The sequence below is a fragment of the Podarcis cretensis genome (assembly GCF_951804945.1).
Source record: "Podarcis cretensis genome assembly, chromosome: 8".
NCBI classification, from domain to species: Eukaryota; Metazoa; Chordata; class Lepidosauria; order Squamata; family Lacertidae; genus Podarcis; species Podarcis cretensis.
In genome coordinates this window covers 37048384-37188811 of record NC_137177.1, presented here as the reverse complement: position 1 = coordinate 37188811, position 140428 = coordinate 37048384, and the positions used below count along the sequence as shown (strand labels likewise).

At 50.2% G+C, this 140428-nt stretch overlaps 4 protein-coding genes and 2 long non-coding RNA genes across 11 annotated transcripts; 3 read left to right on the top strand and 3 right to left on the bottom strand.

The window, feature by feature from the left end:
* Positions 1 to 50871: 50871 nt before the first annotated feature.
* Positions 50872 to 61345, bottom strand: LOC307222917. Of its 2 annotated transcripts, none has more exons than XR_013841900.1 (2): positions 60323 to 61345; positions 50872 to 52421 (listed from the first exon to the last, which is right to left on the bottom strand). It is a non-coding gene; the product is annotated as an uncharacterized lncRNA (long non-coding RNA). The 2 variants fall into 2 exon arrangements; XR_013841901.1 differs by lacking the exon at positions 60323 to 61345 and adding an exon at positions 55228 to 55399.
* On the top strand, positions 57785 to 65842 carry POU3F1 (POU class 3 homeobox 1). 3 transcript variants are annotated; one of them, XR_013841892.1, is made up of 2 exons: positions 57785 to 59426; positions 64672 to 65842. XR_013841892.1 is itself a non-coding variant. In XM_079988454.1 (1 exon), the coding sequence occupies exon 1, from the start codon at positions 57852 to 57854 to the stop codon at positions 59076 to 59078; it is 1227 nt and encodes a 408-aa protein (XP_079844580.1). In that variant the 5' UTR covers positions 57785 to 57851; the 3' UTR covers positions 59079 to 59791. The 3 variants fall into 3 exon arrangements, 1 of the variants encoding a protein (XP_079844580.1); XR_013841893.1 differs by lacking the exon at positions 64672 to 65842 and adding an exon at positions 61423 to 62372; XM_079988454.1 differs by lacking the exon at positions 64672 to 65842 and having other exon boundaries at positions 57785 to 59791.
* A 5650-nt stretch (positions 65843 to 71492) lies between these two features.
* Positions 71493 to 81012, top strand: LOC307222697. Its single transcript, XR_013841851.1, has 2 exons — positions 71493 to 72007; positions 75068 to 81012. It is a non-coding gene; the product is annotated as an uncharacterized lncRNA (long non-coding RNA).
* Positions 80746 to 89146, bottom strand: UTP11 (UTP11 small subunit processome component). Its single transcript, XM_079988118.1, has 8 exons — positions 89031 to 89146; positions 88082 to 88143; positions 86819 to 86921; positions 84166 to 84279; positions 83485 to 83578; positions 82885 to 83015; positions 81372 to 81482; positions 80746 to 81011 (listed from the first exon to the last, which is right to left on the bottom strand). Exons 1-8 carry the CDS (start codon positions 89091 to 89093, stop codon positions 80928 to 80930), a joined length of 762 nt encoding a protein of 253 aa, XP_079844244.1. The 5' UTR covers positions 89094 to 89146; the 3' UTR covers positions 80746 to 80927.
* An 8744-nt stretch (positions 89147 to 97890) lies between these two features.
* On the bottom strand, positions 97891 to 120373 carry FHL3 (four and a half LIM domains 3). Of its 3 annotated transcripts, none has more exons than XM_079989058.1 (6): positions 120243 to 120373; positions 102082 to 102269; positions 100646 to 100820; positions 100298 to 100467; positions 99239 to 99425; positions 97891 to 99103 (listed from the first exon to the last, which is right to left on the bottom strand). In XM_079989058.1, exons 2-6 carry the CDS (start codon positions 102235 to 102237, stop codon positions 98952 to 98954), a joined length of 840 nt encoding a protein of 279 aa, XP_079845184.1. In that variant the 5' UTR covers positions 102238 to 102269; positions 120243 to 120373; the 3' UTR covers positions 97891 to 98951. The 3 variants fall into 3 exon arrangements, with proteins under 3 accessions (XP_079845184.1, XP_079845186.1, XP_079845185.1); XM_079989060.1 differs by lacking the exon at positions 120243 to 120373 and adding an exon at positions 120033 to 120140; XM_079989059.1 differs by lacking the exon at positions 120243 to 120373 and adding an exon at positions 109502 to 109606.
* An 8468-nt stretch (positions 120374 to 128841) lies between these two features.
* Positions 128842 to 136939, top strand: SF3A3 (splicing factor 3a subunit 3). Its single transcript, XM_079988041.1, has 17 exons — positions 128842 to 129023; positions 129132 to 129179; positions 129830 to 129882; positions 130138 to 130243; positions 131430 to 131502; positions 131749 to 131840; positions 132241 to 132323; positions 132661 to 132799; positions 132981 to 133049; positions 133447 to 133514; positions 134034 to 134141; positions 134377 to 134446; positions 134549 to 134713; positions 134829 to 134939; positions 135279 to 135369; positions 135742 to 135797; positions 136682 to 136939. The coding sequence occupies exons 1-17, from the start codon at positions 128928 to 128930 to the stop codon at positions 136757 to 136759; spliced, it is 1506 nt and encodes a 501-aa protein (XP_079844167.1). The 5' UTR covers positions 128842 to 128927; the 3' UTR covers positions 136760 to 136939.
* The last annotated feature ends 3489 nt before the right edge of the window (positions 136940 to 140428 follow it).

Genomic DNA, 140428 nt, shown 5'->3' with positions numbered 1-140428 from the left:
TTCAAGAACTACAAGAGCCCCTGGATTGTCTGTGGCTGGCCAAAAGCGGAGGCCTAGCTAGCCCAACTGGACCCACAGACTGGCAGTTCCTCCATGTTGGCCCCATTCCTCTGGGAAAGAAGCATCACTTCCACTGACCCCTCCCAGGTAGGCAGCAGATTAACATAAGGGAAAACACAGGCATCAAAACAGAAGCAGGAAAGGAAAATCCCAATACAACTCTTTGTCCCATCTTGAGGTTGCCCAGAAGGTCACTGTTTTGCCCCTCCTTGAGGAGACAGATCAGCTCATGAAATGGAAAATACCACCTGGTTCCTAGTTCTACAGGAGAGCACGTCTTGTGGTGATGTTACAAACAGTCATGCTTTGCTGTACAGTCAAAAAAGGCTCGATACCTGTGGAATAGAAAGCATCTTTTTAATAATGTGATTTAATTGGATCATAGATATTTTTGCAGAATCGTCAAATTCCACATATTGAGGGCTGCCCTGTTTGTGACAGATATATTGATTGGAAAGTATGCGGGGAACCTCTGGCAAAAAAAAAAAAAAAAAAAGAGCTCCATTTGCTCTCTGGTTGCTCTGAACTTCGCAGTGGGGGGAGGTTTTGCTGCCTTTTATTGGCAAAACGTGCACCTGAGGCAGGGGGCACTGATGAGAAACACCCCTCCACACAAGAAGCTGTTTGCTGGTGAGCAGCAAGCGGGAGAGGGAGGGGCTTTCCCTGCTTGTGGGCTGCTGATTGGTCACTTAGTGAACCAGGGTTAGAAAGGTCCTGGACCCTTGGATCCAGCCATCAGGGAGGCCCACAGACAGGTATGCCCTCCTAGGAAACAGCTAGAGCTGCACTGTGGAAGGGAGACCCAAGAGGCCAGCAGTCCTCCAAGAACAGGGAATGGGGGGGGGGGGAGATCAGTTTCTCTAATTTGCATGTACCATTCCTTTGACCCTAATTAGCAGCCTATGATTTCTTCCATTTGCATAACAGAAAAGAGAAAAAACCATTTACATATTTGTAAATGAGGAGTGTTTCCTCTCCATGGGGCTTTGAGCAGCTTGTCATAGAGCAGCAGGAGAAGGGAAGGAGCAGAGTGGGTGTCTGGCAGCGCCTGCCTGGCAAACTGGTGGAGGCAGCCAGCCTGCCAGCGGGGAATGCAGCAGGCTGCCCCACCACAGTCTGGGTGGCCGCCTGGCCCAGCCCCAGGCAGCAACGGAGGGGGTGTCACTCGGGGGTGTCACTCGGGACATGGCACCGTTCAGCAGGCCTAGAGCCATTTCCTCAGGTCTCTGTCTCATGCCAATGGCTCAGTTTCTGGAACAGCTCCCTTGGTGGACTGGTGAAAGGAACCTGGGTGGACACAGATCTGAAGCACAGCCTTTGATAGGCTCTGCCAGCCATTCACCAGAGAGGGAACGGGAGGGGATCCACTAGCAGTGCACAGTTAAACTCTGGAACTCTATCCCACAGGAGGCAGTGCTGATCATCAGACTGGATGACTTTAAAAGAGGACTGGACAAGTTCATGGAGGAGAAGAAACAGTCCCACTCTATTTTCCCCTTGGGCAGACCCCACCTGAAGTCCTTGTCCAGTTCTGGGCACCACAGTTTAAGAAGGATATCAACAAGCTGGAAAATGTGCAGAGGAAGGTGAGCATGGGACTGGAAACCAAGCCTTATGAGGAACAGTTGAGGGAGTTGGGTATGTTTAGCCCGGGTTGGACTAGATGTCCTCATGATCCTTTCCAACTGTACCATTGTATGATTGTCTGTGATGAACCACTGCAGCAAACCCCTTGAAGAATTTGCTTCACCCTGGAATTGAACCCACTACCCCTTCAGACAGCAGAACAAACCTTCCTTGAGAGACAAAGAGATTTCGACACGTTTGAAGTTAGAATTTAGACTCCTAAGGGATTTTGAATGTGAGCTGTTTGTTTGATTTTCAAAGGGGTCTTTCTGCCATTGTAAACTGGGGTGGGGGGCAGGTGTTTTTGTGAGAATGCTTATTTCCTGGCTGAGCTGGTCTCCCTTGCAGAGCGGTGCCATGTGCAATACTCACCCGCTCTGCTGCGAGATAACAGGGACACTAGTGAGAAGGGGGAGCTGTTTTTCCTGCCCCCACCCCCACCCCACATGGCTTTTGCATGTGCTACCTTACACAGCCTTCTGCCTCTCTCCTTGAGCTTTCTCTCTCTCTTTCTCTCTCTCTCAATACACATTTAAAGTCAATTTGCTAAAACAGATCTACATTAAATATAGCATCACACAGAACTAATACTTCACGTCAGGGGGAGGGTGAGAGGGAAGGGCGAGGAGAGAGTCTGGCTAGTACAGATTGCCTCAGTCATGAATATTCATTAGTGAAGCAAGAAGGGAAGCCAGAGTTAGCTTCATGACTCCCCCCCCCCCCCCCGCAACGCCCTGCTTGACACCTTTGCCAATATGGTCCAATGAGGAGTAGATGGATGCCCCCAGGTTTGGATGGCTGATGCCACAGCAAGCAGCTTTGGGCATCTGTGCCAGTCCAGGGACAAAACAAATATCCTTTCTCCCTCACATGCAAAGCTGCTTCCATAGCCATGGTGGAACCCAGTGAACCAGGAGTGCTCCTGTCTTTGCTCCTATGGAACCATAGAGCCATAGAATTGTAGAGGGGAAAGGGGCCTAAAAGGTCAAGCAGAATGATCAAGGGAATGGACTGACTCCCTTAAGAAGGAAGGTTCCAGCATCTGATACTTTCTCATTTAGAGAAAAAGTGAGTAATAGGCAGCATGATAGAAGTTTATAAAATTATACATGGCAGGGAGAAAGTGGACAGAAAAAAGTGCCCACCCATAACATTGGAACTTGTGACCATCCAATGAAATAAAACGTTGGAAGAGTCAACATTTCATGAAGAAGTGTAAACTGTGGGACTCACTCAGGGGTATAGCCTCTGTGCATGTACAGAGTTCATGATTCAGCAACTCTATTATACCATTTAAAGAGTTGCATCCCCTGATTAAATTACCAAAGGAAGAAAGCCATGATTGGATGCAGGCCTGGCCAGGACGGCTTTTCTGTTATAGCTTCTGGGGTTGGCGAGGCATGTGAGCTTCACCTGCCCTGAGCCTACTCCTGCTGAGGAATCAGGCAACTCCTCCCCAAGCTAGCAAGCCCCACCTGGACTGTGGGTCCTTGCCTTCCTTCCCTTTAGATTGACAGCTATTAGTTCTGGAATCCTGAGGTCAGGGCTGGTACGTCCCATTTTGCCACTTGAGGCAAAACAGGAAGTACCACCCTGCTCTACCACACAACAACACTACCAGTGGGACACTCACCACCACTTAGCCACCTGCCAGTGGCATTGCAGCAATGCTGGCACTGGTCCCTCAAAGAGCTTGCAAGATCTCTCCCAAATCTCAATAGGTATTTTGCTCTCCTAGACATCTAGCAAGACTTTGATGAGATCTTGCAAGATCTTGCAGGAAATCAGCAGGAAATCACCTATTTGTTTACCTGTAAGCATCCACCTTTGTTTATTTATTTTTTAAAAAAATACAAATTTCTCAATCTACCAGATTTGCACAAAACAGCAGATTTGTGTGTGTGTGTTGCTCCAAGTCAGGAAAGCTGAGATCCATGGGTAGTTGTTTACATGTGCACATACACCTTTTGTGATCTACCATGCTTGCACAAAAGAGCAGTCCAAAAATAAAAAGAGAGTGCAAGGACTCCCATTACTGCAGCAAGGCTTTCTCACCCTCGGCTCCCCTCCAAGCCTCCCCAAGATCTGCTCTGGAGGTTCAGAAGAATCCATAGGAAGAGAAGCAGGACAAATCATCCCATCTGGCAAGAATAAATGCTTGTGCTGAGACTGATCAGAAGAAAACAACATTGATTTCCTCCTGTTTCTGTTCACGTAACCCAAGATGACATTAGCCTTTTTTTCCTCCTCCTTTACAGCTGTATCACATTGTAGCGTTGGCTCATTTTCAGCTTGTGGTCCACAAAAGCACTCAGATTACCTTTTCACATGTGCTCCTGCTGCTGCTGCTGCTCCTTCCTCATCCTATACTTGTGCCTTTGATTCTTGGCACCTAAACGCAGGACTTTACAGGATTTATCTCTGCTGAATTTCATCTGGTTGGTTTTTGCTACAATATTCCAGCCTGTCAATATTGTTTTGAATCTTGATTCTGCCTTCCGTGGCCTGAGCTATCCCTCCCAGCTTCGTGTCATCTGCAGATTTGACAGGAAGGAAAAAGAATGCAGCCAAGTAAAAACAAAAAGGGTGATGAAGTTCATCTGGCGTGAGTTATTCTTCATAAACTAGGGATGCTCCGGGAATTCAATGTGTGCATGTTCTGAATCTCGCCGGTCTAATCTGTACCTCCTGGAGTGATGTGCATATTAGTATGTAGTTCCCTTTCAGATTTCACACTTCTCTGGAAATGTACAGTGTTAGGAGGTGGTCTGAGGGCTGCCTTCAACAAATAACCCTTCTTGTTTTTCAAGGGAGAGCTGCTCCAAGCAAGTGGAGAGTGGTAGTCTCCACAACCCCCTCCCTCCCCTATACGTGTCCAAAATGGGACTGCAAATGCCCCTGGGTATGTCTGTCCCAAGGACTTGGACCAGACAAAATGACGGCTGCCCCCACAGGGCAGGAGAAGGAGAAGGAGAACAAGGCTTTTGAATCGGTCCTCAGACCACCTCCTAGCACAGCAAGTAGATATTTTAATAAGAGTTTTTTTGTGTGTGTAATAGATTTGTAGAATTGTGGATGGTATCCCAAGGGTCATCTACTCCAACCCCCTGCAATGCAGGAATCACAGCTAAAGAATATCTGACAGATGGCCATCCATCTTCTGTTTGAAAACCTCCCATGAAAGAGAGTCCACCGAGGGACTTCAAGAGAGTCCGTTTCACTGTCAAACAGCTCTTACCATCAGAAAGTTCTTCCTAATGTTCAATTGGAATCACCTTTATTGTATTTGAATCCATTGATTCAGGTCCTACCCGCTGGAGCAGCAGAAAAAAGCTTGCTTCATCTTCCATGGGACAGCCCTTTAGATATTTAAAGATGGCTATCATACCCATTCTTAGTCTTCTACAGGCAAAATCCCCAACTCCCTCAACCATTCCTCATACAGCTTAGTTTCCAGACCCTTGATCATCTTGGTCACCCTCTCTGAATACGTTCCGGTCCACCATCTTGTCTTCACAGCAGCCAACTAGATGTCCCAAAGGAATTGGATCTCTACTTCCTATTTCCCTGTTTTGGGAGAACTGATACTCTGCTCATTTTATTCATTTTATGAGGGCCTCTCATTTTATTCCATGGCTGCTACACTTATTCAGGGGTCTTTGGTGAGGTACTCTATCAAAAGCCTTTTGAAGGTCCAAGTACACAATGTCAACTGGATCTCTACCCGTGTATATGTCTGTTGACACTCTCAAAGACATCTAGAAGATTCAGTGGCAATGCTTCCCACAGGCTTTCCTTGGACAGCCATTAAGCTAACTGGCCTATAAATGCACAGATCCCTCCTGTAACCATTTTATAAAATGTGTATTTCACTGACCATTTTCAAGTTCCTCAGTATGGAGGCTGATCTTAGAGACAAGTTACATATTTTCTGTTAGCAGACCAGCAATTTCACATTGAGTTCTCTGGGAATGATGTCATCAGGACCCAGTGATTTTTTCAGTTTTTAATTCATCAGTAAGGCTTAGAACGTCTTTTCTTGTCACCAGTATCTGCCTCAGTTCCTCAGACTCCCTTTCTGCAAAAGTCCGTTCAAAAACAGGGTTCTCCTTTACCTCTTCCACTGTGAAGACAGGGGCAAATAATTTGTGATGGGATGATGAGCTGCTTGTGCGTAAAAGCTTAGTCCCTCAGAGTTTGCTCAGCTTAGCAAGACTCTGTCTTTAGCGGAGCCCTTAAGCGTGGCTCCTTCAATCGCTGGCAGAATCCGACAGTGGGCGTTTACGGAATCTACTCCAGCATAAAAGCTCCTTGACGGAAACGCGTCGTCTGGATTCTCGGCGCGACAGTTTCCGGCGAGGAGTGGGTGTACCCATGGGAGGACCTGAGACTTCTCCGCTGTTATCGCTGGAAGACTCCCTGAGCCATTCCTTCGTTTCTCTCTCTCTCTGATCTCCCACTCTCCCCCTGCTGGTGCCCTCCTCCGCTGCTGAGTCTCTCCTGACTTCTGAGAGACCCTCCACCTCCTGCCTTTCCGATGGCAGTTCCCTGACATCCACCTCCCCTCCAGGGCCCCCTTCACCCCCTCCCGCCCCTTCCCCTGCTGGCGGTGAGGATGGAAAACCCTGGAAAGAACACTCCTCATCATCAGAGGACTCAAACACTTCTCTCCACTGCCTCCCGTCTCTTCTCCCTGTGTCCTCTTCCTCATCGGAGTCTATTCCCTCTTCCAGCCCTGATTCTGGGAACCCTTCAAACTCCTCTTCCTCATCGGTGGTGCCGAAGTGTTCCCTCCTGAACCGTCCCACGGGCTGAGGTTTCCTTGGAAACCGTTGATGAAACGTTTCTATTAAAACCTCGTCATTGACCTCCTCTGCCGGCACCCATGTGTTTTCCAACTCCGCTTCCCCTTCCCATTCTACCAAATACTCCACCTGATTCCCTTTCCACCTGGAATCAATGATTTCTGCCACATGCATGTTGCTTTCCCTTTCTTCTATGACCGGTGTTTGAGTAACCCCCCTCTCACGTTCCCCGCACTCTCGCCCCTCTCGGTATGGCGACAGTAGAGACCTGTGAAATACTGGGTGCAGTTTCATGTGGTTGGGCAATCTGAGTTTGAATGCTACCGGGTTGACCTGTTGTATGACCTCAAAGGGTCCCATCCGTTTGGGTCTCAATTTCTTACACCCTCCCTTGAACGGCAGTCCTTGGGTGGATAGCCACACCCTGTCCCCCACCCTTATGGTTTCACCTTCCCTTCTGCTTCTGTCTGCTTGCTTCTTGTATTCTTCCTTGGCCCTCTCTAAGTTAAGTTGGAGTTGCCGGTGGATCGCTTCCATCTCTTCAACAAAGTGTTCCGCAGCCGGGACACTCCATCTCTCCCCTCCTTCTCCTGGAAATGCCCTGGGATGACACCCATAATTGGCCAGGAAGGGACTTATCCCTGTGGACACATTCTCTGCGTTGTTGTAGGCAAATTCTGCCAGGGCCAACTTATCTACCCAATCATTTTCTCTGTCATTTACATAACACCTCAGGTATTGTTGTAAAATCCCGTTTGCCCTTTCCGCCTGCCCATTTGTTTCTGGGTGCCGGGCAGTTGAAAAATTGACTTCTACATGCAGTAAGCTCATGAGCTTCCTCCAGAACCTGGAAGTAAATTGTTTCCCTCTGTCGGAGACCACCCTCAAGGGGGCGCCATGAAACCTGAAAATATGCTTTACAAACAACTTGGCGGTTTCTTCCGCTGTGACCGCGTGTGAACAGGCTATAAAATGGCACATCTTAGTTAATAGGTCCACCACCACCATGACAGCTGTTTTCCCTTTGGATTTGGGCAGATCCGTCATAAAATCTATGGATACTGCCTCCCATGGCCTTTCCGGTGTGGGTAAGGGTTCCAATAGCCCCGCTGGTGCCAGCCTCTCCCCTTTCGCTCGCTGGCACCTGTCGCACCCCCTAACATATTCCCGTACGTCTTCCCTCACCTTGGGCCACCAAAACTCCCTGGTAACCAACCACATGGTTTTGTGCTGCCCGAAGTGCCCCGCTGTGGGGCTGTCGTTTAACTGCTTGAGCACTCTGCCCCTCAGTTCCCCATCGGGTATGTACAGTGCCCCTTTGTAATACAACGCCCCGTTCTTTTCCTCAAACCCCCTTGTGTTCTCCCCTGTCCCCCTGAGTTCTCTGAGTTTCTCTTGGGCGTATTCATCGTTCTCGGTACCCTCTACCAGTTCTCTTTGCCCCACCAATGCCGCCCCACACACCCAGTGGTCCTCGGGGATGATATGCCTTTCCTCAGGCACTCCCTCCCCCTCTAAATACTCAGGTTTTCGAGAGAGAGCGTCCGCCCTGACGTTCTCCGGTCCTGGTACGTAACGAATTTCAAAATGAAATTTGGAGAACTCCTGGGCCCATCTCACTTGTCTCTGGTTCAGTACTCGGGCAGTTCTCCAGTATTCCAGATTTTTGTGGTCGGTCCGCACTTGGACCTTGTGCTGCGCCCCAATCAGCAAGTGTCGCCATCTCCAAAACGCTTCATGAATGGCGAGCAGTTCTCGGTCGTATACGGTGTAGTTCCTCTCGGATTTGTTCAACTTCCGCGAGAAGAAGGCACACGGTCTCCATTCCGACGTATCTTTTCCCGGCTGTAGAAGCACGGCCCCCACCGCTCGGTCTGAGGCGTCAGTCTCCACTCTCATTGGTTGCTGTAGATCCACGTGCAAAAGTTGTTCTTCCGACGCAAACGCCTTCTTTAACCTTTCGAACGCTCGCTGCGCCTCTTCCGTCCAGACAAATTTCTTCTTGCTGCTGAGACAATCAGTGATGGGCGCCGTTAAGTGGGAAAAGTTCTTGATGAACTTCCGATAGAAGTTTCCGAAGCCCAGGAACCTTTGCACGTCCTTCTTAGTTTTCGGTGTCTTCCATTCCAGTACCGCTTGAACCTTGCTAGGATCCATGGCCAATCCCTTGTCTGACAACCGGTACCCCAGGAATTCCACCTCTCTGGTATGAAACTGACATTTCTCCAGCTTCACCCACAGCTGGTTTTCTTGCAGTCTGCTCAGTACCTCTCTTACGTCTCGCACATGCTGCTCCTAATTCTCTGAGTACACCAGGACGTCATCTAAGAACGCTACACAGTTCTTGTAGAGCAATGGTCCCAGGACATGATTCATGAACGATTGAAAACAGGCCGAGCCCACCTGTAGACCGAAGGGCATAACGAGGTACTCAAAGGCTCCCAAGGGGGTGAACATAGTGGTTTTCCACTCATCTCCCTTTCTCATACGTATCAGGTTATACGCCCCCCTTAGGTCCAGCTTGGTAAAAATTTTCCCTTTCCTCACCCGGGTCAAAATGTCATCGATTCTGGGCATGGGGAAAGTCACTGGTTCTGACACTGCATTTAGGGCCCGGAAGTCCACGACCAATCTGGGTTTATTAGTATTTTTTTTGTCCACAAAGAACACTGGGCTGCCCCCCACCGCTCGTGACTCTCTGATGAAACCTCACTTGAGATTCTTGTCAATGAACTCCCTTAACTCCTGCATCTCCCTGTCTGACATTGCATACAGCTTGCCCACTGGCAATTGTGCTCCTGGGAGTAAGTTAATTTGACAGTCAAAGGGTCTGTGCGGGGGCAGTTTATCTGCTTCTCTTTCGCTGAAGACGTTAATCAGGTCGGCGTATTGTCGTGGTACCTCCCCTTTATCTGTTATTTCCATCCCTGCTAGCGTAGCCTGGGTTTTTACTTGGGCTTCCCCTTCCTTGCAGTGTGCCAGGCAATGCGCTGACCCAAAGGAAACTACCCGCTGGTGCCATCCCACTAGCGGATCATGCAGTGCTAGCCAGCTCATTCCCAAAATAATGGGTGCTCCTCCCAAGGTGGCCACATTAAACGCTATCAGTTCTGTGTGTCTTGCCACCCTCATTATCATTGGGACAGTCTGCTGGTTAACTTCCCCTCCCAACAGCGCCCTCCCATCAATCGTGGTCACCTGCAAAGGGTTACTTAAAGGGATAGTCTGTATCTGGTGTTCGGCTGCAAACTCCTTACTCATAAAATTACAGGAGCTGCCTGAGTCCAATAGCGCCTTTATGTTTAGTGGGTGTCCATTTGGCAGCTCTAGCGACACCTCTATTACAAGCGCTGGTCTTGGTGGTTCCGGCGTGGGCACATTCACTGCTCTTTGGCCTGGCTGCTGTGCCCCGATGGTGGCAGCCAGGCGTTGGCTTTTACTTGCTCCTTAACTCCCTCCTCCTCCCCCCCAACAGCTCCCGCCATCCCTTGCCATTCCTTTCTTTGTGGGCAGACTCTGGCAAAGTGACCTGGCTGTTGGCAGAGAAAACATTTCTTGGCGCTCTTTCCCTCCTTCTTCCGCCCTTCACTAGGGTTTGAAACTGCGCGCGCGCTGTTCCAATTTCCATCGGCTCTACTGGCGGAGAATGCTGCTCGGGAATCTCTGGAATGCGGAAATCCCTCCAATGTTCCCCCTTCCCTTCCCGCTTCTCCAAAGCTCTCGCCTCCTGGCGTGCTCCTATGGCCAGCGCTGATTTAGTCAGCTGGTCCATAGACTCCGCCCTGGGCACCCGGGAAAGTTCGTCCTTCACCGCCGAAGATAGCCCTTCGAAGAGCATTTGTATGGGTTCCGCCGACAATTCCCATCCCAATTTACGGATCAACATGGTGAACTCAGTCCAGTACTCACGTACAGATCGGCTCCCCTGTTTACACCCCATTAACTGTCTGCGCACCACTCCCTGTTCAATCTCGCTGGAAAACATCAGATCCATGGCGCGAAAAAACTTCCTCAAGTCCTTTAGGGCGTCATTATTAGCTGCCATCAGGGGTCTCACCCAGTCCTTCGCCCCTCCTTCGAGATGGCCAATCACAAACGCTACCCTCGATTCCTCATCAGGAAAGTCATCAAATTGCAGATTGAGGGCATATTGCATCTCTGTTCTAAAGGCTTGATAGTTCCTGGGATCCCCCCCCCCAAACTTCTGCACCAATCCTGGCACCTTCCTCGTGAGTGGGGTGGCTTTCCCCTTTTCTGCATCCTGAGCCCTCCTCTCCTCGAGCCTAGCCGTTTGCAGCGCTAGCTGGACCTCCAACATCCTGTACCTTTCTTCCAGGCTTGGACCAGCTCCAGCTCCTCCTGCGTCTCCGGCTCCGGCTGGGTTGCTCATGATGCCTCTCCTTGCACAAGCGGCTTTCAGAGACTGTCGGATTGCTGTGATGGGATGATGAGCTGCTTGTGCGTAAAAGCTTAGTCCCTCAGAGTTTGCTCAGCTTAGCAAGACTCTGTCTTTAGCGGAGCCCTTAAGCGTGGCTCCTTCAATCGCTGGCAGAATCCGACAGTGGGCGTTTACGGAATCTACTCCAGCATAAAAGCTCCTTGACGGAAACGCGTCGTCTGGATTCTCGGCGCGACAGTTTCCGGCGAGGAGTGGGTGTACCCATGGGAGGACCTGAGACTTCTCCGCTGTTATCGCTGGAAGACTCCCTGAGCCATTCCTTCGTTTCTCTCTCTCTCTGATCTCCCACTCTCCCCCTGCTGGTGCCCTCCTCTGCTGCTGAGTCTCTCCTGACTTCTGAGAGACCCTCCACCTCCTGCCTTTCCGATGGCAGTTCCCTGACATAATTCATTCAGCTTCTCTTTAATCTCCATATCCTCCTTTAGCACACCTTTGACTCCTTTGTCATCCAAGGGCTCGACCACCTCCCTAGATGATCTCCTGCTCCTAATGCATTTAAAGAACTTTGGTGGTGGTCTTTATGTTTCTATCAATATGCTCCTCAAATTCCTTTTCAGCATCCCTTATTGTCTGCTCGCGTTTTCACGAATGGTAGCTGACAGTGTTGGTTGGGATCCTGGGACGAATGCAGGAATTTGACACGGAGCACGCTGAGTTATGTGCCAAGCTGAGTTATGCGCAGGGAGCATCTGACTGGAAGAAATACAGTTTAATACAAAGCTTTGCCTCTGATCTTGAGCAGATTCCTCCTGGCAGCTGCTGCCTCCCTCGGCCGCCTTGCCAGGGTAGCGGGAAGGAGTTGGAGATGCCGGCGCTGATTAAGCCAGGCAGCCAGGCTGCATCTCCCTTTCAGCCCGTGCCCCTAATTTATGTTCCATGAAGAGATGCAAGTAATAAGGACTTCTGTGGTGAGAAATGAGGCAGTGGTGGCTGCTGCTGCTGCTCAGGATTCCACAATGCCAAGAAGAGGTTGGGTCCATGGAAGAACCTCTGGGTGGCCCAGTTGGGTCTCTGTGTCTGCAGAAGAAGGTGGCAACACATACATGATGTGGCTGCATCAAAATCTAAGCATCCCTGGCTGCACTTGCTGCCCGCTTACCACTGAGCCAGGTTCAAAGTCCTTGTATTAATTTACAAAACCCTTAACAACTTAGGTCCAGGGAATCTCAGGAATCACCTTGTATCTCAGTTCAGTCACTGAGATCACCTGCAGGAGCATCGCTGGCCATTCCCCGAGTTGGTTGAGGCTGATTTGGCAACAAGCCAAGCCTTTAGTGCCATTGGCTCAGTCCTGTGCAACTCTCTGCCACTGGAGATTCAGTGGGCACCTTCTGTGCAAACACATGCTGAAAACTTTTCTATTCCACCAGGTCTAGGTGGGCAATAAAGAACATGGCCTTCTGCAACGGTTAATTTGTGGAAGGATCTGCAGCCAAATCACAGGTGCATGATTGCTAGAGTCGCAAACAGGAGACTCTATGATGTCATATCATCTAAACATTTGTGGCGGGATCTTCTTCCTGTCACTGCACACTCTTTTTCTTACCCACAATGGAGTAGATTGTCAGAGAGCACACACCATTTTGAACAGGACTCTGGACTTTTGTAACTTTTAAGGATTACAGTATTGCCTGCCTGATTTTCATCACTGTATCTGTTGAATCCTGGCAAATCTTTTGATGTGAGTAAACCTTATAAATATTTTGTTTGTTTGTTTACTTAAACAGTCTCAGAGACATTTATTTGGTAAGAGGGAAACATAGAAGTGAGATGGTCCAAGTCTGCCTAAGCATCCTAGGATATCATAATTGTTCTAGAAGGTTACATAACCTTGTCTCTAAAAGCTTCCAGAGATAAACTGCACATGGGTGGTGAATTTTCTCTGCTAAAATAGTTATCTGCATTCTTACACAAGCAAGAAGAGGAAGGATAATTAATAAATAAAATATCCTCTCCTACTCATCCAAATCTAGCCAACACAACTGATATCTTTTTAAAACTTCTTTAGGTATATTAAACTGTTTTCACATTTTAATGATTTTATTGTACAGTTTTATTGCTGTAAACCACTTTGATATTTGTTTTCTAATATAGGGGTATAGAAATTATTTTAATAAATAAATAAATATCTCACCTGGCCCTAATTAAATCTCCTGCTCCTCCATCTCACCGAACATATTAGGAAACTGAGAGACTGGCTGAGGCCATCAGTCCAAAACCTGACCAAGGCCCAGGTGGTTTCTCCTTGCACGAGCTATTTGTGTTGGATGGGGTACTGGCAGCAGGGGCCCTGCTCCTTCTGTCTGAAACAGCTTATCATTTTCTGGCCATTTCAAGGCAAGGCAGAGGAGCAGGCCATGGAGCCAGAGAGCTCTTTTCAATACGTTGTCATCTTGTCACCATGACACAACGCCATTCCCTGTGGGCCATGCTCTAAGGCTGGATATGAGGAACCTTTGTCTTCTGGATGTCGCTGAATAACAGCTCCCACTGTCTCTTGCTTGTTGTGGCTGATGGGAGTTGTAGTTCAGCTGGAGGGCCAAAAGTTCCATGCATACACACTTGCTCTAGGGCGTGGCAACACCTTCAGGCTCACAGCTCTGATGCTGCTTGTAGCTGAAAGTGCTGAGAGTTGTTAGGAGTCCCTGATTCCTTCCCAGAGTTCCCTGGAAAGAGGGGTTGCTTTGTAGCTCTGTGAGGGGAACAGGGGTCTCTTAGCCCCCATAGCAAACTACAGTTCCCAAGATCCTTTGGGCGAAACCATGTCTGCTTATTATGGTATAAGAAGACCTTGAATGTAGATTGCTGATGAAGCCTCCAGCTTCTGGTCAAAATGGACTTTAGCAGGCCATAAATCCTCTTCTCCTGATCGTGAGCCGATATTCTGTTCTGCAATACCTGCTGAGATATTTGCGTCTAGGGATGAGCTGCAGAAGACACAGATGCTTTGAAATGCAAGAAGCAACTGGATTTTATATCATCTCCTCTTGAGGAGGTAGAAGAAGAAGAAGAAGAAGAAGAAGAGGAGGAGGAGGAGGAGTTTGGATTTGATATTCCACTTTATCACTACCCGAAGGAGTCTCAAAGCAGCTAACATTCCCTTCCTCCCCCACAACAAACACTCTGTGAGGTGAGTGGGGCTGAGAGACTTCAAAGAAGTGTGACTGGCCGAAGGTCACCCAGCAGCTGCATGTGGAGGAGCGGAGACGCGAACCCAGTTCCCCAGATTACGAGTCTAGCGCTCTTAACCCCTACACCACACTGGCTCTCAGGTACCAGGGAGTGGCCACTGCACAGAGTCTTCCTCAAGGACTAGGCCACTGGCCTTGGGCCAGACAGCTGCCAGCTCCTGGCACCAGGGGCTGCTGAATGGAGAACCTCCTCCTTCTCTTCCTTCTGTGTGAGGAACAGCCTGGAGATTGGGTGCGAAGCATTTCACCTTCTACAAAACCCCACTGGCAGCTGGCTGGCATGATGGGGCAGGCTGGGCCTCCCTGCATGTCCTGCTCCCCTGGCTGACTTCTCAGCAGCTGCCCTCACCTGCTGCAGGCAAGGTGAGAATAACTTGAACCATGCTTAAACTCGCCTTGGCCCAGAGTTAGGGTGAGGGTGAGGCTACCGGAAGCCCTTTTCCAATTGGTCTTGCTCCTGATTAAGCTGGCATTGCCCTTGTTGTTGGTCGGACATTCCTTCTTTTAGTTCTGCTCAAAAACCTCACCCGCTGCTGCCCCCTAACACCTGCCTCAGGGCACTTCCAGACTGTCATTCTTCTTGGGTGGGATTCGATCACATCAGGTGGTGCAACTGAAGTTGATTAGAGCTCTTGCGCAATTATCCCCCCCACAATTTCCCCTTGCAATGAGGGAAGTGAGGGAGTCGGGTGGCAAGCAGAAGTGGGGAGAAGGAGATGTTCAGGCAGGCAGCCTCCATCTCCTTCTCCCCACCACATGTGCAATCAGGTTCCTCCCCCCACCCTTTTCTTGCTGGGTGAAGGCAGGATATTGTAACAGTGCCTTTTGTGCTATCAACATCCTTTGCTGCTCTTTGGTTTCTCTTCAGTTTGAGACAGTCAGATATTCTCTTCGTTTTCCAACAGGGCCTTCTCAGTAGCTGCTCCCTTCCTTCCAAAGTTAGACTGGTTCGCTCCTTGTTGTTCTTCGACTGGCAGGTGAAGACTGTCTTATTCCAACAGGCCATTGGGAACTGATTGTTTTGAAACAGTTTTTAAGTGTGTTGTGCTGTTTTGAACTATTGTGTTTTAATAGAGTTGGGAGTTTTTTAATGTTGTTTTAATTCTACTAGGGTTTAATTGCTTTTTAACTTACCATTTATATGTTTTTAGCTTTTTCTATTTTATCTGTGTAGTTTTAATTTGTGTAAGCTGCTTTGAGTCTTGAAAAAGGTGCATTTACAGGTTGTGCACACTGGGGAGGGGCTTCATTTGGTGTACATTTCATGCTTGGTTTTCCCTCGCTGTAACGCTGGTGCCAGACCCTCCAAGTGTCCCTATTTTCCAGGGACATCCCTGATTTAGAGAAGCCATCACAGTTTCTGATTTGATCCCAGAATGTCCCACTTTTCCTTAGGAAGTCCCTATTTTCACTGGAGAAATGTTGGAGCGTATGGAGTTATCTGACCCCCGAGCCATCTGAAGGCAATCCTGTATAGGGAATGTTCTTTTAATGTTTAATGTTTTATTATGTTTCTATTTATGCTGACAGCTGCCCAGAGTAGCTGGGGCAACCCAGTAAGATGTGTGAGGTATAAATAGTAAAATTATCATTATGGAATGGAATGTCCCTATTTTCATCGGAGAAATTTTGGAGGGTATGTGGTACTGCGTTACCCTTGAGTACCCCGGGGGGGGGGACACTGCGTGGGACTGGGCCAATGACACTAAAGGCTCAATTTCTTCTTGTTGTCAAACGAGCCTCGCCAACTTGGGGAACAACCAGCAATGCTCCTGCAGATGGTCTCAGTGATTGAGCTCATACCCTCCAACATTTCTCCAATCAAAATAGGGACATCTTAAGGAAAAGTGGGACATTCTGGGATCAGATCAGAAACCGGGATGGCTTCTCAAAATCAGTGACGTCCCTGGAAAATAGGGACACTTGGAGGGTCTGTGGGCTGGGGTCTGTGGGCTGTGTGCCCACAGCCTGAATCCTCACATAATGGGGATTGCAGGCTATCTCTGCTCCGTGCTGCAGGGATCAAGAGTGACCCCAGGATGCTTGGCCAAATCCTTGGCCCTAGCCTTTTCCCCTCAAATGGCCCAGCCATTGCTTCTTTATCCTTCATGTTCTCTGTCTGGAAGCAGGTTGTGGGAGGCACTGTTGTGAGCCCTCTGCTTGTGTGCTAGGCAGCCTTGAGGCCCCTTGACTGGGCTGCCAGTCTCCCTTGGGATGTGACTTCCTGGTGCCTCCCACCAATGCCTGCCACCTGACCAGACCTTTGCAAGTAGATACCCAGGTGCAAGCAGCCAATGTGCCATGTTGCCTGACATTTCTGGGAGGAATACTTTGCAGCTGAAATCTCTTTCCTCCTGGGGATAAAAGCAAAACAAATTTAAGGATTAAATCACACCAAGGTATAACCCCCCAGGGAAACTTGTGTTACTTATTATGATTATTTTACAATGTATGCCTCTGGAGCTGGATGAATACCATTTCAAAGGGGAATAATTTTCCGTCTTGCAGCCAATAGCGCATTATAATGCATTTGGGCCTGTGTTGAGTAATAGCTGCAGCCCTCACTCCCCTGTGCTTTTCCCCTGTGGATTCTGAGGTTTTTCCTACATTCCCTGTCCACAGAGCAAGGAAGAGCTGCAAAGGAAGCCCTGAGCCCTCAGCTCAACGGAACTCAGCTGCAGGGAATGAATGAACATTTGCAGTGGGTGCTTGGCTGCATGGCTCTTAAATGCCTACATTTGTCTTGGGTTAGGTCAGGGGGCAAGGAAAAGAACTGACTCAACTGACCTGGGGCCAGGAGAGTCAAAGGAGAGTCTCTTCCCGGGTGATTCTGCCCATTGATCAAGATCAGCTTGAGAAGAGAGCACCCACCTCACAGCATATCCTGTCTGTCACTGTCGGGACACAGGAGGTAGGAAGATGCATTGCAGGGGCTAAGACACAGGGCTCCTCCATGACCCAAGAATTCTTGACCATAGGCTTGTTTGGCCAAACTTTGGCCTTATACACACACACACACACACACACACACACACACACACACACCTCCTTCAGAGTCTGGTCCTATTGCTGCTGCTGTGTTTTAATTGTTCAGATGTTAGGACAGTTTTCAATACAGTCTTACCCTATATATGCACACTTGACTGCTTTGATTTGTGGAATTGGCATGGTTACAGCCAAGGCCAGCCCAAGAAATTTTGGCACCTGAGATCCCACCCTCCCAACCAGGGAAGAAGGCGTAAAGATCTACATCAGGAACAAAAGCGGAATAAAGATCTACATTGGGAACAAGGGTGGGAAGAGGCCAGCAGTGCCTCCTAACTGCCAACAGGCCTCTGTAGAAGCAGCATTGCTAGGTGGGGCAGGGGGCTGCCAAGGAATATGCCACAGCTGCCACCGCCATTGCAGCAGTGGCAGCGGCTGATGCGTTCCTTGGAGGCTGGATTTGCTGCCCCTGTGGATCCTGCTGCTCAAGGTGGTCTCCTCACCTTGCCTGATGGGTGGGCCAGCCCTGGTTACAGGTGCCACATAATACCGATTCTGCATCTGCAAGAAATCAATCTTTTAGTGTATCTGAAGTGTAGATGGGTTCCCACGAGGCAATATGTAGTGATAACAGCAAGAACCTGTATTGAACTACAGAACTGGACAACAGGGGCCACGCAACTGCTTATATACATTTCTGAAGGTCTGGGCCACTCCCACTCCCAACATGATTGGCTGTCTAAACTTCCAAGCTGCAAATCATGACTCAGAATTTAAGGGCCAATGGCAGAGGCCCAAATCCTGAAATGTTCTGTGATTGGATATCATGTATTGAATCAGAACACAGGGGCTCAGAATCCTTAGTCCAGTCTCAAGCTCAGGCAAACACAGACCACTGTATACATAACAGTGTCAGCCCCTACACTCCGGAACTCCCTGCCTATTGATATCAGACAGGCACCTTCACTGTACTCTTTTCCATGCCTGTTAAGAACATGTTTGTTTAGGCAAGTCTTGCCAGGCCGGGTTGTGTATCCACAGCAGTGACCAGAAGAAAATTGGCCAATGAGAGGAGCACAGAGAGAAGAAATGCTATGGTGCATCTGTAGCAGTAAAACCAGATGCCTTCACCTGCCCCAGCTGCAATAAAACATGTCTCTCCTATATTGGTCTCTACAGTTACAGCAGGCTCTGTAACTCTCCAATGGTTTGACTTTACCTCTGAGGGTGCATGCTTCCATTTTCTCTCAAGACAGATGGAAGCCAACAACCCGGATATGTAGAAAGCTGACAAAAGTTTTAATCTGGTTTTAGTTTAGTGTTGTGTTAACTTTTTGAAAGTGTTGGATTGGATTATTGTTGCTATTTTCTCTTATTGATAATTCTATTGTCTTATCTTTTGTGTAAACCATTTTGAGGTTGTTGTTTATGAAATAAAGTAAATAATATGTCTTGTTTTTCAACAGAGGTGAGCTGCCTTAAATACAGAGTGGAAAAGTGGGATAAAAAAAATCCTATGATAAGCAAAATGAATTGAGTACTATGTTGGAAGGAGTTAGATGAGTAGGAGAGGGTATTTTATTTATTACTTATCCGTCCTCTTCTTCCTTATGTAAGAATGCAAATACCTATTTCAGCAGAATAAATTCACCACCCATGCACAGTTTATATTTAGAAACTTTTGGAGTTCTAAATGGTCCACCCTTACTCTCAACATGGTGCCAAGGAATGAAATGGCCATCTCCCTCTCCTGTGAGGGGCTGTGCAGAGCCCAGCTGGGATCAAGACAAGGCAGGCCAACCCTTCCCAGGCGGCCGACTCTTTTCCCATTCCGGGGTCCCTCCTCCCTTCCTGGCTCTCCCTCTCGCCTCTGTCCTTTGCCTCACTGGCTCTTAAGAAAGTAGCTCACCATGGAAGAGGATAGTTAAACTGTGGAAAGTTCCAGAATGTGCTTGAATCCCACCTGCAAAACAGTGGCATGCAATGAAGCCGAACGTCGGATAGAGGAATGAACGGACCGTGGAATTAAATTGTGGAACTCCCTCCCACAGAAGGCAGTGATGGCCACAAACCTAAACAGCTTTAAAAGAGGATCAGACAAATTCATGGAGGAGGAGAGGGCTATTGATGGCTACTAGCCACAATGGCTGTGCTCTGCCTCCACAGTTGGAGGCAGCAATGCTTCTGAATACCAGTTGTTGGAAACTGCAAGAGAGGAGTCTTGTGCTTGGGTCCTACTGGCAAGTTTTCCATTGAGTTATCTCGTTAGCCACTGTGAGAGGACAATGCTGGACTAAAATGGGCCACTGGCCTGATCCAGCAAGGCTCTTCTTATGTTCTTATGGCTGCCGGGGCTCAGGCTCCTGCTCCTTCTTCCCCTCTTCTTCCCTTCCCTTCGTTCCTCCGCTTGCTGCTCTCCTGCCAGGTCTCCACTGAGTAATTTACTAGCAGAATCTCTCCCAGAATCCAGCTTGAAACCAAGCTGTAAAAACAGCTGAGAGTGTAAATAATTCATGCCGACAATATGACTTTTTTATGTAAATTCAGTGCATTAACCCTCTATTATAATGATGGACGACAGATATGGGCGACGTTGCCTTGGTAAGAGCTAATGGATGGCCGCCATAAATTCACTGCACATTTTATTGTGTTGCTGGAAATTGTGCCTCCAGGCCATGCTGTTTACTTTTATGTAAAACTCTGGGTTCCCTAAATATTACAAATATTTTACATCCGACTCCTCAGCATTTCGGCAGAAAGCACAAATCAAGCTTTCTTCATGCAAGTTGTAATTAAAGGTTTGTTGTTTTCTTTTCTGGGGACAATTATCCAGAACTAAAAAGAGATATATTTCCCCCTTTAGATGTTCAGTCATTGGCTTATCAAAAAATCCTTTTGAAGGGAAAAGGGAAAACCAGTAGATACAACTTGCTAGGCTGCTGACTTGAAGGCCAGGTGGGGGTCACAGCATCTGACCATTTAGAAGGAGGGCTTGACACCACTTTGCCTTCTGATGGGGTTTTTTTCCCCCCTACACAGAGAATATTCTTCTTTCTTCTTCTTCTTCTTTTCTTTCTTTAGTTATATCAGTTTATTTGCACCAAGTACAGATGAGCCCTTATGCAAAAATGTGTGTATATATTCTGCAAGCTAGGACAAGCGCTTAGAAGTAATTTTGGTATATATGCAGTATCAAACAAATAAATAAATCAGTATGATATGCCAACTTGCACCTCCCTTTAACTATATGGCAAAATTAGACATGCAACTGAGCTCACACCCCTACCGTCACTACACCTTTAAAGACCATTCTCACAGTTACAATTCCTAGCAGCCATTTGCAGACTACAGTGCTCAGAATTGTTTGAAATAAATGATGTGCTTTAAAGGTATGTTGTTTACATGGCCTACAGGCACTCTTCAACCACTTTAACTGTCATGGCTTCCTCCAAAGAGTCCCAGGAAGTATAGTTTGTTCACACACACACACACACACACAATATTCTTTTGATCATTCGTATCCAGCTTTCCACAGAGTAATTCTTTGAATCATGTCTTGGTGGAATAGACCCTTCTCAGTAAACATGGATGATTCATTTTGGTGAGGTTTAAACCAGGATCTGCAGGATAGTCAGTTTTGAACTGGAGTCATTTCTGGAGAAATTGGCCTAAAGAAATGGAGAAAGAGAGATGTCCTCCTCCGTTTCTTCTGCATCTAAGCCGTGCTGCGGTTGATGCTGTGATGTGGCTGCGGATTCTTCAAGTCAGTTCCACGGTTGGCTGTGGAGGACAAAAGATGCAGGATTGATGGCTTTCTTTCCTGCCTAGCCTGTCAGCATCTCAGGGGGCAGCCTGGAAACGAGGGGCCTCTGGGGGCCTCCCCTCCTTTTCTGCAGGGCTGGGCCTTTTGTTCTGCCACCAGCACCAGCAGCTGCATTCTCTGGGTCCTCCGTGTCTGTGCCCAAATGCATGACAGTCAGGAGAGGCCAGGGGCAGGTGGCGATGCAACACCCAGACCCTCCCTTTCCCCTTTTCTCACAACCCTGACGGTGGCAGCTTGTGAAAAGCCAACACTCAAAACTCTACTCTGCTTTTGAGGGGAACTCGCTGGCTAAATCACACCAGGAAGCCGCCACTTCCTCTTTTGTTTTGCTTGCTTATTTGCTTGTTGCATTTATATCCCACCTTTTTATCTAAGGAGTTCAAGGTGGCATACAGGGTTCTCCCCTGTTCCTCATTCAATCCCCACAACAAGCCTTTGAGGTAGGTTAGGCTGAGAGGCAGTGACTGCCCCAAGGTTTGATAAAGCCAGACATGCCCAGCCTTCTGTACACACACAGAAGCACACCCACCCATTTGGGATAGGCATTCATTGTTTTTCTAAGAGCTCCCTAGCTATGCTTTTGTGACATATTTTGTAGACCTGAAGGTTCCTAGTGGCATCAGGATGCTGCTACAGAAAGAGATCATGCAGTGCAGCCTGATAAAAATGATAGCAAGAAGGATGGGTTCCTCATGAGGACTGGGGCCTTTGAGGCAGGAAGTGTTGCTGGCCACACCGAAGCATCCAGCTAGGAGACAGCAACCCTGAAAGCTTGTGAAGAGTTTCCCCTAAAAAATGAAATTGTGGAGCAGTTGCTGAGTCAAGTCGCAAGAAGTTAAATGCAATGTGGGCCACGCCCAGACTTTGCACAAGACCAAGCAGTTAGGATACCTCCTCTGAAGGGGTGGGTGGCCCTTGGAGTGAGCCAGCTGTGCTAGGGGAACATCATTTGTAAGAACATAAGAAGACCCCCGCTATAAAAGGCCATTGGGAAGCCATCTAATCCAGCATCCTGCTCTCACAGTGGCCAACCAGATACCCCAAGGGGAGACCCACATGCAGGACCTGAGCATAAGAGCTCTCTCTCTTCCTGTGGTTTCCAGCAATGGATATTCCAAGGATTCCTGTCTCTAATCATGGAGGCAGAGCATAGCCATTGTGGCTAGTAGCCATCAATAGTCCTCTCTTCCTCCATGAAATTGTCCTGTCCTCTTTTAAAGCCATCCAGGTTGGTGGTCATCACTGTCTCCTGTGGGAATGAGTCCCATCATTTGTAACTATGCACCTGCAGGAGAAACAACTTTCTTTTATCTGCCCTGAATCTCCCAACATTCAGCATCATTGGAGGTCCATGAGTTCGAGTATTATGAAAGAGGGAGAAAACCTTTTCTCTATCCACTTTCTCCAGGCCATGCAGAATTTTATTAACTTCTGTTATGACACTTCCTAATTGCCTTTTCTCTAAACTAACAAGTCCCAGATGCTGCAGCCTTTCCTTGGCATTGGGGAAATCCCCCCCCCCGGCCCATCCTTGTGGAAGCCCCCCTTCCACCTCAGGAGGAGCAGGCATGATGGAGGGAAACCCACACCAGAATGAGGGAAGGAGCCTGATTCCTGCCTCTGCCTCTTGTGCAGCTGGCCTCCCAGTGTCACTGTGGCTGCTGGGGAGAGAAAGAACCTCCTGACTGGGGATGATGGGAGGGCGGGGAGGTGCCTGCGGAGGGGGCTGGAGGTTGCTCTCCTCCCCCCACCCCGTCCAGCCCCCCAGAGGCAGCCTTGCCAGAGCCTTGCAAGGAGTCTGATCAGGCTTTCCGATTTAATACAGCTAAGTAGTGCACTCTCTGCATATGAGGAACCACAGCCTGCTCTGAAAGGATTCGGAAGCATCTGTTTGAATGAAATGTGTTGACAACTGCGAAAGTAAAGTTTTTGCTAAGTCTCAGGAGTTTAGCCATGACAAGCGGTATTAATGAATTGAGTTAATTAAAAAGCATTTTGAGATGAAACAGGCTCTGCTCTATGTAAAACGCTCTTGTACATTAGACAGACATTATGGAAATATTGGCTTTGTACGCCGTAATGCAGCCATTTATAAAAGCTTCTCCAGATCCATGGATAGCGGCAGCAATTTGGACGGCTTTGGCGTGTCTTTGAAATTCATTGACTGCGGGATGTGCCTGTTTTGAGGCATGAAATTGGGATGGTTCCAGTCCCCCCCCCCAAAAAAAAAAAAAATCCCACCCCTCTCCTGAGCTTTTTGGGCCAAAAAGCTTTCAGAGCTGCTGAGGTGGGGGAGGGCCCAAAAAACAGAGTCAGCCCTGGGAAGCAGCTGCCCAAACTGGGCGAGGCATATTAAGGCTCCTCCAGCAATGGATCAAAGCCTGCAAGTGGAAACAGCACTGGGTCTAAGAATCCCACAGGTTACTAGTCCCTAAGCAAATGGTGTCTTGCCTTTCCTGAAAGTGTCTTTCACTATCAACATTTATACTGTTATGGGTTTGCAGGGAGCAAGGATCCCCTTACAATTCCTGGGTGCCAGACCTTAGATTTGAAATGCAGGCCAAACCAGGAAATCTCCTGGGGAGAAGGGCCATCAAGGTGTAATTACTGGACAATGGCTATCCTGTCATTGACCCTCTGCCTGAGCTCTGGGTAAATAGCAGAATTGGGAGGAGGCATGGTAATGGAGCAAGAGGAAAGAAAAGTGTCCTTTAAAAAAAGAGGCTGTGTGGGGCAAGCAGATAAATGGGGAGGAATTGCTTGGAGCAGGGGTTTTGGGGAAGAAGAAGGAAGTGGGGAGAACTCCATGTGGCGCTGACTGGAGGAGGCTTCCCTGAGAGATCAGGGGCCATGACTGCCACTCCTTTGGACCCAAACTTGCTGAAGCTATTAGGAGGGCAACCAGAGGTGGAGAAGTGTTCTTAAGGCTTCCAGGTGTAAATATGTGTAGAATACACTAGTCTTTGCTGAGCCTTGATTTCCCCAATGGAACCCCAACCTGGTTGAGTGCCAGAACTGTGGGAATGTTCAGGGGTGCAGGAGAGGATATATTGTGAGATTATATCCTAATCCAACTTGTGCTAACAAGTTCCCAAAATATCAGCAGAGTTTATAGACATTCCCCTTTAAGTTCGCAACGGTAACACTTGCACAGGTTTGCTAGAACCTCTATAGTAATTACTCTGGTAATTTCCCCTTTGTTCCCTCTTAAAATACAAGACACGACACAGTCTTTATAAAAGAGTTTACTCACATTCTGTTCACAATATGATCCCAGAAGGCAGACAGCTTAAAAGGGTTACATACACTTAGAATCTATCTTATAGCAAGATAGTCCTTATCTCCTCTCTTGGCTGGGAGCCAAGAGAGCATCCTTAGATGTTTCCTCATCGAAGGAAGATGGCAGAGAGAGAGGCAAGAGAGAGAATTTCTGCCTGCCCTGTGCTTTTATCATTACCTGCACAGGTGAGGCCACACCCACCTCTGGTCACATGCGGAGGAAGTCCGTCCCCAGGAAGTTTACCTGCTTGCTGGACAGACATCCCTCCCCATGTTCTAACATGTACACTCTAGGAATGTTGTCATTGACTGCTCCTATGTTTTACATCCCACATACCCCTTCTCAGGCAATACAACATACACAAAATATAAACAACTTTATTCAGCCACCAACGTGTCCCAGCTTGACACGTAGATTCTGGAAACTCTCTCTTGGTAGGGGTTTCGTCAGGATGTCAGCAGTCATCTCTTGGGTGCTGCAGTAGGATAGCTCCACAAGTCCATCCTGGATCATCTGGCGTATATAGTGGTATTTAACCCCAATGTGTTTTGTTCTGGCCAGGAACTTCTCACTCTGCGTCAGCTTCAGGCAACTTTGATTGTCCTCTAGCAAGCTGACAGGCCCTTTTCTCACCAACCCAAAGTCCTTTATGAGTTGATCAAGCCAGGCGATCTCTCTGCAGGCTTCTGTTGCTGCAACGTATTCTGATTCTGTGGAAGATAATGCTACACAGCTCTGTTTATAATTGCCCCAAGCAACAGGTCCATCCGCAAACATAAAAACATGACCACTTGTTGATTTATAATCAGCATTATCCCCAGCCCAATCCGCATCAGTGTACCCAACCAACTTAGGGTCTCTGACGGCTGGTAACCTTAATTTACAATTCATGGTACCCTTCAAATATCACACCACCCTCTTTACACCTGCCCAATCATGCTCAGTGGGAGAATTCACTTTTCTGCTAAGAATCCCTACAGCATTAGCTGTCAGGTCTACATGTGGTAACTACCGTATTTTTCGCACCATAGGACGCAGTTTTTCCGTCTTAAAAACTAAGGGGAAAAGTCTGTGTGTCCTATGGAGCGAATGCAGGGGGGGGGAGGCAAGCAGGAAAAGCCCCCAAGAGCCACACACAAGCTTCGCGCGGCTCTTGTGGGCTTTTCCCCAGGAAGGAGAAGGGACTGACGCGGCCAGTCAGTCCCTTCTCCCTCCTCTAGAAAAGCCTTGCGCAATCTCTCCAGTCGTGGGAGGCTGCGCAAGGCTAAAGAGGAAGCCCGGGCAGCGAGCGGGACGCCTCTCCAGCCGTGGGAGGCTGCACAAGGCTAAAGAAGCCAACTTTTTAAAAATCTCTCTATCTCTACCTCTTTTTCTTTTTTCGTCCTTTCTCCACCCCCTTATTTTCCTCTGGTTCAGTGTTTTTATCTAGATTAACGTTTTAGTTTGGAGGGGGGGGAATATTATAAAAAAGGAAACTTTGCAGCTTTTATTTTAGTATACAATAAAAACAGATTAAACAAAACACAAGAGAAGGAACTAGCATAGAAGAAGAAGAGAAAAGGGAAAGAGGGAGGATACAAAGCCATTTACCAGAGGTAGATCTTAACCCTTGCCTAACCTGGGAGCTTCTCTGGGCAGGAATTTCCTCGGCTTAAGTGGGGTAAGGGAAGAGTGGCAGGTAGGGGGGTACCTACCTAGACAGTGAAGCCACATGTCTCTCCAATGTGGCTGTGGATCTCCTGCCGCAGAAGTGTAGGACTGTATAGAGTTGGGAGGGCCACCCGAGGGTCATCAAGCCCAGCCTCCTCACAATGTAGGAATCACAGCTAAAGAACGCCAGGCAGATGGTCCCCCAACCGCTGCTTAAAAGCCTCCAGTGGTGGAGACCCCCAACAACTTCCGAGGTCACAGAATTGCAGGGTTGGAAGGGAACCCCAGGAGTCATCTAGTCCAGCCCCGGTGGACAGCGGGCACGATCCATCCCGTTGTGCAAGGCTAAAGATGCTGCTCAAGGCTAAAGAGGAAGCGCGCAGCCTGTCCATTGCTCTTTGGGGCTGGGGGGGAATAATATTTTTTCCCTTGATTTCCCCCTCTAAAAACTAGGTGCGTCCTGTGCATCCAATAGAGCAAAAAATATGGTAAATACAAAAGTTTACCGATCGCCGACCTGTAGTCGTTGTTGTCTGGCAACTGCTTCGAATACTGCTGATTCTTCAGGAAGTCAGTAGCCATTGGTGTAGCAACTGCATGTGCGTCTTGCATCTGCATGTGCTCAATTAGCTCGTGGATCTTCTGTCTTTGGCTGAGAAGAAATGAGCCGTCCTCTTCTCTTTCCACCTGGATCCCAAGGTAGTACTGGACATCTCCTAGCTCCTTGACCTCCACCTCTTTGCTAAGGTGTTTTACTATCTGTGTATAGTCTTTCTCACTTGCTGTGGCAATAATCAGGTCATCAACAAATGCTAGGATATGTGAGAATTGTCCATTATTTGACTTACTGTACAAGCACTTGTCAGCGTCACCTTGCTTGTACCCAAGTTGCGTCAGCATTTTATGCAACTTCTGGTTCCAGGCTCTAGCAGCCTGTTTAAGTCCATAAAGTCCTTTCTGGAGTTTGCACACTAAATGTGCCTCATGTGGTTTTACAAAACCTTTGGGCTGTTTCATATAAATTTCCTCAGAAATCTGCCCATGTAGAAAAGCGGTAGCAATGTCTATGTGTTTCACTCTCATTTTCTTGGAGGCTGCAATGCTTAAAAGCATTCTTACGCTGCTGTACCTCACGGTTGGTGCAAAAACTTCATCATAGTCTTCACCAAAACGCTGTGAAAATCCCTGTGCTACAAGTCTAGCTTTGTAGCGCTGCACTTCTCCTTCTGACCCCTTCTTAACATTGAAAACCCATTTACTGCCAATGGCCTTCTTACCGGTAGGCAGCTCAGTGAGTGTCCAGGTCTTGTTCTGATGCAGTGCATCCATCTCTTCCTGCGCGGCCTTCCTCCAGAGACTGGCTTCTGCAGCTGGCATCTCCTGTATCTCTTCCCAAATGGAAGGTTCCTGTGGAAACGCTGACCCTGCAAAGTAGGACAACCGTAATGGTGGGACACCTTTGTTGGTTCTGGACGAGCGCCTGACCTCTGGTTCTGTGACCGCATCAGCTTCCTCACCCTCCTCCAACGCAGGCATGTCCCCATCTGAGTCCTCCTCTTCGTCTCTGGTGCCGCCAGGGTACTGGTGCGTCTTCTGGTGCGTCACCTGTAGGGGGCGCTGCAACACTCGAAGGTAGATTATTACTTTGTGGGGTCTCAAAAGGGAAATATACAAACTCTTGAGTCCTTTCTGACTCATCGGAAGAATCCACAACAGTGTTCTTAGTGTCTACTTTTCCATATTCATCAAAATAAACTGCATGGTATGCATTTGTCTTACCAGTTTGTAAGTCCATAATTCTGTATCCTTTGCCTCCAGAGGCATATCCCACCAGGATACCTGCTTTTGCCCTGGAGTCAAGCTTGTGTCTGTGTTCCTTGGGCATGTGGAAGTAACACGGACTTCCAAACACACGTATGTGAGACAGATTGGGAGCTTTCCCATGCCAAAGTTCAAATGGTGTGCGCTCTGCTCCTTTAGTTGGCAGTCTATTCTGCAAATAGACCGACGTGTATACTCCTTCGGCCCACAGCTTCTGTGGCAAACATGCATCCTTTAGCATGCACCTTGTCATGTCCATAATGGACCTAAACTTTCTCTCAGCTATGGCATTCTGCTGTGGTGTGTAAGGAATTGTGGTTATGTGTGCAATTCCTTCCTTGGCCAGGAGAGCCTGCATTTCATTTGAGCAGTACTCACCTCCATTGTCGCTCATTAACACAGCTGGAGCACTTTGGAATTTATTCTTGACCATGGCAATGTATTCCTTGAGCTTGTCCACTGTCTCACTCTTCTCTTTGAGGAAATATACAACACAAAATCTTGAAAAGTCATCCAGAAATATTAAAATATATCTATTCTTTCCCAGTGAGGGAACATTCATGGGTCCACATATGTCAGTGTGCACTATGTCAAGCACTTTGTTGCTTCTTTGTTCTGCACAACGTGGAAATGAAGGTTTTACAGCCTTCTCAGTAATACAGCTTACACACTTTGCTGGAGCTTTGTTGCTCTGCTTTACCTGCAAACCTCTTACAAGATCTCTTTTCTGTAGATCCAGAATGACGTTGGTGTCTCTATGTCCAAGCCTTCTGTGCCACAGGTCCAGATCTGCCTCATGCTTCTGGCTGGAATGTGACACTTTTGCAGACTGGTTCTCTGAAAGATCAAGCTCATATACACCATTGATTAGCTTTGCTTGAGCAGACACTTTGCCATTTTTAGTCACCTTGCATTCTCAATTTCCAAATGTGATCTGGAAACCTTTCTTGTCCAAAGTGGACACGCTGATTAAATTGCAGCTCAGCTCTGGTACGTACAAAACTCTAGAGATTGTGTTCTCAATGCATTCATTGTTTATATTGCATTTCAGACTCATGGAACATGCACCTTTTGCTTTAACAATGTTGCCATCTGCAATCTCAATTTCAGATCCTTCTTCATCATTTATCTCATTAAAATAGTCCTTTTTATATGAAAAATGTGAACTGGCACCTGAATCTAAAATCCATTTATTACGTTTATTTTCACGATTCTGGACAGCTAAATTCCTTTCTTGCAGTAACCATGTGCATTCACATTTCCCCTTCTTTTCCCCTTTTGGCTGAAAGGGGTGGGGTTTCTTTGCTTTAGGAGCCCTGCAATTCTTTGCAATGTGTCCTTCTTTGTTACAATTGAAACAAATCACTTTCTTAGGCATCTCTTTGGACTTTGTAAATTGCCTAGATGCATAACTGCTGTCCTTGATTTCAGCATTTCTCACTGGAGATTCAGCTCTATCTATGCATTCTTCTTTTAAATAACCAATCAAGTCTTTAAAAGTCAGACCTTGTCTATGGTCCATCAAACTTACAAATGCGCTAAAGCGTGGTCCAAGTGATGATAACAAAAATGCTATCTTTGTATCTTCATCAAAAGCTTTGGGAGTCAGATCAATTCTTTGAATAATCTCAGTGAACTTGTTGATGTGCTCTGTGAATTCCTCTTTTGAATTCATCCTCAATCTGGTTAATTTACACACCAAGTTTCTGAAGCAGTTTATGCTAGATTCTACATAGACGCGCTCAATATCTCTTAAGATTTGAGATGCATCATCTGTACTATTTATTAATGATAGCTGCTCATCACGAAGTCCACTCAAAATTATGTGTCTAGCTTCGCTGTTCATGCGTCTCCAAGCACTTATCTTGGCTAAAGCTTCCTCAGACGATCCCGTAGGTTGAGGGTTTAAAGCTTCCAAAATGTGCTTATAATCTAAACATGCTATCAAGCGCTGCTTCCAGTGTATGAAATTGTGTTCATTCAGCACAGGCATTCCTAGCTTTGCATCACTATCAAAAGCTGCTCTAGCCATCTTAAAATCCAAAAATTTGAAAATTCTTCAAAATTTCAAAATTTCTCAAAATTTTAAAATTAAAATCTCAAAAATCTCAAAATACAAAACAATTCTTCACTGCCTTGGGTCACTGTGAACTCTGAGGGAGGGGGGGTTGCTTAATCCCCACAGCACAATGGAACAAAGGACCATGTGCTTACCAGGAAGTTCTCTCAGAAAAATACTACTCAACTCAAAATCACAATCCAACACAATCCTTCAAAAATACGCAGAAATATGCAATACTGGACCCATAACCCTTTGTGGGAATGTTCAGGGGTGCAGGAGAGGATATATTGTGAGATTATATCCTAATCCAACTTGTGCTAACAAGTTCTCAAAATATCAGCAGAGTTTATAGACATTCCCCTTTAAGTTCGCAACGGTAACACTTGCACAGGTTCGCTAGAACCTCTATAGTAATTACTCTGGTAATTTCCCCTTTGTTCCCTCTTAAAATACAAGACACAACACAGTCTTTATAAAAGTATAAAAGAGTTTACTCACGTTCTGTTCACAATATGATCCCAGAAGGCAGACAGCTTAAAAAGGTTACATACACTTAGAATCTATCTTATAGCAAGATAGTCCTTATCTCCTCTCTTGGCTGGGAGCCAAGAGAGCATCCTTAGATGTTTCCTCATCGAAGGAAGATGGCAGAGAGAGAGGCAAGAGAGAATGGCTGCCTGCCCTGTGCTTTTATCATTACCTGCACAGGTGAGGCCACACCCACCTCTGGTCACATGCGGAGGAAGTCCGTCCCCAGGAAGTTTACCTGCTTGCTGGACAGACATCCCTCCCCATGTTCTAACATGTACACTCTAGGAATGTTGTCATTGACTGCTCCTGTGTTTTACATCCCACAAGAACCTCCCTGGAATCTTGCTGCCGCTTAGCAAGCAATAGGGGTGTAGCAATGAACTAAATTGCAGGGTTGTCGTGAACCACTCAGAACGTGTCCTACATTATTCAAATGGGGCCTTAAGGAGGCAGCAGGTCACAGGCCACCCTTTACCCAGCAGCAGCCCCTTTCAAACTGACTTGGGGGGCAATTAAATGCCTTTGCTTTGGGATCTCCATTAGGAAGATGTTCTTTTTTTTAACACCTCACTCTAAATAAGAGCCAAGTTAGAAAGAGTAGGAACCTTGGCTCCTTTGGTGGGGGTGGGGTGGGGGGAGGAGGTTCAAACTTGTGCCGAATCCTGGCAATGTTAAAATGTTAAGCTGTCTCCTATGGGCAATGCTTATTTAAACTAAGCTTGAAAAGGTAAAGGTAAAGCACCCCTGACAATTAAGTCCAGTCGCAGATGACTCTGGGGTTGCGGTGCTCATCTCGCTTTACAGGCCGAGGGAGCCAGCATTTGTCCACAGACAGTGTTTCCAGGTCACGTGGCCAGCATGACTAAGCCATTTCTGGCACAATGGAACACTGAAACCAGAGCAGTGCATGGAAATGGTATTTACCTTCCCGCCGGAGTGGTACCTATTTATCTACTTGCACTTTTTGGCGTGCTTTTGAATTGCTTGGTTGGCAGGAGCAGGGACCGAGCAATGGGAGATCGCCCTGTCATGGGGATTCGAACCGCTGACCTTCTGATTGGCAGTCCCAAGAGGCTCAGTAGTTTAGACCACAGCGCCACCCATGTCACCAAACTAAGCTTAAGCAGCACTTAATTAAACTAGAGAACTCACTCCCGCAGGAGGCAAGGATGGCTTCCAACCTGGGTAGTTTTTAAAAAGGCATCTGGTTGGCCACTCTGAGAACAGGATGTTGGACTAGGTCAGGGGTAGGCAACCTAAGGCCCGTGGGCTGGATGCGACCCAATTGTCTTCTCAATCCGGCCCATGGACGGTCCAGGAATCAGTGTGTTTTTACATGAGTAGAATATGTCCTTTTATTTAAAATGCATCTCTGGGTTATTTGTGGGGCCTGCCTTGTGTTTTTACATGAGTAGAATGTGTGCTTTTATGCATCTCTGGGTTATTTGTGGGGCATAGGAATTCGTTCATCCCCCCCCCCAAAAAAAAATATAGTCTGGCCCAACCACATGGTCTGAGGAATAATGGACCGGCCCACGACTGAAAAGGTTGCTGACCCCTGGGCTAGGTGGCCTGAATCTTATCTTCTTATGCCTAGCCTGCCCTAGCCTAAGTCACACAGAGGCGAGCAAATGGTGGGGGGGAGAGATTCAAAGAGGACCCTCCTCCTCCTCCTCTTCCTCCTCCCCTCTGCTCTGCCACATCAATCAACCAATGAGATGGAATCCCCCCTCACCTCCCTCCCTCCCTCCCTCAGACAGCCTCTTTCTGAGCCAGAGTCAAGGGAGGCTACATCTCTTCCCTCCACCGCACATTTAACCACAGCCACATTGCAAGATTAATGCCAGGGTCCACCTCCCCACTCCCATGTAACAAAATAATGTAAATGATAAATAATTTAAAACACAAGTGCATCTTTATGTTGAAAAATGGGCTTCCCCCCTACCCCGCCTTTCCAATGATGCTGACCTGGGTGACAAGAAGTCCCTAAGAAGGAGGAGGAGGGGGATGCCTCCATCTGCCCCCCCCCCTGCCTCCTCTGCTGTGGTGGGCCACGGATGGGCTTTGGTTCATTAATAAAGGCAGCTCTTTATCTCCTCCATCAGACGTGACTCTTGAACCAAAACAACCGCCGGGGCATTAAATATGGATGGGCGGCAGTTGGATGCCACGGCAGCAACCCAGGTAAGTGGGCTTTGCCACCTCCAATTAGCATCCTCGTGGAGCGGGCCCGCCAGGGCAGTTCATTAAGCCTCCAAATGGAAAGGCTAATGCAAGCAGGATTGAACTTTAGGAGCTGTCGACCCCCCAAAAAAAAATGCCTCAGGGAGCGGGAGGGGAGTTCTTGAGCTGTTGCTGTGACCTGTCCTCTGTGGTTTCTGGCAGCAGCAGGAGAGCAGAAGAGCCTTAGACTGCAACAGGCAATGAATGGATGCCTTTTGGTTGGGGAGGGGCAGGATATACAGGTAGTGTTGATCCTCTCCAAAGGTTGGAAAAGAAGTGGGTGGTGGAGGAAGAGGGGACAATTGGGAGGGGAGGCTGCCTAATTGGACTCTCTGTTCCAAATTGGGTTTTATATATGGGAAACTAGCCTTCCTGGGGTGGGTAGTGGACAGATGGGGACGAACGTGTGTAGAGAGATTGGGGTCATTGACAAAGCAACGTTCTCTTCTGGGTGGCCTTCAAATTCTCTGTGGTCCTTCCTAGCTCTCGTAGGAGGGATGGAGGCCCCAGAGTCTGGATATATCTGACCCAGGGACTATGCCAGAAGGGTGGCCCACGTCCCACCTGGCAGCCTGGGGGGTGGGGGCTGCCCTGCAGACAGGAATATCCTTGCCCTGGGCAGAGGGTGGAATAAGACAGATGCCTGGGGACCTTCCAGCTCTAAAAAGGTCTGGTTCTTTATGGGTTTCCCCACCACCACTCCTCAATTGGCTCAAGGACCCACAACTGGGCCAGGTCACTGGGTCAGGGCAGAGAAGGGCGTGGGGTTGCTCTGGGGGAATGGCAAGGCATCAATCACTGCAGAGGTGTGTGGGGTGTGAAGTGGGGGCTGGGAACACGTGGAATTCAGCAGGGCAGAGCTTGTATCCTCATCCATTGCCAGGAGGGGAAAGGCGCTCTGGAAGCAGCACCCGCCCTCCAAGCGCATTCCGCATCCAGCCCGGGCCTGTCGAGATCATGCAGGGGTGGGCTGGAGCACCCTGGGCTGCATGGAACATCAACAAGGGAGCCTCTCCCAGCAGGCAGTGTCTGCCCCAAGAGACTCCAGGAGGTGAAGAACGGAAGGGCAGGAGGGCTGCCATGGCAGGTGGGGGCAGCTGGATGCCCCTGGATCGCCTTGCTGTGGCTCATCCATTCTGAAATATGTGCCACATTTCAGGGCAAAGCACTCCCAAGGCAGCTTACAAAAAAGATGAAAGCCACAAATTTTAAAAATGCAAATAAAGCAACCCAGCTCAAAAAAACTAAAACAAAAACCCACTGAAAACTGAAAACAGCAGCTGTCCTAAGCTATTTAACCCAACATACGATGCTTTTGGTAGAACACAGAATGAAACAGGCAGGATTCAAAGGTCCACTTTCAAATTCACAAGGGTGGAGGCAGCAATGCTTGTGCTTGTGCCCTGCATGTAGGTTTGCAGCATGGCTAAGTAGCTATCAATAGCCCTCTTCTCCATGAATTTGTCTATTATTCCTTTAGAGGCATCTTAGTTGGTGACCATCACTGCCTCCTATAGCAGTGCATTCTACCGATTAAGTGGTTTCTTTTATCTCTCCTGGGGGACGCGGTTGGTGCTGTGGGTAAAGCCTCAGCGCCTAGGACTTGCCGATCGCATGGTGGTTCAAATCCCCGCGGCGGGGTGCGCTCCCGTCGTTCGGTCCCAGCGCCTGCCAACCTAGCAGTTCAAAAGCACCTCCGGGTGCAAGTAGATAAATAGGGACCGCTTACCAGCGGGAAGGTAAACGGCGTTCCGTGTGCTGCGCTGGCTCGCCAGATGCAGCTTGTCACGCTGGCCATGTGACCCGGAAGTGTCTGCGGACAGCGCTGGCTCCCGGCCTATAGAGTGAGATGAGCGCACAACCCTAGAGTCTGGCAAGACTGACCCGAACGGGCACCTTTACCTTTTTTATCTCTCCTGAATCTTCCAATGTTCTACCTCACTGAATAGCCATGAGTTCTAGTGCTATGAACTTGGAATGGACTAATAAAACTAGGGACTCTCTGGGCCGCTTAGAGAGCACCTCCCCCTTGCAGATCATCTCCTGACCCCAATAACTGAGGCTCCCAGTTTCAGGATACCTTGTAGTGGCATCAAAGGAAGCAAACCATGCCAGCCTTTGCCTCGGTGAGCCTGTTGGAGGCCACATACCCCAGAGGAGTGGAGGCAAGAGCCTTTTGCTCCCTGGCATTGGATCTGCTCCTCTGACAACCCCATGCGCTTCACACAGAGCTGTATGAAGGAGCCAGAGCCAATTGTTCCAGCTGCCAACATGTCATGGCAGAGCTAGCAAGCCAAAGTAATATGGGAAAGGGGTGGCAGGAGATGGAGGCCACCTGGAATCTCCCCAGAGGGCACCTGAATGGGATCTGTGCACCTGCCTGCAGGAAGGACTGAGCTGGGTGTGACCCAACTCTCCCTCTCTTCTCTCCCTCTCTCTCACTCCTTCAAAGGCACCGCTGGCTGTTTGGAAGAGCACTGCCTGTGTGTTCTCCAAGTGGCTGCCAAGTGAATCTCCCAAAAGGGCATTTGGGGGACAGGGAAGGAGACCTTGGCCTGCAGCTAGAACAGAAGCAGCAGCAAGAGTTGTTCAGGGGATCTAACTGGATCAAAAGGTGGTCCTGTAAGTCATGGGTGGGGCTAGATTGATGTCATATAGGCCAACTGCTTCTCAGCTCAGCCACGAAGGGTGGCCTCCCTAAGCCAGAAGGCCTGAGAACTCCTGGTTGCCGAGGGCTATCAGTCATCCTCATGCACATCAGCATGCTACAGGGTGGCGAAATTAGGAGGCAGCTGAAGAAAGGCAGCAAAAACGCCATCTGCAGCTTGGAAATGAGTGCCCTCTCTCCTAACTGAACATCAAAGAATAATAGAGTTGTAGGTTTTGAAGGGATTCCCAAGGGTCATGTAGTCCAATCTCCTGCAATGCAGGTATCACAGCTAAAGAAGCCCTGACAGGTCATCATCCAACCTCTGCTTAAAAACCTCCCCTACCCTCTGAGGGAGTCTGTTCCACTGCTGAATGGTTCTTAACATCAGAAAGTTCTTCCTAAGGTTTAGTGTGTTGCTCCTTCTGAGGTTAGGGGAAAATTTTGGGCAAAACCAGCCCCTGGGAACCTCCTGTGCCTGGGGGAAAGGAGCAGAGCCTCCTGGGGCTTCTCTAGCTGCAGCCTCATCCCAGAGATAGTGATGCCACCATCCAGAATTCTCCTGCAAGGATCTGTGACTTGAATGTATTGGCTGATTGCAGATCATTCGTTTGATGATATTATTGTCCATTTGTTTCTGCAATATCAGCATGTAGTACTTTTTCTCATCTGTCCTATTTGCCTGAGACCGTGCCCCCCTGACACCCCTTTCAGTCCCTTAATCTATGCCTGGGTCTAGGTTCCAGTTCCACCTTGGCCATTGAGGCACCTTGGAGAAGCTGCTTTCGCACAACCAAGGTTCTACAAAATAGGAAAGGGGAAACTCGAGGGGAAGGGCACAGTTGTGTCTGAAGGACAAGAGTCTTGAAAAATAAGGAGCAGTCTCCTGAGTGTTATAAGCAATAATCAATAATTAAAAGCCTTGTTAAAGTATTGTTGGATTGTACTTCAGAAGCAAAGTAGTTAATGCTGCATTTCATGGTTAATTCAATGTCAATTAACTGATTGCTAACTTCCCTCCAGCTAAATCTTACTTGGTTCAGGGAGGAGGCATCAAAAGCATCCTGGCTCTAAAAAGCTGGATGTTCCCATCACTCATCTCTAGCTTCAGGCTTGGAATCAATGTTGACAGATGCACCATTGCAGTTTGATCAGCCATTTTGTCATGTCACCATTTCCTGGATTCCACCACCACCACCAACCCAATGAGACTAGAAAGATCTTCAAGACAACACCAAGGAGAGGTCATCTCCCCATGGATTGTCTTTTCTTTCCAGAGAAATTGGCCAGCTTCTGAGCCACCCAACCACTGTTGCCTTCCACATGCCAATGGAGAACATGTAGACCCCTGAGGTGAATAAGCCACCAGCAACCAGCAGCCCAAAGGATCAATTATGCTGGGTTGGATTTCAGCACCATGGCCAGATCCCATGGAGACAACTCGGAAGAGGCAACAATCCAGCCATTCCAGAGTAGCCTGGGCACTTCCAGGGGTGGGGCAAGGAACTGTGTTCATCCTCTTCTCCTGCTCGTGTCCCAAGATTCTGCTCCAGAACCTGAAAATGTTTGTAAGTTTTTTTATGCAGAAATTTTAAGGCAGCATCTTTTAAGGTGAAAGGGGCAAGGAATCATTGCCTTCCCCTTGGAAGGAACGTGGTCAGGCCCGCAAACAAACACTGGGTTTGCTCAAAGCCCAGATCACACCCTTGTTTCTCTACCCAATCTGTGGAGTTTACTGCAGATCCCAGAAAATCTATGTCTGGGGACTCAAATCTGTAACTCACCAGCCACTCTTTCGTTGAGCCACTTCATTTACCTCCAAACATTCAAGAAAGAAGACAGTGGAAAGGGACAAGCCACAGAACAAGTCATTGATTTATACAAAATAAATTAAAACAAAGGGTTGGATTTCAAAACCTAAAACTCAGTTTAAAGCTGAGAGGCCAGATTGCAAAGCATGTCATTGAAGAAGCTGGTTGAACAGAAATGTATTACCCTACTTTGGAAAAAATCATAAAGATGGCTGGGAGGTGGGGCAAACCTTACTGAGAAGGTTTTGCATCACTGCAAAAAGAAAAAAGGCCCATCTCCCTTCCTTTGGCTCTTGGAGCAAAGCCTCTGAAGAAAGTCTTAAGGTTCAGAGAGGTAAACATGGGGGAAAGTTGCTTTTCTAATAACTTGGTCCCAAGCTGCTAGGGCTTTAAATTAGGCTCAGAAGCCAGTGTGGGTGACAAGGAAGAGGCATAATCTGGTCAAACTGCTCGGTATCAGGATATAGTTCTGGAGAAACAGCCATTTCTGGGACATTTGTAAAAGGCAGCCTCATGCACAGTGCAAGACACTGCAATAGTTTCAACAGAAGGTGACCAAAGCCTGGGTCACTGTGACCAAGCCAAGAAAGGTCACTGCTGGCATCTCAGCCAAAGCTGGTAAAAGCCACTTCAGGCCACAGAGGTCATCTGAGTCTCTAATGATGGTGCTGGATCAATTAGTTCCCTTCGAACCAATTAGCTTGACTTTACCCAAAGACTTCTCATCAAGTGGAGGCTATAACAGCTTCAGTATTGTGCAGGGTAGCTGAAGGCCCCATCAGCACCACCATCACTGCAGCAATGCAAAGATTGCAGAACTCTGGAGAAAGCCTGTCTCAGAGAGGAAGGCCATTTTCCATCTTTACTTTGGAGTATGCAAGTCCTATCCATTCCGTATGGATCACTGATCCACCTTGGATCAGTGGAACACTATGAGCAGGCAAACTGGTAGAGGATATCCATAACAGTGGCATGTCAGAAATGCACAAAAGTCTTGTCTCGTAGTTTGGAGTGCAGAGTTTAATCCATCTGCAGTCCTGGGCTCAATAAAACACCATAAGAATTGGATTGGTGGGCAATAATAAGGACATAAATTGGAGACTAGAAAGAGCCTTTTCCAACTTGTTGGGAGCCATTGACTCCTCTTTGTCCCCCCCCCCCCAAGTAGAAGACTATCCTGATCCCCAGATTTGCAGGTGCCCCCTCTCTGGATGAACAATTGGTTTCTTTTTAATACGTATTAAGCCAAAATAATATTTGAAAGAAACTGCCAAGGGCATCTGAAGGCATTTTTCCTTTTGAAATGAGAACACTCATATGACAAGTAAGTAACACTGCTCTCACCAGTAAATATAGTTTTATCTTTATTTGTTTCCCATTGTCTCATGAACAAAATCTTTTCAGTTACAAACTGTGGTCTGTCTCCCCCTGGATTTCACATTTTAGGGCAGTTGTGGAGCTATAACTTCTATCCCCCCTGCCCCTGCTTGTTGAGCCAGGTGGGAGTTGTAATTCAGCCATCTCCGGATGGTCAAAGGTTCCCCAAACCTGCTTAAGGATTGGAAAACTCTCCCTGCCCCCAGTTTACCTGTGAGATCACCTTACCCTAAACATGCCGACAGCCCACTCGACCACTTTGATCGACAGAACTGGAACTATTACAGGTGCCACATAATACCCATTCCACATTTGTAAGAAATCAATCTTTTAATGCGAGGGCACCTGTCAGGGAACTGACATCAGAGCGAGCAGAGCGAGAGGCGGAGGCAGGGCTCCAGAGCGATGCTGGAGAGGGGACCAGCAGGGGGGAAGGAATTCAGCGTAACACCAATAGAGATGAGAGGGAGATGGAGGAATTGGTGACAGGGCTCCAAGACCCTTCACCCGAATCTAGTGGAGAGAGCGCTGGCACGCCCCTGCCTTCCCCTCACTTGTGCAGACGCGTCCCGCGCAGGGAACATAGGAGGAGACTTGGGGTCAAGCAGCTTTTATGCTGGAAGAGGTTCAAGAAACGCCCACTGACGGATTCTGCAAGTGACTAACAGGTCACGGAGGGCGAGCTCCAACCCTAAATATGGTTGAGCAAACAAACGGACTAAACTGAAGACAATTTACGCACAAGTAACCCCCTTACAACCATTACAGCAATCCGTCAGTGCCTGCTGTTACTTGTGCGCAAGCAGTGGAAACATGAGCGAGACTGGAGGTGCCGGGGCAGCGGAGCCAGCTGCGGGGGCGCAGGACCTAGTGAAGAGGAACCAGGAGCTGGAACGGCATGTGGCACTGCTGATGGCGCGGCTGGATGAGAGGCGCACCCAGGACGCGCAGGTTAGACCCACCCCTGTGGCAAAAAAGGTGCCCGGACTGGTACACAAATTTGGGGGGAAGCCCCAGGAATATAACGGATTCCGAACAGAAATAGAGTACGCCTTGCAGCTGCAGCAGGATGACTTTGCCGACGAGGCAGCGCAAGTGGCGTATATTGTGGGGCACCTGGAGGGCAGCACGAGGGAATGGGTTAGACCCCTAATGGCCGCGCAGAACCCCGCCATGAAGGACGTCAGGAAGTTTTTTCAGGCGATGGACGCTATGTATTCAAGCCAATTGGGGGAGAGTCTGACCCAGAGGGAGCTGATGAGATGCAGGCAGGGGGATCTTTCCGTTAGAGACTATTGGTCCCGCTTTGCGATGTTAATACACAGGCTCGAATGGGATCTAGATAGCCCCCCCATACGGATGCTGTTTGAGGAGGGGTTGTCCCCAACCGTTAAAGATGAGCTCTCCCGTGCGCCCCACCCAGAGACTATGGATCAGCTGACTAAGGCTGCAATGGCGATAGGCGCTCGCCAGGAAGCGCGCGCTTTGGAAAGGCGGGAAGGGAGAGGAGAGCGTTGCCCTGACTACCGCATTCCTGAGATGCCAAAGCAGCCTTCCGATGATGTGGTGCCAATGGAAATTGATGGGGCGCGTGCACGTGAGGTTCCGAGTGCCCACCAAGGAGGCAAAAGGGAAGGAAGGGCTGGGAAAAGCACCAAGAAATGTTTCCTCTGCCAACGGCCAGGACACTTTGCCAGGGTCTGTCCACAAAGAAAGGCTTGGCAAGGGATGGTGGGAGCCGCTGGAAATGAGGAGGAGGGAGCAGAGGAAAAGGTGCAGGGAAACGCCAGCGCTTGACTGCCGACAGGGGGGTGCAGCAGCCAAGCGAACAACTAACAGAAGTGCCCCAACCAGACCCACCCAAGGTTTCTATAGCGATAGAGGTGGTGCTAGAGCTCCCAAATGGACACCCAGTCAAGGTGAAGGCAATGCTGGACTCAGGCAGCTCCTGTAATTTTTTTAGTAAGGAGTTTGCAATGGAGCACCAGATCCACCTGCTGCCACTTGATTTCCCACTCCAAGTGACCACGATAGATGGCAGGGAGCTGCTGGGAGGGGAGGTAACGCATCAAACCCCGCCAATGAGAATGAGTGTGTCCAGGCACACAGAAACCATTGCCTTTCACATGGCCACACTGGCGGGACCCCCTATAATCCTGGGCATGAGCTGGCTAGTGCTACATGATCCAGTGGTGGCTTGGCATCAACGGACAGTCACCTTCGGGTCAGCGCACTGTTTGGAACACTGTCTAGGGGGAGTGAAGCCCAGAGTGAGGTTGGCCAGTGTGGCAGCAACTACACTGAAGCAGAGAGCGGAAGTGCCGCCACAGTACGCGGACTTACAAGAGGTCTTCAGCGAGAGGGAAGCGGACAGGCTGCCGCCACATAGGCCCTTCGACTGCCAAATCAGCCTACTCCCTGGGGCGCAGCTGCCGGTGGGTAAGCTGTATGCCATGTCGGACCAAGAGATGCAGGAGTTGCGAGACTTTATAGACAAGAACCTGAAAAGGGGGGTTATAAGAGAATCTAAGGCAGTGGGGGGCAGCCCTGTGTTTTTTGTGGATAAGAAAAACACGGATCAGCTGAGGCTAGTTGTGGACTATCGAAGATTAAACCTCGTATCAGAACCCGTGACCTTCCCAATGCCCAGAATTGATGATATTCTGACTAGGGTAAGGAAGGGTAAGATTTTTACCAAGCTGGACCTTCGGGGAGCATACAACTTGATTAGAATGAGAGAGGGGGACGAATGGAAAACCACCATGTTCCCCCCCTAGGGGCCTTTCAGTACTTAGTCATGCCATTTGGATTACAGTCGGGCTCAGCATGTTTTCAAAGCTTCATGCACCATGTGCTGGGTCCCCTGCTGTACAAGAACTGCGTAGCATTTCTGGACAACGTCCTGATCTATTCGGACAATGAAAAACAGCATGTCCAGGACGTCAGGGAAGTGCTGAAAAGGCTACAAGAGCACCAGCTGTGGGTCAAGCTGGAAAAGTGCCAGTTTCACGCCAAAGAAGTGGAATTTCTGGGATACAGGTTGTCAGACAGAGGCCTAGCCATGGACCCCGACAAGGTGCAGGCGGTGCTGGAATGGAAGGCCCCCAAAACCTGGAAGGATGTGCAGAGGTTCCTCGGGTTCAGCAACTTCTACAGGAAGTTCATCAAGAACTTCGCCCACTTGACCGCGCCCATCACGGATTGCCTCAGTAGCAAAAAGAAGTTCGTCTGGACGGAAAGTGCCCAACGATCCTTCGAAAAGCTAAAGAAGGTGTTCGCCTCGGAGGAACAGCTCCTGCACGTGGATCTGCAGAAGCCGATGAGGCTAGAGACCGACGCATCGGACAGAGCGATAGGAGCGGTGTTACTCCAGCCGGGACCGGGCCAACACACCTGGAGGCCGTGCGCCTTCTTCTCAAGGAAGCTGAATAAATCGGAACAGAACTACACAGTGTATGATCGCGAACTGTTAGCTATTTAGGCAGCATTTCGCCAGTGGAGACATCTCCTAATAGGGGCTCAGCACAAGATTCAGGTTTGCACTGATCACAAGAACTTGGAATACTGGAGAACAGCGCGAGTTCTCAACCAGAGACAGATTCGGTGGGCACAGGAGTTCTCCAAGTTCTTCTTTGAGATCAAGTACGTGCCAGGAGAAGAGAACGTGAGAGCAGACGCGCTTTCCCGGAAACCGGAGTACACGGAAGGAGAAGGACCACCGGAAGCTCGACACGTGTTCCCTGAGGAACGATGGGTTTGTGGGGGGACATTGGTTGGGAAGCAAGAACTAACCAAGCTAATTCGCCAGGACGAATTCGCCCAAACCAGAATCAGGGAACTCAGGGGAACTGGGGGAGACCAGGGTGGTTTTGAGGAAAGGGAAGGACTGCTGTATTACAAGGGAGCAATGTATGTGCCCAGGGAGGCCTTGCGGGAAAGGGTGCTCAAACAGCTTCACGACAACCCAACAGCGGGGCACTTTGGGCAACACAAGACTATGTTACTGGTCACCAGGGAGCAGGGAGTTTTGGTGGCCAAGGGTGAGGGAAGATGTACGAGAGTATGTACGGGGGTGTGACCGCTGCCAAAGGGCCAAGGGAGAGCGGGCAGCCCCGGCAGGGCTACTGGAACCCTTACCCACACCGGGAAGACCCTGGGAGGTGGTGTCTATCGATTTCATGACAGATTTACCCAAATCCAGAGGGAAAACAGCAGTCATGGTAGTAGTAGATCTGCTAACCAAAATGTGCCATTTCATAGCGTGCTCTCATGCAGTGACTGCAGAGGAAACCGCCCAGTTGTTCGTGAATCACATCTTCAGGTTGCATGGAGCTCCTTCGAGGGTTATCTCTGACCGAGGGAAACAATTTACCTCGAGGTTTTGGAGGAGGCTTATGAACTTATCGCAGGTGGAGGTGGGATTCTCGACGGCGAGGCACCCGGAAACTAACGGGCAAGCAGAGAGGGTGAACAGCATTTTACAGCAATATCTACGCTGTTACATCAACGAAAGACAGAACGATTGGGTAGAAAAGCTAGCACTGGCAGAGTTTGCATATAACAATGCGGAGCATGTGTCCATGGGGATGAGCCCGTTCTTGGCTAATTATGGGTGTCACCCCAGGGCCTTTCCCGGGAGGGGGGAGGAAGGGGGGAGCGTGCCCGCCGCAGAGCAGTTCGTGGAAGAAATGGAAGCCCTGCACCAGCAGCTTAAGATAAATCTGGAAAGGGCCAAGGAGGCGTACAAGAGACAAGCAGACAAACGCCGCCGTGAAGGGGAGACCATTCGGGTGGGGGACCGGGTGTGGTTATCCACACAAGGCTTACCCTTCAAGGGCGGGTGTAAGAAGCTGAGGCCAAAACGGCTGGGACCATTTGAGGTGACAAACCAAGTGAACCCGGTGGCATTCCAGCTCAAGTTGCCAGACAGCATGAAAATCCACCCGGTATTTCATAGGTCACTGCTCTCACCGTACAGGGGGGAGCGGAGGGTCCGGGGGGTAGGAGGGGAAGGGCTCACACCAGGTAATGGAGATCCTGGATTCGCGCTGGCGGGGGCGGCAGGTGGAGTACCTAGTAGCTTGGGAGGGGGAACCCGAGTCAGAAAACACGTGGGTTCCCGCGGGGGAAATAGATGATGAATATCTGGTGGAAGAGTTCCACAACAGGTATCCGAGGAAGCCCAAACCCCTGGAGCGATTCTGGGAGGAGCAATTTGCCACCACCGATGAGGAGGAGGAGAATTTCGTGGATTTTCCAGCTTCCCCAGAGGAAGGAGGAGAATCGTCAGGAGAGGAAGAATCAGATTGGGAAGCCCCTCCCGTGAGGAATCGGAACGGGTGGGAAGCGGGGTTTGAGTTCTCGGACGACGACAGTAGCTCCTTTTCGGGATTCCCTGCATCGTCGGCTGACGAAGCGGACAAGATCACGTCACAGGGTCAGGCCAGGGGTGGAGGGGGTCCTGGGAGGGAGGTGGATGTCAGGGAACTGACATCAGAGCGAGCAGAGCGAGAGGCGGAGGCAGGGCTCCAGAGCGATGCCGGAGAGGGGACCAGCAGGGGGGAAGGAATTCAGCGTAACACCAATAGAGATGAGAGGGAGATGGAGGAATTGGTGACAGGGCTCCAAGACCCTTCACCCGAATCTAGTGGAGAGAGCGCTGGCACGCCCCTGCCTTCCCCTCACTTGCGGAGACGCATCCCGCGCAGGGAACATAGGAGGAGACTTGGGGTCAAGCAGCTTTTATGCTGGAAGAGGTTCAAGAAACGCCCACTGACGGATTCTGCAAGTGACTAACAGGTCACGGAGGGCGAGCTCCAACCCTAAATATGGTTGAGCAAACAAACGGACTAAACTGAAGGCAATTTATGCACAAGTAACCCCCTTACAACCATTACAGCACCTTACACTTTGGAACTCCCTGCCTATTGACATCAGGCAGGCACCTTCATTTTACTCTTTTTGGAATTTACTAAAAACACTTTTATTTAGGCCAGCCTTTCCAGACATATAGAATATATAGAATGTTGACGCATGTTCTAATCTGTTTTTAGTCTATTGCTTTTTTAAAAAAAAATGTTTTCAATAGTTGTTTTTACTGATAACTTTATTGTTTCGTTCTCTTTGTAAACTGCTTCCTGGCAAGACCATGACAACCAGCCTCACCCTTCTGGAGCACAGAGAGCTTTCCACGCTGAGATGTGGCAGTCTTCAGGCTGGAGGGAAGTTTCTGGTTTCAGCCTCCTCTCTGCTCCAGAACAGCATCTTTGCCTCCACAAGTCTCTGGTCCCTGCAAGCATCCAGGGTACCAACTCCCACCCTGTCTCTCCCCCCTCTTCACCGTCAACTGCAGGCTTTGCATAGCTGGCGATGCTCGGAGTGTGTCACCACCAGCGCGATGCAATCTGAGACACAGCTTGCTTTTCTGCATCTCAGATCTCAGGGCTGAGCCGCAAACTGTACATGACACAACTAAATTAATATTTAAAAATAATTACTTGCTGCCTGGAGGTAAACAGAAAAAGGGCAAATAATTGATAGCAGAGGGACTGGCAAACTCCAAGTCTGTCGAGTGTTTGTGATGAGCTGAGGAGGTTCAAAGGGGTTGCGTGCTGGCGGCTCTGAGGAGAGGGTGGTTTTTTTCCCAGAGATCAATCAAAGGCACACATACAGCACCCCAGTCCCACCCAGCCCCCATTTGGGTCTCGGCTGCATTCAGTGGGACTTCTGCACAATTCAGGCAGTTCTAGAACTCAAGGCACACAACTTTTATCCTGAAGATATTCTAAGAGGAGGGGAAGTAGAGGGGTTGTCCCTCTGCCCAGCGACATCTCAAGGAGGAGAACAGATGCTCTCAGCCGGATGCTTACCAAAGACAACAAAGAATTTTGTGTCGCCTGAACGACTAATGCATTTATTACAACACTGATGTTTGTTGCAACAATTGTCCCTCTGGAAATTTAGGATTAGGGATGTTTCCCATTTCTTGAGCACTTCCAAAAGTGTAAAGCTTGTTACAATTTGCATTTGAAATTATGTCAAGTATTGGGAAGGGAATAAAATCTTTTAAGTAAAGGAATGGTACGTTAGCAGCACAGTTCTGTAAATGTCTCGTTATACTAGCATGCACATATATAATGAAATTTGGAACTCATTTATACAAAATACAGTAGGCTTAAAAGTGTAATTGTTAACTGTTAACAATTGTTATAGTGAGATACTACACCCTTTCTTTCTGTCTTTCTGTCTTTCTTTCTTTCTTTCTTTACTTTAAAAAAAATACATTTTATGTTTTGTATTTTTTTAAAAAAAATAAACAAATTAGCAAAGGTGAAAATGAAAAATATATTTTAAAAATTGTAAAATTGTTCTATTCAGGTGTTTGGGGCTTACTCTAAAGTAAATGGGTATTGGATTATATGGCAGACGTGGGTGCATTAGCTCATTCTTGCTGCTGCTTAACAAAGTATTACACCAATGGATGCTAAGAATCACATCTGTGAGGAGGAAGGAGGAGGGGAAAGGGTATCTTGTGCCTACCAAGTCAAGTCCAACTTCCGTATGAGGACAGGCAGAATTTTGCCACCATCCACATGCCTTTGCTGGACGCAGCTCAAGCTGAATAGCCTATTTTGCCTCATCACTGACAGAGACAAGGATGGTGCCCCCCCCCCTTCCACACTCCAAAGCCTCTTTGTCATTGAAAGTTTGCATGAGCATCAGAAGATGGGGCAGATCCTGCCAGAGGTGCACAGCCTAGTGACTGGAAGAAGCAGGAGGCAGGAGGCCTCATTGGGGCTGCCAGCTCAGAACTGAGGACTTGGCTGTGTATGGTTCAGCCTTGTCCAAATAGCTGCTGCTGGGAGTTGATTGAACAGGGAACCAAAATTATCTTCCCGGAGCCAGCCTCCCTCCAGTGAATCCAATTGCCTCTGGAGCCCTCTAGAGAGAGTGTGCGGCCCCCGCCCCCACCCCCGGAAGCAACAGGGACCTTCTGCTGGGGGAACATCAGCACCCACCTGTGCGAACCGCTCTCTGGCACCTTCTGCCACCTGGATTCGCTCCTCACCCCCGGTGGGTTATCAGTGTGACGCCAGGCATGGGGTTGGCTGTCATTAATAATACATGAGACTGCCACTTGCTGGCTGGGTGCTCTGGCACCCTCTGCCGCGGAATCACCGCACGGAGTGCAGGCAGAAAGGGGGCACCTGCAAGCTCCGAGAAATTGCTTTTAGAAAATAATGTGCCAAGAGAAGCCAGCGGGACTGTCTAGGGCTTTGCATGGAATGTCACTGATATGACTGTCTGACTGCTGGACCAGGCGCTCAGGGCAGTGACCTGCTGCCGCTCAGGTGTAGGGTTGCAAGGGATTCCCAAGAGCATCATCTAGTCCAAATCTTCAGTGCAGGAATCACAACTGAAGAATCCCTGACGGATGGCCATTCCAACCTCTGCTTAGGAACCTCAAATGAAGGAAAGTCCACCTCCTTTCCAAGGGAACCCCTTCCACTGTCGAACTGCTCTTACTGGTGGGTCTGTTCCCTGGAGGTGGCTGACCTGAAAAAGCTAAGAGAGGCACAGAGGTTAGTGGGTGGGGGCTTTCAGGATGTTATACCCGTGTCCTGCATCAAGGGTGACAGCTCCCCTGCCGTCATGAAGCTGGAGCATGTGCAGGGGAGGGTGACCAAGGTGATCAAGGGTCACCAGTGCGAAAGAGACAGTGTGGTGTAGGGGTTAAGAGCGGTAGACTTGTAATCTGGTGAACCGGGTTCGTGTCTCCGCTCCTCCACATGCAACTGCTGGGTGACCTTGGGCTAGTCACACATCTCTGAAGTCTCTCAGCCTCACTCACCTCACAGAGTGTTTGTTGTGGGGGAGGAAGGGAAAGGAGGTTGTTAGCTGCTTTGAGACTCCTTCGGGTAGGGATAAAGCAGGATATCAAATCCAAACTCTTCTTCTACAAACCAAGCCTTATGAGGAATGGCTGGGGGAGCTGGGTTTGTTTTTTCTGGTAAAGAGGAGACTGAGAGGAGCAATGATAGTCATCTTCAGATATCCAAAGGGCTGTCACATGGAATATGGAGCAAGCTTCCCCCCCCCCCCCATGTTCTGGGAGACAGGACCTAAACCAATGGATTAAACTTACAAAAATGAGTTTCCGACTAAACTTCCAAAAGAAGTTTGGTTAAGCGTTGTTTGACAGTGGAACAGACTCCCTTGGAAAGTGATTAACTCTCCTTTATTGGAGGTTTTTAAACAGAGCTTGGATGATCATCTGTCATGGATGCTTTAGTTGTGATTCCTGCATTTCAGGGGGTTGGACTAGATGGCCCTCAGGGTTCCTTCCAACTCTACAGTGCTCTATGATTCTATGAGTCAATAATGGTGCATTAATGTTGGATTTATACTGGGCCACCCACACCTCATTCTGCTTTCTTAGTTGTTCTGCAATGTTCCCCACAATGTTCCCCACTTAGTTGTTCTTAGTTGTTCCCCACAATGTTCCCACACAATTGCCATCTAGAGAGGCCCTTTTGCACGGTACCCCACAAAAGTGGGACAAAAAATACACCAAAACATTTTTTTATTTCTTTTTATTTCTTTTTATTAAATTTATATCCCACCTTGTGCCCAAAGGAGCCCAGGGTGGCAAACATGTTTGTGATTTTTTTAAAAAATCAATTAAAATAAAAACATATTCAAAACATTTTTTAAAAAAAGTTCAAAACAACACAATAAAGCTTCTTTTTTTAAAAAAAGGAAACAATTTTCACTTCCGGTTTGAAAAGTTGCAAGAATTTAACAGGAAACTCTGGGGTGTTGCTCCTGTTGCAAGTGAAGCAGGATGGCAGGCTTTCACAAGTGCAAGTAGATGTAGGTATGATAACATCGTAAGCGAGACAGGGAGCCTCTCTGTGCTGCTCAGATCCCACCCCAATGCTTCCCAGGCGAAAGAATGAACCACAACAGCCTTGGGCTTTCATCCTCCCTAGAGCCAGGATTCCCCCCACTCCCTAGATCAGATTAATTGTGCATGTTGCCTCATAGAGATGGTTGCTCTGCCAGCAGTTTTAGGGGAGAGACTCAGGCAGGAGGGAGCACCTCAGTTAAGCAATGCAGGATGGGTGAGGCCTGGGAGCTCCATCAGCATTTCCAGAGAAGGGGTCCTGGAGCAGAGAAATAACTGAAGGCACCGCAGCCCCTGCACTATGGACCAGGCCACTTGAGCCAACTTTTGCCACCAGATACTTGCAGAGCCAGCCTGCAAGGGGCAGTGGTTCAGCCCTACGTACTTCTCACAGAATCGTACTTGTGATTCCTGTATGGTAGGGTGTGGACGACATGTCCCTTCAAACTCTGCAGGTTCTATGATTCTATGAAGCATGAAGACAAAGTCATGCCATCTCTCCATCCCTTGAGGACAGGAAGAACTATGAGCTTTTCCTGCGTTAACTACCAGGGTAACTGGGCTCCCACTGTGATTGTTTTTCCATGAGGTTGCCCCAGCCAGCATTCCTCAGGGGTCATGGGAGTTGCAGTCTTGTAATGTCCGGAGGACCTCAGGTTCTCCACCTCTGGCCTAGAATAACACCACTCCTATACCTTTCCAAATAACTACTAGCCCATGATGGCCTCTCCTCAGAATCCAGGAGACATGGGAAAGGAGCAGGAGGGGAACAGCAGTGTCATGTTGACATTGCTCAGTGGCCTTGTGTCTTCCCAGTGACCAGAAACAAGGAGAGGTGGGGGCAGTGGCCCATCTTCCCATCATAAGAACACAAGAAGTTCCTGCTGGATCAGCCTAATGGCCCATCTGGTCCAGCATCCTGTTCTCACAGTGGCCAACCAGATGCCCCCAAAAAGGAAACCCGTGAGCAGGATTCAGGCACAAGACCAACACTCTCCCCTCCTGTGGTTTCCAGAAGCTGGCATTCTGAAGCATTGCTACTTCCAGCTGTAGGGGCAGAGCATAGCCACCCATACCTGTAGACCTCTCACCACTTTCCCAGGCCACAACTCCTCTCTTCCCACTAAGCTCTGGAAACGGCTCTCAGGCAGCCACCGCCACCAGGAGGATGAAAAGCTCAAGAGCTGCAGCAAGAGCAGCCAAGTAGCGCATCATCACCAGCACCATCTCCTCCACCACCAGCACCACGGACGAGTTCAGGCTGGAAGAGAAGCCAGTTCCTCCTCGGGGCCTCTTTGACAGCAGTGGGAGTTTGTTGGCGAAACACAGGATGAGAAAGACGAGTTGCGGAGCAGATCTCGGCTCCAGCAAGACGGGTTTGAGAAGTCCTGGGCCTCTGCCAAGGAGGCCCTTGCAACACGCACATCTCAGAGGCAGAACGAAGCAGAGGGAAACTGCTGGGATCCTGGCGTGGAAACAGCACTGGCAACACCCTCCGAGAAGCCACTGACAGATGCCTCAGACACAACTTTTCCACCCCATAAGTGATTAACCGCCACGTCACAAAATGAGGTGGGATGTGTGTTTGTGCGTGTGTCTAAGGGTGACTGTTTTTCACTGTGTGCACTGAGATTCACATATCTGTAGTGGGAAATCTCCTCTTGTTTCCCTTCACGTATTCCTTCGAAGTGCCTATTAAGTTAAGCCACGTGGAATCCAGTTAGGTGCTCTCCAAATACAGTGGACCCTCTGGATACGAATTTAATTCATTCCGGGGGTCCATGCGCACCCTGAAAAATCTGCATACAGAGGTGCCGCTTCTGCGAACGCGTGTGGTGTGATAGAGTGCTTCTGCGCATGTGCGAGTGGTGAAACCTGGAAAAATACTTCTGGGTTTGCCGCTTTCACAACCCAAACTTTACATTACTCGAGAGTATCATAACCTGAGGGTCTACTGTATGAAGAGGATGCAAAGGCACCTGGTGACTTAATTGTCTCTTTCTACCATTATATTTATTTTATTTTATTTTAATTTTAAAAGATTGATATGCTGCTATGTCATATCTATCTCTCATCTATCTATCTATCTATCTATCTATCTATCTATCTATCACAGGCATAGGCAACCTAAGGCCCATGGGCCGGAAGTGGCCCATGTGGGTTGTTTAACCGGCCCATGGACCCCTGCTGCCCACTCAGTTGACTCCCATGTGCCGTGCTAAACTGGCGCGGAGTAGAGCAGGGACCACCTTCTGCAATGCTGGCCAGCTTCCTATTGGCTGCAAGAAGCTCCTGCAGCCAATGGGAAGCTGCGAATGCCTCCTCCACACTGGAAGGAGTGGAAATGGTGTTTGTGTGCGTGCACAAACACACACACTGGCCCACCGTGGTGTCTGCAGGATCGTGAACCGGCCCATGCCCCAAAAACCCCTAATCTATCATCTATCTATCTATCTATCTATCTATCTATCTCAAAACAGTTTACAGGCATAAACCGTAAAAACCATACATTAAAAACCATAAAAAGGTTGAAAGAGTTAAGAACCAACCTCAGTTAACCATTGTGGAAGGATGTGTTCCAAATTGCCTGCATAGGCCTGGCAGAATAGAAAATTTTCAGGCAAGTGTTTTATTTGCACATTGACAAGCAGAGGGTTAAAAAGTAGAGGCAAGCGGGACACCTCTTACAGGCAGAGACCCATTTCCCAGGGATCTGACAGCCAAACACATAACAATGCTGGACATTTGGGAAGCAAATCCTTAACACTGAGTGACTTTGGGCCAGTTACTGTCTCTCAGCCTAACCAACGCCACAGGGTTGTTGTGGGAATTAAATGAGATGGGGCAGAGCCAAGTGCGCGCAGGGGGAGGTGGGATATAAATGCAGTAAGTAAATCAGTGAATGAGGGGATTGGAGGAACCCGCAAGTCTTGCTCTACGGATCAACATTTTTAACCATGTAGCTGCTGGAGCATAGCAGGGAGTGAAGGTAACACCTTGGTGGTCCCTTCCCAAGGATGGATCCCCTGTTTCTATTCCCTCTCAGCCCCATATATTGTGCCCAACGATCCCAGCCATGTGGACCTGCAGAACTTAAGGGTCCCCCATGTGGGACCACAGCCTGAAAGGTACAGGTCACTCAAGCAGAACTGAAAAATAGGCTGCAGGGTTATCTTAATATATCATTTTTTAAAAAATGGTGTTCCCAGAGAACAATGGTATTGGTGTGGGAGGGTGTGCAGCCAAAATCACAAACACATGATGGTTAGACGGTCACTAACAGAGGCAATGACACCATGGAGGGGACCACACATAGAGGGGACTCTGTGATGTCACACCCGCAAACCTGGTGGCGGGAAAAAGAAAATGCATTAACCCCTATCTCTTCCTTCCTGCACTCACTCTTTTCCTGCCTGCAACGGAGGAAGACTTCTCTTTGTTTTCCTCCAGACAGCAATCTCCATTTTGAACTGGACTGTGGATATCTGTAACATTTTAAGGATTGTTTCTTGCCTGGTTTTCATCTGTTGGATACTGGCAAGACCTTTGATGTGAGTAAACTTTGTTTACTAAACAGTCTGAGAGTGACATTTTTGTTAAACATAAAACAGGGAGAAGATAATCCAAGTCTGCCTAAAGCATCCTTGGATATCACAATTGTTCCAGAAGGTTATGCAACCTTGTCCTAATAGCATCCAGAGGTAAGCTGCACGTGGATGATGATTTTAACTCTGCTGAAATAGATATTTGTATTCTCACACAAGTGAGAAAGAGGAAGTATAATTACTAAATAAAATATCCTCTCCTACTCATCTAAATCCATCCAACAATAGGGTGTCCTTATATACAGCAAACAATTTAAAACAACAACAACAGAGCTGCAGCCTCTGAGACAGGAAGGTATGATATCCTAGCTCCATGAGCCTGGCTTGGTCAAATGTTTGCTCAGCTTGATGCCTGCTTGGCTTCTTGAGAGAGTCTGCACATACCTGTACAAAGGGAAAACTACCCGCAAATCCACAGAAGGAGTTTGTGGTTGATCTGAGATGTTCACCTGAGCCCCCAGCTCATCATGCTCCTGACTCAGCTTCCACACAACGGCCCTGTGAGGAGCAAGACAAAGACGTTGTTGCCGTTCCCCCAACAAATCTGAGTTGTGCTTCCTAGGAGGAATAAAAGAGAGAGGGTTGTGTGAATTGTTACTGTGACACACACACACACACACACACACACACACACATCCTTGCATGAATCCAGCTGGTAAGATGATCAAGAAAAGGACCAATTCCACAGTGGCATGTACTGTATGGACAAACCAATTATCCATGTTCAGAATGGTTGGGCAGTGGAAGGTGAGTGAAGTGCAATTTGAAGCAAGCACAAGTGAGTGCTTTACTCCCGAGCAAGCAACAGCCGCCAACTTAGATCTTTTAAGCCAATGAAATGTGCCTGAAGGATTTGGAGCAAGCTGCATAAGGCAACCAGACTTCATCAGAGGAGGCCTAGACTTTAAAAATGTATATAAATACTGCCCTTCACCTGAAGATCGCAGGGTGGTTTACAATATAGAAACACTTAAATGCACAACACAGTAACAAACAAGAACAATACCCCCCTTTCCCTTGCATTTTACACCTCATGCTCAGGGCTCTTTTGCTGAGAGAGGACACCTTTGTGTGACAGACCTTGGCATCTGATAGCCCATCATGGACATCATGGATGATGAGACACCACTCTTCACCCTTCTCACCCTCCAGGTGATCTATGCAGGTTCTGAACTTTTATTAAACCCTTTTTAAAGGGTTTAATAAAAGGGGAGCCCTTGTGTGCTTATGTAGTCCTTTTAAAAAGTCTGCCATTCTCCCATTTCCTCAAAGATTCTCCACCATTTTGCATTCTAGCAGACCCCCTTCTCTCTTTCCCCTCTCCTCTCTCCCAGAACTCTTTACTTAAATTAACATTTATACCCCATCTTTCTTTACAGACAGATATTAGGCAGCTCAGAGGGAAACAACAATGCAAAGCCAGAAGCAGCAAAATCACCAATTCTGAAAGCTATACTAAAAAACGTCCCAGAAATTGAACCATTTTTAAAAGCAAGGGGGAGACACACACACACACACACACACACACACACACACAAAGCTAGAGCCAGCTATTGCTCAGCCCAGTTCTCCAGAGGACCTCCCCACCGCAGTGGGTTCACATGGAGATATTTTTGTAAAACAAAACAAAAACACCTGGGGACAAGAGCAGCCAAAGCCAGAGCAGCGGGTCGTCAGCACCAACTTCTGGAAGGACACAAAAGGGCACTGCCAGACCCATCCCAGGACCATCTCAGGAAGGAGTTTACAGGGATGTCCAGGGCACTTCCTTGAAAATAAATAAATCCCAAAGTCCATTCCTGGCTTGTGGGATCTTTGCTTTGTTTCCCGCAAGCACCCCAAGATCTGTTCATCGGCCTAAACCAAGTGCAAAAGACAAATGCTTTGCGTCAAAGCATCTCGAGGGCAGGAGCTTCGCCTGAGTGCCCAGAACTGAAGACAGCTCACAAGGCTGCGGCGCAAACCTCCACTCCAGGCTCGCCTCGCTCTCTCGGCAGCCAGGCTCGTTTTGCTGTTGAGCAATGCTGCCTCTCAGCCTAACCTGCTTCTTGCCTCTCCTGCGGGAAGCAATGACAGATCTCGCCCCCCCCCAAAACCTTTTGGGTTGCTCGTGCCTTTTCCCTCCTTGCACTTTAGAGGCTATATTCCTGAGCCCCCACGCCACACACACAGAAGCCGCTTCTTCGGCACTCGCGTCCCAGTAGTGATCAAAAGAGCCTCTGAGCATATGTAGAGTGCCCACTAGCCAACCACTGCACAACCGAGAGCCACCCCAGGCCCTGTCCGCAGCCGCCGAGCGCGGCCCGGCTGGAGTTGCGTCCCCGAAGGCGGGCTGACTGGCGCTTGTGCTCCTGCTTTTAACCTCCGCAAGAATTCGCTTCTGCAGAGAGAGACAAACGCTCCCCTCGCGCCCTTGCCCAGAGGCGAAGGCTGGCGCGAAGAAGCCGTCCTGTCCCCTCCGCAGGCCACATTTTATCCGCAGAAGAAACCTGCGAGGTAGGCTAAGACCGAGAGGGAGCGAGCTTCATGGCTCGAGTCCACTCTTCTTGTTCGCCTCGCCTTCTTCCTTCTGGCTGCAGATCTGGCGTCGAACCGGAGCCGGCGCTGCCAGAAACGCTCCGGAGCGGCGGAAAGGGACGCTCGCGGGCGCTCCTTCCAGGCGACTCGGCGCGAGCGACACTCCGGGGCGATTCTCAGGCTAGTGCGGCGGCAGGAGCGGCGCTGAAGTCCTGGGAGCCGCCGGAGCAGGCAGGCCTGCTAAAGCCCCCGTCCCGCCCCCAACTGACCAATATGGCGGGGTCGAGCTCAGCTGCCCTCCTTGTCCACTGGATAAACCGCGTTAGAGAGGAGCTGAGCACCACCCCTGTGGTTTCTGCCCCCGATCTCTGTTAGGCTCTCTCAAGCAATCGCCCTCTGCCTCTTCACCGGCGTGGAAACAGCTACAGAACGAGAAAGTTGGAAGGAACTCAAAGGGTCGTCTTGTCCAGCCCCCTGCTAAGCAGGAATCCCAGCACAGAATTTTTGCCCTAGCCGTGCGTGGGCAGTCTGCAAGCTTGTAAAGTCTAGGACTGGGAGGCACTGGGGGAGTGGGCTAGTGGTGCCCCAGCAGCCGTGAAGTATTTTGGCCAGCCACTAGCTTTCAGCTTAACCTACCCCGCAGGGTTGCTGTGAGGATGAAAAGGGAAAAGGAGGAGCACATGCAACGACTTCAGCTTCTCGAAAGAAAACAGTTTATTCACCAATGCATATATATATTGCTCTTTATTAACGCGGGAGGGGGGCTCTTTTCACTCCGAAGCTGCAGGAAGCCAGCTGGTGACCCAGAGAATGAAGGTCTCATTCATACAACCGCTCATTAACTCACCAGTGGCTCACGTGCCATCCTGTGCCCGTGAGGATGGACAGCCTGTGAGTCATTGGCCTCCGTGGCTCCTAAGGCGATAGGGTGGTTCCATCGCATCCGTTCCCTCTGAGAAGCAGCACAAACATGATTTGCATAAGGTCAATAAACACATCCTGACGTGGCTGTAGGCCGCGGAGGGATTGGGGCTCAAGGGCCAAAGATAAGGCGCGGGGGGCATTTCATCCCACTCTCCTTGTGAGCAAGAAACAAAAACTAGTTAGACCCCCAGCTCTGGAGGAGCTTCTGAGATGATGGGAGCCCCCACCCGCCCCCACCTCTCCAACCGCTTGGCCTAGTTTTGCCCAACAAGCATTTCCGCCTGTGTCCTGCTGCTGCCCTCTGGGAAGAGTGTGAAAGTTGCAGGGGGGGTGACTGCGCGCTGCTCTAAACTGCTTGAGGAAAGGGTGGCCAGGGAAGGGGGAAAAAACCCTTTTAATTTTTATTTATTTTTTATTTATTGCATTTACATCCCACATTTTTTCTCTCCAAGGAGTTCAAGGTGGCAAACACATTCCCCCCCCCTTCTCATTTATCCCCCAAAACAACAACCCTGTGAGGCAGGTTAGGCTGAGAGGTGGCGACTGGTCCGCCAAGGACACCCTGTGAGCCTCATAGCCCAGTAGTGATTTTAACCCTGGTCTCTTCCAGGTCCTAGTCCGACACTACCCACTACACAACACTGCCCGGTTTTTAGATGGGGGCCACCTTGATGCTGGAACTCAGTTCTCCCGCGCTGCCCGTTCCGTGCTGGGAAGACCCAATGTGGTGGCCTGCAGGCAGGAGCGCCCCTCTTCCCTCTCCCAGGGCCAACTCCTCAATAAAGTTCCCAATGGAAAATGCCCGGAGGAGCCCGGAGTGCTGAACCCGGATCTGGCAGGTGGGCACTGGAAAGCGAAGCCTTCACGAGGGGGTCGAATAAAACCTGAAACGGTTGTGCCCCTTCCAGCTTCCTGCGTGGCAGTGATGCGAAGGAAGGGCTGAGCTCCATCAACGTGGTCTAAGGTGAGTCTCTGCCCCGCTCAGCATGCGGAGCGCGCACTTGGAGTGGCTCAGAAGCCCAGCACACCCTCATAAAAGCAGCTGGGAGGATCGTCTCATCCCCACGGCGTCCCCCATTCTGCAAGGGGAGTTGGGGGAGGAAGGGAACCTCAGCAACACACGAGCCCCTTATCCCATCTTCTCCAACCCAGAACCATCAGACAACTATGGCATCCCTTTCTAGAAACAAATGACAGGAGAGAGAATTGTAGAGTTGGAAGGAACCGCAAGGGTCCAACCCCCGCAATGCAGGAATCGCAGCTAATGATTCTATGAGAGATGGCCACCCGACCTCTGCTTACAAACCTCCAACGAAGGAGCCCGTTCCTCTGCCGAGCATCTCTTGCCGTCAGAAAGTTCTTCTTAATGTTAAGTCGGAATCTCTTTTCTTGTCATTTGAATCCATTGGTTGCTAGCGCCTAGGATTTACGCTTCTGTCAGCAAGCTTTGGAGAGTAAGGGCCAAACCCGCTCTGGGAAGCTCAAACTCCTTCTGCTTCTCAGAGGAAGCCGTGCGCGGCAGAGCTGTGGAAACAGACATCAGCATCAGGAATGCGGGCAAGGGGGCGAAACTAGGCACTCACCCAGCGCTGTGGCCTCAGGGCGCTCCCTCTAGGTCCATCCAGGTCCCACTGCGGAGACAATTCCCGGAGACCCAAACATGCCTGAGAGAAGGGCATAAGAGAGCGTTGGGCGAGGAGAAGGGCCGGCTTGCTCGCCTTCGGCCTCGCTCCGGAGCAGAGGCGCGCTCTCAGCCTCTCGCAGGCACGTTCTCTCCAAATTGGAGAGGAAGGTACACCCCGCTCCGCCCGGTAGTTTTGCCAAATCGTGGGCCTTATAGTTGTTAAGGGGCCGTCACAAAAGCAAGCCGATCTCTTCTTCACCCCCGAAATTCTCTTCCCCCCCTTCCCCCACGCGAGACGAGACCCTCAGGCCCGAAAAGGAGAGAGAAACTGGGCAACGACGCGAGGAAACCCCCCGCCCCGAGTCTGAGATATGACCCGTCTGGAGGGACAGGAGTGCGTATTCCCCCCGCCCCCCCAAAAAAAACCCCCTAGTGCCAACCCCAGTCGGCAGACTCACCGGGGCAGCAGCGGAGCAGGGGGAACCGGCGCCCGAGCTCCGGGAGGCTCCGCAGACGCGGCGCGATTGCTAGGGCGCCGGCGACCCTGCGCTGACTGGCTGGCTGGCTCTCGCGTCGCGTCCCGTCCCGTCCCGTCCAGCAGGTGCTGCCGCCTCCGCGGCCGCGCCGCTCCCCCCACGCGCTGAGTGGCCGAGCGGCGCGCCCGGCGCGCCTTCCCGCTCCAATCACGGCCGGCGCCGGCAGACGGGGCGGGGGCGTCTCCCTTCGCCGGGGGCGCCCTATGGAGGTGCGGTGCGGGCTGCCAGTCGCGGGTGGCGGAGCCAATGGGGCGCGCGTGGGGGAGTGGCCGCGCGTGGGGCCGAGCCGGGATTCTAAAGCGCGTCCCCCCGCCGAGGGGGCCCCAGTGAGAGGCGCGCTGCGCGGGCCAGCCGACGACCCGACCCCACGCGGAAGCAGCTGCCGCCATGGCCACCACCACGGCGCAGTACCTGCCGCGCGGCAGCCCCCTCCTGGCTGTGCCCACGCCGGACGCCGAGCGCCTTCACCAGGGCCCCACGTACCGCGAGGTGCAGAAGATGATGCACCACGAGTACCTACAGGGCCTGGCCGCCACGCCGGGGCACCCCATCGGCAGCCTCCCGCACCATCAGTGGCTGCCAGGCGCCACTGGAGACTGGGGCGGCGGCGGCGGGGGGACCCACCTGGAGCACGCCAAAGGGGGCGGCGCGGGCCCGCGAGGAGACCTCGACGGCTTCCACTCGCGCTCACACCTGGTGCACCAGCAAGCGGGCGGCGGAGGAGGCGGCGGCGGAGCGCACTGGGGGCAGGGGGCTCCCGCGCATCACCTGGGCGGCTGCCCCTCGGCCATGTCCCCGACGGCCGCCGGTGGGCACCAGGCGCTGCTCTACTCTCAGGCGGCCTACCCGGGGCTTAACGGGATGCTGGGCCCGCAGGCACCGGCCTTGCACCTGCCCCATGGCCACGCGCCCCACGGCGGTCACCACCAGCACCATCCGCACCAGCACGAGGAGGCGGAGGCGGCGCACCTGGAGGGCTCCCCGCCGCACCTGGGCCACGCGGGGGGCCACGAGCCGGGGTCGACGGCGTCGGACGAGGAGGCGCCCAGCTCGGACGACCTGGAGCAGTTCGCCAAGCAGTTTAAGCAGCGGCGCATCAAGCTGGGCTTCACGCAGGCCGACGTGGGGCTGGCGCTGGGCACCCTGTACGGCAACGTCTTCTCGCAGACGACCATCTGCCGCTTCGAGGCGCTGCAGCTGAGCTTCAAGAACATGTGCAAGCTGAAGCCGCTGCTCAACAAGTGGCTGGAGGAGACCGACTCCAGCACGGGCAGCCCGGCCAGCCTGGACAAGATCGCGGCGCAGGGCCGCAAGCGCAAGAAGCGCACCTCCATCGAGGTGGGCGTCAAGGGCGCGCTCGAGAGCCACTTCCTCAAATGCCCCAAGCCCTCGGCTCACGAGATCACCTCGCTGGCTGACACGCTCCAGCTGGAGAAGGAGGTGGTACGCGTCTGGTTCTGCAACCGGCGGCAGAAGGAGAAGCGCATGACGCCCGTCGCCGCACCGCACGCGCCCGCCATGGACCAGGACCTTTACGCGCAGGGCGCCGACGCCTCGCCGACGCTCCAGCACCACCACCAGCACCCGCACACGCTGCAGAGCCCCGGGCAATGACTCGGCCCGGGCGGGGACGGCTCCCGAGGACTGGACTGGCCTGCTTGGGACTGGCTGCGGGACCTGCCCGCAGGGCCAACGGACTGCGCCCTCGGGGGCCGGCCGAGAGAGCCCCCGGCGCAGCCCTAGGACAGACAGATGGCCGAGCCGCCCCGCCCGACGACGACGACGCCGGACCGGGCAAGCAGCAGCAGAGCGCGCAGAGGCGCGTTAATTTATTCCTACGCCTGCTGGCGACCGACTCTCTTTCTAATTTAAAGTCTCTGTATTTATTTGAAACTCCACCGACCGAACCTGGAGCAGCAGCAACAGCCTTATGGCCGGCGGGAGAGACGCGAGAGGCCCAAGGTTTGAGCTGGGTGCGGTTTCTTCTTGCGGGGGGCGGGGGCGGAGGGGCGCAACCTCTATTGCCAGCCGGGCGGTGTCTGGGAGAGGCCGCCTGGGCTCCCCAAAGCGACCCACAAGGGACTCGGCGCTCGCTTCCACTTTGCCCCTTGAATCCGGCAGGCGCGGAGGTTGAGGGACCGGGTCCGAACTGCCAGCACCCGATTCCCGCCCTGGCCCGCTGTGACTTCCCTTTGCTCGCACGCCAGGCCCGCCCCGGAGCCGGGCGCCCGTCTGTTGGGCCGGGTCCGCCACTGTATCATCCTGCTCCGTTTTTATTTATGTTACAGCCAATATTTTATTACTCGCATAAAACATTTATCCAGGAACCCGCCTCGTGTCTTTTTCTTTTTTGTCCCCATTAAGCGCCGGGAAAGAGGAGGAGGAAGGTAGGGCAGGGCAGGACAGGGCGCGAGGCAGTTTCCAAGGCGGCGGCGGAGAATCTGGACTCCGGCAGGATTAAGGCGCAGGGGCCCCTGAGACGGCTCTTGCTTCCCGCAGCCCCAGAGGTTTTCTTTCCTGCCCCCCCCCGCCCCCACTGCCTTAAATCTCCCTCCAACGGTGGAAAAATTCTTCACTGCCCCCGCTGAGACCCAGCGCCGGCACCCTCAGGCCTACAGGAAGCGGCGGCGACCCCAGTCGGGCCGTGCGTTTGGCTCTCTCGGTTTCCCCAGAAAACGGTATGCTCCGGGCCACCAGGGTTGCTGAAGAAAGGGCCCGCTGCTCTTTGAATGCCCCCGAGGGTTCCTCAACTTCCCTGGGAGGCAGCCATGGGCTGCGGGCATCTCTAGCCGGTCCCGCTCGGGCGGGCAGAGCCGGACCGTACAGAGGCGCTCGCTGGCCGGGTCAGGGCGGCTCACCTGCCTGCCTGGTCTCCGCTTCCCCACGGAGGCCCCTTCTCCGTCCTCGAAGCGCTTCGGGGTGGCAGCGAGGCGCTCCTCCCGGGTGCAGAGAGCCCTTCCCAGTAGATTAGGAGGTTGTCGGGACGAAGCCGGCCGGGGAAGGCTAGTTCAGTTCAGGCTTGCCAACCAGGTTGCGAAAAAGTCAGTGGAATGCGAGGCGACATTTTTTGTTTTGTTTTGTTTTTCTGCTGGGATCTCTCGGTCCAGCTTTGTGGTCATTGCGGAAAAGTTCTTTCTTTCTGGAGGGTTTTGAACTCTCCCTTTTCAGCGGCTGCCGCGGGGGGGCGAGAAATCCTGCCCCCACTGGCCGCATCTTTTGTTATGTAGGAGACTGGACCAATTTGGAATCCCTGCAGGGCAATAATTCACCAAGTAAAAACAATCTAGCAAACACTTTTAAGACAACAGCCTTTGAAAAAAGTTCTTAGATTATACAGTGAACTAATTGAAACTGGGTGGTGAACTTTCAAACTGGCGGTTAGCTCATTTTATTTAGGACAATGCTATAGATGCCTGCGTGAGTTCAGTGAGGCATGGGCAAAGAGAAGGGTAAGTAGGAGCGCAGCCGTCTGAATGCGCTTCTATGCCACCTTATCCGCTCATCTCTGCAAGGTGGCGCTTGTAAAACGAGGAGCCCTCGGTGTTCTGAGGCCGATCCAAGAGAAAGTTCTCCTTGCCTGAGCCTCACTGAAATGAAAGGGCGACCCAGAGGGCGGGGAGGGAAGCAGACAGACCTCCTACTCCCCAGCCTAGGCCATCTGTCTGCTGGTTCCCCTGAATTCTGCTGCGCCACACGCAGCTCCAAAATTCGCCATTGTCTGCTGGTGACGCCGCTGCCGGGGTCACTTTCTGGCATAATCCGCCTGCCCGCGCTTGATGCAAATGAACGCATTTCAGAGTAGAGGAGAGAACATGCATTTGGAAATCTGCTTCCCTCTCTGGATTGCTTTTGTCTTCCTCTTGATAATGCAAATGCCCAGGCGGAAAGAAAGAAAAGAAAACCCCAGAAAAGTCAAGGAGACTCATTCAAAGTGTTTGTTTCGCTGCTGTATCTCCAGGTCAGGGAGAGTTTGCGGTGGAATCTGATAGCCCAAGTGGGGAAGAGTTTAAGGAGCATCATTGGTAAGTCTTTTTGGAGTTAGTCAGTGGCATGGCCTTCCTCCTCTCCCCGCTATTCACATATTGAAAATGCAGAATCCGAGGGGGAAACCAGAGGACCCGCAGTCCGCAAAGTCGGCTGTGAATTAGCCCAAGAGAAGCCGGCAAGGGGCAGGAAGCCCCTCCCTCGCCCACCTCAAGCCAGCCTCAGGCACTGCTGCTTTCTCCGTCCTTCAGTCTGCACCCCCGCCCCGCCGCCTTTCAGTCTTTCGAGGCCACCCAGGGAGCCCTTTTCCTCTCTTTTCTGTGCTGTCAAAGGTCGTTTTAAGACAACTTTTGTTTAGCCCTGAAATGGCATTTCGTGCGAAAGGCACGACTCGACCAGGGTTGCTGCTGCTGGGGGAGTCCTTTTTTAATTTTTATTTCTTTGGCTTGGGTTTTTCTCTAAGCTGCCAGAAAGCTGCGCTGAAGGGACCCTCTTTTGGGGGGGACCAGCAGCGCGCCTCGATGCGGCTCTTCGGCAGAGCCACTTTCTAGAGTTGTCTCTGCCGGGATGGGGCTTGCTAGTGGCAGGGAGTGGAAGGTGCTGAGCCCCACCACGCCGGTTGCTTTCTCCCCTCCCCGAGAAAAAGACGAGGCCCCTTTCCTTGCGTGAAAAAAGAAGCCATTTGCAAGAGGTGGGGGACTAGGGGGACTCCGTCCCGCTTTTATCCGCTAAGAAGTCAGGGGAAGGGACGTCTTGGTCGCTCTGCTTAGGCGAGCGGGTTTTCTTGGGGCGGGCCAGAGGAGAAGGAGGCCGGGAGTCTTCGCTTCCAGGCAGCGGCCTCCTCTTCCCTTTGGGAACGTGGGCGCAGCCTATGGAGTCGTGGAGGGGAGCAGGGGTGGCGAACCAACCCTTTGGGGAGCCTTTCGAAGCCCCAAACGCCGTCCCCGTTTCCCTCCCCAGGATCCTCCTTTGTTGGGGAGGAGAACTGACCGCTCCAGCCCCTTCATTATCGGGGTCCCCCTCTCTTCTGTATACCGAAGGCTTCTTCTGACGCAAATGGGGGCCATGCGAGAGCAGAGGGCGGCTCCCTTTGTCTCCCCAACAGTCCCAACACCCCGATTTTCTTTTTTTCCAGTGAAAAGGGTCTTTCCTGTCCCCATCCTCCCCCCCCCCCGCGTTCTGGCCCATCGTGGAACTGAGCCCTGTCCCCGCCCATCTGCTGCCCCCCACCCCCCCACTGAGGCGCGCAAAGAACCGGCTGCTTCCTTATTGACACCTTTCCAGAGAAGATGCGCCTCGTCGGCCAGTTGTGTGCCTGCCCTGTAAGCTGAATGACTTATGGAGCCGGCAGCTACCTCAGCTGTGGTGGGTCTCATGGACTTGTCCAAAGGGCCCCTCGAGTGTGCGAAAGTGCATTGTCCCCCAGGGTCGCGGGGGGGGGGCGTTTCTGTGAAGACAGAGTGCCCCCTACCGCCTGGCAAAGGAAGCGCAGCAGAATACTAGGTCACTCTGGCAATTTGTGGGGCGTTGCGGGGGGCGGGGGTGCTTCTGCTGGAAGCAGAATATAAATGAGTTGGTAAGTTCCATCAGCTCACGAATGTTGATGAGACGGAAAGCAGGTTTCGGAGTGATATGGAATTCTGGACACATAAGATGCCGTGGGAGGGGAGGCGGCGACGTGGCTTTTTCTTAGGCAGCTGTTTCTGAGCATGGGGAAGATCCAGGGTAGCTCAGGCCACTGGCTTCCTGACATTTGCTCTTGCCCGGCTGCTGTTAAGCAAGCCCCCCCCCCCCTTCATTGTCATGAGCCATTTTCATTTCAGATGTGCTCCAAAATCTTTACATTGTGAGAGGAGAGGGCAGAGAGGGAAGGGAGGGGCGCTCAATCCGTGGCAACCAAAAGGGAGCACTAAGCCCCCTTCTCCGACCCCCCACCACGCCCCACTGCGCCAAACCGTGTCCCTGTGAGCCAAACTGGCCTTTGTGGATGCCACCAGACGCGGCCCAGTCGTAACAACCCGAGGTAGGGGGTCCCTCCTCTCTCCCGCAGGATCACCCCAGAGAGCAGCAAAGGGGATGGAGCAGTCGGGGCCGGGGGCTTGGGAAGCACCACCGATTCAGTGGGGCTCCAAGAAGGGGCAGAGAGCTTGGCCTCCGCCTTGGCACCGTGTCCCGTCCTCTCACACCTCCGCCAATGGCGCGCTGCTGCTGCTTCTGCCACCACTGCACAAATATAAATAGACGGTGCCTGCAGCTTAATCAGGTGTTTTCCTCGGTGACTCACATCAGCTCTATCTGCAAAAGTTTCAATTAGATCTAATAAGAGCGGGCTTTGTTGCTGTGAGTAATCGCAGGAAGGGCTGGGGAATTGGGAGGCTGCAAAGGCAGCATTAAAGTGCGCCGGGCTCGGCTTGCGGGGAGGAATAATGCGCGTGTTAAATCAGGCCTCCTGCATAATTCATGCCACTCGGTATCACGTCCCCTTTTCCCGGGTTGCCCTAAACCGATGTGGCTTCCCATAAAGCCCAGGATCATTGTCTGTGGTTGCTGGAGGTGTTTCCCCAACAGCAGGACAGGCTCTGGGGCGGCGGCTGATGCTGCTCCTCGCTCTGGGCCTTAAGTGGAACAAAAAAAGGGGCTTTCCTGGGTCACATTTCTGGTCACCGGTGCAGAAATGCCCAAAGGCTTAGCTCCAGCATTCAGCTCCCTTTTGCTTCCTAACAGACAGCGGCCCTTTCTCATTCTGTGGGTAGTGGAATGCTGTTCACCAGTGCAAAGATTTAAATGAGCAGACATAGGATTTCCTTCTAATGATGAGCTTTTTATTTTTATATTAAATTGTGCTCTTCAGGCCACAATGGTTAAAATGTTGTTTTTCAATTTCCCTTTTTCCAGCAGTAGCCCTTTACATGGAATGATGCATTTCTCACTTGTTTTAAACAACTGTAACCTTTTAAACATAACCATTATTGGAGTATTATTCTCCGCGTTTTCATGAAATGAACTAGAAAATGTGTTTTATTTATTCATGAGGATATCGTGAATTGCACTTAGGACGTTTCAATTCAATTAAAATGTACGTGTGCATAATTTTATAATAGTTCATTTGAACTAAAATAAAATAAAATAACTGGATACACAAGATTAAAATAAATTAAATACCAGGAAGCCTTTTTGCAAAAACTAGAATTTGGAAAAGTCAAAAGCAAATCCCCCCCCCCAGGTAATAACTTAAAGGACATCTGCTGGAGGGCAGGGGGACAATTCTCATGATGCTTCGATCTTAAACTGAGTTGTCAGTATCTGAAATTCTTTGCTTAACTTTGCCTTAGCCTGGACTGCCATGAATGTTGCTATAAACTGCACACAAAAGAAAACTTAAGCATTTTGAAGGATTCTTGACAGAACTGGGGAAAAATGCACCACACTTGAAAAAATGGTATAATTATTTGAATTACAATCATTTTTTCCCCTCTTTTAATTTCATTTGTTAAAATGGAGTTTAAAATTCAAGGAGCTCTTATGGATACAACATAAACAGTTCCTTGTTATTCTTAAGGATTTTAATTGTAATCTTGTAATCCAGGTTTTTAATTTTAAAATGGTCAGAAAGGGGATATATTTAAATCTACATGTATTTCTAAATTATTTGGACATGTATTTAAGTCTGTTTCTAAATGATTTGTGAAGCTGCACAGAGCCCACTTGCAGCTCTGTAGTTCCTTGGGGCAGGTATTTCAGGTCCTCAATTCTGGCCATGCATTTGGAGAAAGAAGAGGAATGCCTCTCCCCCACTTCTTGTCCTGTGGCAAGTCTCTGATGGAGGGGTTTAGGTGCAAACTCTTTGGCTGCTACAGCCCTTTCTCTTTGACTTGGGAGGAGTCACCCCCACAAAGCACTCTATAAGCCTGAGCTGAAGGACAAGAACTGGACAGCGGTGGCAAGCTTTGATTAAAGCCCAAATTCCTCACAACATCTTCATTGTGTTCTGTTTTTCACCCTGAAGGTTTTCGAATGTCTGTCACTGAAAGATGCCCCAAAGGGTCCCTGTGGAAAGGGCTGTTTTCTTCTCCTTTGCTGTGTTGGGGCAGGCCAGGGTGACAGGCAGAGTGTCCTCCATGCAAGTTTATCACCCCATTTCCTCCAGTATAAACAAAGTCAAACAGAACTAGAATGCATCGTCTTTGCAAATAGGTTTCTAGGGAGAACCTTTATGCAGAAATGTTTCTTGTTCATACCTATTTTGCTTTTAACAAATGTTGTGGGTTGCTGGGTTTGTTTGTTTTTTTAAATCCTGCCTTCCTATATAAAAACGCGCAGTGAAGTTTGGAACATCTTAGTTTGTAAAAAGTAATATGAAATGGGGTGCACACACATGATAGAGGGGTGTAAAATTGTGCATCGCATAGAGGAAGTGGAGAGATGGAAGTTCTCTCACCCCCAACATTTTCATAATAGCACAGGAACTCGGGGGGGGGGTGAAGGATGCTTCTTCACACAGCACCCAATTAGGCTGTGGGAGTTGCTCCCACACAGTGTGGTGTTGGCCACATTGTGGGGCTTTGGCCTAAAGGAGGATCAGGCAAATCCAAGCCATGGTGTCTGCCTCCAGCCTCTAAGAGCAGAGAGCCATGCCTCAAGGCCAGATGCTGTGGATCAATGGGGAACAAGAGCCTTTTCCCCCACGGACTGCCTGTCAGCTTCCGAGGGGCATCTGGTTAGCCACTGTGGAAACAGGATTTATTTATCACTTATTTATTTAAAAATGTACACTGCGGTATCATTTTATAAAAATATAAAATCAAAGCAATTTACAGCAATAAAAACATAAAACTATAAAATTAAAAACAGCCATGAATTAACCATTGTGGAGGAGTGCGTTGCGAAATGCCTGGTGGAATAGAAAAGTTTTCATTTAAAAGTTGGCACAGAAGGCGACTGCTGAACCTCTATTGGCAGAGTATTCCACAGCGTTGGGCCCATGATACTAATGGCCGATGACACTGAAGAATGATGCTGGCCTAGCAGCAAGCCCTTTGGTCTGATCCTACAGCCAGGCTCATCCTTCCACCACCTCCCGGGCAGGAACATGGAACAATCTGGCAGCTGATGGCAATTTTGTTTTAATTTTCCTTTGACTTTTCCACGCCAGAGTTTGCTCCGCTCTAGGGGGGGAAGAGCTGCAAATTGCCAGCTCTGTGAGCTTTTCTGCCCAACTCTCAATCCATCAGCTCAGTCTGCTGCAGAATACAAATATTGCTGGAGGAAGATTAAAAACAGGCCTGGAATGGCAAGCAGTTATAACTCTTTCCCTTCACACCAGAAGTTCTTGGCTGTCAACATCCTAAGGGTGAGAACAACGGGCCCTGTTTGTGCCAAAGCCAAGAGGGATGGAGGCCAGATGAGGGGTCATGGCAGATCTCAACCTTGCCCATCTCATCCAGAAGGTCTAATAGAATCCATGGGCAAAAAGATGGAGGAAGTCAAAGGGAGCAGCAGACTTAAGGAAGTCATAAGGAGGGCGGGGGAGGGACTGGAAAAAAAATGAAAAATGGCCTGGTCAATTGATCCGCCAAGCCGGCAAAGTAAGGAGCCACTCAGCAGCCTCTGAAGCATGGATAGGATCTAAGGGAGAAAAGTCCTAACCCCACCCCAACCTTGTTGCCTTTGGGCTTGCATAAAACACATCACTACTGGTGGATGGGGTAGGGGGGGGTTTCTCCTAGCAAGCATTCAAGATCCACAATGAATGACTTTTTATGCACAGTTGGTTAGAGCGTGGTACTGATAATGCCAAAGTTGCAGGTTCTATCCCTATATGGGGAAGCTGCATATTTAGGTTGGATAAGATGATCCTCAGGGTCCCTTCCAATTTTATGCATCTAGGTCTCACATGAAGCAAATATGATCTTATGCAAGAGAACTGGAAGGATGGCAGAAATTGGGGGGGGGGAGAGAGAGAAGGGCAAAAGCAAGAAAAACACCAAGGACCTTTGAAGAAGGGCTTTGGCTGTTGGTTGAATGTTTGTTCTTCCTTTCTACTAAATGGTGCTTAATGTTTATTTGCTTGCTTGCTTGCTTGCTTGCTTGCTTGCTTGCTTGCTTGTTGCATTTATTATACCCCACCTTTTTCCTCCAAGGAGCACAAGGTGGCATACACAGATCTCTCTCCCCTTTTTATTTTCACAACAAAACTGTGAAGCTAATAGACAGTGACAGGCCTAAGGTCACACCCAGCAAACTTCATGCCTGAATGGAAATTTGAACCCTGGTTTCCCAAGCACTAGTAAAACCATTTCACCACACTGGTGTTCTGTTAACAGCAAACACACACAATGAGATAGAAAATAGCAACTGGAACATAAAAACAGGTCTGCAAAGCATTATTTAAACAAAACTAGTAAAACTGAACCAATTCAAAACTGAACCACTGCCCATTGAACCAATTCCCCTCTTCAACATAGACCTGGCTTTCTGCTTTTTGATGGGCAGAGAAATTCTCCTACTATTTTGGAGTCCTGGGAAGAAAGGAGGGAGGTGGCCTCTGCATTGTTTGATGAAGGTGTTGAAGGAACAAACTGCAAAGCTCTCAGATCTCAGAGTCAACTGTTTCCATGCCTGTGAGTGGCTGGTTGTGGCAAGGGCAGCCCTTGAGCCCTGCCTGCGTTGGCAGTCAAAGCCAGGCTCAAAGGGCAGGGACCTTGCTCCCTGGGCCACCCTTGGAAATTCTGCTGCGCTGCCCAGTGGAGCTTTGGCTCTGCCTTTAATTGCTCTTCCTGGAGGCTGGGAGGTGGGAGCCAGGAAGAAATGCCAAGGGATGATCAATGCGACATGAAATCCTCTTTATTGACCACCTTTCACCTCTGCTTAAACTAATGACGGAGCCTCCACTTATCTGTCCCAGGGCTCTAGGCACATCAATTTCACAAGGCCACATAAATAACCAGGGGTCACAGGGCACCCCAGAGCGGCCTGTCAAGTGACCTGCCTGTCTGTCATGGAAGGAGTGGTGGAGCTCCAGCTACGGAGGCCAAGGTGGGCCCCAGATCTCTCACCAGGCCAGGCCTTGCAGTGTCTGGTTCTTCCTTCTGTAAGCTGCATACCAGAAACTGCTGGGTCCATCAGCCACCGAGGGGGGGGGGGTTTCAGATGGACAGTGAGAAGAAACTGGTGGGCTGGTAGCCAGCTGCGGCGGAAGCAAGTGACTCAAGTTGTGTGGCTCACAAACTGGGCTAAAGGCAAGGGGCTCTCAGAGGCATGCAACAGGGCAGCCTTAAGGAGGGGATTTGCTTGCCGAGGTGCCACCAACATTACCCCATTCCAGAGCAGCAGGATTTTCTCTTGGGTTCTGCTGCGTGTGAGATGTCTCCACCAGTGTACTGGGTAGAGGCAGATGGAACCTGCCCTTCACATTTGTTGCTGATGCAAGAAGGGGGAAAGTGGGAGTTTGCCTCCGTTCTCCACACAGCAACCACAAGAGCTGCTCACAGCAATGAGCATAAGACTCATGGGGAGGCTGTGAGATGAGAGGATCAGAGGATGGGACTTAGATTCAAAATGCCTTCAGGCTGCTTCCAGGTGAGTGTTTATTGTGGGGGTAGGAGATGCTTCTCATCTGTGCAAGTTTTTCACAGGGTTCACATGGCATCATTGCATCAAAATGCCATCTTGCACGTCCACACACGCACACACAATTTAATCTGGATTTATCCTTTCTGGGGGAAATATTATGTCAAAACAAAACGGTAGGTGAGCCACCTGCAATGTCTGGAAGACCCATTGATAGCACTAAGCCCCCATCTGGAATGACCCTCAGTTGAAAATCCCCTGCTATAAGGAACAAGTTCAAGAAAGATAAAAGTAAAGGGAACACTTCTCAGCCAAAATGTTGGAGAGGCTGCTGGGATCTCTGACCCAACCGAAGTAAAGAAGCATGACAACAAGGATCTTGCTAAAGCATCACCTGCAAGGAATGTCATTTGGGGTTGCACCAATAATTCCAAAATTGCAAGCAGGGGGTAGTGCTTGTGTTTGCCCTAGTGGTAGGTCAGGGCCAATGTGCTCTGCCCAGTTCTGGCTAACACCTTAAAGAACTGGAGAGGACAGAGTCAGAGGAACACCACAAAGATTCTCTCTCTCTCTCTCTCTCTCTCTCTCTCTCTCACACACACACACACACACACACACAGAGAGAGAGAGAGAGAGAGAGAGAGAGAGAGAGAGAGAGCAGGCAAAGGCCAGAGCAACTCTGGGTATTAACTTATGTGATTGATGCAGCGGGGCACAGGTTCTATGCAGCGGCGTAGCTAGGACAGGAGGCAGGGCTAGCCATCCATGGGGATGGCCACCTCCCGCTCAGATAGAGGGCGGCTGAGATGAAGCTAGCTGTTCCAGCACCAGGAGTGGCGCACATGCTGTGCACCCGGGGGTGGGGCTAGCCACCCATGGGGGTGGGGCTAGTGTCCCAGAGGGCGGGATGGCAATGACACCCCCTTCAGGGATGACACCCGGGGCGGACCACACCCACCGCACCCCCCTTCACCCACCAGTGCGGCCGCAGCCAGGAAGGAGGCAGCTGGAGCACGCTGCAGGCCGCGCACCACACATGTCCCATGCTGCATTTTCAGGCAGCACTGGGCCCATCCACTGGAGGGCGCCCTGCAGCTCCAGTGCCACCTGTGGCCCCCACCACCCCCTTCCTCCACAACTGCTTCTAAGGATGCTTCACTCCTTTCTCCTGAACTTGGTGCATGGATCAGATTGTTCTCAGCTGATTTGGAAGAGTTCCAGACTATTAAGCTCAAGGTGAGCTGTTCTAGACAATAAAACATGCACCCATTTCCACACAGGTGCTCTAAGAAGGCCTGTGCAGTGCTTGTCTGAGACCCAGGTGGGAGTCTTGTTAGAATAAAGTTATAAACTCAAACCAAAAAGTAGCTGGTCCCTGACAGCTCCCCGCCCCACACCACCCAGCTTAGCCCTCTGAGGATTGGGGCAAGTGTACTTGGCTGTCCCCCTGCGCCCACTCCCCACCTTTGCACAAGCCTGGCCCTAAGTGTGTAAGTTGGAAGGTGGTGGACTCTCCTTCCTTAAGCAGAGATTGGATAGTCATCTGTGATGCTTGCATCGCAGGGAGTTAGACTAGAAGACCCTTGAGGTCCTTTCCAACCCTACGGTTCTCAGTTCATTCTGAAAAATGATGTTTAGAATGCCCAGATCCTATTAGCAAAGACATTCCATTCCATTCCCAAATCAGTCGGGCAGCTCTGTGCCAGCTAAAATAGGCAGAGAGGTCAGGAACAACCCAGCAGTAGGCTCTGTTTCCGATTCTCCTGACTAAAGCCTGACCCTGGAGGAAGGTTCAGGATCCGGTGGCTGCAACAGCAGCTCCTCTCCCCCTTCTTGGCAGCCTGGCCAGTGTTGTGCAGGAGGGCCTCAGCCCCACGCCAGCCCAGCGCGCGTCACTGGCTCAGGGCATCCCTTCCTTCTGACGACAGTTGGCAAGCAGCTGCATAGATGGGATGGTTGCTGCTTCCGTCCACCCGAGGCCTCCTGGCCAGAGTTCAGCTCTCTCGTCCTGGAATGCAGCTGGAACACGGAGTGCATTCAGCTGGGGCTGGGCAGGGCGCTGCACTTTGCCCAGATGTGCAGCAGGCAGGCAATGCCCCCCCCCTGACTGTTCCAGCAAGGAGAGAGGCTCCCAAAGCGATCCCACGCACAGGGCTAGCCAGATGGGTGGCATTTGCCTGTCTGCATCTGGCAAACACAGCTGTCCCTGTGCCAAGGGCAGTGGGCACATTCCAGCAGCCCACTTTAACTACTATTTATTTATTTCATAAAATCTATACGCCACTTGATTGGTTTTAAAAAAACAACAACAATAATCTCAAAGTGGTTTACAAAAAGGAAAAAACTACACAATTACCACTAAGAAGAATTAATAACAATTTAAGACTTTCAAAAAGAGAGTAAAATAGAGTAAAAAGAGATAAAAACTCGCATCCGCTTTCTGAATCTGTGGGTAGGCTTGTCTAAGCAAGGCATTGGAAAGAGTACAGTGAAGGCACTCGCCTGGTATCAATAGACAGGGAGTTCCAAAGTGCCAAAGAACCTTTTGGCAGCCATGAACCCTGTGGTGGCCTGGACTGAAGGGACCCCTCTTGCCTGGTCCTTCATGCTCCCACCACCTGTTGTGGGATGTGACATCACTGTAGCAGTCAAGAACACCATTTCCTGTTTGCCCAGAGTCCAGAGTGGACACACATGGGGATGTTACTCCAGCCAAGAGGACTTCCTGTCACACCTGTCTGGGGCATCCTCCCCCTGCGTGTGACCAGGTAGATGGTCATGACCCTGGGAGAACCCATAAAAGGGCTGGTCACGCAGCCATCTTCCCTTCTCCTTTTGCTGTTTCACCTTGTTCCATCTTGTTGTTCTTTTGCTGTTTGCTGGCTCTCAGCCAGCAACACATGGGCTCAGTCCCCATATGGGATGAACCCACACTTTCTTCTGTAACTGCAAGCTAAAGCCTGCCTTCAGGATCACACTGTGAACTGAATGTAAGTAAACTTCTTATTACTTTTAAGAGAACACTGTTGTGTCTTTATTCTTTTTAAGAGGGAATCAAAGGGGAATTTACCAGGAACAAATCCAATCTGGACAAGCCAGACTGGATTGCTTAACTCAAGAGATTCTAAAGAATCTACCAACTAGCCTCTTGCAATATACAGGGGAATGTGCTCTGCTACCAGCTCACTAGCATAAGTGAGGAAAGATAATATTTAATCAAGATATCTTCTCCTACTATCCTCACCATTCCCACACCTGTCACCCTGATAGGATCTAGGCCAGGCAGCTCTGTTAACAAGGCTCTCCATGATCCCAAAGCAGAACACTCTGCCCTTGACCTAGGCAGAAAAAGGGGTGGGGATGTGACTTTTCCAAGAGATGGGAGTGATGGGGTTCAGGCACACCTTGAAGCCCTTTCGAAAGGGTGCTTGGCACATGCTCAGAAGCCTCTTTTGGGAAGCAGGTGTTTCCTTTTCAGAGGAGAGCTGCATCCTTTGATCTGGACACTTTGTGCAGGGGGGCTGACTGACTGCTTGAGGGGGGCTGCTGTGCCTGGCTGCTGAGCTAAGCTGCACTGCATCCTGCCCTCTGTCATTTCTGGGGAGGGGAGTGGACTTTCTTACTTTGATCTTCCCTTTTCCATTGACTGCTCTTCCACCAGCCCCAGATGTCCTTGTTGCCCTTCAAGCCAAGGGGCAGAGGATGTGCCCAAACAGTGCCAGGCCCACAGCCCTCCCCTATTGTTGCCTGCTCTGCTGCAGGAGCTTCTGCCCTCATGGAGCTTCTGCCGGCCATCCCAGGGGAGCTGCACCAGCCCAGCAGCTAACCCACTCATAGGAACATTGGAAGCTGCCTTATCCAGAGTCAGACCACTGGTCCATCTTGTTCAATACTGTCTACATTGAGTGGCTCTCAGTGATTTCTCCCAAGCCTACCTGATGATGGTGGGGATTGAACCTTGGACCTTCTGCATGCAAGGCAAATGCTCTACCACTGAGCCGTGTGACTCCTCCTTAGCCTTGGACTGGTGGGCTGCAGCCTGATCCAAGGGCAGTTGCAGCACAAAAATTAAGAAATAAGTCCCCCAAATGCATGTTTGGGTTAAAAGTGGATCCTGAATCTGAAAAGGCTAGATATACTGGGATTGTACCCCGAGTTTGTGGTAATTGGGCCCCTTTAAAATCAAATTTGCAGATCTCCATAGGAACTGAATGGAGCCAGCCCAAGATTCATGGGCAGCTGTGATGAGAGATTTCACCTTTGGGGGGCCGAGACTGTGCTCCCAAGAGAGCAAGCGAAAGGCCTGACGCAGGCAGCCACCTCCCTTTGTGTGCATTTATATTATTATATGCAGCGAAGGGAACATTCTTGCCCAGAAGATGCCCGGGGAGGGGCCGAGCGGCTGCCTGAGCTCCCTTTGTGCAGCCTCAGCCTGCGTGGGCTGAGCCATGGATCGGGGTCCCTCCATGCAGTGAGCACAAGGGCCACCCTGTGAGCAGAGCGGGCCTGGGAGGGTGCCAACAATCCTCGGAAGAATCAAGGCTTGTTTTGGAAGGTCAATCCCCTGGCCCTCGTGTAGGTGGGCAGCAGTAGATAAGAAGGAAACATTATCTCTCACCACGCAGGTCTGCAAGTCCCATTTCGCAAGGCTGGCACAGGCCACAGAGCCCTCAAGCCCCTGGGGAACAAAGTCCCCAGTGTGGGCATTCAGCAAAGCCTTTTCTTCTGCGGGGAGGAGAAAGGGGGTCTCATCATACACTCAGCAAAAGCACACACTGCTGACAAGTCCCCTACAAAGGGCACTTGATCTTCCGGCAGAGCCCCTCATAAGCACACAATTGTCCGCCTGCTGGGACATTTATTTGCTCGGGCAGCAGAGAGACCACTCCAAAAATGTGACTCCTGGAACCACAGTGTTTCCCACCCCCATGCAGTGGGAGGCTAGAGCCACCTTAGAGGAGGGGGCCGGTCACTTGAGGACACGCACATGCCTCCCACCCACCCCCAACACATTCCTTGGTACTCCACCCTGTTTGTTGAGGGATTAGGAAAGACTTGGGGGCATAAACACAAGCAGGGCTCAAACTGGGCTTCTTCAATGCACTGAACCCCTGCCAGGCAGCCACCCACCATGTGCAGCTGTGCGGACTCCTGTCTCTCTGTTCTGCTGTGGTGGGATAGCCAGGTGGAGCTGGTGACCAGCTGCTGGTGGTGGTCCTCTTTGAGCCAAGGCAACCTTCTGATTTCCCTGTATGGCCAGTAAAACCAGATGCTGTCTTTCACAGGCAGGCAGACAAGGGGTTCAAATTCATACTCTTTAGATGAGGTGGTGGGCTCAGTGATGACTTCTTCTTCTGAAGTGGGTAGCTCAGTCACCACTGCTGTCCCACCAGGCCTTTTACCCCCAATCCCCCAGAGAAATGATGGTGCAGGGTTATTTCTGATGCAAGGGGCCTTATTCAGGAGGTGGGGGGAGGATTGCTACCCTACGGGCATTTGTGCTACGAACTCCTTGGAAGTAGGGCATACATAACACTATGACCACAAGGGCCTTTTGAGTTACAGTTTCCTGTCTATGGAATACTCTCCCCAGAGAGGTCTGCCTGGCGCCTTCGTTGACCTCCCTGTCCTAAATGAGGTTCCATACCCTGGAAGGTTGAGGTCCACGGTTTAGGAGCACTCTTGGATGCTCAGGGGGCAGCTGTGGCTCCAAGTGGTTTTACCCAATTTCCAAAGTGTATTAATTCCAGCTTTCCCTGGAAAAAGAGGTGGTCACTGTCAAACATGCTACCATCCTATCAAGATTAATACCTGAAAGATGCTCTCTGTGGGGCTGCCTTTGAAATAGGTCTGGAAATCAAGAGGCAGTTGCCAGAACTTCACCCGGGCTGTTTCCAGAGTTGTACAATCTGCACAGACTGCCATTTCCTTTCTGGGCCTGATTCAATGCCCTAACAGTTTGGGGCCAGGATTTGTGAAGGGCCATATTACAAGAACTTACTGATATAACATGAACCTGCTGATATCACACTGTGTTTGCCTTGCTCCAGGTCACGTTTCCATTAGAGATTCACTCAGCTGGGATACAGGAGGCGAGAGGAGTCTTTGCAGTTGCAGTACCCAGGAAACCAAAGGAGCCCATTCATTTAAGACCCTTTGGGCAAACTGTAAAAACATGTTTATTTCACCAAGCACTGAGTGTTTTCCTCCCCTCCACTGCATTTATTTTAGTTAACTCCAATTTAACATTTAAAAAAAATGTGTAACAAGTTCTGCATTTTATTTTTTACTGATACATTTTTAAAGATTGCAAGCCACCATAGGGCCCATTTGGACTAAAGAAAGGGAAAGAAAATCCCTGGAGACTGTGCCAGTAGATGGTGCCGTGCTTGCAGAAGGATGAATCCCTGGAAGTGGAGCTGCCAACAAATAGTGGTTAACATCAAAACAGCTCCCCACCTCCCTGCAGGACTCCCACACCTTTACACACCTCTGCCTCATTTTATCTTCTGACCCGCTCCCCTGTGACCAGGCCAGGCCTGTCCTGTCCACTGCAGATGAACCAGATCTCACAGTGGGGTCTCCGAGGAAGCTTCCTTGCTGTGCAGAGGAACCAATGCAGTTTGGAAGGAGGGGGATGTAGGTGTTCCTTCACTGACCATCTTGCATCTTGTCCTCTGCCTCCCTGCAGCAGCCTGGCATGGATCAGCCACCGCTCTGGGTCCAAACTGGTGGGAAGGTGCTCCTGCTATGCATGGAGAAGGTTAAAGCTCACTCAGGTAGTGGGGCAGGCAAGATTCCCTTTGGTCCTCCTTCTCACCTAATTACTACAACAACCCTGTGAGGTAGGTTAGGCTGAGAGGCACTGACTGGCTGCCAAGGTCACCCAAGTGAGTTTCACAACTCAGGTGGGGATTTGAACCCTGGTCTCCCAGATCCTAGTCTAACACTCTAAGCACTACACCACAGTGGCTCTCCAAAGCCTATCCTGGTCTCGGTGGACTGAGAGTCTCTTTCGGTCAAAGGCTGGAGAAAGAGCCAGGCCTTGTGGGAGCGCCCCCAAAAGGGCATGGAGGGACTACTAGACAGTAGGAAGATATTTGGGCAGCTGGGGTGGATGGGTGTAGACCTTGCATGTACCAACAGGGCTCAGAGGGTGGGCTGCATGAGGCCAGGAGCATGGAGTGTGTGCTGGGTTTTATGAATGACTGAGGGGGAAGGAGCCTGGGTGCATCTCTCTGATTCTCTCTCTGGGCTCAGGTTTGCACGCAGGGTGGGTGTTTGTTTGCTTGCCTGCCTGCCTTTGCACCTTGGCAAGGCTGCGCCTGTGTCTGTCAAGGGGGCTGGGAGTGGGAGAGCCACGCCTGGAGCTGGGAAGGAAGGAGGCTCCCTCCCTCCGCGTCTTGGCGATAAACTGCCCGCCGTTGCCAAAAATAAATGTTCACGTTCCAAAGGCGCGCTCAGATCGCACCAGCAGCAGCTCATTAGAGATGCATATCGCTTGGCGGAGGTCCCACACCTTCCAGCTCATTATAAATATGCAGTTGCTGCTGGCTCTACCCCAATCATCTCTGCAATCAGAGCTTTTAATTAGGTTAATTAAATTGTATCAAACCTCGCAGGGACACAGTTCCCTGATGCTGATGAGCAGCCAAAACAGACCTCGGCTCCAGCTCTGACTAAGAAGAAAGCCTGCCTGTCCCCCTGCCCCCAGCTCATGACAATGCATGAGGAAACTGCTCGCCCCTCCCAGAAGAGCAGCGGAGAGGGCTGACTGGGGGCTGGGGGGGGCTCCTGGCAGGGTGTCCAGGGCAGCCCATCCATGGAGCTTTCAAGTGCAGGTGTGTGTGTGTGACTGGTTTGACTGCTTGGTCCTCTCCACCAGCAAAATTATTTCCCCAGAGGGGACCCCATGCCACTTCTTTGGGCTGCTCATTCATTCTGCCCTGAAACTCCACAGAAGCCCCCAGGCTGGATTTGGCTGACCCGTGCTTCTTCTCGCAGCACACAAGTTAAACTATGGAACTCGCTCCCACAGGAGGCAGTGATCACCACCAACCTGAATGGCTTTAAAAGATTATAGACAAATTCATGGCGGAGGTTATCAATGACTACTAGCTGCGATGGCTATGCTCTGCCTCCATAGTTAGGAGAGGCAGCAATGCTTCTGAATACCAGCTGCTGGAAACCTCAGGAGGGGAGAAACTGCCCTTGTGCTCAGAGTCCTGTTTGCTGGTTTCCCTTTGAGACATCTGGTTAAGAACTGTGAGAACAGGATGCTGGCCTTGATGGGCCACTGGCCTGATTCAGCAGGCTCTTATGTTCTTCTCCTGCTCCATGCCGGGGACTGGCTTTCAAAGCTGCTGGGGCTGCTTTGGTTCAAGGGAAGCCTTGTCAATATGTTCCTGGCACAATGTGGCAGCTGCTATTAACTGCCCTGACCTGCCTGGGATAGAAGTAGAGGCTGCCTTGGACTACCTCCTTCTCTGAGGACTCCTCAAGCACAAGGCACCAAAGGCCCCTTGCCAAGGACCCAGAGTGGGGCTCCAACCATGCCAATGCCATGACTTCCTGTGACGGAGTGACAGCCCATGTTCAAGCCACGGGAGGCCTCATGTTGACAGCTGTGCCCAAGATGCAGGCTAGCTGCTCCTAGCAGTGGCAATGGACACGAAAGTGCAATTGGGTTGCTCTTCCTCAGAAGCCACTCTGGAATATATCAAACTACATGCAAAAAGTCCCAAGTTCAAACCCTGACCTCTCCCCTTCCTTTCAGCAAGACATTGCCTGAAACCATGGAGATTCGCAGCCAGTCCCAGTGAAAGCAAGGCTGAGTGAGATGGGCTGGCATGGTGGTCTAGGACAGCTCCCTACTCTATGCAGGGTGCAGGCAGGCAGGAAAGCTTCAGCCTGAATTAGCCCAGTGGGATTGCGGCCAAGGTGCTCAGTTGCCTCCTATCTGACAGAGAGAAGGCTGCTGCTGCTCTGGGACAAACTCTTGATCAATCTGCAGGCTTGCAGAGAGGATTTAAAAAGAAGCCTGCAGGGCTCTCTTCTCCACAAACACACCTATCCTCACACACCTCTGAGGGAGGCCAAGTTCAGAGAGCAGGGATAGGCAAACACTCTTGGCTTCCCCCGATCAGCCACCCAGAAGCCCAGGCAAGTGGCCTCCAAGCGGCCCAGGCTCAGGGCAGCAAGCGGACAGCTGGCTCTCTGCCCGGCTGTGGCACAAGCAAGTAGGTTATTTCCCAAGAGGGCTCCACCACCCTTTGCCACACACTGAGTCACCTGGAGCCCAGATGCACCATCACCCAGCAGGGAGACGGGGAGGAGGGAGGAAGGAGCTCCCAGCTCCCAGAAACCTGCCTGTTCAGTTCCTGTTACTATAATTATCCCGAGCTGCTTCTCTCCCCCACAGATCCCTCCAGGCAGGCGCTGGGGGCTCAGAGACCCCACCCCATGCTTCCCACTCCAGACTTCACCAGGGTTGAGAAATACAGGAAAGTCCTGCAGTAAAAGAGCTGTATGGGTGCCTCAGCACTCCGTGGGGCTGAGCATTGTCCCAGGGACACTGGAAGAGAAGAGAGATCTGAACAGCGGCCCTGGTTGCCAATCAAGGCACTTTTCTGGGCTTCCATCTGCAGCGGGAAGGGCCTGGAGGACCTTATGGAAGCCTTTTCCACATTCCAAGCATGAATGATGCCAGAGCTGGCCAAGATGACCCCAAATCCAAAGAAACTGGGTTGGTGGTGGTAGGGCTGAGCACCTTTTTGACGAGGTAAGGAGAACCTGGCAACAAGCCTCCAGCAACCCCTTGGCTCAGGAAGCTCCATGCTGACCTGCTAGAGACAGAGGCATGAGAATCACCTTCCTACAAATGGCTCTTAGAATGCCTACTCAGGGAGGAGGATGTTACCAAATGCTACTGCTCACACTGGCTGCATCATCTCCAGGCTCAGAGATGGGAGCATGTTTCTGAATGCCAATTATTGGGGGATCAGAAGGGGCAGGGAAGTGCTCTTGCACTCAGCTCCTGCTTGTGGGCTCATTTGGGCCTTGTGAAATAAGAGTGCAAGACTAGACGGGCAGCCTTTGGTTAGATCCAGCCTCCAGGCTCTTCTCATGCTCATCTGCAGCCTTTCACCTTCACAAAACCCTGCAGGGATTGGATGAGGATGCAGGAAACAATACTGCCCCAGGTGTGAGATGAGCAGGGCGAATCTCTGCAAGATTGAGGGCCAAAAGAGGAAAGGAGGGGCCAACCTTAGCAAAGATTTTGCAAGCGTTGTCTAGGAAGCAAACCTCCCTGCACCTAATCCTGGGTTGCTGAGCTACAGCGTTCTTGTTGTAGGTGGGATTGAACACCTGCCACAAGTGGGCAGGCACACTTCCAGGACAGAGGCAGCTGGGATGTCTGCCCCAAAATGCATTTCAGATCCTTCCTTTCCCCTTCTGCCATATAATACTGGTGTGGAGAATGCAGGGGATTCTGATGGTGTGCATCATACCAAGTAAACAGGGCTCTACAGCATCATCAGCCTGGATCACCAAAGCCTGCTGCCTAACATACAACCATCAGGAGCCCAGAGGAAACCAGCAATGGCCCACTTTGAAAGAATGCAGGATACCCCTCACTCTCTTGCCTTCTCATATGGTTGGAGAACAAGGGGGAGGGACCAAAGGGGCACTCATCAAGGTGAGAGCCTGCAGCCTGTGGTGAGGGTGTCCCAGCTGGGCTTCCCTCTCCTGGCAGCAGAAACCCATTTGCAAAAGTCCACCTCAAGAATGCAGTTCAGCCACACACATTAAGAACAAAAGTAAACAGAAACCCCAATTGCTCTTGCTGGAGACAAAGACCTGAGCCACACCACAGGGGTCTGCATGCTGAAAGCAGAATCAGCATCAACTTCATCAAACAACATTGGCTCAGTTCTTTGGTATCTAAGACGGGAGTCAAGGCAAGCAACCTCTGGCTGAGTGGTTAAGAGCACTCCAGCAGCTCCCTTTCTGCTCTGGCTGGCTTTCCCCCAACCAGCACAGTCCTCTGCAGCCACAGAGCAGCACTGCCACCTGCTGGGCATTCCGCACTAAGCCTCCACTGCTAGGCAAAGTCCAAGAAGCTCAGATGGGCAATGTCAGCTGGCTGCTCCTCTGGAAGGCTCTCCCTGCTACCCTATCTGAGTAGCACAATATATTGTACCTGTGGAGAGCAGAAAGTGGGGAGAACTTTACCCTCTCCACATCCCAGGCGGGGCTCAGCCAAACCCCTTCAGAATCCTTCAGAAGCAAAGCAGCCTACGGCAAGCTAGTCAACCAGCACAGCTCACAGAGTGGGGGAATCTGGGGCTGCTATGACTCCCAGCCAATCCTTCCCCTTAGCTCTCTGCCTACACAAGAGGAAACCAAAATAAGCCCCATCCCAGACAGGGAAAGTCAATATTCTTGTAATCTCAACTGCCAAATAACTTAATACATGGAGTGAAGAAAAGAAGTACCTTCTTTATGCAAGTCTCACTTCTCATTTTGGTTTGATTTGAATGTATTATTATCCACCCACTTGCATTCCATACCCAGGTGTTCCAATGCAGAAGTTCAAAATGTGGAGAGGAAGAGACATTTTCTTCCCAGTTCTGATGGGTTGACAAGGCCACCTTAGGGCCCCATCTCTGCATGTTCAATGAGCCCCTTCACACAAGCAACAGAAATTAGAATTGCTCCCACTTGATTTGTTTGAAAAGAAGGTATACAAGACAACATTTATTCTGAAAACGAGAAAATGAATTTGTGCAATGAGACGGCTCCACCAAGAAAGGCCACTTGCCGGGGTGGGGGTGGGGGTGGGGGAACCTCCTCTAAGTTATCGTGGAATAAGATGTCCTTCATCATACCCACCACAGCACATGGCAGTCAGCGCTTCCGCCTGAACTGGAATTTGTAAATAGCTGGCTGGTTGACGGTCTCTTTCTTCAGCTTCACTTTGTGGGCTTTGTCCTGAAATTGGGGGAGAAGTAAGTGGGGCTTCTTAAAGCAACATACCCTTCTCATAAGGCTCAAGAGAGAAAAGCCAGGCATAGGGTAGGGGGCTGGGAAGCAGCAAGGAGTCAAGCAACCCATCTTAGATCTCTCAGTCTCTCAAACTGGTTGTGGAACTGCCCACATAACCCTTGGGAAGCAGGAAGGGCTGACTGATCCTCTCTGAAGACACACATTGACCCCCCTCCCATGTTCCCTGGAAAAGAGGCAGGAGAAGCCACAGTAAGGCAGTAGCAAGTTACTGCCACCTCAGCCATGAGCCAAGAGCAAAGGGAAGCAATGGTAGGTGGAAGGCAGAGACACAGTCTGCTCCCTCACCAAAAGGTCCTTCCGGGTCTGGAGCTTCTGAGCGATGACAAACATCTTCCGCTCCCTCTCAATGCGCTGCTTCAGGAGGCTGTACTGACTCTTCCTCTGGCGGGCTAATTTCTTAAGACAAAAGAGAGAGAGAGAGGCACTTATTGCTTTTGGCAATGGACAGAAACAAGTCCTCCCTGAAATGCCAGGTGTCTCCAACCGATCTTAAGGAGAAGACACCATGCCCAAGGCTGCCTCCAATTCTTTCTCGGAGGGTTAAGTGAAAGTTCCCAGCATACCCCAGTTTCAACCCTGCAGGCAAACCTTCCCTACTCCAATGCTCCCCAGGTATTGTTGGACTACAATTCCCATCATCATCCTTGACAAGAAGTCATGCTGGCTGCTGTGAGTTGTAACTGAGGAAGGGCACCTTCACCAGAGCCCATCTCATAGCTAAACATTCAACATGTGAAAAAGCAGCCTCCTGCAGCCAGATTCTCAAGAGAAGCCACAGACACCCTGGGGTGGGTTGACAAAAGAAGGCAGGCTGCTCTGGGAACCCTGGAGGTCTCACATCTCACCAGAGCAGGTACAGAGGGAGTTTAGGCCTCTCCTGTAGGCCTGGCTCAATGCCATTTCCAGGGAGCATGTTGCTGATCCCCACGGCACCCAGGCCCCAGGCTGCCAGACCCAGCTTTCCCGAGCAAGGCCATCTCACGGCAGGTGTGAGCTAATTAGCACCATTGAGGACGACGGATCCAGACTTGTCGCACCTTCAGAAGGTGACTCAGCTCTCCTGGAAGAGGAGAGAACCCACCAGTCTGAACTAGCACAGTGACTTCAGCAATATGCCAACAGGAGGGTGGGGACCTTATCTCCCATCTCCCGCCACAGCTGTCTCTGCCTTAGCAGTTCTGGATGGCCTCTGCATTCCTCTCAGGCTGCCGGGTATTGCCCAATGTTTCTGCTCCTCTAGGCTTCTTCCTCCTCCGTATCCCAGGCAGGAGTCATGTGACCTTCTGCAGAGCTTCCTGATAGGCTGGAGCCAATCAAACTGAAAGGGGAGGAAGAAAGGGGGGAATCCCCTTCCCCCACTCTCAAACACACTGAGCAGACGTCTGGCTCCCTCTGGCCCATTTCCCAAATCATGCAAGCCTGAGGACTATAAATAAAATCAGCAGCCGCCAACCCCGGGCTGAGAAATATTTTCCTTCTTATCTGCCTACCTAGATGAACACGTCACCCTTGTATCTGCAGGGCGCTGAGAGAACTCCAGCACCTCTCTGCTAGTCCTTGTGGCACTTGGGGCAATATTTAGCATTACGCAAAGTACCCATAAAAAACCCCTTGAAATCAATAGCTGAGATCCATTCATTTAAGTGGAGCAGAACTCCACTTAAATGAGCAGAACTCAGCTGGCTACAAGCCGAAGTATGCAACCAGGATGAGAACGTGGGTCCTCCCACTTTGACACCCTCAGTTTAGCTCCCAAGCAGAAGACTCTAGGGAGCTGATAAGCAGCAGCTGCACAGACCTTCAACTGGGCCTGGGTGGTGGCCCCCCAAACGGCTTCCTTCCGCAGAGTTTCAAGGGTCGGCCGGTTGTACACTCTGCCCACCAGCTCCGGTGCAGTGTTCAGATGGGTGGCAATGTCAAATCTTTGCACTGGAAAAAAGAGAAGGCCCTGGGGTTGGCAAAGTCAGCCAAGAAACACCACTCACCAGACACTCAAGAGCCCTAAGGAAGGGTCATGCAGAACAGGAAGCAGCCTGGGGGCTTCTGAATACCAGGTGCTGGAGGGCACAGGAGGAGGGAGGCCTCTTGTGCTCAAATCCTGCACTCGCAGGTTTCCCATAATGGGCATCTTGTTGGCCATTGTGAGAGCAAAATGCTGGACTAGATGGGCCCCCTTTGGCCTGATCCAGCAGGCTCTTCTGCCTCTGGCAGCTCCCTCCCTTCCCCTCTTCCAACTTCTGTCCCACAACCCCCACAACATTCTTCAGCACAAGTGCATTAGAGTCAAAGGAGAAGGATGAGAAGGAAGGCTCCTCTGAAGGAAAAGTAAACAAGAAAGAGGAGGGTGGGGAGAGAACAGCCAAGTGCCCCCCTCACCCGCCGTACATGCCCCCCTTACCTTCCTTCTTTGTGTCAAAAAAGAATGTGTGCTTGTTCGGCTGCTTGCCCTCAGCTTCCAGCAGGTGGAGCTCCGACTTCAGCCTTTCAATTTTCTGAGGGAGAAAAGAGACTCAAGTCTTCATCTTTGCTGAGAGCCACAGAACCAGGCGAGCTGGAAGTGGTGGGGCAGGACCTGAACTCAGGCAAGAGCACAGGCTTTGCATGCAGACTGTGAAAAGCACAGTCCCCAACACCTCTGCCTGACAAGCAGAGGCCTTCCTCTGCCTGGGATGAGTTACCACCAGTCAGAGTGGGCAACAGAGAACCAGCAGGACCAATAGGCTGGCCTGATAGAAAGGAGGGTCCCCAGGCTCCCTGAGGCCATCTGTCTAGGGCAGCCTCCTAGCACAAGGCATGGCCATCCAGCTGCCAGGCAGCTCTCCACGATCATTCACGAACAAAAACTAGACCAGGGTGCCTCACACAAAACAGAAGCACATGGCTCTTGCAAGCAAGCCAAACCACATATAGGACAGCCAAACACAACCACTATTCCTTCCCAGCTCCACACGTGGTAGACCAGGATGCAGCATTTACAGGGGTGACTATTAACCCTTCACACACCCACAGTAAGTGCCAGGAAGTGAATTCCCTTTAGCTCCAGTGGGAATCCCAGAGGGTGAAGGGAATGTGCTCTAACCTTGACTTCAGCTACCCGCTTCATCTCAATGTATTTCAAGTCCTGTGTCTTCATCAGCTTCTGCTGCTCCAGCGTGGTTTCTTCTTCCTGCTTTTTAATTATGTGAACTCCATCCTGCCAGTAAGAAAACATACATACTTTCCGGTCAGACACAGTCAGTGGTGCCATAAGAGCTTAGATTGGACTGGGGCAACAGAAACCTAAAATGACAACAATCTCTGCAACAGATCTGACTGGTTAGGCACTGTAGAACAAGCCAGTAAACCCCCCCCCTTTCCCTTTGGCAAACAAACAAGCAAACAGAACAGGAAAATTAAACAGGAATACTCCAAAGACATAAATAGCAAGGCTGGGGTTTCTTGTGCTCCACAAGATGTAGGAAAGATGGAGCGGACAAATATACAGATGCAAACAAGGGCATTTATCCCTAAAACCACCCAGTCAGTCAAGCCATGAAGGTCAACAATAGAATCTACTGTCTCTCCCCCAATGCAGCCCCACATAAGAAAAGCCCATCCATCTGGATGAGGCCAAAGGCCTATCTAATTCTCTTCTTACAGTGGCCAACCAAATGCCCAACAGCAAGCCAATAAGGAGGACTTGAATGCAACAGCACTCTCCCCACTTCCAGTCTGCAGTATTTTTTTTTTTTATAATAATTTTTATTAATTTTCCAAACAAATAATAAAAACAGTATAAAACAGTATGACTTCAAACTCATCAGTTCATACCCTTTTTTCTTTGACTCCCCCATACCTCCCCATCCCTGCATCCTTGTTTAATAATTCTTTAGCAACCCTTAGGTCCATTGTCTTAATTCCCTTTCATAAAAATTTCTTAAGTTTTTTTGTTTACTGCTGCAATTCTTTACTTCTTACCCCCTGACATCTTAACATTCCTCAATTTTGCAATTATTTTTAAGATATATTTTGAATTTCTTCCAGTCCTCTTCCACTGTCTCTTTCCCCTGGTCCCGGATTCTGCCCGTCATCTCGGCCAGTCCCATAAAGTCAATCACCTTTGTTTGCCATTCTTCCAGAGTAGGTAGTTCTTGCGTCTTCCAATACTTTGCCAGTAGAATTCTTGCTGCTGTAGTGGCATACATAAAGAAAATCCTATCCTTCCTTAGCACCACTTGGCCCACCATGCCCAAGAGGAAAGCCTCTGGTTTCTTAGGAAAAGTCCACTTAAGGATCTTCTTAATTTCATTATAGATCATTTCCCAGAAAGCTTTCACCTTTGGGCAGGTCCACCAAAGGTGGTAGAAAGTGCCTTCAGTCTCATTACATTTCCAACACTTATTATTAGGCAAATGATAAATTTTTGCAAGCTTGACTGGGGTCATGTACCACCGGTAGATCATTTTCATAATATTTTCTTTTAAGGCATTACATGCAGTAAATTTAATACCGGTGGTCCATAACTGTTCCCAGTCAGCAAACATAATATCATGACCGATATCTTGTGCCCATTTAATCATTGCTGATTTCACCGTTTCATCCTGTGTGTTCCATTTTAACAGCAAGTTATACATTTTTGATAAGTTCTTAGTATTGGGTTCCAACAATTCTGTTTCTAGTTTTGACTTCTCTTTCTGAAATCCTATTTTCCTGTCCTGTTTAAACGTCTCATTTATCTGATGGTAATGCAACCAATCTCGAACCTTAGGCTTTAGTTTCTCATAACTCTGAAGTTTCACCCTTTCGCCATCATATTCTAAAATCTCATGATATTTTGGCCATTTAGAATCCATATTAAGCTTTTTTACTTCCCTAGCTTCCATTGGTGACACCCACCTAGGAGTTTTACTTTCCATCAAATCTTTGTATCTAATCCAAACGTTATACAATGCTTTCCTTACAATATGGTTTTTAAAGCTTTTATACACCTTTACCTTGTCATACCATAAGTATGCATGCCAACCAAAACTATTGTCGTACCCTTCCAGATCCAAAATGTTGGTGTTCTCAAGAAGTAACCAGTGTTTCAACCAGCAGAAAGCTGCTGATTCATAATAAAGTCTTAAGTCCGGCAGGGCAAACCCCCCTCTATCCTTTGCATCAGTTAAAATCTTAAATTTAATTCTGGGCTTTTTGCCCTGCCAGACAAATTTTGATATGTCTTTCTGCCACTTCTTGAAACAGTCCATCTTGTCCACAATCTGCAACATCTGGAATAAAAACAGCATTCTAGGCAATACATTCATCTTAATAGTAGCAATTCGGCCTAACAAGGAAAGTTTCAACCTTGACCATATTTCCAGATCCTTTTTTACATCTGACCAACATTTTTCATAATTATCCTTAAATAAGTTCACATTCTTGGATGTTAAGTTTACCCCCAGGTATTTTACCCTTTTTGTTATTTCCAAGCCTGTTTCATTCTGAAAACTCTCTCTTTCTTCCATTGTTCCAGTCTGCAGTAACTGGTATTCAGAATCAAACTGTTTCTGACAGTGGAGGTAAAATAGAGCCTAATCGTCTATGCATTTGTCTAATCTCTTTTAAAGCTATTCAAGTTGGTCACAGAACACACACACCCTTCAAAAATAGTCCCATCCTATTCTCTACTAAGGCTAATAAGACCATTTGATCCACTATCTGCTTCTTGGACAAACAAGCAGGAAGCCATGCTTCCCAAGGGAGACTCTCACCTGGAGCTGCACACGGGTCATTTTGTAATAGAATTCATCCGGGTTCTTCTCCTCGGCCTTCCTGCGAAGAGCCTGGAGCGCATTCCGCTTCTTATGGTAGTCACTGAAAGGCAACAAAGCATCCACATTAGCACAGCCTTTTCACACAAAGAGTTTCCTCCACAGAGAGGCTACGAGTGGGCTAGAAAAGGGAGGCAGGGAAGAGTTGCTCCTTCCTTTACGCTTCTGAATATCAGCTGCCAGGCATCACAAATAAGGAAAGTGCAGTTGCACTCAGTTTCGGCTTGGAGGCTTCCCACAGGGATTTGGTTCTCCACTGTGAGACTAGGATGCTGGACTAAAGAGGCCTTTAGTTTGGTTTGATCCAGTGGCATGGCTTTTCTATTTCACCAGGAACTAATGCAAGCCTCTGCCATGAACACACAAAAGTACTACAGATGATTAGGCGAATGCTTTACCCTCCAAATGTTCCAGATTAGTTTCCTGTAACACACTCCACATGGTGCTGCTCATGAAGACAACTCAAACCTCAATTTGTTCAAGCTGCAGCCGTCACATTGCAGCCTGGGGCTCCATTTAGATGGCACACAACCCTTATTTTAAAACAACTACATTGGTTGCCAATTCATTCTTGGGCCCAATTCTAGCTACTCACAAGAATTGGGCCCAAGAAAATTTATTGAATTGATCAATTATAATCAATAAAAATACTTAACTGAGGTTCTGCCCCCCCCCAACAAACACCTGCCCCCCAACAAAAAACCTGCCAATGCCCATGGCGGAGACCCCATTTCCTTGCCTGCTGCAAGAAAAGCCTTCCCATTCATCAAGTGTTGAGCAGGTGAAGTAGCAGAGACCTCCTGCACACCATTTTGGGGTCAGCACATTTAAGGGTCAGACAAACTTGACACAGCCACATGAGTGTGGTGCAGTGGCTAGAGTGCTGGACTAGGGACCTGGGAGACCAGGGGTTGAATCCCCACTTGGACATGACATTCACTGGGTGACCTTGGGCCAGTCACTGCCTCTAAACCTAATCTACCTCACAGGATTGTTGTGGGGATGAAATGAGGAGGGATGGGTATTAAATGAAGAGTGAGGAGAACCATGTACACCACTTGGAGCTCCTTGGAGGAAAAGGTGAGATATAAATGCAATAAATGATGATGATGATGATGATCACATTGCTGCAGTGCAAGACACTGGCAGGTCATAGTGAGCAGCTGCAGGAGGCATATTGTGAGAGTGAGGGACATTACTCACTTGGCACGGAGCTTGTAGTCCTTCTTCTTTTCAAGGATTCCAAGATTCTTTCGGGAAGCTGGCTGGGGGATGGGGAGCAGGGAAAGAGAAACAAACACACATGGGGACAAGTGCTCAATAAACATAGTAGGTGGATATATGTGCAAGGTGTCTTATTTAAAACAAACAAGTAGACTACTGAAGTTTAAGCTTGTTTTATAGCACATGTATTAATACCAGGGGAAAGGCCTGTAAGGTCAGTGGCAGGGTGCCTGGCTTCCATGCAGCAGGCCCCAGGTCCAATCCTTGCCGGCATCTCCAATTAGAACTGGAACAGGACCCTGGAGACTGGCCACCACTGCCGGTCAGTGCAGACCATACTGAGCGAAGTGGGCCCAGTTGTCTGACACCCAGCTACCTTGGAAGGTGGCGAACTCTCCTCCACTGGAGGTTTTTAAGCAGAGGACGGAAGGCCATCTCTCAGCGACGCTTTTGCTGTGATCCCTGCACTGCAGGGGGTAGGACAAGATGAACCCTTGGGGTGGGGTTCCAACCGGGCATTTCTATTGAACTTCTGGACCGTCCGCAGCGACCCAGAGGGCAGAGGGGCCTTTCCGTAGGGGAAGAAGGAGGAAACCTTCGGGTGCCCTCCTAATGCAGCTCCTCGTACAACAGGGAGGCGTCGGAAGCGACACCCCCCGAAGGCGGAGAGAGGAGCTCCAGAGACTCCGCGGCCCCGGCTCTTGAGGGGCAGCCCTAGCCACAACCTCTAACCTCTTCCCCACCCAGCCAGGGCGCAGGGCAGCGGCCTCTAAACCAGGCGAGGCCCCTGCGGGGGTCCCTGGACCTTCCAGCCCAAACCTGGAAGCGACACCCGAGGCGGGGGGGGGGAGGGAAGGAAGGGAGAAGCCGCCACCGGAGATCGTCCGCCCGTCCCGCTCCCCGCGGCGCCTCTGCCTGGTCCGCCCACCTGGCTCCGCTCGCGGTGCTCCCGCTGGCGGGACTTGCCCGCCTTCTTGAACGCCGCCGACATGCTTTCGAGAGCCAGGCACTTCCGCGCCGTCGACTTCCGGTCCCCATCTGGCCCACTTCCGCTCGGCGGGGACCGAAGAACTAGGAACGTGCAGAGGAGAGCGCGTACACGGATGGAAAGAGAAGCGACGCCTCCCGTTGGGATGGAACGAGGGAGAAGCGTCAGCCGCGGGGCGAGCTCAGGAGGCTTCGCCGGAATTCCTCACTCGAGCTCGCCCTGGTCCCAAGCGAGGAAATACATCTCCCTCCTTCCATTCACCCCATACCCTGGATCAGGAATCTCCAACCTTATCAGACCCGTGACCCACTTTTTTATAGAATCATTGACCTGTAGGGGTCATTTGGGGTCCCTAAATAGGTCACCTGGTCCAACCCCCTGCGGTGCAAACCCAAGCAGGCATTTGGGGACCCATTTCTTACTCTTTTATCATATATTTGCATGATGGAGTGCGCTTCTCGCAAACCACCTTGGATTAGGACCTATTAGTGAGTCCTGACTCCCGACCCATCCAGTGCCCTCCTGGGGGATCCTGTGAAGTTTAAATGTGGTACAAGCCCTGCTGCCATTTAGTTCAGATGGGAGGGACGAGGGTGTAAGAGGAGCCCCACCCCCAGTTCCTCATTCTCTTCTCATTTGTGGTGGAACAAAGCATATTTTTAGGGTGTTGCTCCCCTGCCCTAGTTTCTTATTCTTTATTTTATATTTCGGCTATAAAGGAAATTTTTATAATACATTCCGTTGTGTTGTATTCGCGTTATTGAAATACCCTCTAATGCAAGATTTTAACCTAAATGTTCCGAACGTAGATGCAGGGGCTCAGGAGAGAAGCGCTGTAGGAGACAGGCACACAGTTGCAAGCAATGGTCAGTGCCTGGAGCGCCTAGCAGAGACCGGAGGGCATAGGAGAGGTTTGTAAGGGGCAGAGGGAGGAGAGGGGATGGGTGTCCCCTGAGTACTTGTACCTCAGCCTGGGAGGACCATAGTGCACTCTCCTTCCCCGGAGGCTTTTAAGCAGAGGTTGGATGGCCATCTGCCAGGGATTATTGAGCAGTGATTCCTGCGTTGCAGGGGGTTGGACTAGATGACCCTGGAGTCCCTTCCAGCTCTACCATTATATTCTATGACTAAGGCCATGCTTACCCTTTTCCCTGCTCTCTACGTCCAGGTTGTGATTCCCAGAGTGATTCCAGGCCTTTGCAAATAGGAAGCTTAACTCCATGTTTGTGCTGAATGCTTCCCTTGGATGTGGGGTTAGGGTAGGGTTAGGCTGCTCCCTGCCGTGAGGGAGGAAGCGTCTTACAGCAGTGCAGTGTAGAAAAGTGGTGCAGGGGAGAAAAAGAAGACCTTTAGCAGCAGTTGCACTTTGTAGAAAGCCAGTGTAGTACAGTAGCTAGTGTGTCAGGCCACTACTTGGCCATGAAGCTCACCTTGGGCCAGTCACTGCCTCTCAGTGATACAATCCAGAATTCTGCCACCTTCACTTTGCTTTTGAGGTGTAGATCAGCTCTCCGTCTCTGGGTGGTGGCAGCGAGAAAGATGGCAGTGGAGAGGCAGCCCCCCAATGGAGCAGAAGCTCCCCTCAGCAGAGGAAGAACTCACTGCAGCTGGGGACCCCGCTCCTCACCCATCTATCCCTTCTCCCGTTGACCTGAAACAGCTGCTTCTGGCACTGGCTGGATGAGGAAGCTGCCTAGAAGAGGACCAGGGATGTGGGGACAGGGAATAGAGTCCACTGTTTAGGAAATGCCCTCCACCACCACCACCCCGACTTGTGCTGGGACAGCAGAGAGGCCTATACTGCTGCTGTGGGACAGAAATGTGTGTGACAGGGCGGCTGTGTCTATGGGAAAGGCAAGGCTAGCTGCTAGTTTACTGGGGGCAGCCATTCCAGCAGTGGGAGAGCTGGGAAGCAGAGCTCACTCCATTATCAGTTCTGCTGGGACAGGCCAGTTCCATCAGGTCTCTTCTCCCTTCCATGTCATCCTGGGGACAGCCATTGCACCAGTGGCAGAGATGGGAAGCAGAAGGCTCATTTCATCAGTTTGCCCAGCTCCACCAGGCACCTCCTGCCCCTGAACTGAGCCAGCTGGCCAATATAGGAACTGTTCAGAAACTGGTGCCTGAATTTGGTTTTCCTCTTCCCTGCCTGTCTCTTTTCCCTTGTGTGTCATGTTTTGAGTTTTCTTTAGATTGTCAGCCTGTGGGTAGGGACTGTCTTGTCTTGATTGTACCTAGGCTGCCCTGAGAGCCTTTCTTTCCAAATGCTCTAAATAAAATTAATAATAACGTGGGCCTGGGGATCTTTGCTCTTGGAACTAGTGAACCAAACCACTGTGGTCTCCGCAACAGCCCCACAGTTGCCACTTAGGCTCCACCTTCCCTGGCTCTTCCTTTGTGCAGACTTGCTGTTGCTGACCACCTTCCCATATCCCAAGCACTTGCCTCTAGCTCCTTGAGCAAGGTGATGGGAGGCTGGCTCTGTTCTAGAGAGCCTTTCCTTGGAGGCTTTGAGCTGAGGCCGTGTTGTGGTTGGGAGGGGATGGCTGAGTCCAGCAGGTGGCATGTCAGGGGTTATCAAATCAAAATGTTTATTCGGCTTTACGCCCATCATGAAACACAACACAACAAAACAAATCAAATAAAACAGCGGACTCGTACAAGCCACAAGTAGTATAGCACAGTTTACAACTCACAAGGACAAATATCAGCCATTCATAAGAAAAGTTTAAGATTAAGATTAAAATTTAAAAAAATTTGCACTACACTAAAATCAGTATCTGATGTCGTTATAGAAAATTCTTATAACTATCAATAATCAGCTAACATTCCATTCCGTCTCTTGTACAAGAGGACGGCTGTTAGGAATTTAGCAACCTGTAGGGTAATATAAGGATCCACATCTTGAAGAACCCAGGCAAGCTGTAGGTCTACTGGTTTGTCAGCCATTGGCTGGATTATGGAGTTTAGTATGCTAGCACGGGCTGAACTGTACAAAGGGCAGATAAACATAACATGATATAGAGATTCAGATGTTTTCATTTCACAAGCACACGTTGAAGGGACTTGGCCCTTAGTGAATCTATGTCTCAGCACGTTTGTTGGAAAGACATTAAACCTAGCTCTAATGAAGGCATATCAGTGAGACGCGGCCATAAGCGATGTTAAGTAGGACGGAGTGCGGTAGATAGGGGTTATGCCGAAATTTAACGGCGAACAGGCTCCACCACCAGCTACAAAATTTTGGTATAGCTCCGCATCATCCAGCCTTTGATTTATACACCTTTTTGCCACATTTAGATCCAGTTTGAGCAATTCAGTGGGTGAGATCTCATAGTACTGCAATTTGGCAAGGATTTTTCCTGACCACAAATTTGTGAAGTCATCTCGCCACATGCATTGAATGAGATAGTGGTTCAGGAGTTTATGCCATAGGGATATCCAATAGATCAAAACTCTCCTCCATATAACTAACTCCACTGACGGGATCTTCATTTCTAAACGAATAGCCGCGTTACTTACGCATGTTGGTAATTTTAAAAGTCGGCGTAAGAATTGGCTTTGAAGTGACTCTAATGGTGAGAGGTTTGCAAAGGCAGCCCATAAAGGTGCAGCATAGGCCATTGTGGCCATCACTTTGATGCTATACACTTTTAGGGCCGCAGGGATGAATAAGGCCCCCTCAGAGTAGAAAAAACGAAGGAGGGAGTGTGATAGGGCTTTTGTCTTGTTTTGAAGATATTCAACATGCGCTTTTCACCCTAAATTATATTGAAAATAAATTCCTAAATATTTAAATTTGTGTACTTGTTCAATTTTCGTGCCCTCCAGTTTCCATGAATAAAGTTTTCGACTCCTTGAAAATATCAGTACTTTGGACTTGGTGTGGTTAATAGACAGATGATTAGAATGGCAATATGTCGCAAAAATCTTTAGTGCCCTCCTTAAACCCACTCTGGAGTAAGAGAGTAGTACAGCATCATCTGCGTAGAGAAGTAAAGGACAACGGTAATCTGCTATACGAGGGGAGTGGATAAATTTATGTGAGACGGCTAATGGGTTCCTCATATCACTGATAAATAAGTTAAAAAGAAGCGGCGCTAAAATATAACCCTGGCGTACACCCTTATTTACTGGCACTGGGTTAGTCAGGTCTCCAGCAGGGGATAATCTCACCCTGGCCACGGACCCAGCATGAAGTTGGGAGATAAGCCACAGGAGCCTTCTATCTATTCCCCAACTGGCAAGTTTATCCCATAGTAATTTCCTCGGGATACTATCAAACGCAGCTTTCAAATCTATGAAAGCTGCGCAAAGTTGGCCCCGTGCTTTTGAATTATGATGCTTTTGAATTATGGTGCTGGAGGAGACTCTTGAGAGTCCCATGGACTGCAAGAAGATCAAACCTCTCCATTCTGAAGGAAATCAGCCCTGAGTGCTCACTGGAAGGACAGATTGTGAAGCTGAGGCTCCAGTACTTTGGCCACCTCATGAGAAGAGAAGACTCCCTGGAGAAGACCCTGATGTTGGGAAAGATGGAGGGCACAAGGAGAAGGGGGCGACAGAGGACGAGATGGTTGGATAGTGTTTTCGAGGTTACCAGCATGAGTCTGACCAAGCTGCGGGGGGCAGTGGAGGACAGGAGTGCCTGGCGTTCTCTGGTCCATGGGGTCACGAAGAGTCGGACACGACTAAACGACTAAACAACAACAACAGGTGTCGAGTATTTCCGGGCTAGGTGATAAAGAATAATTGCCTGGTCTGTTGTGGATCGGTTTAATCTAAATCCAGCTTGCTCATGTCCAATCAGGTCAGCCTCAACTGACCACTTCATCAACCTTGCCAGCAAAAAACGGGCATATATTTTCCCAATGGACGATAGCAGACTGATGTTCCGATAATTCCCTGGGTCACCGGGAGGGCCTTTTTTGTAGATAGGAATTATAATGGCCTCCTTCCACATTCCTGGAATTAAGCCCGTGGCATTTATTGCATCGAACGTTTTAGCTAAAATCCCTGCCCACCATGCCGAATGAAGCTTTATAGCCTCAACAGGGACCAAATCTGGCCCAGGGGCCTTACCAGTTTTCAGCTCGGCTATCAATTCTAGGATTTCAGCAGGGTCGGTATTAGGCCAGACGGGAAGGGGATTAGAAGGTCTCCAATGAGTGGCCGGAGCTTCTACCACTGAGAAATATTTTCTCAGGAACTGCTCCCATGTAGGGGCCGGGATCACCGTTAAGGGATATTTCGTGTTTCTTCCCTTTATTAAGGACCAAAATTTCCGGGAGTTATGAGATTTTGAGGCAGAAATTATAGTCTGCCAACGATTTAAATGCCATTCCCGTTTGGCCGATTTCTGGGCCTGTTTGTATGCTTTTTTAGCCAGGGAATAAGATGGAGGTAAGGCCGGAGCGCCGGAAAGTTTATAGTCATTATATATTGTATGTAGATGGAGTCTGGCTAGCTTGCAAGCAGAGTTGAACCAAGGGGCGCCAAATTTAAAATAATCGTTTTTAACTCCATGGGTTGGAGAAGTAAAAAAGCGAGTTAAAACTTCTATCAGGCAAGAAAAAAATTCATACAGGTAATAGGATCACGCAGGACTATTCCTACATCCAGCTGGTCACCAGGAAACTTTTCTCTGATAAAATCCATATATCTGTGAGCAAGGGCAGGGGACCATCTAGTCCCCTTTATTTTAGTGGACGACTCCACAGTCACCGGGATTGGGTGGGAGCGGTCGAGCAACTGCCAGTCAACACATAACTTGGTTGTCAGGGGAAGATGGTCACTAAATTGGGCATTATCAATTTTAAAAGAGGTGACTTTCAAAACTAAATCCCGGGAAACCAAAACGTAGTCAAGAACACTGTTTGATTTTAACCCCAGGTGGGTGAACTCTCCAGGTATGTCTGGAGGACACCTGCCATTTAATATAATTAAATTAAGGCGTAGCGTCATCTGATAAAGCATCACTCCCGCCTTATTGACTTTTACATCCTTTGATATTCTAGTGGGGGTGTATGCTAGATCGTAAGTTTGAGCGCCAGGGTCAATCCACCACTTAGACTTTTTAAGAGCCTCCCAATTTGAGGCTATCCGAGCGTTAAAATTGCCTCCAGTAATGGAGGGGACATTGGGATATTTAAGATAACAAGAGAGTAAAAAATCCTCTAGGGATTCCCATCTAGAAGTAAGGTCAGCTGCTAACCCTCCCGGAGGGAAGTAGACATTTGTAACCAATAAAGAGAAGTTTCCACCGGAGATCAGTCCGGTAATAGCATAAGGCGGGAATGCATGCACTAGTGAAAGTTTAGCCCGAAGTTTAAGGGAGATACCAATTGTAAGGCCACCTTTAGGGCGACCACCATTCGTTGACGGGCTAGCAGGCAGACATATAAACTCAAAGCCATTTGTCAGGGGTTAGAGAATTCAACTCACAGCCTTGGGTCAGGTTGACCTATGAGCTCATCAGTGCCTAGGCTACATACCTTAGGCCAGCACTCACCTTCAAGTTGGGCAGGCTAAGCCCCTTTTGGGAAGAAGCAAAGCCCTCGTTCCTCTTGCTGGGGGTTCCCAGCGGACAGGTAGAATGTGGTGTGTGTCTCTATAACTCAGCACACCTTGATTTGCACATCTCTCTACAATCTTGCCATGCTTCCTGTCTCAGCAGAGCCACCTGTGGGGCACAAATCTTAAGGTGTCCATGTTTCCCCTTCCCATCATCAAAGTAGCCTCCTCACAGTGGGAGGCAATTGCAGAGGCATTCAGGACCATGGCTGGCACCCCTGGGTGGAGGCAGTTGCTATTTGTGCTCGAGTCCTGCTTGTGGACTTCCAATACAGGAACATGGTTAGCCATGGTGAGAATGCTGGACCAGATGGGCCCCCTCTGGCCTGACCCAGGAAGCTCTTTTCCCAACACGGCAGAAATTTTAGGTCCCAGGGCCCAGTTTTGCTCCTTGGAAGTATGCCAGTTTTCCCCTCATGGAGAAGGCAGTGGGGTGGGTTTTGCAAGTAGCCCTTGGGGAGAGCCTAGCCCACCTCCCTCTGAAACTAGATACTGTCCCAGGGAAGACCAGGCTGCTGCTGGTGGGGACTGAGGACCTCAAGCCATAGTCCTGTCCAGGGTGCAAGTGGCTGAACCAGAGGCAGGAGCATAGGAAAACTGCTCTTCCTGTTGGGACATGGGAGAGTGCCAGTGGAAACTGATTTGAGTCTCTGCCCTGGACAGCACTAAAGGGGCATTTTTGGAAAGGAAAGGCATGCAGACTTAGATAAACAGGACCAGGTGCTGAGGGAGGGAGGGAGCAGGCAATTGCATGGCTGAAAAAGGCACATGGGTATGTGTAAGATTCTCCCCCTTTCACTGTTCCAAAGCATTTTCTCATTCCAAGACTGTGAAGCTGGCAAAAGGAAGGGGCCCAAGGAGGAGTGGGTACCCGCCCCCTGTCCCAGCACACACCGGTGAAAACAGGTCCAAACAAGCCAACAAGTGACCAGCTCATCTCTCCTGGAGAGACTTCCCTGGACAGAACAGGCGGTGGGCATCTAGAACTAACCAGCCCAGTGAAGCAAGCCCAGCATGGCTCACAGGGGGCAGCTTCTGCTTGGCAGCACAGGCCTTTGCCTGATCCAGCAAGGCACTTTTTCCAAGGCTTTAAGAACTGCTGAGCGTGCACTTTTGCTTTGCAACTTAAACCCTTCAGTGGCCCACACTGGGGTTCCAGGGAAGGAAATGTAGAAGTCAGCATTGAGGAGTGCGCTGCAACTCCTAAAAATGAATGGGTGGGGGTGGGAGAGAGGCACATCTAAGAGCAAAGCAAAGGTCTCAGGCCTCACAGACCGCCTTGCAAAGCCTCCTTCCCTGCCTGAGCCACAACACACACACCCCCATGTCACACAGCCCAGCAGTTTCCCTCCCTGTGGTTCCCCAGCCAGAGGAGCCTCCTGCATCCAAGGCCATTTCCACCCCCACCGTCGCCTTCCAGCCTTGCCCCATTACCTCACCACCCTCCCACTCCCTCCCCACAAATAAATCAGGCAGGCAAAGCAAGTCGTGACCCATTCATGTTGGGATGGGATCCAGATGTTGCCGGCCACAGGCAGCTGGGCCATTTCCTTTTTTGGAGAGGAACGCCAGGCCGAGGGGGATCCCAGGGGCCCAGAGGTAACAAAAGCCTGGTAGCTGGATCTGTGGGCGAGGGGGGAGGGCTGAGCGCCCCCCCCCCCCGCGCGCGCTCGGAGCTGGATGGGGGAAGCTGCTTTCAGAAGAAAAAAGGCTCTTCCAGAGATGCACAACAGTTCATTGCCCAAGTTTGCAAGAGCGGGAGGGGTTCCACTGCATCAGCGCAGAGATCAGCTGCCCTGGGTCCATGTCCCAGCAAGTCCAGGGAGCGGGACAGGGTTGCAATTTCAAGAATATTTTGTCTTCTGTTTACAAGAGTCCAAGGAGCCCCCACCCTGCTGCGAAGAAGGCTGTATGCACACAGATTTGGATCCCAGAATGTGTGTGTGTCCGTCCTTCTGACAAACACAGAAGGGGTGGAATTATCCAATTTTCCTTCCAAGCAGCCACAGGGCAAAGTTTTGCATGTTCTCAGCCTGCTCTGAAAGCCACAAATGGGAGGTGAGGGGGGGGGGGAGGAGGAGAGACAGGCACAGATTGCCCTGCTGCCTCCCCCCCCCCCCCCCCCCAATGTGAGAAAATCATTGGGAAATCAAGTGCAAATTCCTGACGGGGCAAATGCAATATTTCCCCCCTCCCTCCCACAAGTTGCTAAGAACGACATCCATGGTCCAGTAACATGGTTTATTATATAAAGCCAGAAAGCGGGGGGCGGGGGGGGGGCAGACACTGGCCAGATAAGGGCAAGGCTAGGAGGAGTCCCCCCCACCACCACCTCCGACAGGCAGAGAGAGAAAAACACACACACACACACACACACACTGACTCCCCCACTGCAAAATATCCAAGGAACTGGCTACACAGTACATGAACAGGATGGGGACAAAATATTCCCTGGAAGAGGGGAGAGAGAAGGAGCCAGGAAGAAAGTTTAGGATATAGAGAATAGGAGCCGGAAGTGGCTTCCTGCAGCTGGAGAAGATGGGGGGTCACTTTGGTATCATTCTGGAGATCCTGCTAGGCAGAGCAGCTGGCGCTGAGCAGGCCACAAAGTCACTGTGGATGGAGAGAGTGCCAAGGCCCACCCAAAGGGTCCTGAGCACCCTCAGCGCCCACCCTGCAAGGGAGACCCACTGCTGGAGCCTTGCCTGTTTTGACAAGTTTGCTCCCGGGTCCACTCACCCTCCCCTCCTACCACTGTAGACAACACTTGGGGGGAGAAAGATGGGTGGGGGCAGGACCCCTGGGGGGCAGGAAGGAGCAGCACCCGCCCTTAGAGGCTGCTAAGAGGTGGGTGGGGCGGTGCCCTCCCTCCAGCCTCTGCTTCCACCTCCCTCACTTCAAAAGCAGGGAGAAGGGGGGACTCTTGACAGGGGGGGAGAGCTTGAAGCTGCTAGCCGCAGAAACTGGAGATGCCACCCTAGAGGCTCAGGGGGCTGAAGGGGCTGCAATTGCTTCAGACATACATCCCCCCTGCATCCCATGCTGGGATGGTCTTGCATAGACAGGCTTTGCTTGGCTGCAATAGCAGGAGACAGGGGACAGAGAAAGGGAGCGGCCTCCCACCTCGCAGCACAACCTCTGGGGACAAAGTTAGGGGGGCATATGGATCCAGCCCCCGAGGCCCAGCCACAGAGAGGCAGGGAAAGGAGGGAGAATCCTCTCTGCCCCACTGCTGCTGCTGCTTCAGGATGCAGGAAGCCTGGAAGACAACCGGCACCAGGCCCGGCCTCAGAGGTCGCTAGCACAGTCGCGGCAGAGGATCTCGTCGTTCTCCGGGATGAAGCCCTTCCCCACGAGGGAGGCGGCACAGCGGGAGCAGCTGAAGCAGTTGTGGTGCCAGTGACGGTCCTCAAAGGAGACGTATTTGCCCCCTCCAAAGCCTGGGGGGAGAAAGAGAGGAGGATGGAGAATGGGATGTGGGCACGGCTGGGACTTGCAACAGGGCACCCCTCCCTGGCCCCCATCCTCAGGGGCCGCAGGAGGCCTCCGTGGCTCCGCCCACCTCCCGATCTCACCTGTGATGGGCTTGGTGCAGGCGCTGCACTTCTTGGCGTAGAGGCTCCCAAAGCACTTGACACAGTAGGGCTGGTCTTCCTGAGAGGTGAACTGCTGCCCGGCCAGGGGGGTCTGGCAGCTCGTGCAGACAAAGCACTCCTTGTGCCAGGGCTCATCCCGGTAGGTCACGCCTCCCTTGGTCAGCGACTGAGCGGGAGAACAGAAGAAAAGTCCAGTCCAGCATCTTGCCCTCACACTGGCCAATCGGATGCCTCCAGTGCAATGGCAGAAAAACAACAACTACATTTTGAAGCTGGAACTGTCATGGGGGCTCCTATGCAACCAGTAATGAAGTCTGGATCACAACCGTTAGCTTCTTCAATAGGGTTGTCCCAACACCTTTACAATGTCTGTGCTGCTGACTGTCAAACTTTGGGATTGTAGAAATATATACAACAAAAATAATAAATTTGTGTTGCATCACTCCAGTTGGGTCTACTAGACCAAAATTGTTAAGCAATGTGTAAATTGCTTCTGGGGGCCCTCTGGGATTAGGGGCTGTGAAGCTTCAGCTTAATTAGTTTCATAGTAGATCTGCCCCTGTTCCAGTGGGAAACCCACAAGCAGAATTCGAGCCTGAGAGCAGCACTCTCCCTTCCTGCTACAGTGGTACCTCAGGTTAAGTACTTAATTCGTTCCAGAGGTCCATACTTAACCTGAAACTGTTCTTAACCTGAAGCACCACTTTAGCTAATGGGGCCTCCTGCTGCTGCCGTGCTGCTGGAGCACGATTTCTGTTCTCATCCTGAAGCAAAGTACTTAACCCAAGGTAATATTTCTGGGTTAGCGAAGTCTTTAACCTGAGGTGTATGTAACCTGAAGCGTATGTAAGCTGAGGTACCACTGTACTGATATCCAGAAGCATTGCTGCCTCTTACTGCACAGGCGGAAGAACAGGAGTAATACGCACAGAGCCCCCTATTCACCCACCCAACCCAAGCCTGCAGGGCTTGAGGTGCCCCCTGCCCAGCCGTCCCCCTCCCCCCCCCCACTAGTTGAAAAAGCAGGCAGGGCCCCACCTTCTTGCAGTGGGTGCAGCGGGGGGCGAACTTGCTCTCGTAGCACGGGACGCAGTAGTAGTCCTTCTGCTCGGGGATGAAGGAGCGAGCCCCGATGGGCTCCTGGCAGCCGCTGCAGAGGAAGCAGTGCTCATGCCACGTCTGGCCGTTGTACTCCAGCTTCCGGGAACCTGTAGTGGGGCATTGCAGGAGGTTGGACTGGATGACCTTTGGGGGTCCCTCCCAAACCAACAGCACTATGATTCTAGGGAACCCACACTAGCCATGGTGACCCCAGCTGCGGAGGTGGCTCCCCTTGCCCCCCTCCCTCATGGCCGGGGGGGGGGGGTAAGGGGCAAAGCAGCCCACCTGGCATGACCACCTGCTGGCAGGCCACACACTGGGAGGAGAACTCCCGGCAATAGCAGTCGTTGCAGAGCAGCTCCTGACCCTGGCAGGTGAAGGGCTCGTCAGCTAGGGAGCGGTCGCACCGGAAGCACCGGAAGCAACCCTCGTGGTAATGCCGGTCCTCATAGTAGAGCTCCTGGAGTTGGAACAGAGGAAGAAGAAGAAGAAGAAGAAGAAGAAGAAGAAGAAGAAGAAGAAGAAGAAGAAGAAGAAGAAGAAGAGTTGGATTTGATATCCCGCCTTTCACTCCCCTTCAGGAGTCTCAAAGCGGCTAACATTCTCCTTTCCCTTCCTCCCCCACAACAAACACTCTGTGAGGTGAGTGGGGCTGAGAGACTTCAAAGAAGTGTGACTGGCCCAAGGTCACCCAGCAGCTGCATGTGGAGGAGCGGAGACGCGAACCCAGTTCACCAGATTATGAGTCTACCGCTCTTAACCACTACACCACACTGGCTCTCTGGAGAGGAGAGGTCAGGGGGCAATTGCAGTGACAGGGAGCGGGAGGGGGCTTGTCTGAGAAAACAATGCCCTTTCGCTATGCTCATGGGGTGGAGGGAAGAGGCAAACGCACACCTTTGAGGAGGAGGAATTCAGAGCTCTCCCTTACCTATCTTTCTGTGGAAGAGGCTCTAGGAGGCCAAGAAGCAAAGCACTGCTGCATCATAGGGAGCTGGACTAGATGGGCCCTGGTGTCCCTCCCAATTCTATGATTCCCCAAAGGTCACCAGTGAGCAAATACAGAAGTAGCCCTAAGCGTGGGCCCATTTCCACCCATTTTGGGGGTGCAGTCAGGCCAAAGTGGGTCTACCTGCCCCAGCAGCTTCTTCCAAGATGCTCCAATGGGAAGCCCCCAAGCAGGGCAGAGGCAGTGGCCCCCCTTTCCCATGCTGCCTAGCAGTTAAAGAGAGCCATTTGCCTTCCCCAAGGAGGTATTGTTCAGCTCACCTTGCTGGCTAGCAAGCAGGGGGGGGCGGGTGGCAGGTCATCTCATTATCCACGAGCAAAAGGTCCTCCTTTCCTAGCCTGTCCTTTCCTTGTATCACAGCTGGTCCCTTTCAGGAGGCTGCCCAGACACCCCCCCCCCTTGCTCACGAACTAGAGAACTCGCTTTAGTTGCCAGAAGGACCTACCAAGTGGGGACCCCCCCACTCCCCTTAGGGGTGCTGCCTGCTGGATCCATTTAGCACATGCTTGGAAAGGGGAGGAAGATCAGCTTAATCAATGGGACTGCTTGTTACTTCTAAAGGTGCTTGACATGCAGGAGGGGCGCTGCAAAAATCCCCTGTGCTTGGAGGATCCCAGCTCATACCTGGGCCAAAGGCACCAGGAAGACAAGGAGCAGCCACCGCCCCCAGGGTCAGTTGAGCAGAGGCCACCCCCCCGCCTTGCCCCCTCACCCTGCAGTCGTGCCCGATGGGCTCCTTGCACTCATCACAGGTGTTGGCAAAGTGGGTATCATAGCAGGGGATGCAGAAGGGCCCCTCATCCACCTGGATGTATTTGCGCCCGTAGAGGGACTCCTTGCAGCTGGCGCAGTCAAAGCCTTCAGTCATCCTGCTGCGGGCGAGGACTCTGCACAAGGGTCCTGGGGGAAGAGAGCGGCTGTTAGCCTCCTTGCCCCGGAAGAGAAGAGGGGGAGTAGGAGAGGACTGCTGCCTTGCTGGCTGGCAGACTAGCAAGGTCACCCAAACGCTTGCAGGCAGGACTGAAAGAGACTCAACTCGTTTCTTCCAACCCCTTGTTGCTTTGGGGTGCTGGTAGAAAGGACAATTCCAAAAGTACTGAATTGCATGCACCCAAATTTCCAGTGCAGCTCCACACACCTCCCTCAGCAGCTCCTAACCCTGACAAGGGTTAAAGTCCCAGTTGGCAGTGACAGAAAGCTGAGCCAAGGCCGTTCCTGAGCATGTGTTCAGCTGGTGGGGAGGGATGCGGAAGCCACTCAACCCTGTAGCAAAGGGGAGTGCCAAGTCCCACTCTGGTTTCACAGATCCAGTCACCTCTTACACTCTCTCTCTCTCCCTCACTCTCTCTCTCTCTCTCTCTCTCTCTCACACACACACACACACACACACACACACCAAGGCCTGTCATTTAGGACCCGCTTACAGCTGCCCTTTTCTGGAAGCAGCAAACGTTCTGAGAGCCCTGGGTTGATACACTGCAGATCAGGCGCTTAGGAGGACCGAGGTTGCCTCTCCAGCTTTTTGCAGTGAGGGGGGGGGGCTCTGCTAACCCTCCTGGAGAAGAGGAGCAAAGTCCCCTTCCAAGGAATCACTGCATTCCCCCAGCCCCGCAACCTGCAGCCCCTTCCTGCTTGTTCCCTGTGCTAACAAAGAGGTCAAGGAACCCTTGGAAGGCAGACATCTGCTGCTCTCCAGATTGGAACTTCTGCCGCGTGCCTGGACTAGCTGGCCTGGAACCAGAGGAGGGTGAGCCATAGTCCTGGCCTCCAGGAAATTCCAACATTTCAATCCTTTCAAAACAAACCAAAGACAAAGGGGAGGAGGAGGAGGCAAATCTCACGGCCCCCCTGCAATGCTGCTTTGAAATGGGAGTCCCTGCCTGAGCTCCCTTCGGGCCATGGGATAGGGGTGGAGGGTAGGAAACACAATGGTTGGTGGTGCAATCCTATGTGAGAGTAAGCCTCACCAACACAGCGGTGTTTACTTTTTGAGTAAAATACGCATGATTGTGTTAGTACTCGCAACAGATGATTCTATGTAGTGACAGTCTATCATTCTTGTAGAGAAGCAAGTATTATCTTCAGGAAAAGGGTTACAATACTTGACCACATCTGGCCCAATCCAATGCTGCACGCTCATGAATGCACCAGGACTTGCTCTCCAGTAAAAGTAGACTGGGACTGCAATCTTGGATCCTCAACTTCTCCTTTCAGTTTTATACTATTTGTTTTGTAAAAAAAAAATTATATACTGCTTACAGTGGAGAACTTTGGGCTCTCAAATTTCTCAAGACTGCCTCTGCTGCTTGATTGCAGAAAAACCTCAAAGCTGTTTACAAAAAAATTGGTTCTATTAGCTGCGCCTCTTAACAGCCGCCTGACATGCAGAAATTCACCAGGTGAAGCTCTTAATGACATGGCTAGACCAGTGGTGGGAAAAGCAGGTTGCAGCCAGAGATTCTGCACATGTCCTTAGAAGAAAAAATACTTCCCTTCTTAGACCGGAGACAGAACAGGGCAAGAGAACAATGCAAGGCTTTGATCACGGCAAGCTGGGTGACTATTCCCTTCCTGCAATAATACCTGGCATGTATCAACCCAGGTCAGAGAAGCCATGCTGAAGCTTGTGTGCATTGATGGGACATGACTCCTGGGAGGTTTTCTCAAATTTGCCCTAACGCCTTTATGTCGGAAGGACTGCACAGAACCTGGCAATTACTGCTCTAGGTGGTGGTTCTACCCGCAGCCTCGGTCGTTTTGGAACCTGGTTTTTGGAGAAAAATTACGCACCTCCCCACAAACAGGACCCTGCCATTGACTCACGTGAACCTCTTCACAAACCAAAATCTGAGCAAAGCTTTCGTGAACAGTCTGCTGATGGCAGCTGCCTGGCTCTGGCAAAGCTCAGGGAAGACTGAAAGGGAAGTATTATCATCGCTGGAGTATTATTGGTATTGTAATTAAGGGCCTCTAGCAGCAATGATGGGACGCAGGTGGCGCTGTGGGTTAAAGCCTCAGCGCCTAGGACTTGCCGATCGAAAGGTCGGCGGTTCGAATCCCTGCGGCGGGGTGCGCTCCCGCTGCTCGGTCCCAGCGCCTGCCAACCTAGCAGTTCGAAAGCACCTCCGGGTGCAAGTAGATAAATAGGGACCGCTTACCAGCGGGAAGGTAAACGGCGTTTCCGTGTGCGGCTCTGGCTCGCCAGAGCAGCGATGTCACGCTGGCCACGTGACCCGGAAGTCACGTTTAGCTTACTAAAGTGTTTTTATTAGGTGTATTAATTAATGCAAAATAGCTTTTTTATAGCATATGATTTTGCACTAACTTTCCTTTAGAGAAATTATCAGACCTATGCATTTATATCTCTTTAACCAAGCCCCACCCCCTTTGTAGGGAGATTTGTATGCTTTTCTGTTATTGGTTATCTTTCTGTCTTTATGGTATCTGTCTGGAAATGAAAAAGGAAAAACAGTAACTTTTCTTTTTCAAGCAAATGCACTCCTGGCCATACATAAAAGCCAAAGAGCACAAACTCTGACATGCTGCTTTAGGAAGCTTCTTGCTGTGGGGCCTTGCCCCAAAGCCAGCCACAATTTTCAAAGAAGGAGGAGGAGGAAGAGAATTGACTTCCTGGATACGGGATACAGGAGGAGCAACTCTGTGCCAGAGGAGGCCAGTCCCTTTGCCAGCTGAAACTCTCTCTCTGCAACTGCCAAGGCAGCATTAAGCCCAGCACAGGCAACACCACCGATCTACCTTCCTTTCTGAATTTAGAAGAGCCCCGTCTGTCTCCTCTTGCTCACCTAAGAGGGTTGCCAGTGCTACCCCAAGGCAATGTGTGCAACCAAGGCCCACACGCCAGGCTTGTATCAGCTGGACAACTTTGCTTCGGAAACCCCTGAAGGTTAGCTGAGCTCCAGGGTTCAGAATTCCTGCAGGACTTGCATATGGCCACCCAAGAAGCAAGAGGCATTGTGGCAAGTGGCCTTTCAGGACGAGGGGAAAGAACAGGACAGGCTGCAAGGCATTTTACAAAAGGCACAACACAGAAACGGGGGCTTCTCAGCTGCCCACAAAGCAACAGAGCCCTCCCAGGGAAACAGAGGCACCCTGTCTCAGCCTTGCACAAAGGGGGAGACACCAGCGGTTGGGTGCTCCCCCAGTAGGCAGGTCTCTCTGGCAAGGGCTCTGCTGCGTTTACTAAGCACCCAAAGGGGAATCAAGTGCCACAACTGTCCCTCGCTGAGCCTCCATCTTTGAGGATCTCCCCCAGGACAGGGCGGCGTCCTGCTGCTGCTGCTGCTGTAGGAGCAGCCGAGTTTCCCTGGTGGCAGAAGAGGGGGGCCGGCAGAGGCAACAGGCTGATATTGCTCAACAACTGAAGGAAAGTTTTCTCCAAATTTGGTCAAAACAGTCCCTCTCGCTGTGGCTCTTTGTTTGGAGAGCTGCAGCTTAGGAGGGAGTTATTTCCAGCGGGAGGGACATAAATCAGGTATCCAAAAGTGAAGGCACAGTGGCAGCTCTTGGGCTGCAGCACAGCCAGCTTTCCTACGTTTGTCCTGTTGTGCCCAATATCACCGCAGTGAGAGTTCAAGGGAAGCCATGGCAGGGAGGGGGGGGGGAGTGTGCAGCCAAGACCAATCCTGATCCATTTTCCAGGCTATTAGACAACCATAGTCCTCCCCCTGCCCCCCCCCAGGCAAGCCCTTCAAAATCTGGAATAGCACCAGACCCTAATGAGCAGGAAGTCACTCAGTTTACCATCCCTCATGCAGGCATAGGAATCCAGGCCATCTGCCGTGGGCAGGGATGCAAATGGCAGCCCTTTGGGGATGGGAAAGGGGTCTCCAAGAGTGTGACTTAAGGGCGGGTGATGCTGCAGGCAGGAGGGGAACACAGAGCACCTTTTCCTCTTCCCCCATCAGAGCAGAGGTGGATTGAATTTCCATCTGCACAGCTGAGATTTTCCAGACCTGGTGAGAGTGGGCGCGCGCGCACATCATCTGGTATCAATTACAGTCCCAGCACAAGCCGGAGCTAACTGCAAATCCGTCTCTGCCATTGCAAAATCTCCCCATGGGGACCAGGGCTCCTTCCTTGCCAACTCCTTCCTCTGAGCAGCCTGCAGAAGGAAAGCGGCTCACAGCTCCAGGCTCTGCTGGCCAGGGCACCAGGTGGTATTAAGGGATCTTGGAGCGGGGAGCAGAGTGTTCTTTCAACAACAGGCACTTCGACTTTTTGGTGCCACAACAAACCGTTGCTTGCTCCGAGATGCCAATTTGAAGCAAAACATTCCATCCTCTTGGGAGATGTCTGGAGGTGCTATGGGACACCTGGCCGCCTTGAGTCCATCCATTTAGGACCAGGCTAAAGGGTGCTGCCCACACGATCTGTGGAAAACAGCAGGCTCTTGCCTACAAAACCAACTGGACAAGACTGCAGAGAGCAAAAGTCTGGCTTCTCCCAGCCTGAAGGGTCGAGGCTGAGGGAATTCCCTCTGCTTTCTTAGGAGGAGAGATCAGAAAGTCCAGAAACTGGTGGAAATAGCCTAGAAAAGACAAGATCCCTCCGTAAGGAAGGCCTCCAGAGAAGACAAGCGACCCAGTGGCTGGCCCTCACTGCCTTAAAGAGACGATCCAGAGGATGCCTTCCCCAGCCGAGGCACAAGAGAGGAAAAGCTACCTTTGCACACCTGACACCCCAAAGCACCCACCTCATCAGCTTGGCCCCCTTTGGGGTTTCTCGTCTGCATTAGTCAAACAGGCACGGCTTCCTCGCTGGCTTTTTCAAAACCCTGCGAGGATTTCTGCCAAGTTGCAGAGCCAGATGGGATCTTGTGCTGCTAAAATGGGTGAGGGTTTCTTGAACTGAGGACCACTGAACACATGAAGAGCTTGGCTGCTGGATCAGGCCAAAGGGGGCCTGTCTAGTCCAGCACTCTGTTATCACAGGGGCCAGACAGATGCCTCTCTTCTGGAAAGCCACCAAGCAGGTCAATGGCAGGGCTATCCCCACCTGCTACTCCAAGCATCCCATGGTACCCTACCTCTGGCAGGGCAGGTAAGACCATGGCCTGGGGCAACCTGTTCCATCTTCCCACATGAGGGAAAATGAGAAGGTGCAACCCTCCCACCAAAGCCCTGCTTACTGGGATCGCGTAGTGGCAGCTTCTGGCGAGATCCCACATGAGCTCTGTGAGATCTTACAGAAAGCCGCCAACACTTCTCCTCACTTCTCTGGTGGTGGCGATGGCGGGCAGGCCCTGACCCCAGCCATCGTGAGCCTGATCACCCTCCATGAACTTGTCCAATTCTCTTTTAAAGCCATCCAGGTCAGCAGCAGGTGGCCATCACTACCTCATGGAGGCCTTCTTCCACTGGAAAAGGGAATGTTTGCTTACAGGCAGGCGAATCTTGGTGGGAAAGGAAGGCTGACACATGCAACACAGAATCTTCCACCCAAGCTCCATGTGTGACATTTTGGGTAGGGTGTGCAATTGATGGAGGCAGACACTGTGAAAGGGCTGACGGAAACAATTGCTAGCAACAGGCAGGTAAGGTAAAAATTCCACCACACGCCCACAGGAAGAGCTACAGGGGTGTGGTGGGCATGATCCAAGAGCCTATAAGGGGCCCCCCACCCTGCAGTGCCATGGACCAAAGGGCCTACATTCTGCACAGGGGCCTCACAGGCCAGGTGGGTCGAAGAGGCTGGAGGTGAGTCGCTTTGCCTCACCCACCTGCAGAGAGACAAGCCAGCGACTGTTTGCTCAACTGAAAGGAAACACACACTCAGAGCAGTGGCATCTCCAACCCACCCACACAGGCACAGCTTGCAACACTGGAAGGAAGACGTTTGTCTTCCTACATGCTATGCTGTTTGGTCACAATTTCCATTCGCTGCGCACACAAGCACTTTTTCTGGCCTGCCAAGGTTAGGTGAATCAGAAGGCCCCGTAAAAATGAAAATAACTGAAAAGGACATGTCGCCCGCTGGCTTCAAAGAGGGCTTCCTTGCTTCCTCCCTAGCAGATGCCCTGCTTTTTGCACCAGGTGTTAAGAGGGCACAGCACTGGCACCAGCCCTTTTCACAGCACACGCAAGCCTCTCGACATGCCCTTGTCACAAGGGCAATGTGGAAGGAGGCATTCCCTGTTGGGGCCCATTGCCAGTGGGGATGGTATTTCCCCTGGGCAACTCAACCCTCCTTTTCTCAAGAGCACTCAATGACACCCCAGACACAGGCAACATCCAAATGGCAGTCAAGCTCATAATAGTGGTGTCTGCTTTCCACTGGAAGGCCTTGACCTTCGCTGTTCCTCTGGCCCACGCAGCTATCAGAAGCAACTTCTCTCCAACTGGAAAGGAGCTCCCGTATCTGGGAGGCAACCCGAGTCAAGCACAGACTCCTGACAGTTGGTGAGTCATTTTCTGGGTTTCCTCTAGCACCTCTCTGAGCAGCAGGCTGAAGCATGAGCCGAGGTCCCTTCGGACTCCCAGCCAAGGAGTCGCTGGCTCACAGTCTCCGCGGCGCTCGAGAAGCTACGAAATTACCCCTTTGCGGAGGCTCTGTAACCTCTGCCGTGGTGCGGTTCAAACAGATACCACCAGCAATTCCTCCCAGCCCAGAAAGTTCAGACAGTTTTCATTTTCTGAGTAACAGAGCATTTTTGTCGGGTGAGGTAAGCATCCTCCAGCTGCCAGGTCCTGCTCTCCGCTAGGATTGCTTAAGAGCATTGCTGCAGGAGGTTTGGGTGGTGCTAGTGAGAGAGACAGACACACACACACAGCAGGCGAGAGGCGGCAGGCAGCAACCCAAAGCAGAAGCAGAAGAAGCAGAAGCGCTCCTCTCCATGCAGCTGGGCAGGAGGACTCCCTGGGGCCTGGATTTCCCCTTTGGCACACAAACAAGGCAAAGCCCATTGTTTTGGGGGGAGGGAGACACAAGGAGGGACAAGGAACATGGTCCTCCCTCTCCAAATGCACGTTCTGAATGCATTCTCACCGAAACATAAGAAGAGTCTGCTGCTGGATCAGGTCAATGGCCCATCTAGTCCAGCATCCTCTTCCCACAGTAGCCAACTAATGCCCTACTGGAAAACCTACACGCAGGATGCAAGCACAAGAACTCACAGGGCTCCTTTGGTTTCCAGAAAATGGTATTTGGAAGCATGGCTGCCTCCAACTGTGAAGTGAGAGTAGCCATTGTGGCTAGTAGCCATGGATGGCCTCCTCCATGAATCAGTCGAATCCTCTTTTAAGCCATGCAAGTTGGTGGCCATCATTGCCTCCTTCAGGAGCAAGTTCCATAATTTTAACTACGCCCTGCTTGAAGAAGGACTTCCTTCTATGTGCCCTGGATGCCAAGCTAGGGCGTCTGTGTGTGCAAATGACTGCATGTGCGCACAGTCCCAAGTGTGAATGTGTTTGTTTTCCACGGTTTGCTGCTTTTAAGTTATATGCAGCAGGCAACTGGGGAAGCATCAAGTCCCACTCATGTATCTTTCCAAGTGCTGAAAAATATGCCCAAGTGCCCTTTGCTGCAGACGGCATTCATATCCAGTAAGTGATGAGATTCAGGCCATCTGAAAACAAAAGGCACTATAAGAAACCCATTAAAAAGGGTCCTGATGGGTTTGTCAAGGGGGAGGTTGCTGCGCCAGAGAATGGTCATGCAGGTGGACAATGTCAGCAGGTGAGCAAGCAGCGCCTGAGAGGTGCAAGTGACACATCACAAACAAAGCTGGGGGCAAAAGAAAGCAGTGACAGGGAAGGAAAACCATTGATGCCAAAGACCCCCCCCACTTCAGAATGGGGCCCCTTGCCTCTCTAACTGTGCCTGAGCCCTACATCAGACCAAACAGAGATGGTCTTCCAACCTTCCCCCCCCCCCGCACACCACCCATTTCTCCTGGAGTTTGGCCCCTCATCTCTCCAGACACCATGCAGAGACCTCGGGGATGGCAGGAGGGGCCTGAAGGTTGACAAGGAAGGCAGATGTGAAAATCCTCCGGTCTATTTTTTGCCCCTGCACGATCCAGGCTCAAAAAAGAATAGGGAGGCATCTCCCGAGGATGGTGAAAGCAGCAGGTGGGAAAGGGCAGGCTCTTAAATTGGGAACGCACCAAGACAGAGGGGGTCAGCTGCCTCTGACATTTTGTGCGGCCACGTGACGGGGCACAAGGGGGACCCCTCTTCAAGAGCTGCCTCTGTTCTGGAGTTGTATTTTTAGTCTGGGAGATGCCAAACATTCAGTGAAAGTGTGTGTGTGGGGGGGGGAGAGATTAGAGACCTGGAGGCAGCAACTGCTCTTGGCTCAAGGCTGTAGCTAGAAAGCAGAGTGGCAGGGAGGGTGTCCTGAGAGGGCTAATGCCACCAACACCCACCTGCCAGGCTGCGAAGGTGATGAGATGGATCAGTCGCCCCAGAGAAATGTGGAGCTTACAGGAGGTGCTGCAGCCCCAGAAAGTAAAGCCACCCAGTTGGGAGGCCAGAAAACTTTCTTTCCTGGGCAGCTTTAGAAGGACGGGTCCCTAAAAAGCAGCTGCCAACACATTACACTCAAGCTGTATAGAGGCACCCTCTGTGCAGTGGAGAAGCCTCCATTTCCCACCACAAACCTTCCCATGACATGCTGAGAAATGGGTGCAGAAGACACAGGTCCAGAGGGGTATCTGGGCAGGGGTGCTGGGTTGGGTGAAGGAGCCCAAGGGACCAATGCAATGAAAAAGGTCCCTTGAACCTCTCAGTCCAAACATCCAGAAACACTTTGTCAAGAGCAGCATGAAGGTTTTCCAAGCTATACTGAGGTTTTTCCTCTCTTTTTCAGAAGTACAGATTTGGATCTGTTTGAAGCCTCTTAAAACTTTCCTTCTGGGGATACCCAGTTCTGCAGAGAGGCTGGGGATTGAGTAAAAACATTCCCAGCACCCTCACACAGCTACGATTCCCAGGGGCTGCTGTGACAGTCAAAAAGGGTTTTCATGCAATTCAACTCTGCTCTGCAGACATGTGCGCACAAACACTAAAGGGTGTGTCTGATGTCACACGCAGAGAGAAAGAGCACGCCTCACCCAGGGCATCCAGCAGGCCCCTCTGTTGCACAGCATGGAAAATGCCTGGAACAAGTCCAAATCCCAGGCAGGGCTGAGCCCCAATTGCCATCAGGGGACCAGGCAATAAAGGCTGGGAGCAGCCCAGAGAGCTATTTGGACTTCCACCACCAGATCTCTCATGAAGGGGCTCTCTCAGGGGCTTAGGAGCTTCCAAAACTGATGAACGGGTGGAATGGCCTATAGAAACAGGGCAGAGGGCAATGCTTGCAGCTCCTGGCTTGGCTGGAAAAACCCCAAAGCAGCCCCCGTTTCCGGGAGAAAAACAGAACGGCAACAGCCTTGCTGTACCAGGAAACCCTCTGGGGCCAGATGGGGACCTCCCAACGAGGAACTTTCTTCGGATGAAAGATGCCCCATCCCTGTGAACCCAGGATGTCTCCTGGGAGGAAGGAGGAGTGATGGTTCCCTGGAGGAGAGCTGGAGAAGGAACATTCCAGGCTGCTGAGTCAAACTGCGGGGGGAGAAAGGGGTGGATGTTGTGGCTGCCTCACTAGCCTGAATAATTGCCAGCCAAAGGTAACCTAGGGGTCTCAGAGTGGGTCTGGGCATGCACTGGGTGAAGCCAGGAGGAGCTCCCTAAGGGCCATGGGCCTGAGGCTGGGGCCAGCTTGAGGAGCTGTCCAGGGTCACAGATGCTCCAAGCTTTTCAGGTCCTGCAAGAAATCCTGGCCACTATTCCTCTTAGGGACATTGTGAACCCTCCATATGAAGTTCAATGGCCAAATAGGAACACTGAAGTCATTTCCCAAAGTGGCTGTTTCAGCCCTGAACATAAATTCATGCAGCCCTTCAGGAGGCACCTTTGACCTTCCCAGGTGCAGAGAAAAACCAGCTAGCATGGCCTCTTACATGACCTCCAGATTGCAGCAGAGCTGCCCATCACCTTGAAAGGCGAGCACAGGGGAGATCCAGCCCCAGCCACCTTACGGAGCCTCGTTTCCCAAAGACAGCAATATGCTGGGGCAGCACAGCAGACCGGGACAGTCCTGAGCTGCCCCAACATGCCCTTTTTCCTCCAGAAGGAGGTGTTCTCAGCAGAAGAGCTTCCACCGAAACACACCAGAAACAGTGACAGAGCCTGTCCTCAGCAAGACTCCTATGGCCCCATCATCACTCAGGTGCAGGCAGGGTGAGCCCAGCCAGGCACATAGCTCCAGAGAGGAAACCCCCCCTCCCCTGGATCAACCTTCGTTAATGATTTCCTAGTGCTCAGAGACATTTAACCCTTTCGGATGTCTCCCCAGCCCACAAGGAAGGCAGCTTCTTCCCACCAAGGCAGGAGCAGCCAATAAAGAAGGAAAGAGCTGCTTTTCTGCCATGGTCAGACCACCCCCCACCCCCCTGGAGGCCTGTGTCCAGTTCTGGGCACCACAAGGATATTGACACGGTGGAGTGTTTGCAGAGGAGGGCGACCAAGATAATCAAGGGTTTGGAATTAAAGCCTGAAGACGAACAGTTGAGGGAGTTGGGACTGTTTAGCCTGGTGAAGAGAAGACTACCTAGAGTAGGCAGGGCTGGATGTATGTGAGAGAGACAGACCCAAGAAAGGACAATGAGCTCAATTTAGTTCTAGGACTGAAAGCAAATTCCTGGGCTCAGAATGTTCTCCGAGGAATCCAGTGTGTTAATTCGGTGTCTTTGCACCCGGCTCTGGTTGGCAGATCTTGGAGTTCTAGTAAAAAGAACAAGGAGATCTGACAAGTCTGAAGTGTGCCCACCTCCCAGAGGTCCTGCTTAAGTTTTAAAGGAGGTGCGGAGTGCTGTTGGCTCAAGCCAGCCTGCCTATGGCTGGGAATTCCACCACCTATTGGAAATCTGGATTATGTGGGGATTGTTTACGCTACAAGTTATAGAGCGCAATCCAGACAAAGGATGTCCTGCATGCCCACAAGAGCACCCATTTGCAGGCTGGGCCCTGGCACTGAACACATATGGCACTGAGACTGAGCCCCATGGAAAGAGTGGGCAGTATGGTCATCCCAAGCTCCTGGGGTGGGACACGCTGCCAGCTGGCCTTGTAAAGACAGGCAGGGTGATGGTTAGCAATGAGAGAACTACCATCCTTGCTGCGACTGGACATATTTGCAGCGATGAAAGCCAAGGGAGAGGAAAATCCTGGCTGTGCAACAATGGAAACCCCACTGAATCTGTCATCAGAGGCAGCTGCTTGGCCCCAGATTGGCAATGAAGGGCACTCCATGGGGAGAGAGGCCAGGCTGCTGGGGTGGGGAGGGGAGGTTTTTGCAGATCCCTCTGCTGGGATTCCAAGCTGCTTGCATTTCCTGTGCCACATCCTCTTGCTGGGGGGCTGATTCAGCAAGCAGTTTCCCCTCTTGCCATAGAAGGGTGGCAGGCAGACGGGAGAGCTTGTTTGTGGCACACTGAGTGCAGGCTTGGTTCTGGTTTTCAGAAAACACTGGGCACCGAGAAGAAGTAAGTCTGTCTGGCCTGCCCAAGTGCTACTGGGGAGAAACACCACTGACCGGAATTTTTTGGGTTCTGGACTGGAAGGGTCCAGTGTCTCCTGCTGCAGGGAATCAAATATGGTATTTTAGTAGAAAATGAGTGTGCCTGCAAAGATGATAGACAGCTAAGAGATGTTCCTACAGCCAAGTCAAGTCTGTGGTGCAGTGGTGAGGGTGTTGGCCTATGACGGGTGACACCAGGGTTCGAATCCCCACTTGGCCATGAAGGTCACTGGGTGACCTTGGGGACCAGTCACAGGCTCTCAGCCTAGCCTACCTCATAGGGCTGTTGTGGAGATTAAATAAGAACGGGGAGGAAAAGCAGGTAAGCTCAGTGGGGAAAAGGTGGGATATTAATGCAATAATAAAATAATAATAAAGGAATAAATAAAACGAGTCATTTGTTTATCTTTAACCTAAGAAAAGCCCTGCAGCTGCATCATAACAAAGGTCCCTATAACAGATCAGCAGGTTCTTGCAGCAGCCAAGCAGATGCGCCAATGGGAAGCCCACAAGCAGGATCTGAGACCTGTGATTCCCAGCAACTGGCATTCAGAGGCAGAGCACAGCCATTGTGGCAACTGGGAATCAATAGCCTTTGTCTAATCCTCTTCCAAAGCCATCCATAATAGTGTCCATCACAACAAGTAGGAGTAGATTGCATCCTTTAACTTGGTGTGTTACGTGAAGAGGTCTTTGCTGCTCTTTGAATACTTGCAAGCAGCAGCAGCCCAGCAGAGCATGGACCTTCCTCCCCGTCACCTCCAGCCTCCTCTGTAATGAGTCACTGAGCACGAGTCCCTTTAAGAGCTGAACAAATAAATATTAGTAAAAATGAGGAAGCCAACAGAGGCTGGGTCTGCACTCTGCTTCTTCCACCTCGCACGTTTCCCACAACAGGAAGCCCCACATCCGCTACCTTATTCCAGCAGCCTTGCGGAGGGCTTCCCATGTGGGGAGAAGCAGGGTGCAGAACCCCAAAACCACCTGCAGCTTGTCCATGCCCCTCAACTGGACGGCCCTCTCCACTTCTTGTGCAGAATCGCTGTGTCCCACTCATTTTGGGTGCAAGCAACGCCGTGAAACAAGGTGTTGTGGTCAGAATGTCAGACTAGGCCCTGGAAGCCTAGAGTTCAAATTCCCACTTGGCCGTGAAGGTCACTGGGTGACCCTTGGGCCAGTCATTGCTTCTCAGCCTCTATTTACAGGAATCTTTTGAATTCTGGACTGAAAGGGTCCAGTGTCTCAAGCAGGGAATCAAATGTGGTGCTTTAGTAGAAAAGGAGTGTGTTCACAAAGATGATAGACAGCCAAGAGGTGTTCCTACAGCCAAGTCAAGTGTATGGTGTATTGGTGAGAGTGTCAGACTACAATCTGGGTGAGATCAGGGTTTAGGATCCCCATTTGGCCATGAAGCTCACTAGGTGATCTTGAGCCAGTCACTGCCTCTCAGCCTCACCTACTTCACAGGGTTGTTGTGCGGATGACATGAGAAGGGGGAGAACCTTGTACACCACCTTGGGACCCTTGCAGCAAAGGTGGGACATAATTGTGATAATAATGAAGCACACGGCTAAGAAATGGTTTTCAATAGGATTCGGAGGCACCAGATTCTGACACTCCAAAGCTAAACAGTGAAATGTGTACCAATCCCACCACCAAGCCTACACGGCGTTCTGGGGACACCCCAGAGTTAAGCTGTGCTCCATACCACACAGCACCTCCTTTTTGCACATACAGTACTCTTTCTGTGCTTTCAGTAGTTGTCCAGCAACCACACTGCCCCACAAGCACGTGTGAAAGGCCCAGGATCCTGCCCCCGAGGTCCCTATGAGGCATAAGCACAACCATGAAGCCCCCAGGAGCTCTGGTACTCAACCCCCTATGAAGAAGGGTTGAGCGCTGAAGGAGCCACCCTTGCCAAAATCCAAACCCTGCTTTGGGAAGGGGCATCTCAGCACAGAAACTCTGTGTATCAGGTTCCCCTTTGGGAGCCAGGTGCCTAAACTCAGCAGTTCTTGCCTCCCAGCCTTGGAGAGCCACCAGTTTTAAGAGCCTGGGGCTGATCAGCTGCTTTGCATGCAGAAGGTCTCTGGTTCAATCCCCAGTGGCATTTCCAGGGAGGGTTGGGAGACCCCTGCCTGAAAGCTTGAAGAGCCACTGCTGCCAGTCAGTGTAAACAATACTGAACTATCTGGACCAATGGTCTGACCTGGTAAAAGGTAGCTTCATATGTTCATATCTCTCATTTCCCTAAGCATCAGAGTGAATGCAGTATCTGCAGCTTCACCTTATTCCAAATGCCTCTCCTTTCAGAGTGCAAATATCTATCTCACAGTTATATGTCTTTGGATAAGTGATACTAGTAAAAAAGAGAGAGAGCATGAAATGCTGCCGCCGCCACCGCAAGCTGGGTCTCCTGTGGTCAAGGCAGGCTCTGAGTGCCCCAAAGCAAAAAGATGCTTCTTCCAGGAAAGGCACCCACAGCCTTGGCAGCAGAGGAAGAGTCACCAGATGAGGTGCCAGATTGGTATCTCCAATATGATGCTGGCACCGTCTCAAATAGATTAGTCAGTCTATCGTCTGCAGTGGATTCCTTTGTCTGAGGATCTCTTGGTGTGATAAGGCAAGGCTGCCCCCAGAATACTGATGCAACAGCAGCCTTGGAGCCTGGCCTCCAGCCTAGCCCAAAATGGCAAGGAGCCCTCCAGCGCAGAAAGTGCAGGCCGGCTGGGTATGGTCAAGGGTTCAGGCCCAGCTGGCCTCCCCTAACTGAAAGAGGAGAGTCAAAATCTAGCTATGATGAGGCATCTATGCAAAGAGACCACATTGGCTCCCAGCTGCAGGCCCAGCACCCAGCAGGTTGCACAAGCCTGTGGGGGCAGGCCAGGTTTGAGCCAGCAACACCCATGTTTGTCAGCTCCTTAAAACGCCGCCCATTTAGCTAAACAGACCTGTCCCTTACGCTCAGTGCTGCTATAACAAGAGAGGAGTCCGGGGCAAGGTCCCCAGTTCTAGACCAAGGGAGGGCAACTTAGGTGGCATGCACACCCATTTTACAGTTTGCTTCAGCTGCTTTTAAGCAAACAAGGGATGAGAGTATTCACACATCATAGGAAGATTCCCCTGCCACCCAAGCGTTGAACCAGAGTGAAATCACATTAGGCTCTTTGGAAGCTTATCAGAAGCCCTACAAGAGGAGTTTGGCCAAGCAGCCCAAATGAAAACTTCTTGCCTTACTAAAGTACCGGTAGATCTTCTCCTGCCATGTTTTGCTGCAGAGCAAGAATGAGATCCTCAAGTAGATTTTGAAAGGCATAGAAAGCATCCCTCGATGAAAGGAGGTCATAATCCACCAAGGAGCATTTGCAAGAGTGAAGCTAAAAGCAGTGGCTTCTCGTGAGAAAGGCCCTAAAGCTGGTTCAGGCTGAGGGCCCAACTAGTCCAGCATCTTGTTCTCATAGCAGCCAACTAGAGAGCCAGTGCGGTGCAAAGTGTTGGACTAGGACCTGAGAGACTGGGTTTCAAATCCCTACTGGGTCATGAAGCTCACAGGTTGACCTACCTTGCAAGATTGTTGTGAGGACAAAATGTGGAGAAAGAGTAGCATGAACTACAGCACCTTGAGCTCCTTGGAGGAAAGGTGGGGTTCAATGTGTTTCTCAAACTTGGGTCTCCAGCTGTTGTAGGACTACAACTCCCATCATCCCTGATCACTGGACCTGCTAGCTAGGGATGATGGGAGTTGTAGTCCAACAAAATCTGGAAACCCAAGTTAGAGAAACACTGCAAACTAACCAGATACCTATAGGAAGCCTACAAGCAGGACTTGAGCATAACATCTACTCTCCCCACCTATAATTCCCAACAACTTCAGAGGCATACAGCTTCCAACAGCAAAGGGAGAACAAAGCTTTATCCTCCCTGAACTAATCTAATTACCTTATAAAGCCATCCAAGTTGGTGACCATCACTAGAGCTTGTGGTAGTGAATGCCATAATATAACTATGCACTGAGCAAGGAAGGACTTCCTTTTGTCTGAATCTCTGAACATTTAAAGTCAGGAGGCAGCCCAGGGGCTCAAGGCTTCATATTTCCTATCAGTTTCTTGTTTGTGCAAAGGCAGTTGCTTTTACTGCATTGCATTTGGTATGAATATATATATATTCTCTCTCTCTCTCTCAATTATGTTGGAAGCCATTTGGATGAAATATTTTAATTTAAGAGAACCATGTAGGAAATATATTACTCAGCCACCCTGCTGACTCAAGGTGAAAAGGTGTCCCCATGTGCTGCAGAGATGAGCCCAGTCACCTTGGGGCACAACACAAACTCAGAAAAGTGGATTTCCTTGTGAACGACAACACATCCTTCCTTTCCTCCAGCCCTGAACTGTCCACAGCTGGACAGCCCAGAGACACCCGCAGCAGCAGCAGCAGGAAGAGAGGGCAGGCTTCCCCTTTCCGCAGGAAAAGCAAACATGGAAGGCAGGGTAAAAGAGCATGGTGGCAGTGGAATCAATCTGGAAATCCTGGAAACTTGATTCCCAGCACACTTTTTCAAAAAACAATAACGAACAAAGCATCTGTTCACAGGGAGTTCATTTAAGCCAGTAGCCATAAAAACAAAGGAGCTGGAATGAATCCATTTACAAATGTTGTGGGTGGGTGGGACCCTTGTGGCCACATGGGACCCTTGTGGCCACAGCTGGCTCCCCTGCCTGCACAAAACTTATTTGCCATATTCGCTGTGCTGCCTCTTTGTAACCCTGTAATTGGAGCACCTACATTCCCAAGATTGTCAATTAGAGCATGGTCATATTTAGGACACACCATTTGGGACAGGGTCTGCACTGGGATGGAAGAGAACCTGACTGAATCATTCTGTCTCATTGACCAAAACTGTCATCCTGTCCAAAATGGAAGGGAAATCTGGCTGTGCTCATTTCCCACATATATCCCCCTCTCCAAAATTTCTTTGAGCGTCCAGAACTCTCAGTTGAGGGTTCAACAGTCACATGAAGAAAATTCTCTCTTGGGAGAGGAGATTCATAACACACGAAGCAGCAACCTGAACCTGAGGGTATGAGCTCCCCCCACCCTGCAAATCCTGTAACACATCCAAACGAGATGGGGCTGGTGTTGAAGATGGACACAGCCACATGCAGCAGCTGGCGGGGGGGGCGTGTAACCCGGACCCCCAAGCTCAGCTCTCAACTGGTCTTTGCCACTCACAAGACACGGAGTGGAAAACAGATCAGAATGGAAGGGGTCTTGGGGGAAGGCAAGGGATTTCTTCTCTTTATAACTTGGTCTTACTCTCAAAACCTTGGAGAGTGTTGAGGGCAGGCATACCCTACCCTTAAACAGGGTCAGGCTGTCCCAAGCGCAGATTTTGGGGAACCTTTGCAGGGCCCACCCCCCAGGCCAGCTGTTTAGCACAAAACTCTTAGTGGTCGTCGGAGTTTTCTGTGATAGCCATCGGCAGGGACGAGTCAGCGCCATTTGGGCTTCCTGACTCAGGGCCTAAGCGGGGGGACACCCCCCACCAAAGCGCCATGGAATCCCCAGGTATTATTCCAACTTTCCGCAAATTCTCCTGCCACGAGATTTCTCCCGCATCCTCTGACCCACACGGCGCTCATTCACACATTTGCTTCCGACGTGAAGAGTGCAGGTGGGAAAAGGCCTTCCGGAGACGTGGAGACCCCTGGGCCTGTTTTGTTGCCCCCCCCCTCCCCGGCGTTGCTGGGCCGGAGCGCTTTGTCTCCGCGCGTCGGAAGCTGCACAGGACGGGGAGGTCCTTCCCACCCCCTCTGCCCTACCTGGGCGAGGCTGCACAGCGCGCTTCTAACCGCGAAGCCGGGGAAGGGAGGGGACGCCTCCCTCCGCCAAGCTCGGTTTTCAAGCCCCCCGGCAACCGTCGGGGAGGAAAGTTCCAGGGCGCGTTCCCTTGCGGGCAAACTTTCGCTGCCTCCCGGGACCGGTGAGGGGACCCGCTTGCCCGGGGGTCAAAAGGGTCTCAGCCCGCGCCCGGCGTGGGGAAGGTAGAAACGGGTCTGAGCTCTTTTTGCGCGCGCGCACCCGAAAAAAAGGACGCCTTCTTCAGTCGCGCAGGCAGCCGAGGAGTCAGTCGCGCGCCGGTTCGCCGTGTCCTACTCCGGCTGCTCCCGATGCCAGGCGCTTGCCACGCGGAGCCGGCCAGGGTGAGAGCGCCGGGAAACAAAGCCGAGGCGGTGCCACCACCCCGTCGCCCCCCGCCTCGCTCCCTCCAGCCGCCGCCGCCGCGCCCACCTGCTGCGCCCTGTCCAGCCGCGGCTTCGCCAGAGGCGCTCGGCTTCTCCCTCTCTCCGCCTGCCCGAGTCGAAGTGGCGGCGGCCGCGCCTGCTTCCCTGGCCTGCCCTCGCGGGGCGGAGCCGGAGCCGCCGCCGCTGCCCACTAGGGAGGGGAGGGGGCCGCCGTCGCCGCCAAAGGGCCCGCCCAGCAGGAGCCCCCTGCCGCCGACCCAGAGGCCCGGCTTCTTCCTGGGCGCGGGGCAGGCTGCCCCCGGCCGGCCGACTGGAGGGGCAACAGCAGCAGTCTTCGCCGGGCGTCCGTCCTCTTGATCCTGCCCCGGGACTGGATCAAGGCGGCTCCGCTGGCCCGACGGTGCCTGCCCTGTACTGGAACAGCAGCAAACGCAGCATAGCGCACAGCAGCCCCAAGGCGGTTGCGAGTGGTGGCATCGCTGGTCCCGGAGCCCGCAGTTCCACTGCCCCGGTGCGCTAATTCAGATCAAAGGCGCAAGAGGCTTCCGCTGCGGGTTTCCTTGGAAATGAGACCCCCTATACCTCGAATTTAAATGGGGCTCATGTCCAAATAAGCGTGCACAGGATTGCGGCTTTGATCTTATACTGCTCGTGGTTATATTATACTAAAAGTAAAGTTCCATTTAAGACATCCGTTTCCCGTTTAAGGCAGCCCCATCCATTAGGACGACTCCAGTGGACTCTTAACATAGTAAATAGAAGCCCTCCCCGCTCCGATGCTGCTGGGTCAACCCTGAATGTGGGCTCTTCCCGGGCTTAGCCTGATAAGTCGCATCAGACCTCTGCTGCCTCCCTCCTCTTTGTTGCTCTGGGTTGAATTCCCTCGAGCCAGGCTTTCCTGCTTTACAAAACAAACAAAAAACCGTGAAAGATTTAGCAACCCCCAATCCTCGTTGCTTCGATTCAAGTTGGAACTAGAGTCTCTGCAACTCCGCTTCCATTTTTCCAAAAGGGCTCGTCCTCTTTTCAATACAAAATGACAAGAATGTTCACAGCATCCCTAGAAACAAAGCATGGCAACCTGGAATGGTCCTGGTGATGACGCCAACACACAAGCATGAACTTACCACAATAGGGAACACCCACCCACGCCAGAGAGACCCGCCTCACAGCTGATACCTGCTACTGTCTGTCTCCACACATAGGGGGAACAGGAGACAAGGGACAAGGATCCCACAGCCCTTCTGGGCCAAGGGCTCAAGACCCACTCAGGGAAGCAAAGTCTTTTGACAAGGAGCCAATGGGAGGGACAGGAGACCCTACAACAGCAGCTGTAGCATGCCTCCTGTTGGGCACTTGTCTGGGGAGCTGGGGATGGAGATGGAGCCCCCTACTCACCTTTGGCATATCTTTGGGGGGGGGGACCTCTAGTCAGGGGCAAAAGAGAAAGATCAAGGCCACAATACCAGCAGCTCCACAGGGCAGGTTCCTAACAGCCACAGCAGCACACAGGAGTCAGGCACTGAAGGAGGCTTTTGCTACTCCACCCCTTGCCCCACTGCCCTAACTCCTGATTATGAAGGGCTGGCACCCTGGAGAGGTAGAAGAGCTCGTGTTTGTCATGCAGGGGTCACAGGTCCCCATGCAGGATATGACCCCACACCAGGACACCCACCCTTCATTCATATGCGCATCAGGTGAGCATTGCTTAGACCAACCTTCTGTTTTTTGTTTTTTTATAATATTTATTGAGATTTTTTTAAAAAAATACCAAATGCAAAAATAATAAACAATATAACATGGATCATAACACATTTTTCAAAACTTCTTTGGACTCCCTCACGTCTCCCACTCCCACTTACATCAGTATAAATTTTTTCCAGCAATTTAGCATCTTATTTATATTCTTAAATCTTGTTCAGTTAATTTAATCTAATCTCCAAAAATTTTGTGTTTCCCTCAGTCTCGTTTATCGTCAAATTCAAATCTGATTCAATGATAGGCAATTATTTATGATCTAGCATCCTTCTTAGCATTCAACCAAATTACAATACTTTTGTAGATAGATCTTAAATTTCTTCCAGTCTTCTTCAACCCTCTCTTCTCCCAGGTCTCGAATTCTGCCAGTCATCTCGGCCAGTTGCATATAGTCCATCAGCTGCATCTGCCACTCTTCCAGTGTGGGTAGATCTTGAGTTTTCCAGCTCTTAGCGATGAGTATCCTTGCTGCCGTTGTTGCATACATAAAAAATGTTCGGTCCTTCTTTAACACCTTCTGGCCGACAATGCCCAGAAGGAAGGCCTCTGGTTTCTTAATGAAGGTATACTTAAATACCTTTTTCAACTCATTATATATCATTTCCCAAAAGGCCTTCACTCTAGGGCAAGTCCACCAGAGGTGAAAGAATGTTCCTTCGTGTTCTTTACATTTCCAACATTTATTATCAGACAAATGGTATATTTTGGCAAGCTTAACTGGGGTCATGTACCATCTATATATCATTTTCATTACATTTTCCTTCAAAGCATTACATGCAGTGAAGTTCAGCCCAATGGTCCACAACCTTTCCCAATCCTCAAACATAATGTTATGCCCAATATCCTGAGCCCACTTTATCATAACCGATTTAACCATTTCGTCTTGTGTATTCCATTTTAACAGCAAGTTATACATTCTTGAAAGTACCTTAGTCTTAGGCTCTAACAGTTCTGTTTCCAACTTCGATTTCTCCACCTGGAACCCTAACTTTTTGTCATTTTTAAAGACTTCTTTAATCTGAGCGTAGTGTAGCCAGTCTCGCACTTTATCCTTCATTTTCTCCAAACTCTGCAATTTCCAATTATCTCCTTCTTTTTCTAATATTTCCCAATATTTTGGCCATTTGGCCTCCATATTGGGTCTTTTTCGGGCCTTAGCTTCCAGAGGTGAAAGCCACCTCGGAGTTTTGTTTTCCAGTAAGTCTTTGTATTTTGTCCAGACATTAAAAACTGCTTTCCTGACAATATGGTTCTTAAAGACCTTATTGATCTTAACCTTATCATACCATAGATATGCATGCCAATCAAAAGCATTGTTAAACCCTTCCAAATCCAATACGTCAGTGTCTTCGAGAAGTAGCCAGTCTTTTAGCCAGCAAAAAGCTGCGGCTTCATAGTACAACTTTAAGTCCGGCAGGGCAAAGCCCCCTCTTTCTTTCGCATCAGTTAGTATCTTAAACTTAATTCTGGGCTTTTTGCCCTGCCAGACAAATTTAGATATATCTCTCTGCCACTTCCGGAAGCACTCTGTTTTGTCCACAATCTGCAATGTTTGAAACAAAAACAACATCCTTGGCAATACATTCATCTTAACAGCAGCAATTCGGCCTAACAAAGAAAGCTTCAATTTTGTCCAACTATCCAAATCTCTCTTAATTTCAAACCAACATTTTTCATAGTTATCCTTAAATAGACTCAGATTTTTCGCTGTTATGTTTACCCCTAGGTACTTTACTTTTTTGACCACAGTTAGTTCTGTTTCTCTCTGAAACTGTTCCGACTCTACATCTGTCAGATTTTTCCCCAACACCTTAGTTTTCTGTTTATTTAGTTTAAATCCCGCCACCCGACCAAAATCTTGGATCAGTTGTAATACTCTTTTTGTACTAGATTCTGGCTCCTGCAAGGTCAGAACTAGGTCATCTGCAAAAGCTTTGAGTTTATATTGTTTCGCTCCGACCTGAATCCCTTCCACCAACCGGTCCCCTCTAATCATATTCAAGAGCACCTCCAGAACTGATATAAATAACAAAGGGGAAATCGGGCAGCCTTGTCGTGTTCCTTTTTCAATTTTAAACTCTTCAGTAACCACATTGTTTACTATCAATTTAGCCTTTTGTTCTGAATATATTGCATCAATCCCATTCTCAAAACCCCGACCCACTCCCATTTCTTTTAAATTTCCCTTCATAAATTTCCAAGAGATATTATCAAAGGCCTTCTCCGCATCTATAAAGATTAACACTGCTTTTGTGTTTATATCAGTTTGCAAAAGCTCCAAAATGTCAATAATGTTCCTTGTATTGGCAAACATGTGTCTACCTGGGAGAAAGCCTGCCTGGTCTTTATGAATTACTTCGTTTAAAACTTTTTTGAATCTACTTGCCAAAACGTCTGCAAATATTTTGTAATCCACATTTAAAAGGGAGATGGGACGGTAGTTCTTAAGTTGTGTCTTTTCAGCTTCCGATTTTGGTATCAATGTGATGAAAGCTTCCTTCCACGATTCCGGCGCCCTCCTCCCCTCCATAATTTCGTTGCTAACCTCCATCAATGGTTGTATCAAATGGTCTTTTAATATCTTATAATACTTGGAGGTTAGCCCATCTGGCCCTGGAGATTTGCCCAATTTCATGTTTTGAATGGCTTGTTCAATTTCTTGGCATGTTATTTTACTGTTCAGGAGAGATCTATTTTCTTGTGACAACTTTTTGAGTCCATTTTTTTCCAAAAATTGTTTAATCTCGACCTCATTCTGCGGCCCTTGGGTGTATAATTTTTTGAAATATTTCCAAAAACACTTTCTAATCTCCGTGGAGTTCTGAATATTTCTTCCTTCAATCTCCAAATTTGTAACTGTATTCAATTTTTGTCTCTTCTTCAACTGCCAGGCTAGCAGTTTCCCACATTTATTTGCCGATTCAAAAGTTTTTTGTTTCATTAATTTGATCTTCCACTCTATTTCCTGATTTATCAGTTTAGAGTACTGTACTTGATAGAGTTTGATTTCTCTCAAGATCGGCAGGGACTTCGGGTTTGATCTTAGCTTCTTCTCTAATTCTTTTATTTTCTCCAAAATCTTATCTTTTCTGTCATTTTGTGTCCTCTTCCTTGCAGCATTCTGTTGTATCAAGAACCCCCTCATCACAGCCTTACTTGCATCCCAAATAATTCTTTTTTCCACCGTAGTGTTCATATTTATCTCAAAGTAGTCCTTCAATGCTTTTTGGGCCTTCTTAATAATCTCCTGATCTCTGAACAAGTTGTCATTCATCTTCCATCTAAAGGATCCAGTTGGTAATAGTATCATATCCATTTTCAGTGCATTATGGTCGGAGCAGGTTTTTGGGCAGATTTCCACCTTTCTGACCTTCGGTGCCAGACCTCTAGTTATCCATATTTGGTCGATTCTTGTCCAAGTCAGCTGAGCTTCAGAGAAGAAAGTTCCTTCTTTTCCCAAGGGGTTCTTCGTTCTCCAAATGTCAATCCAGTCCATATTGTCAGTCAGTTCAAAAAAGGTCTTTGGTAGTCTGCCATCTTTTGTAACATTAGACCAACCTTCTGGCTCCTGTATTTAGCCCCCCCCCCTCTCCCCCCACCCTATGACCACTTTCTCTTCTGCCCTATTGGCCAGCCCTGCCCTGCTGGGCAGCATCTCAGCATGACTCTTCATTGCTTCCCACAAGTGATTTGAGAAGCCTGCAGGGAACCTGAGAGGGGAGAACAGGAAGTAACCCATAGAATTTAAAGGACTGGGGTACAGACCCATTACACCCACACATTTGAATATCACCATGGTGCATCTGCAGCAGCACAACTGGACACCTTCATCTGCCCCAGCTGCAACAAAACATGTCTCTTCCACATCCATCTCTGCAGCCACAGCCTCTGGGCAAATTAAGGTGGATGGTTGTGGTTTCACCTGCATTGTGTTTTGCAATTCACCCAGCCACCCTGGAAGAAAACTTGGGTTTTTTAAATGAAGTTTTTAAAAGGGAGGAGAATGGGTCAAGAGATGGGGTCGTGGGGGTGGGGCGTTGCCCCCTAACAGTGCCTGAGCCCTTCAGACTCCAATCCCTCTCTATCATGCCCTATCAACAAATATGTAAGTTACAGATAGGTAGCCGTGTTGGTCTGCCATAGTCAAAACAAAAAAATTCCTTCCAGTAGCACCTTAAAGACCAACTAAGTCAGTTCTTGGTATGAGCTTTCGTGTGCATGCACACTTCTTCAGATGTGTATCTGAAGAAGTGTGCATGCACACGAAAGCTCATACCAAGAACTGACTTAGTTAGTCTTTAAGGTGCTACTGGAAGGAATTTTTTTGTTTTAACAAATATGTAAGTTCACAGCCTTTATTGAGCAGCATCCAGGATGGAGGTGATTCTGAGCAGCAAAGACACAGGAATGAAGATGCTGAGCCCCAATCAGGAATCCCAGGAGAGCATCTGAGCCTGGGGCAGTGGATTAATGTGTTCCCGCTACAAACAATACTAGGAATGTCTTAACATGTTGCCTTAACTCTCATGGCGCTTGCCAAGGACAGAGCAAAGAGGTAAACCCCATGCAGGAGCATCTCAGCCACTTCTGCGGGTAATGGGGTGAACCTCCCTGCTGGACACGCAGAAGGGAGGAATTTCAACTGGAGCACACAGTTCCTGAGCCAGCATACTGTTAAATGTGTGTGAAGTGGGAGAGAAGGGAGATTGTGCCACCTGGGTACAATGCTGTGCTCATGACTTAGCCTCTCCCACTCCCACCCCAAGCTAGGAGGGGAGGGGAGATGGCAGTGACTGTGTGTGTACCCACACACCCTGTCCTCTTGCAAATTACGGGGGTGGGGGAGTGATCCTTGAAAGGTGTGTTTGGCCAGTCACTCTCATGGCTGGGCAGCATCATCCTGGAGGAGAGACTCTCTTAAGAATATTAGGGGGATGGGCAAGGGAAGGACTACACCACGTGAAAAATGAACATAATATTTTAACTGCAGTTCATTCATTTTCAGCTTTGTATTCTTGTTATAAAAAGTGTGCCCGTAACCTAGGTTTAAGGTGCCATTCAGCTCCTAGCTTTCTTATCTCAGTTTCTAACACTGTTACTCATATGTAGCAAAGGGAGGGGACAAGAGTAGGTTGTTGGTTTGCTGCAGACAGCACCTTGTTTCAGCAGGAAGTTGGTGAGAGTTATGATTGGGAGTGACTGTGCTTTTTATCATTATAGTGATGGGTGGTTTGGCCTCCATTGTGAAGAGAAGAGAGCTTATGCAAAGAGAATTCCCGTGGAAAGTCCAGGAGCCTCTGATCCCTCAACAGTGATCTTCCAGCTAGTCCCCCACCATAATATTAATGAAATGTTCAGAAGGCTTTTTTTTGTAGGGTTTGGATCCCTTTTGAATTTAATAATTAATATTGTACAAATTTACGGCCTGCCCTCACTCAACAACTTTGTCCCCCCCCCCCCAAAAAAAGTTTTTGTGTCCCTATTTATGGGACACAATTTATGTGTCAACCCTATTTATAACTTCCAGGACAAACAAGTGTGGGAATGTGCCCTGGCCCCCCTGAGCCCCCTCTCCATAAACACCCCAGGTGGGGGAAGGGACCAATTTGCCAATTTGTGGAGTACAGGGTGGCGGCAGAGAATGAGCCAGTTCAGCTTCACAGTCAAAATGCCCCCTGCTGCTTTCAAACTCATTGAAGAAATATGGGTGAGCAATAAGTGCCCAGGAATGGGGCAGTTATATGCAGCTCTCAGACTAAAAATAAAATAAAAAAATGTTCCTTGCTATAAGGCAGGGGTGGCCAACTCCTAAGAGACTGCGATCTACTCACAGAGTTAAAAACTTGCAGTGACCTACCCCCTTTTTTGGGGTTCAGGTCAAAGTTTTTTTAGGGAGGAGGAAAGCCCCTTTTGGGGGGGCACAAGGCAGTAATGTTGAGCTTTTTTGAAGGGAGACAAAGTTGTTTAGCTTCTTTGGGGGGTGCCAGTGATCTACCGCAGATGTCTAGTGATCTACCAGTAGATCACGATCTACCTGTTGGACGTGCCTGCTATAAGGCAAGTATCTGACATTTACAAGTTATCAGGAAGAAAGGGCACTGCTACTGTGGCACAGAGTTGGAGGGCAACTTTGGGCGATCACGAGTTCTGTATTGCTCGCGCGCATCCCCGTCCTCCGCCAGGGGTTGCTACATCGATGGACAGGGCAGCTTCGCCCCACTGCTGGGGATGGGGAAAGTCATGGACTTCCCACTGAAGGCAATAGCCGAATCCAAGGCGCTACTTCCCTCCGTGTTCCACCAAGCCCAGGACGGGGCACAGCTTGATTTGAGACACACCCCATCCCCACCTGCTGCAAGGGAAGGTCCTCCGGCAGGGTGGCCCTGAAAGGCTCCTGGCCTGTTGGGCGCCAGCAATCGCCACGCAGCAAGTAGGGGAGTGGGGTACCCCCACAAAGAGCTTCCTGTCTCATCACTTAATCAGGCGCCCCCAAAACACACACACACGTGTCTCCTTTATCACGTCTGGCCCAACGGGGGCTTCTTCCGGGGCCAGCAGGAGCCGAAACAGCCATCTCTTTAAAAATAAAAACAATGGGCGACTCTCTAACCCTAACCCCACGAGACATTCGCGTGTCGGAATGGTCACAAAACTGGGCACGATCCTCGTCCCTTCATCCCCCCCCCGGCTCTGCAAGGGTTAATGTCGCTCGCGGATGAAGGGGTGGTGCGACGGTTCGTCCCCCACCCTCGCCAACCCCGAGCAGCCCCATCCGCCTCTGCACATCCCGCGCCGACCCCCATAGCTATAGCCATAGTGTTTCCGCCGGAACTCTCCTGCGCCGGGGAAGGAACTGCGAGGGACCGCTGGAAGAGTGGCTTCCGGTTTTGAGGGTTCGCCACTTCCGGTCCCGCCGAGCGGGACTCGAGTCGTAATACCGGCCTCCTCCTCCGCTGCCGCCGCCGCTGCCGCCATGGAGACCATCCTGGAGCAGCAGCGCCGCTACCACGAGGAGCGCGAGCGGCTGATGGACGTCATGGTCAAGGAGATGCTCACGCGGAAGTCCACGGTGAGGAGGGGGAAGGGGAGGCTGGGGGCGCCGGCCCCGCATCGCCCCACACCCGCGATTGACCCGCACCCCCCTCATCCCTCTTTGTCTCTCTCTCCCTCTAAGCAGCTTCGAGACCAGATCAACTCGGACCACCGCACGCGGGCCATGCAGGATGTGAGTAGGCCGGGCCTTGTCTTGTGGGGAGGGGGGCTTTACCTTACTGTTTATTCATATGCCGCCTTTCAACTAAGAAGGCTCCCAAGGCGGCTGCCCAGAATAAATGGGTATATACAAATGCAAGAAAGCAAGTCCAAAACAACGCAAATGCAAATGATAACATATCTGAAGGATTCCAGCAGGATTGAAAACTGAACATATCCACACTCCTGCCAAAAAGGCAAAGAGCATTCCCTAAAACAAACCTTAAGAAGAGATAAGAATGCTTAAGTCATCATTTTTGCCTTATAAGGGTTCCAGGTGGGGCTGGGAGGGGACAAGGCAGGTGGGAAAGCTGGTGCCTCTTGAGCAGACTCTCCCGTGTAGCAAATGATTGGCATTTGGCATTGGTTACATTGGCATAGGTGGCACTAAGAAAGCTTGGAAAGCAAGTAGGAGGCATAATTCAGTGACACAAGATGCAGGAGCAGTAAGTGCCTCAAGACAACCAGAGAGGCAGAAGGGACAGCTGATGGTGCAAGGTGGGCAGGGAGCTCTGCTGCCATTTTACCATGAAGCCCAGCCCCTTCAAACTTGGGGAGCCACCTCCTGCTGCCACCAAAGCTGTTATGGCTGACTCGTGGGCCCTGTCCCTCTTTTCCTTCCAGAGATACATGGAGGTGAGCGGCAACTTGAGAGACTTGTACGACGACAAAGACGGGTAAGAAGGGTCTTGTTACCTGGCAGTTTCTTTGAGGAGGGGGCAGCAGACTTTGAGCTGGCAGGACCTGGTGGGGGCCTCCAGTTGAATGGGTACTGGAAGGGAGGGGGAACACTTAAAATCCAGAAAGCATGCACTGCTGTTGTCCTTGTTTCATGTGCAGCACCAATCAGGCCAGACCCCTCATTTCTTTCCCCTTCTGCAAGCAATCCTGCTAGCCGATCTGAAAAGGCTTCCTCCTCGTGTTTTCTATAGGTTGCGGAAGGAAGAACTCAGTGCCATTTCAGGGCCCAATGAGTTTGCTGAGTTCTACAATCGTTTGAAGCAGATTAAAGAGTTCCATCGGAAACACCCAAATGAGGTGAGGTTGTGTGTGTAATGAATCCTCAAGGAGTAGCACCACTGACTAGTTGCCCTACTTGGTCTGAAGACCCTGGGATTTCATGGTTGCTTCTGGTATTGCTAAAGTAACTTGACTGTCTGTGCTGTAGCCTATATGCTATATTTTCTAGTTTGAACTTTGCTTCCTGTATGCATCTTTCCATACTAGAAGCAATCTCCACTACCTCTTTTCATGCTGTCCTTTTATGCACCAAATACACATTGCTTTTCTTCCCAAAACCTTTAGGCAGTTGTTCAACTTCTCTCCTTGTCTGCCTCCCAAAATTTGGTAGTGCAGTGGTTCCCAAACTTTTTCATTCTAATTCCCCCTTGGTTCCATAAATTCACCTCCAGTGCCTCCTTACCCTACTAAAAGCATTATTCAGAATAGTTGTTTGCACAACTCACTAAAGATAATAACAATAAAATGCAAAACAGTAACAATTAATTGCACACTTATTCAAAAGCCAATTAAACTATTTATCTTAATTAATTCAACAGAATTGATGAACTTGATCCAGTAATACTTGCTTTTCAAAGTCTGATGGTTATTTAGCAAGATTATTAATTACCACATTTAGTATCTACTTTACTATTCAGTAAACTCTTAATGTGATGGACAGACTTAATAAAGTGAAATCCATTTCCCAATGTCTGGTTTAAAGTCACTTTGCAGGAGCCTTAAGTCTCCATGCTTTGTAAGAGTTGATTTCTTTGCTTGGAGAGAAGTTGGATGACTACACCAAAATCACATTCCACCAAATATGATGTTGGAAATGTAACAAGAAGCTTTTTAACCATTGTCAATAGTGCAGGATATCAATCAGAAATTGCCTCAAAAGTGATAAGAGTAAAAGAAATAAGCAGTAAGAAGTGAAGAAAGTGTTTCATTCTAGGCTCTATCCTTGTAGAAGCACATCTGCAGCAGCCCCTAAGTAACCCCACCCAACCCCAGGAGGCGATACCACCCACTTGGGGAACCACTGTTGTAATATGTCTGTTCCCTTAATCTTCTGTTGTCTCCTGTAAACATTTCTTTCCTTCATGTCTTGTCTAACTACTAGCATAAGGTCTAATGTATTTTGGATCAGGTATCATTGCATTTATTACCTGTTCATTATCTGGCCTGTTAATCATAAACACCTGTAGTAATCTGTCCCTTGTAGATTTGTGTGCCAATGTCAGTGGAGTTTGAGGAGCTCTTGAAGGCCCGGGAGAATCCCAGTGAAGAGGCTCAGAGTAAGTTTTAAATCTAACCTGTCTGGCATAACCCCTTGCTTGGCCTCCTATTCTGATGCCCATTACACTTTCCAGATAGTTGGAACAAATGGGCAGAGGACCTATTGCTGCAAGATTGCTACTTGCTTGTCTTCATCTGCACTGTAGCCAAGCTAGAGGAAATGCTCTTTGTTCTTGGCCTGGGGATTCAGTTCTCTTCCTCATTATGCCAGTTCTGAGTTGTCTGTCTCTATTTGTTTTCTGCAGACCTTGTGGAGTTCACTGATGAAGAAGGATATGGCCGCTACTTGGACCTGCATGACTGTTATCTCAAGTACATTAACCTCAAGTCCTCAGAGGTGAGATTTCCAACCAGGTTGTCTAGGATTTGGAAGCATTTCTTGTCCTCTGTTCTGTACCCAAATGGCCCTGCCCACCAAGTATAGCATGCATTAGAGTGCAAACAGAAGGAAAAAGGAATGGAGAAGGAACAAGCAACAGGTGTTCAAGCACTAATTCTTAATAGCTTCAGAAATATTTAATAACCAGGGAGACAGTTCTGGGAAGAGCAAAATGGAGGCAGGTGGTCCCAGCTGAACCAACAGAGTTGGCCTTTCTGTCTCCCTCTTCCACCTAATGGAATGCAGTTAAGGGGGTGAGCGGCAGGGAGTAGGGATTATCTAGGAAACGATTCAGTGCCTGCATTGGGATCTTGCATGAAGTCACAGTTAATTATCTCTTTTTCCCTGTCCTCTGCAGAAATTGGATTATATCACATACCTGTCTACTTTTGACCAGCTTTTTGACATTCCTAAGGAGAGGAAAAATGCTGAATACAGGAGGTGAGAACTCAGAACTTTTTTGGGGGGCGGGGAGAGAACAGACATTAAACTCTTCCAAAGCCTCTAATGTATCTTTATCAGTCTGGACTATTTTTTGTGTTCTGCTCCTAAGGTTATTAAAGCCATTCAAGTTGTTTTATGCCCCCCAAAATCCATTGTGACCAGATTTTCTCTGTCACCCACGTGGGCTTAGTAACAAGCTGAAAGAACCATAAACCTTGTTTGGCATCTTTCTGTGTAGGATCTCTGTTGGCGGGCTCCTTGCAGTGGGGTGAGGAGCATTGTTTGAGTATGAGGCTGTCACCTCATCCCTCTCTTCCCTTGATGATTGATACAGGTATCTGGAGATGCTCCTAGAATACCTGCAGGATTATACAGACCGAGTGAAGCCATTGCTGGACCAGAACGAGCTGTTTAGCAAAATCCAGGCAGAATTTGAGAAGAAGTGGGAGAACGGCACTTTCCCTGGTTGGCCGGTGAGCAGTGCCCAGGATGGGGTGGGAGCTGGAGGTTTGGCAAGATCATGGTCTCATGGAGCAGGTCTCTGCTGACAGCCTCCTTGAACCACCTTAGGAGCTCTAAGTAATTGGCCACCAAAGCTTTGGACTGTGTTTTGGGGGATCTTGAGCCACTAACCCTCTTGTTGTCTCTTGGCAGAAAGAGACCAGCAGCGCCCTCACCCATGCTGGGGCCCACCTGGACCTGTCAGCCTTTTCTTCCTGGGAGGTTTGTTTGCCTTTTTGAGCCTGTCTTGTTGGTGCTGGGAAGGGAGCAGGAGGGGAAGGGCTGTGGCTCAGAGGCAGAACACCTACTTTGCATGCAGAAGGTGCCAAGTTTGATCCCCAGTGACATCTCTGTTTAGGGCTGAAACCTTGGGGAACCATTGCTGCTAGTAAGTGTAGACGATACTGAGCTAGATGGACCAGTGGTCTGCCTCTGTATAAAGCAGTTTCCGAGCTTTCCAGAACAGTTGCTGCTGCTGTTGCCGCCGCCTTTGCTCTCTGTGCTGTGCGGGGACTTTGGCCAGGCTCCTGCTACCCATTGCCCAGCTAGACGAGGGAAAGCAGATGGTTAACTTACAGCCAAGTCATGTCACCTCTGTGCATTTGTGCTTCTCCCACAGGAATTGGCCTCCCTTGGACTGGACAGGCTGAAATCTGCACTGCTGGCTTTGGGTCTGAAATGTGGTGGGTAAGTAAAGGATTTGTTTAGAGCTGGCTGTGGGGGAGGGTGTTGTTGCTACTGGACCCCGTGTATGACACCCAATGAAATTAAAAGAAAATACTTCTTCATGCAGCACAGAGTTAAACTAAGGAACTTGCTTCCATAGGAGGCAGTGATGGCCACCAACATAGGTGGCTTTAAAATAGGGTTAGATAAATTCACGGAGGAGAGGACACTTGATGGCTACTAGCCCTGATGGCTATGCTCTATTTCCACAGTTGGAGGCAGTGATGCTTCTGAGTACCCTTTGCTGGAAACCACAGGAAAGGAGAGTGCTCTTGTACTCAATTCCTGCCTGTGATCTTCATACTGGGGCATCTGGTTGACCACTGTGAGAAAAGGGTGTTGAACTTGATGGGCCACAGGCCGGATCCAGCAGGCTCTTATGTTCTTACGTGAGAGGTCTGGTTTTTTGGATGAGCTCTGGGTTTGTCCAGATCTGGAGATACAAGCACATAATGCGTTTCTTCTCTTCCTCCTCTCCAGGACGCTAGAGGAACGTGCTCAGAGGCTGTTCAGCACCAAGGGCAAGTCTCTGGAGGCCCTTGACCCTTCTCTCTTTGCCAAGAACCCAAAGACAAAGGGGAGCAAGCGGTGAGGCCCATGGCTGGGGTGAAGTTGAACATGTCCTGCTCAGATCACCTTCCTGCAGAGGGGCAGCTCCTTCCTTCCTTCCTTCTCTGTCAGTGGCTGGGTGGGAGAGATGCTGTCCTTGGCCTTAGCTTTGACTAGCAACCTGAGCTGTGCGACCCATGTGGGTCCTCCTGGCGCTGCAAGTGGGGTGGGGTGTGTGTATCCTTATCCCTTCATCAAGCCGTTTCCTTGACAGGGACACTGAGAGGAACAAGGACTTGGCTTTCCTGGAGGCTCAGATCTACGAGCACGTGGAGATTCTTGGGGTAAGCTCTGTCTCCCATCCTTCTTCCTAGCCATTGGAGTTCTGTTGTGGTTCAGTAGGCCTCCTACTGTACTCACTGGCTCTCTTTCCCACCCCCTTGTAGGAGCAGCGGCAGCTGACTCATGAAAATGTGCAGCGCAAGCAGGCACGGACCGGTGAGGAACGCGAAGAGGAGGAGGAGGAACAGATCAGCGAGAGTGAGAGTGAAGACGAAGAGAACGAAATCATCTACAACCCCAAGAACTTGCCCCTTGGGTGGGATGGCAAAGTAAGCCCGGCTCAGTTTGGGGCTCGCAGCACACCCCAGGGGATGGGAGGAAGCGACTGCTTTGTGTGCTCACTCTCTCTCTCTCCCTCCCCCCCCCCACCTCCTTGCCTTCCAGCCCATCCCTTATTGGCTGTATAAGCTCCACGGCCTGAACATCAACTACAATTGTGAGATCTGTGGGAACTACACCTACCGTGGGCCCAAAGCTTTCCAACGACATTTTGCGGTAGGACACTGGAAAGTGCCACAATATTTATTTGGGGAGTGTGTGTGTTTGATTGGGCCTCAAAACAAATTATCAGTTTGCATAAGGTTCAGGGCTCTTGCTAGGCAGCAGCCCTCGAATCCTAACACTTGCAGAGCCCCCACTGTGCAGTGGGGAGGGGGACCCTTCCCAACTGGCTGCTTTTTAGCTTAGCCTTCTATTTGAGACCCAGGTTGTGTGGCAGTTCTGCATTTAGGGCAGTGGCACAGGCCAGCCTCTTCTCTGCCCTCCTTCCCCCCTCCCTCTGGAGCACTTTGGCTCCATCATGGCCAAGCCTTGATGCTCCTCTATGTTCCATAGGAATGGCGCCACGCCCATGGAATGCGATGCCTGGGAATCCCCAACACAGCTCACTTTGCCAACGTCACGCAGATTGAAGATGCTGTTTCATGTAAGTGGCCACAAGTTGCCTTCCTGGCCCTGGGTTTGCCTGTGGCTGCCAGTTTCACATTGTGGGGGGTGGGGGCCATCCTGTCAGAGTGATGGACCTGCTCTGTCAGCTACTGGCTTGTTCTGTGATTTGTTTACCTCTTTGCTGATGTGCCAGGATCAGCAGAGTGACTGGGTGGGTGGAGCTTCTCAGAGGGGCAACTCATGGTGTGGCAGGAGCCTGATCCTTTACCCATGGTTGGGCAGGGGTGCACGGCTTCTAGTGCTTCCCCAAGCAGAGTAGCAGCTATCCCTCCACCTGGGCATCTTGGGTTGTGACTGGGAGCTAGCAGTTGACAGTCGCCTCTGACAGTTTGTGCATGTGTGTTTACAGTGTGGGCAAAGCTGAAGCAACAGAAGGCTTCGGAGAGGTGGCAGCCGGACACAGAAGTAAGCTGGGTTGAGACATCCCTTGCTGTTGTCTGTTGGGAATGGGACTGGGAGGACCAGGCCAGGGATTAGTGGTGTGTGTGCCTTCAGCTCCGGTCCTCATGCCAAATTCTACAGAGGTCCCCAATGCATAGCAAAGGGAATGCAAAGGCTGGCGCTGGCTAGGAAAGCCCACTGAAGTCATGGGGGATAAAAACTATTGGTTGTTACTGGTCACGTGACCAGGGGAGCCTGCCCTGAAATGTCCCAGGGTGGAGAGGAGCTCCTTCCATGTCCAGATTGGCTGTTTCCTCCATAGCTGTCCACCCTATTTCCCCTCCTACACAGGCATCTGTTGTGTGTCCCTGCCCCACTCCCAGCATGTAGTTAACTGGCTGGGGGGTTTCATTGGTCTAAACATGTTTCTGTGCATTGGTTTGTCCCTGGGCTACTGATTCCTCTCTTTTGTGCTTGGGTGAGGCTGTTTCAGCCACATAAGCAACAGCACTCAGGGCTGAATGTCAGAAACAGGGCATGACAGCTCAGTGGAGCCTCCGTATTCAGATGCAGCATAGAGGGGTGCTGGAATGCTCTCTGTTGTTCTCCTGCCTTGCTTCAGGGCTTCCCAGAAGCACCTGATTGGCCAAAGGAGGCTGGACTAGATTGGCTCCTCAGAGAGTCTCAGCAGAGGCAGTGCATCCCATTTTGCCACTTGAGGTGGATGCCGCTCCACTTCTCCCCCAGTGGCAGGACTGGCAGGGTGCCTGCAGAGGCTTCTGTTGCCTGTGGCAGCAGCTTCTGGGTTTCAGCGCTTTGCTGTCTCCATGGTGGGGGAGACCTTCGCCTTAGGGCCCGGGTACTGCTTTCCTGGTTTTCCCCACACTTGGGCTTCTCTGTCAACCTAGGAGGAATACGAGGATTCCAGTGGGAACGTGGTCAACAAGAAGACCTACGAAGATCTGAAGCGCCAAGGCCTGCTGTGATCAGAGGAGACGTTGGCTCGACGCACCCCACCCCAGACCTCCCATGTTGCGTCTGTGCCTGTTCTTCCCTCCTCCATGGGAGCGGGTGCTTCAAGGACACTTACAGCTCACAGGGTGATGATTCCTGTAACAATTTTTTCATAAAAAATAAACCTTAGTTTTAAAGGCAGAAGGAATGGGCACCTGGTGTGGTCTTCAGCTTTATTTGATAGACATGTTCAGGCTTCCAGCTTCTTTCACATGTAATGCATCCTTGTTCACTAGAAGTTGGACACAAGGCACAGATTCAGTCCCTCACTGAGAACTAAGCCAGAGTTGAACTTTCGCTTCCCAAAGATACAGAAAATACTCCCTCAGAAGCTGGTGGACTCTTTCATTGGGTATATTTAAGAAGAGATTTGATGGCCATCTTCCAGGGATTATTTAGCTGCGATTCCTGCATTGCAGGGGTTGAACTCAAGCCTTTGGGGTCCCTTCCAACTCCACTGGTCTATGATTTTAGGGTTGTTCCTTTGTACCTCCTTGTAGTTCACTAGGCCCGTTTCTGTTTCAGTTGAGCGGGGAGGAAAAGAAGAAAGTGCCTTTGTTTGCAGCTACTCAAGGCCTGGCTGTGACAGGCAATTGTGTTCACTAGGTTTCCCCAAACCCACCCGCTTCTTCAGCAGCTGCTGGTAAATATCCTGCTACTGCTTCCAGCTCCTGGGTCCTAATGCCTACAGGCGCCTTTACATTTGTCTTAAGGGCTATTTGCGTTGGAAAACAGCTATTGTGGCTCTGAGGCAGGGAGTTGCTGGGTGGAAAAGACAGGCATGCCCTTGCAGGTTTCACATGTGTATGGGACAAGGGGGTTGCAATCTAGTTGGAAAAGGAAGTAAAACCATCCAAAGTTGCTACAGTGGTGGCGGCGGCAGCTGCTGCTCTGGCAAGCCACAAGGGAAGACCATAACGACCCACCACATGTAACATCTGTATCTTCTGAAGTCTCTTGTTTGGGGAAGGACCACACCTCAATTCTATTTTATTTTTTTAAAATAATATTTATTAAAGTTTCCAGAATAAAAAAGGAAAGAAAGAAAAAAGAAAAGGATACATTTTACACTTAATTTCATTGACATCTTTCCAGGACTCCCCCCCCTCCCCCTCTTGTATTCCATTTTCATTAAATTAATTCCACAAATTCTTACCCCAAATTTTAAAACCTTATTATAATTATAATTAGCCCATTTATTCAAAATTAATTTATCTTATTTAGCCATTTCTCTTTATATTTTTTATACTTCCCTAAGATCGACCCCAGTTCCCTTCCACGAATTCCCCTATTTTTATAAAACAAGAAAAAAAGAAAAAAAGAAAAGAAAAAATATATAGTTTTACAGCCTTTGGGTTCCAAATCTCCCTCCCCCCTTTCCCGGTTTCGATCCCCAAAGTTCATCCATCTGTCTACTGCCAGCCTGGAGAACCCACGTCCATGTCTAAATCTCTCTCAGTTCCACTTTGCCGTCTTTTTGGTAGCTTTTAATTTCAGAAAGTCCAATCTCGGAGAAACTCTCAGAAAAGATCATTCTTCTTCCATCCAGACCTCTGTGTTTAAGAGTATAACTCAAATTCTGTTTCTTGATCCTTTTAAAGTCTGGATGTCCCAAATGTTCTAACTTCAAATTTAGTCCAGCTCTTATTCCTCAGGTTTCTTTTCCTGTTCTGCTGCAAAAACCTTCTAATTCAGAAACTTCTGGTTCCTCTACAGAGGCATTATTTATTCAGGAACATAAACTTACGTCAAGTCCCTTCCTTTCTTCAATAGATAAATCCATTGTCTCCTTTAGTGTAGAAACCTCTGTAGAAAAAATAATGCTTCGTTTTTGCAGCTTTCCCAAGAGATAACAAATCCTGCTCAATTTCCTAGTATTTTTCCACTTGCTGCCACTGTTGCAATGTCCCGAACTCCCTCTAGAGGGAATATGGTAACTTAGTTTCTTTCCAGATCAGACCCAAAAGTCAAATAACTTGTTGCCTTTATTTCCAATAATTTATGTCCAAATTGTAACAAATCTAACCAGCAAAGCCATCGTAACAAAGTTCTCTTTAATTTTCCTGCTTTGACAGCTACTTTGACAGCTGTCAAAGTTTCTGTGTCTCTTCACCAGTCTCTCATGACGGATCGCTCCCGGTTCCCGGGGGGTTGCATTTTAATTCTCACAGACCAATCTTCTCCTCCAGCACAATTGTAATTTCCCTTCGTGAAATTAACTTTTTTCAAATAAACAAGTTCATCTCTCGATCTTAGTTGTCAAATCCTTGCGTTAAAACTTCTACAACGGGGGGGGGGCGGACTTCCTTTTTGTACCTCCCCCGCTCGCTCCGAATTCGTAAATCAAATTTTTCCTTTTAAGTCTGATAAATTTACTCACAGGTTGTTCTTTTTAATCCAAAATTTTCAAAAGAAGAAGTCGTTGCTCTCCGTCGAATGGCATGCGGCTTCGCTAGGCAGGGGAAGCAGTGGACTCATACATAGCACCACACCCCCCCCGTCACCCGCTCCGCAGCCTTTAAAAAGGCTCCTTCGCGGGTCGGGGGGGCGCAAACGGTGCCTGCCGAGTCACCAAGTCCATGGGCATCACCGCCCATGGTTTTTGAGGGTCCCCGCGTCGCCGGCGTGGCAGGACCCAACCCCTACCCAGCAGGCTCCCTCCGGAGCTCGGAGGGAGTCCGCCATTCGGCGATGGTGCCGACCCGGAAGTCTGGACCACACCTCAATTCTAGAGCATCTCCCTTGCAAGCAGATGATCCCAGGTTCAGTTTCCTGCAGCATCTTCCGGTTGTGTTGGAAGAGACTCCCACCTGAAATCCTGGAGAGCTGCTGCCAGTCAGTGCAGACAGTACTGAGCTAGATGGACTAATGGTCTTGATTCAGTATAAGGCAGCTTTCTGGGTTTCTCTTCTCCCTGGGTTCAGTTCCTCTTTTTCTTGTTATTTCTCTGCTGCTACCCAAGGACCCCAGAGACCTGCTGGGAACAGAGAGCATGGCTAATTACCCTAATTGGGATGGATTTGTTGCTGTAATTGCCTGAGGAAGGCGAGGCCCTGATGGGCACCTGGGGGTGGCTGCAGCCTGATTGGAAGTGGGAGAAGGGCAAATTGGCTGAGCTGTGTTCTTGGGTGCCCTGGTTGGGGGAGATTTGGGGTGTTCTGCCATGGGGAGCGGGGGGGCTAAGTTCAGAACCTATTCCATCTCACTTGAGGAACAACCCTAGACTTGTAATAGAACAGCAGCATTTATATACAGTCACACAGACTCCCTTTCTTCATAAACTGTATTGGCAGCATTTAGACACACATCCAGACTCTCTTCTTTGAGAAACTCCCTCTCGATCCTCCCCAAAGTGGCCACTACACTTTGGCTGGCAAGGACTTCATTTCTGCCAAGTTTCTGCAATGCATCGCCCAGGTGAGGAGGTCTCTAGGAAAGGGTGGGGGGTAGGTTTTGCCTCCTAGCTGTGGCTTTCAGCAAGGCAGCTGCTCCATCCTCAAAGCTGGCAGTCTCTCCCCGCTTCCATCCCAAAGATGCCTTCCCTGGCCATTTCTCTCAGAACAATATAAAATCCTCCTAATGACTCTTCCATCTAGGGACGCAGGTGGCGCTGTGGGTTAAAGCCTCAGCGCCTAGGGCTT

Excerpts from the sequence above, each read along its gene's own strand:
- POU3F1 (XM_079988454.1), top strand. The coding sequence starts at position 57,852 with ATGGCCACCACCACGGCGCAGTACCTGCCGCGCGGCAGCCCCCTCCTG.
- UTP11 (XM_079988118.1), bottom strand. The coding sequence starts at position 89,093 with ATGTCGGCGGCGTTCAAGAAGGCGGGCAAGTCCCGCCAGCGGGAGCAC. Across the intron at positions 88,144-89,030 it reads AGCACCGCGAGCGGAGCCAG|CCAGCTTCCCGAAAGAATCT; the intron begins GTGGGCGGACCA and ends CCCATCCCCCAG. Across the intron at positions 84,280-86,818 it reads TGACCCGTGTGCAGCTCCAG|GATGGAGTTCACATAATTAA; the intron begins GTGAGAGTCTCC and ends TCTTACTGGCAG.
- FHL3 (XM_079989058.1), bottom strand. The coding sequence starts at position 102,237 with ATGACTGAAGGCTTTGACTGCGCCAGCTGCAAGGAGTCCCTCTACGGG. Across the intron at positions 100,821-102,081 it reads CCATCGGGCACGACTGCAGG|GAGCTCTACTATGAGGACCG; the intron begins GTGAGGGGGCAA and ends TTCCAACTCCAG. Across the intron at positions 99,104-99,238 it reads CTGCACCAAGCCCATCACAG|GCTTTGGAGGGGGCAAATAC; the intron begins GTGAGATCGGGA and ends TTCTCCCCCCAG.
- SF3A3 (XM_079988041.1), top strand. The coding sequence starts at position 128,928 with ATGGAGACCATCCTGGAGCAGCAGCGCCGCTACCACGAGGAGCGCGAG. Across the intron at positions 133,050-133,446 it reads CAGCCTTTTCTTCCTGGGAG|GAATTGGCCTCCCTTGGACT; the intron begins GTTTGTTTGCCT and ends CTTCTCCCACAG. Across the intron at positions 134,714-134,828 it reads CCCTTGGGTGGGATGGCAAA|CCCATCCCTTATTGGCTGTA; the intron begins GTAAGCCCGGCT and ends CTTGCCTTCCAG.